Source organism: Metopolophium dirhodum, chromosome 1, assembly GCF_019925205.1.
Source record: "Metopolophium dirhodum isolate CAU chromosome 1, ASM1992520v1, whole genome shotgun sequence".
NCBI classification, from domain to species: Eukaryota; Metazoa; Arthropoda; class Insecta; order Hemiptera; family Aphididae; genus Metopolophium; species Metopolophium dirhodum.
In genome coordinates, this window is record NC_083560.1 from 106,525,555 (window position 1) to 106,647,450 (window position 121,896).

General features: G+C 29.4%; 3 protein-coding genes across 7 annotated transcripts; 1 reads left to right on the top strand and 2 right to left on the bottom strand.

Annotated features, from left to right (window-relative positions):
- The first annotated feature begins 59,409 nt into the window (after window positions 1-59,409).
- LOC132936634 (protein quiver) lies at window positions 59,410-93,484 on the top strand. 4 transcript variants are annotated; one of them, XM_061003390.1, is made up of 5 exons: window positions 59,412-59,650; window positions 70,211-70,339; window positions 81,041-81,088; window positions 88,631-88,777; window positions 93,049-93,484. In XM_061003390.1, exons 2-5 carry the CDS (start codon window positions 70,321-70,323, stop codon window positions 93,264-93,266), a joined length of 432 nt encoding a protein of 143 aa, XP_060859373.1. In that variant the 5' UTR covers window positions 59,412-59,650; window positions 70,211-70,320; the 3' UTR covers window positions 93,267-93,484. The 4 variants fall into 4 exon arrangements, with proteins under 4 accessions (XP_060859374.1, XP_060859373.1, XP_060859372.1 ...); XM_061003389.1 differs by having other exon boundaries at window positions 59,413-59,673; XM_061003388.1 differs by lacking the exons at window positions 59,412-59,650; window positions 70,211-70,339 and adding exons at window positions 71,620-71,945; window positions 81,502-81,687.
- On the bottom strand, window positions 65,174-66,521 carry LOC132936633 (zinc finger protein 271-like). The gene is made up of 2 exons (XM_061003387.1): window positions 65,923-66,521; window positions 65,174-65,839 (listed from the first exon to the last, which is right to left on the bottom strand). Exons 1-2 carry the CDS (start codon window positions 66,080-66,082, stop codon window positions 65,316-65,318), a joined length of 684 nt encoding a protein of 227 aa, XP_060859370.1. The 5' UTR covers window positions 66,083-66,521; the 3' UTR covers window positions 65,174-65,315.
- Window positions 93,485-93,630: 146 nt separating the features above from the next.
- Window positions 93,631-120,197, bottom strand: LOC132936632 (talin-1-like). 2 transcript variants are annotated; one of them, XM_061003385.1, is made up of 32 exons: window positions 119,604-120,197; window positions 119,386-119,521; window positions 117,330-117,427; window positions 112,891-113,020; window positions 112,620-112,790; window positions 112,303-112,445; window positions 112,099-112,226; window positions 111,870-112,038; window positions 111,527-111,784; window positions 111,388-111,464; window positions 111,164-111,255; window positions 106,948-107,036; window positions 106,726-106,869; window positions 106,554-106,662; window positions 106,298-106,485; window positions 105,971-106,231; window positions 105,698-105,909; window positions 105,449-105,609; window positions 105,225-105,370; window positions 104,924-105,146; window positions 103,069-103,193; window positions 101,436-101,561; window positions 101,242-101,358; window positions 100,659-100,844; window positions 100,368-100,584; window positions 100,179-100,306; window positions 99,926-100,054; window positions 99,341-99,586; window positions 98,469-98,605; window positions 98,216-98,371; window positions 97,662-97,837; window positions 93,631-96,011 (listed from the first exon to the last, which is right to left on the bottom strand). In XM_061003385.1, exons 2-32 carry the CDS (start codon window positions 119,519-119,521, stop codon window positions 95,878-95,880), a joined length of 4,812 nt encoding a protein of 1,603 aa, XP_060859368.1. In that variant the 5' UTR covers window positions 119,604-120,197; the 3' UTR covers window positions 93,631-95,877. The 2 variants fall into 2 exon arrangements, with proteins under 2 accessions (XP_060859368.1, XP_060859369.1); XM_061003386.1 differs by lacking the exon at window positions 97,662-97,837.
- Window positions 120,198-121,896: the final 1,699 nt, after the last annotated feature.

A 121,896-nucleotide genomic window follows, 5' to 3' on the forward strand; every position in this document is an offset into this window, starting at 1 on the left:
TATTAGTCATTACACTGTTATTCTATTTAACTATAAGTGGAAAACGTATACATCTCCAGAAGACTATACATACATTAAAGGTAATTCCACTTTTTAATTTCGTCACACACGACTCAAAGGTTATACTGGTAAACACTATTGTAATAATTAATTACTGCATATACAATAAACATTATACCTACCTACCTATACTATAATATCATAACAATACACATTTTTTTGGAATCGCGCTTGGATTTCAAAATAAACAAGAAAATATTTTTTTTTTGCACGGATCAATGTAATTGTAATAATTAGCATTTAATTAACGGTATATTTTGTTATTTTTATTTTTGCTTGGAATACGTTATTCGTATATTAATTAATAACGATTCCCCAAGGTCTGAAAGTAATCAAATATAATATTACATTATATATTTTATTTACGAACCTTCACGTTTGAGTACCTATACTTGCGTGAATCCAAATTACTACAATGTATTAATTTATTGTATCATATTTGTTTGCAATATTCCAGACTCGGTTATTGGCTATGATGTTTGGTAGGTATTTGAACAAAACATTATACTGTTGACGGCTGAGCTGATACAACACATCAAATCACAATACGATTATATACGAACTTAATTATTTTTATTTATTGACTTCCTATATCAACTAGTTTGGTTATTGATGAGTTATTTTTAAAAAGGTACATATTTTAAATTAAAATTCATCTGAAATGAAAATGTGTAATGATGATTATTATCCTTTTGTGTTACGATGAACTACACAATTAAAGTAAATAATAAATACCTTCTTTCATTGTATATGTCTGTATTTAAGTATATTGTATATAACAGTTAATAATTAAAATTCGGAGAACAAAATGATACAATGCCAACGATATATAATTTATTATATTGGGGATTGTATTTTATATGAAAAAAATTATCGAAATAATAAGTACCTACTATAATTTGTAAATATTATTGTAATACATTGTATTAATACTTTGCAATTTCGCCCAACTGTAAATTAATAATTTATGTCCAACACAATTAATATCAACTATCAAATTATTGGGTTTATTGAAAATAGGTAAATATCTACGGTTTTAATTCATATTATTCAACGCATTGTTTTACGAACAATACATTTTTAATCGATTCAAATGGTTTAAAATCCATTGTAACGGTAGCTGGGTTTTTGCTGCCGCTTCCATTGTGAGAGTACTGGTTAACTAACCAACTGCTTCCCCCATAAATTCAATATAAATATTGCTGTAGCTATAATCATTTATTAAATTAAATTTAACAAAAATACAAGTAAAAAAATAGCTGATAAAATGTATGTTGTACCTTTACTCTACAGTCTATACGGTCTGTCGTAATCTAAGTTGGCCATTAGTCGTTTGGTATTGATTGACCGAATGAGAAATGGACTAATATTTTATTGAGATCTTCAAATAATACTTATCAAAACACGTTTTATTTCCAACTAACTATCAAAATTCAAAATATGCAATAAGACATCAATTAATCAAGTATGACAATGAAATCAATATTAATCTATTAAGCCCTAAAACCAAAAATTTCAAAATACACAAAATATTATAATACCTATATCACGCAAAAAACAGGTTTTAGTTATTTCATTAGAAATATTAAAATCATATTTCGTACTTGCTTAGATAAATAAGATTAAATAAAATAAAATTAGATAAAACGATAAGACATTTTAAAATGCATGAATAAGTCCTTGATCTATTTTATAACTCATCAGTCATCAATAATCACATTTCATACTGAAGTTCTGAACTTCAATAAAATGTTAGTTGTTACTGCCGCTGCTTAGGTACCTGTATTGTTTAAATTAACTTACACCAATTTTTATACGACTGTTATCCTTACCATCGATTTACATGCATATTTAATGTCAAATGTAATATTAGACATTATTCAGATATCTATACTATAACCAGCCTATACTGCTAAAAATCAGAAAAATTGTTTATCTTGGGGGACACGGATCCCCATTAGTCCTCAAGTGAATTAAGGAAAAGAGTCACGGCTATCATAATAACTGTTTTATTTCACATAGAATCAATTTGGTCCGTAAAACCATTAAAAACAAAATTGAATATAGTATATACAATATACATAATATAATAATATGATGAAACGTTAAAAGTTATTATTACACAAGATGACAAGAAGTATTAAAAAAAATATATATAATAATAGTATGTTCATTGTTGTTCACGCGTCATAATGTAGGTACCTATATTGTGCTGGCTAAACTCTCGATTGTGCAAACTTTTTCGCTTTTCCACATGGAGTCACAGTCGAATCACCATCGAGGGTATATTGACTGCACACTATATTGTTTACTTAATTACCTTTTGTATACCTTGCTGTATAATGTGTTTGGATTTTCAAATTTTCAAAACAAATTCTAAATGTCGCATAACACCAGGAAAATCCAAAAAACTGTTGTATATACTTATAAAAAAACGTTATTATTTCATTAAAAATCTGTCATATTTCACATACTTACTATATTATTATAATTAGGGGTTTTAAATTGTATGAAATATTCGATTTATGTAAAAAATAATAAATTAAAAAACTTATTGTATATAATTAATAATGTTTATTGTTGTTCATAAACTTACAGCAAGATAACGTTTATAAAAGTTGGTTTATTGTATCAAATATTAATAAATAATAGCCAATAGGAACCGAATTGATAAGTGATAAGTTAAAAGATAATATTAAATAGCATATACCTATAAATACCATTTATACCAACATGGTAAAATATATTCGTAAAACTTGGTTGATAAGTCATTCATTATCGAATATCGATATTTTATGTGTATTATCAATAATTATTTCTTATAATATAGAAACGTATACATTCAAAAAATTTATATTTTTTCATAATTCCATTCAAACATTTCAAGAAATGTGAAGTTATGGATTTTGAAATATTTCAAGCAATAAGTGGTGAACACTGTAAAATTCAAGGGTAGCAGCTACTACCCCTGATTTTTTTGGTGAGTGGGTGGGTAGGTGGACCCAAAATATTTACACCATAAAAATACTACTATGCATACAAATATTAAAAATAAACCATTGAATAATTATAGGCTATTGCAATAAATAAAGAGGTTACTGATTCAATATGCTACCACTATTTATTTTTTAGTGAGCGCCACTGGAAGCGGCAATATACGAGTTAGATACAGTACAACTACACTACCTATACATGTATACACTAGTAAAGGTAGCAATATATTATAGTAATAGTATAATAGATATTATACACAACTCCAAAAGTTAACATATTAAAGATAATAGATATAATTGCTGATCTCATCATTATGTCATGTTAAGGCGGGCCCAAACAGAAAACGACTATAATAGTAAAATACTAAAACGTGATGGTTGCAATAATTATGACAGCCTAGTATCATTAATTAGGTGCAAACAAAAAATATGGTATTTATTTATGCACTAAGAATAACTACATTTAATACTATAACAGTATAACTTAACTACTTTTTGAATATTTATAATAATATACCTACATTATACTGTAATGTCCATTGTACATTGTACAAATGTACATTAATAATATACCTAATAGCGATTTATTTAATTTTGATTATATAATTAATATATAATAGATTACATATAAATGCATTACGTATGCCATGTGGGAAATTGACAAACAAAAATAATTCATTAAATATGAACAGAATAAAAAAATGTATTTTATTTATATATTATTATCATGAATAAAAATAAACCATTTTTAGATATTGCAGGTGAGTATTTTCAATTATTTTTATTAAGTTACTAAAGTACTATTGGGTATAATAAATGTTATACGGCTGTTATTTAGTGTAATTGGTCTATCAACCATGAAAATGACGGAGCGTAATTTATTATTAGTCTATCGACCCTGAAAATGACCAAGTGCAATATTAATGCAGGTCTATCGACCCTCAAATAGTTTGAGCTCGATTGATATATGAAAAGGTAATTTTAAACGCAATTGGTAAACTTATAGAATTATAAGCAACTGCATTAACATTTTATGTGTAACTAAGCATTTGTATAATGGCTTGAGTCTCATATAAAATTAATTTGTCATACACTAATGAGTAATGACTGTATATTTGTTTTAGTGCATTATCACTATATTAAAACGACAATTTTTGTGCATACCTAAATTTTTTTCCAATGACAACACGATAAAAGCTATTTATATGCCACTGCTTGCAGGAGTTCTATTTTTAATATCAGATTAGTGTACTACTCTATAATATGTTATTATAACCTAAATATTGTTATAACTGTAACTGTATGCTATTAGTATATTCCTTAGACAGTCATAAAATTGTAATTTGAATATATAATATTATATAGTATTAATGTAGAAATATAGTTTAGCGAATAAGTAAATAAATTATTAGTTATTAAGATTCAGTCCAATGAAGCTGAAATAAGTTGAGGTGACCCTATGATATATTTTATGCATATAACACCGCTACAAGCGCAGTCACGAGGCAGTCCTGCTATCGTCGTGGAACTCGAAGGTTGTACGCGGATAAGTGACAACTGTAGCACGGGTTAAGTGTTTTATACTTGCACCAATAAAACTGTTTCTGACCGAAAATTGTGTTTAAGTTTTATTTCAGCTAGGCTTTAGTGGTGAATAACACTATTGGAAAAGGTAGCAAGACACTGTAGTACTTACTTTCTTTCTCTTTCAGTACTCGTTATCGTGGTCAGTCGAGAAAGAGTAAAACTTTGTTTATGTTAAAGAGATATCAGCCTCAAACATCCAGTACTCGTTATTGTGGTCAGTTGTTCGAGAGTAAAGTTACCTTAGAGTTGTAGACCTTGTTTAATTAACCTTTTGTGCAGTACTCGTTATTGTGGTCACCAAAATGAGAATTTAATAAGTTTGTACAGCCGGTGTCGATATTTACTCGTTTGAAGGTTTGGGAATCGGAAATCGAAATAGAGCTGTTATATACCAAGTCTTTGCGTGGCGTATACGTCACAAGACAGTTACCTACATAATTATTTAAAATAAAAAAGATTAAGGTACATAAACCCGAATCATATAATGTAAAGAATATAAATATAGATTAAAGTTAACAAATACACGTCAAGTACCTACAGATCTTTAAGTAAATAATGAAATAGATCTTTATTATTCATAGAATGTCTTCAAGACTTTAAAAGATTAGGTGGGGAAAATAACATATATTTGGTTAATAATAACATTATAATCATTATGTAAAATATGAGTTTAAATCTAGAGTTATGAAAGTTAGTTTTGACTTTTGAAGCGTAGTCATTCAATTAGTAATAATCTATAATTATTGTATTACAATTTTAAATTTGAAAGTTTTTAAATATTTAATTTTTTTCTCAGTGGTAAGATAGAGAAAAACGTTTATAATATCGTAATCTGAATGAGGAGCACTGTTTATTTTATATTGGAAACTCAAAAATCTTAAAAAGTTATTCATTATTTGAGAGAGATTTTAATTTTATATTATAGTCAGTGTGCCATATTATATTTGCATATTCCAATCGAGAGTGAGCCAAGGAAAAATACATTGATTTAAGAGAATGAGAATAGTAGACATTTTTGCGTTTAAAGTTGAGTTTTTAATCAAAAATGAACACCCAGATCATTAATTAAATTTATTCAAGGTATAGGTATATTTAAATGTTTTTTTTAAACATTACAATTTAAAAAAATTAAATTTTTAACTTTCTTTAAAAGAGAAAAAAATAGTTCTCAGCATATTTTTATATACCTATAATTAGGAACTATTACCATTTTATTATACCAATTTTGGACTGCGTTTAAATCATTTTGATAAATGAAAAAAAATGTCTTCTGCCTTTAATAACTTAAAATTAGTCTAAATATTTGATATAATTGTCATTGGGCATCAAAAATTAGAATTTAATTAGCAGATACATATTAAGTTTCAATGATTAATAAACTCTTAGAATATCATTAACAAAAACAAATGTCTTGGGTAAATGTAATTATCAACAATAATTTAAACAAAAACTAATACACTTCTAAATGTATAAAAATAGCTCAAAACAAGTCAAAATATTTTGAAAAATTGTACCTATATGGTATATAGAAAATGCTAATATAAATATTTAGTGAAGATTGAATGGAGGTATACCTATATATCTTTTGAAATGTTTTATTTAATAATATATAATATATTTTGTTAATCGTTTTTTTTTTTTTGTTTTGCGGTATTTTATTATTTTTAGTTTTCACTTTCCGTTATAGTAACGTTTACAAATTTCAATAATTTTTCGTCAAATATAACGTTATTATAACGTTTGAATGCCCTTCTATTAACACAACATTTTCTTTTATTTCGTTAACTATACCAAAAACCATGGTTAACTGATTATATTGGCAAGTTGGCAATTAAATCATTACACCCTATCACCATATAATAATAATATATTTAATTTATTTGTTTGTACATCCACGTGTTTTGGAAGCCGGTTCTCATCGTATTTCAAATGTATATACTTAAGGCATATACGAGTATGCGACATGTACCTACAATCTACATTGTACAAGGGTGACGGGCGCCACTCGGGCTTGAGTATCCGTCAAAATATTTGTTGGCTGCGGATCACCCGTTTGAATTAAGGCTGGCAATTTAATCATTGTTCTTAACTCAGTTGAGTTATAAATCTTGCACGAGGAAATATATGCCAGAATATAATAATATTGTGATTATTATTCGTAGGTATTCATTCGGTCAGTCGTGTACTTGTGTGTGAATTTATTATTTATTAATACAACGCGTAGAACGAGTAAGTAACCTATTGCAGTGCCTATTGTTTCTTTACGTGCCTTCAAGGATTCTAATTTGCGTTCAATATCAGCATGACAAATTATATTGTTCCACGGAAACATATTATACGGGGTGATCTATATCCAGATATTGTGTGTTTCACTATGATTTCCCGAGTCAAATTTATGATTTTGAAGAAAACATATGTTTTACACAGTTTTTTTTTACGTACCTATTCTTATAAATGTGCGGTATACCCATAGGTAGGTGGTATTGAACTTTTTAGGTTTTTAACAATTTTTTTCAACGACAACCTATAATTTATAATAGGTATGGGTACATGCATTTATTTCTAAATTCTGAAAATGTAATATTTTACAATTAAGTTCCTACTTCAAACGATAATTTTATTAAAAAACTTTTTCAAAATTACAAAAACTAGCTTAAAAAAATCGTGTAGTTACTTAAATGGATCACTATGTCTATATACTATAATTACATTACAACCATACATTGGCTCCGTATTTATAGGAGAACGTTTAAATATTAGAATTTATTATAAATATATATTATTATTATTTTTTGTACCTATACTCGACCTTTTTGTTGGTAGCTCATACGTAGACAACTGCACGCCCGATTTCAATGACGAAAATATTAGGACCCAAGCGGTAATTGCAATTATTATGTACTTGAATAATTTTGTACTCGAAAAAACCGAAATTGAATAGAATTAATATTGTTCACTGGAAACTGGACGTGCAAATTATATATATAAAAACATTATTACCTATGTATACAGTTTCGAACAATGAAGGGTATCCGATGACATTCGAGGAACATATTATAATAGTTGTAATGACAGATGACGTACTTTATAATAATATTATAATAATATCACAATAATTAATTCTGATAGATAGGTACTAATGCCAAAATGTACTATATGGGCTATCATACGACCTTACAATCGACGCACTTCACCGTGAAGTAATACAATATAATATTATATACCTACTCGATATTATTATTAATGGTATTATTAATGGTTAACAATCAGTATATATACATATTATATTATATTCGTGGAAGTTATTATAGCTCAAATTAATCGTGTCTAACCAGTAGGTAACTACAAAAATTATCAATGGTATACGGTAAACATGCTCACCCCACTTTTATACTTAATTAATGCATTAATATTCAAATTCGGATTTTTAATTATATTACGTTTAAAGATATTTCAATTCTCAGAACATTTTGTCATTAAATAAGTATCGAGGATTGATACAAACTCCCTTTTTTATTGGACGAGAACCACCCTTTTCGACTGTATAAGTTTATACTTAATTGATTTTTTTTAAAATGTTTCCACATATAAATCAAAATTCAAACGAGTAGTCTCTGCGTTATTGAACTCTATATGTAGATAATATGTATAAGTGCTAATAATAATAATAATAAAGATAATAATTATTAGGCATAATAATAATGATTTTATACAAGATATAAACATTTATTTAATATTTAGACTAATGTTTATTATACTTGGACAATTTTTACAAATCATAAAGTTGCAATAAATTAATATTAACGAATAACGACTATAGTTTTTAAATTTCCATAGCCTACGCCCTACGTCATATTATCTTCAATACTGTTATTATCAACCAGTATTATCCTTAGTAACTCAGAAACTATTCGTATTTTGATTTACATAATAATATTATATCTAAATGTTTATTATGCAATGGTAAAAAAAAATTTATTTAATTAATATGAAATGTCAAAACCCGGAATACCGACTAAATAGTTAGGTTAGGTTATAGGTTAGGCTAGGTTTAGGAATTTTTAAATTAAATTGGTTCTTATAGGTTCAAAATTAATATAATTTTATTTATCATAAGCGTGATTTCCAGACTTCACGGAACCCGCTGACTTTGTCTATTTATCAATAAAAAAAATATGCTAATATTTTGCAAATAATTGCAAATTGACTTTAAGAATTTTTTTTTTCCTATGCGTAAAATTCAATGACTTCATCGTCAGTAGCATACTATAAATTATAATCCAGGAGTCTTCAGAGCAGCTCAGAGATTTTCAATTCGGGAGAGGGAGGAGACATTGAAGAGTTTTTTTTTATAGACAATTTCCTTCTATAAACATTTTAGAATGAATATAAATACGAATGCTACACGTTAATATTATGATATTATTATGTCAATAGGGGATTTTAACCCCATAACCCCGCCCCCCCCATACACACACACACCACGATACCACCAATAATACCTACACTAATAGCTATATATAATTTATAATTTGATATGTTTATCCACGGGCCGCGGCTGTTAACTATCTTGATTACTTTTATATAATTCATATACTTCATCATTGAAACTGTTTTGGATCAAATCATATTGTATTCATCGGTGTGGCTTGCGAACATATTTTCCATGTTGGCCACCCAGGATATAGTCTATATACCTAATTAATTTACAAAATAATTTTTACAACAATAGAATTGCTGTGATTTAAACAATCATTTAAAAATAATTGGATTGTATCACGCGTGATGCATAGTAATAATAAGATGTTCTATACGAGTACTGTTATATTGGGTATGTTCTACGCGTTTTATGATTTTTTTTTTTTGTCTTAATAATTTATTTTAACCGTCGACTTGTCCGGTATATTATACCAATACCACGATTGTGATGATAACGTCAAACGTGCATTTAATTTTCAACTCGACATCATAATAATAAATCTTTATCATTATAATATTATCCAAGGATCAAACGCACCAGTACGTTTGCGCGCTTATTATTATATACAATTTATTTTACGGTTGGTAAATGTCGTAACCATATATATCTGCGAGGAAAGTACAGTGTGTGTGTGTAGGTACCTATAATAATATAATTTATTATGTTACGATATTTCTCTATCAACCATGCGTTGATGATGACATCGCAAAGATAGTTTGAGGACCTTTAGTACAGGCTATATTCTGGATCTGGCAAAATGTCAGTGGCATAGCTAAGATTTTTTTTTGTGGGGGGAAGGTGGTAGTTGATAATTTGGGGAGAAGATTGAGATCCCTGATATATTATATAAGTTTGGTATGCAGCTATAGATGCCATGTTCTTATATTTATTTATTTATTTAATTAGCTTATATTATGATTTATGGTGACAATATTTGTAAATTGAATGATTGTTTATTCGAGTTTTTATGTTTATTTATTAATTGATATGTGTATTATTATTAAATAATAAACGAAAAAAAATAAAAAACACACACCATTGTAAAATCAATAAATTTATCGCTCCGCTCAGAATCTAAAAATTGGGCGTAATTTTAGTTTTATAATTTATTAGATATAGGAACCTGTTTTTAATTGATAATCCACGATTAATTTTACTTATAAACTCTTACAGTGATCTTCATAAAAATTACAATTTAAATACATGGTGATTACCGTCTTACACTCTTATACGTAGTACGTTCACATGCAGTACACTGAACACTGAAAGCATTTTCGAATGCTTAAACAATTCCAGTAAAAGTTGCAACTCTCTCTGCCATTGATTTGAATTTTTTAATCCAGAATTATAGTACAACGGCATTTGACCGCGGCTAGGCTTCTTAGCGATTACTGAACCTTGCTATTAGTCACTATATTCGAATAAGGTTTAAGAACTTTATTATGACTTTCAGCACTTGACTGGAACCATTGACCTAGAAAAAAATATAAGTCAATTTTATTAAAACAAGTGTAAAGAAATTTTAAGCGAGGTATGTGCGGTTACATGGTCACTCGTCAACGAGGTCTCATGCGTTCTTGGTACATATGGTTGTTATATTAATACATTTAGGACTAATAGCAGTTTTTGCATAGTATTCAATAATTGTTCAAAACATATAGAGTTAAGTGATGGATGATTAATGTGTTTAATAATACCTGGAGCGTAAAATTTTTTTTTCATATTTTACAAATTACAAGTGCATATTATTTTACATATTGTTATTTGATTTAGAGTACGACACAGGTATTCTACCAGAAGGTGGTTATTATTTTATTCTTATATTTATGTTCATAACAGCTGATTGTCAATACGACTGTATTGCAGTGCCATGGCCCACGAGTTCGGATAGTTATCACTCAGCAGTTGTCCGACGAAGTGCTCGGTACGAACAACAAACCGTTATATCATTATTTACAATTGCTGGTTGAATAATGTAATGCAGTATTCCTAACAATATATTTTGAAATTATTGTATCTTTATAATGACCAAACAGAAAAAAAATCGTCAAATGTTTTGATAGACAAATATTAGTAATGACACAGGTAGGTACTACACTAGTTACAAGTTAATTGTATTATACGACCAGTACATCAGTCGTCGATCCTGCGTATGATAATAAAATATAATCCATTTATTTATCGACAATATTATTATTGTAAGCGCGTTTATAATATATCAATTATGATTGTCATTTCTTGCTACTAATCTTTCGTCGCAATAGAAAATAAAATAGGTGTTGTAAAATAATAGTTAGGTACCTATTTAAATATATTATATATTTTTTCTTTTACTGCACAATAGAAGCAATTATGCATATTTTAAGGTTTTCAGTGGCGTTAATAGTAGGTAGCCTTTTAATAATATTTTATTCGTATTTCTTGATAGGTACGTATAGTCGTAGAGTAATATAATTTATTTTTATGTTGTTGGTCAACTCAGAGGTCTAAAGACCCTATTAAAAGATAAAAAATGCATTACTATTGTAACATATTCATGTTTTTTTTTTTTTATTTAGAGAAAATAAGCGTTTTATATTAAATATTTTTTAATATTTTAATACAGTTACATACATTTTATTTTTGTCAATTTTCAACGGACCGAAGAATAAATTCAAAAAATATTTATATTTTAAAGAGTGTAAAATGCGGGGCACGACTGTTTAATTAATATTATATGACCATACCTGCCAGCCTTTATTTTTTTATTTATAAAGATTCGAACCACACATTTTTTGTACATTATTGAAATGATACAGAGATGTACCACATCCATATCATCATTATGAGAACCAATTGCCTAAATTTATTTTGGTAAGCAAATCATCTTTTATTTTTTACTAAAGTTCAGTTACAGACATAATATAGTATATGTCCGTGAGTTTAGTTAACCCATATTAGTAGTTAGGTACTTTATTTGTATTATGCAATTGCAACCACTTTGAAAATGTATTCATGAAATACATAAATTGTTATGTATGTCTATTGTTTGTAACAGACTCTTAAATACATATTTTATGTATCTATCGATAGTAGAATATTTGATTTAAAAAATAACTAATTCAAGATTTTACTCCTCACTATCCTTCTTATTCGGACTTAATTAATAGGTATAGTAACTAGTATAAGTACATAGAATATTACACTGATGCAATGAATAACATAAATTTATTGTGCCCAACGACCGAAGAAAATTGTAAATGCACCCAATACATTTCAGGTATCAATTTCCATGTAGTAAATTGCGCCTATTACATTTCAATAATAATGTTCATGTTGTAAAGAGTCTATTATTTTAAGGAATATTATTTATATGATAGAAATTTAGTATTATGCAGAAGGCGACCAAAATGTCCTCCAAAAATTGTTTTTCGGTTTGAATAAAATAAAAAATGGAAAAATTTGAAACCATTTTCAAATTAAATATTATTGTCTACTTATAGGATACATATTATTTCAAGTTTTTAATTTTTTTTTTATTTGGTTAATTATAATATAGTATATAGTAAACTAGCTGATCCCGTGACCTTCGTTGCCAGTTAAATGTACCAACTCTATAGGACTCAAACTTTGTTAAATTCGTTATTTAATATTCGGTGTAAGGTGTTCAAAATCGATCATAACTTTTCTGTTGCCTGGAATAAAAATTCTGATTCGCATCAGTATATTAACATGTAGGCAATTTACCTGCCGTAGATCGCGGACCCCGTGCTGTTTATATAAGTGTATGATTTAACTCTAAAGTACTTATCAAAGTTATACCAAGTTTGTCGTATTCCACCTATGGTGGATTAATATAATTAATTAATACAAAATCCTAACTTAACCGTACAAAATCCGATGAATAAGAAAAAACCAAATTTAACGATTTTTAAATTAGCTTATCTTCGGAGGTCTAATCTACACTATATATATTGACAAAAATTAATAATACAAATCAACAAACATGCCTGATTAACCAATAGCAAACAATGTATAATACACTACTATTATTTTAATCTGCAACAATAAACTAAATTTTTCTTTTTATTCTTTAGTTAATTTTTTTCTGGACAGATGGCGCCACTATTGCATTTTTGACATCCAGATTTCCTACTTTTCCGGTGGATTTTCCTAAAAACCAGCCGTTCTTGTTTGTTATCGAATACAATATTATAATAATAATATAATAAGTTTATAACATCATTTTTTTTTTCAATCTGTTGAAATTTTTCACTTAGGTATTATTGGTTCAATTTACTACAAGTGCTCTTTTTACTGACTTCACCGTTAGTGCAATTTACAATCGCCTGCTGCAGGGATGGACAATATTCTTGGAGAAATACTAAACCTACTAGGTATGATAGATAGTTAGTTAATTTACCTATGAATACAAGATTTTCACAAATTAGGTTTTTTTTTTAAACGTCGATAAAAAATTTATTGTTCCGTAAAAAAAATTAAAAATGTAATACAAGGTTCCACATAACATTATATTGCTGTTTAAAAATATTAGAGATACATGATAAAATGCACCATTTTTTTTTTTATAAGCATTTATAGTGAAGATTTTGACTGAGTTAATTTTGAACATTTTTTTGTAGGTAGTTCAAAATGTATTAAATGTTCGAATTCTATAGGTAAGCTTTGATTTAAACTCTTTTTTAAAGGGTCCTAGGATTGTTTGGAAGGCCATTTTGGTATAGGTATTAGTCAGCTATTCGTCGGCTGTTAAAAATTTTGGCAACTTCTATAAATATGTAGACCGATAGTTGCTCCTATATATTATTATGAATCCAACACAAACGTCACCACAATACCAATATCCTATACACGCTATACCACTTGTTGTCTTTCGACACTAAAAATTATAATAATTTCTCGCCAACTCGACGCGACGCGACCACCGCTGCTCAAACGCGTAATATTATATAACTATAACGGATAACGGATGATCATTATGCTAATAATCGCGATGCGCAGCTTGTGTGCAGCTAATATGCCACTTGCACACGCGCGCTGCACCGGAATCGTCGTAATTGCTTGATAATAATAATTAGGTATTATTAATCGTATATTATCATATTATATTATTATTATATAGCTAGGTACCGACGACGACGACGACAATGTCACGTTATTATAATTGGTTTATTCCCCCGAATTCGGTGGCCCGCCGCCCATATACCGACTGCGGTCGTCTCGAAAACGAAGGTCATCCGCGCGTCACCGTAGTCATTCTGTCTCCAGCCCGATGAACAAGACGCATGCCGTAGCCACCGGTAACAGCTAGATAGGTACAACTGGGTACTGAATGTACTACTACAGCAGTCGTACGACTACGATAATAATGTTGTAATTCGCAGCGGGAAAAATAATAATACCCGGCCGGCTGCCGAAAAATAAAACGGTTTATTCTCCGTTCCATCGCGTGTGTTTTGTTTGTTTGGCTGTATTTTTTTTTTCCCGTCGTTTCGTGACAGTGGTCTGAAGAAATCTCTGCCGCCCGCCCGCCCACCCGCGTGCCGAGCCCACTAAACAGTTTAATTGCGAGTGCCGTTACGGGCGTTTTGAATTATTTAAACGCACGTCAAACATAATACACACACACACAACACCAACAACAACTACAACAATAATAACAATAACAATAATACGTACGCCCGTGTCGAGTACACAATACGTATGGGTACAACACACGTTTCAGCGTACGTATAAAATGTGTAACGCGATTGTACAATATAAAATATATATTATATTATTATTGTATTATTATATTATAGCTGTAGACTTCACCTGGGTTAAGATTAATCCATCTTTCTATCGTTTTCCGTTTAGCTTCAGTTGAAATACCTACACACCTAATACAAACACGATTACAATTATTAGTTTCAAGATTTTCCACTTGTTGATAATAATATATTCTGCACATCATATATATTTTTGGGTACCTATCTATAAATCCCCAAAACTGGAGACAGCATGAATGAATGCCTGGAAACCTATTTAATATGATCAGAATAATTGGCAGACAAAGCATAAAAGTAAACATTGTACCTTATCAATTATTATGTGCATAAGTATAGATGGGTATTTTATTAAAAGATCTGTTTTTAAAAAAAATTTTTATCCCATATTAAATATAGTAGACATTTTCTGTTAGCTATAAATTAATGTTGTTGTAAGTAGTATGTGCCAACTAATTAAATAATTAAATAATAGACCAATGGCGTAATTTGGTCATGTTTGAGGGGGGGGATTGAAATATTTACCCCCACCAACCACCAAAAAAAAAATAAGAGATTTATAGAGATTTTGTAAATTTGTTTATTATTAATTAAAGTAATTTTATTCAATAGTGTAAATTGTTATCTTATTTTGTGTACCATCGAATAGATAGGTTATTGTAGAGTACGAAAATATAGAGTATCTAATATATAATCTTTAACCAATGGTAACCATTTAAATATAAGCAAACAATTAATATTCGATATTCGTGAGCTAAAACTAAATTCATGCGTGAGCAACAACCAATAATGTAGGGGTTGAAAAAATAAGCTACATAACCTTCCACCCAATAGGAATGGTCGTGGAATATTTGTACATATTATAATATTATAGAAGAAAGATTTTACACGCGGCAGTGTGATTCTAAAACGGACCTCTCCCGCCCCAACTGTATCGGCACGAAAAAATAACATTTTCGGACACCGTTTTGTATGGGTAATAATTTATTTAGAATTTTTTTTTATGCACCCGTGCGCGTTATAGCTGTACATTATATTTTTATATGTACTTGCGGTGTAAGTCGGTGCTCGATAGGTGTTATTATCGTTGTTGTCGTTGTGGTTATTGTCATTAAATTTCATAAACCGGTGGCTAACAATTTATAATCTCGGACCGTTTTCGCCCGACCGGAATGTCGAAGTGCGCGAATTATAATATGTACGTATAATATTAAACAACCCATAGGGATTATTATTATAAGTGCGTGTAGGGCTCGATTGTTGCTTCCGCCATCCACCTGAAACGAAATCGTCGTTTATTATCATCGCTTCTAATTTGGCCGGATAATCTCCGCTGTAGGTACCTATATACTCGGTTTTAATTAAATCCTAAATTAATAATTATATAATACACTCCGGTGGTAACAACCACGTTCGACATCCGTTTCACTTAAACGTAGAATAATAAACTGCAGAACCGGAAATTGAGTTGCCGTGTCAACCGCGGCCATTATAAGCATTAATAATATAAAATATAAATATTATATTATTTTACTAGCTACCGGTGTAACTCGCTGAGATTGAGTACCGCTTTCGGTATTACTTACATATCTTATTTTTCGGGTTAAATCTCATTCGACATAGGCAATTTTTTTTCTTCTAATAATTTGTTTTATAATTTTATTTTTAGTTTTAAATTTTTCTAGTTGTCTGCCTATTCTGTTATTTATAACTTTACAAGTTTGATATTGTTTATGCCATATAAATAGGAGTGTTCAGTTGAATATGATTTTCCTATATGGGCTTGAAGAGCAGTAGGTTTCAAGTGTCTATTGTTAAGTTTGGTCATGAACGATTATGTAGTAACTATAGTCTATAGCATATAGCCATATAGGTACTCTTATATTTTTAATTAGATAATCTAGAGGCAACCCAGATGCACCTGGACCGTAATACTTCCTATGGATATCAGTACTAATTTACTATACTAATTATAAATATATTCTGCCTTGCATTTAAAAAATAAATAAATCAGGGCAAAATGTTTGCAAAGTATTCAAGAAAAGATTTCGCTCCACAAATCACTGCCCCCCAAAAATCACTAAAATCCATCATCCAAGGGCTTAATGGACGATGAAGTCGTTTCGTCTATTTTTATCTATCAAGCTTGGACAAATATTTCTATAAAAAAAGTGTAATGGTTGATAAATATTAAAAATTGTCGGGTGAAAATCAAAAGAACAAATGTCAGACTAGATAGGTACTGCAGCAGACACTGCTATCATTATGCATTTGTGCTCGCTTGAACCTGACACAAAGCATACTGGCGCAGTGTTATATTAATAATTTACCATTTAAATTAAACCACGATGAAAATGATAATGCCCGCGTGTTTAAGAAAATGATTGTGATGAGTGGAGCTCGGTTTACCGGCGTATTATATATATTATTGTATAGACGTCCAATCAAAAATATAATTAATAAATAATGATTACGAACATCCATGAAGTACTACAAACGAACAATGAATGTATGGATGCGACATATCATTAAAATATCAAGTTTTAATTATTTCCAAACCTACAGTCAATAAAAATAATTAAATAAATTATAAATTCAGTACAATAATAATATTATATCGTAATATTTTACTACGATGTTTGAAAATGTTTGAATTATGATTGGACATTATAATACTATTCATGACTTACCCTGGTAGAAAGCCATTTTCAGTCATTGGAACTAAAATGTTGAATGTTATAATATGACTTACAGTTTATACCATTATATTATTCACATATCTGGTCAGCAACGGCCTGCTGACAACCTGCAGCAACTAAAATTCATATAATCAGCACTTTTACATTTTTAATTCGTCAACATATTTATTATAATACCTACGTTCAGTTTAAATATGGTGATCCCAAAGTGTATAATATATAAAGTAGGTAGGTACCTATTTATTTTATTTATATTTATATAAAATTCCAATTCCAATACAAATGTAGGTACAACTGCTGTTTTCTAAAATATACTTTCCTGGATTTAATTTTCCTTAGCATTATTTTCCAAATAATATATTATGCTCCAATCATAAAAGTATTTCTCACAAATATTTTTCTTTTGAACATTTTCTCAAAAATTACGCATTACCTAAAATATTTTGTTATTACGAGAAACTAATGTAAACCTGAAAGCCTGACATTAGGCCTACTTAAAATATCATATTTTAATTGTTAACAATATTTAAACTAGTTGGTTTTTAGTTTTTATCTGGGTTATTATGGAAGTCCATAACATCTTCAAAAAAAACAAAAGAAGTTAGTATTCGACATTAGAAATATTTGAGAAATCGAAATTTGATTTGAACGAAATTTGAATTATTCAATTTTCGCAATAACCTCAAAAAGAGCCGGATAAACTCAAATCTTTTTACAGCATTGTCATGAAATTATTCTATTAGGTTGGTGTAATGCGGTCGGGCTTTAGGTCTGATTCATGAACTAAACTTCCGACTGTAACTCTAAGCCAAACTTTATGACGAACTAAATACGCAGTCATCATATTTGTTTTCTGGCTACTGACTTTTAACTGTTGTAGCCTTTTCACGAACGGTAAAACCGAAATAATGTGATCATTTCTTATCGAGCCGCACTGGCTATACGATACGTTCATTACCTATAATAAAGGTTTGAATTAACGTGTCGGTCAATATCGCTATATCATAAAATAGTATACACTCATACTGACTGATTGATTGACGGCGCAATTATTGACCACACACTACACCATACATCATAATAATAATATTCGTATCGTAGATCGTTAATTATCTGAATACCTATACAAGTAGTGAATTGTATCCAAAAATTGCCGCAGATCATGTTACGCGCGTCCCACACGTCGGACACGCGATGACGGGTTATACCTACCTGTTGAATCTATCAACTGTAACTGTTGGCAAATACCTACCTGTCGAGTAAATTAACCGATTATTTTACTCGAAAAAAAACAAGATTTTTTTCGTAGCGTTGCTCAAAAACGCTGCCGCCAATCGCATCAAATATATTGTTATTATAATAATAAGAATAATAATATTATTAATATTATATACCACGCGCAGAGTACCTACAACAATTATACTGTTATATAGATCTATAGCTGTGGAGATCCTCGTGGAGTGCGGACTATGAGGAGATGTGTTGGAAGGAGGCACACGGTGTCGGCGGCGGCGACGAAGACGACGACAACCGCAACGGATTCTGCGCGCACGCGACCTGCACGTCATAGTTTTCTATAATATTAATATGTTAACGCGAAATTATTATATTACCGTGTTCATATTAATATCATCACAGTCTTCTGTGTGTAATTTGATTAAAAAATTTATGATTGTTGTTGCGGGTGTCTGTCCGATTCCCCTCCCCCGCCCCGCGACGTTTATAACCGCGAACATGCCAAACTCGTTGTATGTAGGTACCAATTATTTCAAAATTATTATTATTATGTTTTGGGCGTTTAAAACGGGACGAATCATTAATCATTCATCGGTGTGTGTGTGTGTTATCTATTTAACATAATATAATAATATTGAGTATGAAACGAGCGCACGTAGAATTCTTTTAGGTCTCTATACGGAAGAATAATTATATTCATGATATAGAATCTTAATTGTATCCATCGTCCCCATAATAGATATACAAAAACGATTCTGCGCTAGGATTGTCATCCTATATGTTTAAAGATATTTTATTATTTACATATTATATAATATTATTATAATATAATATACCTATTGATATTATAGTTAAGTACATATTTATTTTTCTTTCAGTTGTACGGTGGGTTCAACTAGTTTTTACCAAAAACAAATTGCATTACTTACCTATTGAATAATAATTTGTAAAATATTATTTCATATAATATTACTAGCTGTTATTTACTTATAATAGTCTACTGACGTATCGTAGAACGCGGCGTGAATAGTTTCATGATATAAATTGCATAAACTTAAGCTAAATATTTTGAAAATATTATTGAATATGGTTAATAATAATTTACGATAGAACGTAGAGTTTCATAAGTCCCTATTCTCACGAATCATATTTTTTAATCACATCAAAATAACTATAAAATTGGTATTTTTTTGTTTCAATGAAACTATTGTTTATAGCTATATAAGTATAGTTAAAATATGTATACAATGCTGACGTATTTTGAAATTTTTAGGTTGCAGTAATAACAACTTAGGTACTAATGATAAACATTGGCCCTTGCAATACTTATAGAATTTTTAATCCTATAAGTTATTGAAATTTCATCTTATACACTTTTAAATACATAATAATTTGAAAATGTTCACAATTGTTGATGAATTATGTCAGCATTTGAACCTCTAAAGTTCTAACACAAATAGGTACAATAAAATATTGTGCCTATGTATCGCAGATCATTTTAAACGCCCATATTAATTATAGAAATAATGAAAAATCTTGTATAAAATGTTCAAGCCTTAAATCTTAGATATGTGTTAAAATTTAAAATATTATATAGGCTACCCTGCAGGCCTACCCTTGGTATCACCATTATCTGAGATGAGTACACTCGAAATCTACTATACAGCAGAGTGACAGCAGTAGGCTTTAATTGTTTAACTTTAATAAAAAACCTATCTGGAACTTAACTTAGTAAAACTTATTTGGAACATAACTTTAATAAAACCTATGTGGAACTTAACTTAAATAAAAAAAAACTGATTTGGAACTTAACTTTAATAATACTTGTATGGAACTTACCTTTAATTTCGCTGGAACTTGACTTTAATATTACTTATATGGAATTTAACTTTAACTTCTCTGGAATTTGACTTTAATATTAATTATATGGAACTTAACTTTAAGTTCGCTGGAACTTAACTTAGATTTAACAGGAACTTCACTTAAATCTAACTTAAATGAAACTTAACTTATAACTTCACTAGAACTTAAGTTATTTTGTTGTAATTTAAAAATAGTAGGTATTCGTGGTTTTATTTTTTTTATATGAATAATTATTTTATAGAAAGTACTCATATATAAGTCGATCAGAAACTACACTGAATGACAATAGTAAAAAGCTATTAAAATATCTATTATTTGTATTTATTTGTTGACAATAATTAAGACTTAAATATTAGCAGTTATTTTGTTCCTTTCACAAAATGTTTTTTAATTATTCTTAATTTAATTTACATTTATATACCTTTAGCATTTATCCCAAAGTGATCACTGAATGTGATTAATCATTAATCATTAATCATTTAATCATTCAATGATAAATTTAATAGTTATATTTCCGATTACATTAATTTTGGAGTATAAATTAGAATAAACTACAGTTTCCAGCTTCTACTACAACATTATTTTATGTTTTTATTTCTTAAAATGCAATCTGCACCTTGAGCCGGTGGTTTTACACGTAATACAATAAAATTGATACTAGTGATGGGTACCCGATCGTTGAATTAAATTATCTACAAGTTTTCAATAAAAAAATATCTATGAAGTATAAACATCCGCATTTTTATTAACTATTCATTTTTAATTGTATGAGCTATACATGTTACAAAATATTATTTTTTTCGAAAAAATTATTTAAAAAAACAAGAATAATTTCTATTTTATGTCACACGGGTTGATCTAGCAACTTACTGCTACGGCAACTGTGCATAATCCGTGCATAATCCATTTTAAAAACGTCCAGAAAAGAATTTGTTTTAAGACTGTGTGTCTTGATAACAACTAATTTAATTTAAAGTGTATTGTTACATTATAATGAAAAATAATAATTATAGTAAAATATATAATTGCAAAACATTTAATACCTATATCTAACTATCTAGGGTATAAACCACACTAAAAAAGGTGTAAGTATGCTAATAAAATACATGCGGTGTATAATGTATTTATGTATATAAAATTATAAAATATAAAGATTGATAACATTATACTGTTTTAAAAACTTCGCCCAAACCTAAGGTGATACCTAGCGTATAGTATATGCAAAAAGGTACGAATTAAACTTGGCGTGGTGAAACGAAGACGGCCTTTGGACTATTCGGTCACGCGTATTTTATACATTGCGCTTTTAGGATTAAAGTTATAAACGCTTTTACGTCACCAAGTTAAACGATTGTCCGTGGCAATAGATATTTAATTTAAGTGTTAAAGTAAATATAAAATAGTAATAATATGAAAACAAACTTACGCGTAAACATCGAATCTTCCGATGAAACCTAGCTAGAGTGCCGCCGTCGCCGATTAAACAGCTATCTTCATCCATTTTCATCTCGCTCCGAACTGAAACTTGAAAGTATCGAAATATTTTATGAAAATAACCTGATCATAACGAAATGTGCGAGATTGTATTATAACTTATATTATAATAATATATACGGCTTAACGAACTGTCCGTCTATATTGATGGCTTAATATTTTTTTGTTCACTGAAATTATTAGAATTATTAATCGTCGCCGACGAATGTCGACAATTAACGATTGCCATAGATATTATTAAAAAATATATTATTTACTATGATAAATCCGTAGAACTTACATATTATACTCAGTACCTATACGGTCTGTTGATAAATCGTATGCACTTTTACAGAAATCTATGTGATCAGCAATGTACCTATTCTGGTTTTCTTTTTCAGCTATAGTTCGCATGCCAAATTTAACTATGTAAAACTGGTTCGCAAGTTTATTGACAGTCTATTATTCGAATGCATTATTCCGCTAGTTTCTCTAGACACAATGTTTGAGAAGTTATATTTTTTTGGTACCTAATTAAATTACAATATGAATTTTTATAAGTTACCTCAATGTAGGTACTTGTGATTTGTCCAAAACTCGACTACCTGGTTTTAAATAAAGTAGTTCTATACTTCTATGAAGTAGATTGATGCTATATCAAAAACGTGATTTTGTATTATAACTTGAGAATTGAACATTTTATTCAGTAAAATATAACAAAGTAATTTTGTCAAATAATAATATGCTTATATACTCGTATACAATGGTAATATAATGTAATTACTACCATCGATGAGTTATTAGTAATAACTTATTACATTTAGGTAAACCGAAAAACAAAGATTTTGAAAAACACCAAGCACTGCGTATCCAATAAAGACGCTGTGTGCCAGTACGACGTCGTTACAGCACCCGGATGAGGGATCTGGTTTTACGTAAAAGAGAGAGGAGTACAAACATTTTTAGGGAGGGTTCAAATGGGTACAAATTGGGTACGAAAAATTGAGATCGGTTCGGAATTGATCGGTTGACTCCTGGTGGTTCCGGGTGCCAAGATGACGTTTTTACAGCACCCGGACGTGGGATTCGGTTTTGTGTAAAAGGGAAAGAGGTAAGAAAAAATGTAGGTAGGGTTCAAATGTGTACAAATCGGGTACAAAAAGATGAGATAGGTCCGAAATCGATCGGTTCACTTCTGGTGGTTCTGGGTGCCAGGACGACGTCGTTACAGCACCCTGACGGGGGATTTGGCTTTGCGTAAAAGGGAGAGAGGTACAAATTTTTTTATGGAGGGTACAAATAGATGCAAATCGGGTACAAAACAATTCGATATGTTAGGGGGGGTTTTGACGATTTATGGGTGCCAAGACGACGCACCTCAAAGTGTCATTATTTTGTATTGCATCATGAAGTGCAATTTGTCTTTTTTGTGTATTAAAGAAGTTGTAAATAGATTGGACTGTACCAAGACAGTTTCTAATTTGGGAGATACTACATGCGGCACTAACTGCCAAGTTTAAACTATGGGCAGCACAGTGTGAGTAGAGAGCTAAATGATACTTTTCTCTGATATACGCTTGAACTCCGTGAAATTCACCACTCATAGTACTAGCCCCGTCATACCCTTGTCCAAATAAATACGCACAGTCAATTCCAGAATGTTCAAGGAAATCCAAAATAACATTTGATAAACCTTTCCCAGTTATATCTGCTACAGGTACAAAGCTTAAAAAATCTTCACATATTTTTAATTTACCGTCATCATAATTTATACCTTACCTTAATGAAATCTAATTGTTGTTCCGAAATTTGTAAATCAACTGGTAAAATGTTTTGGTTATCAATTTCTGCGCTCATATTTGATTTTAATAATGAAGTTTTATGACACTCTAGTAAGTTATGGTAACTAAATGATTCTAAAGCTTTTTTCCAGTTTGTAAACGGTTTTTTAACTAACAGTCCCAACGTTTGATGTCACGTGAAAAATAAACATACCACTATACTATAATAGTAGTCCAATTAAATTTTTAAAAATTATTTGAATTATTACTTATTAGTATCGAATTAATAGTAATTATAATTAATTTTAATTTACTTACTATCTCATCATTTTCTACCCGTGGTTTTTTGAAAAACGTTCGAATGTCCATTTTTATATTATTTCTAACGGCGTGTTTGTATAACGAACGTCTCACTCTGAGCTTACAATCGTTGTGTATGAACTATGATTATAAACAACTTTTAAAATACCCGAAATCCATTATCGTGTAATCTCGTGTTCTACTAATTGCGGTCGAATAAAATATTATTGTGCGACGTGTATGCTCTATACTAATATTCATACATTTTATTATCATTATATTTTATCGATAATGGCAACGATGACGAAAGTCGATAAACAGCAAACGTGAAGATAACAAAAAAATTATATTATTATCATAGATAATATAAGAATGGATAGGACATAAGAACTTATCACATGAAACTTTAGTGATACTATTTTTAAGGTTATATGGGGCAAATATTGATATGATAATTGATAAATAATAATAAATATTTTAAATATTTAACAAAGTTTAGAGTAATTTTCCAGGCACTAGTGGCACAACAATTAAAATACAAACTGACAAATATCTAAATATAACTATCATGTTATTATTATTATTTAATAAAATAGTTTTGCACATAACCTTAAAAAGCCCCATATCGTCTTTCTCTCTTTACGTTCTCTCTTCCCCAAAAAAGCACACGGCCCCATATGGAACTGGTATAGGCATGCCCTATCCATTCTTATATTATCTATGATTATTATAGTATTGTACTATCATGTTATGCATTATTATTTGTTATAAATAAGATTAGAAAATATTACATATAGATAATAGATCAAAAATGAAAAACACGATTTTTTGGTCATGGGGGGGAGAGGGTTGAACCCCCAAAACCCCCCCTTCCGTACGGGCCTGCATCACGCATAAACCATTTGGCGATTCAACACGATTCCTCTCGACCAAAATGTCAATAAATTTAACTACCGAAAAGTCAATTGTCACAATATAATATTTAAGCCAGGCCAAAACGCTTAGAGTTTAATATTATTGTATCAATCTAGTGTTTGGGCGATAAACTGTGGTTCGGTGCGCACAATAATATTATACATAGATATATTTTATTATAGTATGAATTGTATGCAATAATATATAATACAAGCGCATAATTGCGCTGGGACCGTATATAAGATGTCAATTGCGAAATTACGAAAATGTCAGTTATCTAACAAAATACTTATAAGATGGACCTAACAAGCCAACATTGTTATAGCATTAGCTCATGTATGAAATCGTTGCGCTACATTTTATCTTTGGTCATATAAATCGCAGTCTCATAGGATCTATATGAACATTTTCAAATTTTTAAATCATGTTATACGATAGTAAAATATTTAAAAAATATATTTTTCCGGAAAACATTAATACAATTAATTCAGTAAATATTCAATGAAGTCAAAGTATAGGTCAAGTAAGAAAAATACTAATAAATTGTGGTTTTAAGAAATGTACAACCGAATTTTACTTAACCCGAAACGTCATAGAGAAGATGCCCGGGGAGTCTTCACAATTAATAAACAAAAACCCTAATATATTGTTTAGTTTTTGATTTTTTTCGTTTGTGGTATTTTGTATGTAAATAATTGTGTAACCTAAAGTATTTAGTTTTTGAAGATTTACTTAAAATAAGTTCTACAAATATAAAACCTAATATCAAAAGCAAACTTAACTTACCAATTTTTAAATAATTATTATATTAACAAATTAAGAGAAAATCGTCCTTCAATCAATCAAATTTCCTGAAATTTTAAAACCGGGATTGATGATTATAAATTAATAATTATAAATTATAATATTATTATGAAGACAGTGCACTGCACTTTTTAAGGGGCTTGATATAGGCAATTTGAATGATATATTAATAAAAATTAAAATCCAATATTATATTATCAATTCACAGTAACTTATAAAATCGGTCTAACGTAAGCATCATTGGTGGTTGTAGAGAGATTACGAAAGGTAAAATATTGGTATATTATCTATGATTTGAGCCCTAGTGGTATTTGTCCACAAGAAACGGTTTTAAACGAACAATTAATATTAACATGTAACGTCTTCTTCAACCTTCAATAATAAATTATGATTGTTGTAATTTATTAGTAGCAGATGTGAAAAAATTAAAATAAAAACGTTATGTGAATAAGTTTACTTTGTATTTAACATTTTAACTTTTATTCAATCAATTAATTTCTAAAAACATGATTATTGATTACTTACCTATAGAATATATGATGCCAGATCACATGTCATAGTGTCATCAAAATATGTATTTACAAAATATCTAGTTATATTTTTCAAAATGTTCATAATTAAAATTTAATTAATTTTATTGACGATGGACGAAAACCAATTTGTTTTTATTAAAATAGATAGCTAGGTACCTATTTCGGGAGTGCGCCTTTTTTAAGGAGCATTTGATAGGCAACTGTCATAACAATGCCAGTCATGACGTTATGTACTGCCATTACGTGAGTAATAAAAGATAATTTAATTAAAATGCCTCACCTAACATGAAAAATTCTTAGAACAAAAAGGTTCTTAATTAATTTTTTTTTAAAAATGGTTTTTTCCATAATATAATAATATTATTATTTATTTAATATTAAGGGTGACACCGAGAAATATCAGTTACAACCTCCTCATTCTAAACAATAATTTAGAATGAAATAGTTTTAAGCAATCTTAGATGTAATATCTTAGAATGAAAAGGAACTGTATAATTATACGATTATACAATATAAATTATTATCGTATATTAAATAAAATATTATTCCAGCATGTACTAATACCGGCTTTTTTTGTTTTTGTTGAGGTGATAAAGTAATACTTACATGGTATAGTATTATAATCATACATTTTCCTATTATGCTGTTTTCGTATACAACGTGTCTGTGTAATATTCTGTATAATAGGTACATACCATTCAAATTTCTTAATCTAGCTCTGTGTTAATAGTAGTTATGTCATATTATAATAATACTAAACTTAAAAAATAAAAATATTACATGATAAAAAAGTTTATAATTTATAACATAATTTACACTTAGAAGTACATAGAAAAATGATTTAAATCAGAATGAAAAAGTTCTACACGTAAAACCATTTAATTATTCTAAAACCAATATTTTAGTTGGTTATTTATTATTAAATCGATCAATAATTGAGGTAAAAATAAATTGCAGATGAAGTTATGTTCTTTCAAACTTTCTTGATCTTGCGTAACATTTTCACGATTTAGTATTTATGCTGAAAAAAGTTATTCATTGTCTAACTTAAAACCATTCACCCGAACAATTACAAGAATTACGTTAGAACCTTTTCATTCTGAGACGACGTTAAATATTGTATTCCATAAAATAAAAAAAATTGTTCTGACAAGAAACCTGGATCAAAAAAAAAAATTAGATCATAAAGCTTAACAAAATTACAGGTGTGTTTCCCTGGCACCAAAATGTTCAAAATTTTACATTTTTTCTGTGTCATTTACTGTACACATTTTTACCAAAAAATATGAATTTTTGAACATTGTGGTGGTGCCAGAAATACACTTCAAAATTACGCCTAATTAAAACAGTGAAATTTAAAATCTGTAATTATTTTAGAATTTTTTTAAGTATTATTGAGAAAATAAATTTTTGATATTTTTATTTCTTAAATGTTGAATATTAACTTCAGTGTTTTTGGTGTCATTTTTAAGATAATAAAACAGAGCTGTTTTCAACCACATACCTAGTAAGTCTCGAGTAATATTAAATTCGCTCACATAGATAAAATCTTGTCATGCTAACTTTATCTAGACGACTTTTTTTGTTATCTGATCTCAACACTGTAACGATATAACAATATAAACGAAGACGTCGATTCTTGTGCAACACTGATCAACTCTTATTTATTGCAGAATAGGAATCGCTCGGATTGTCTCAGTTTTGTGAACTCGGATTATTATAACTGGTAACTACACGCTCGGTTATAACCTTTAATGACGCGCGCAGTGTCGTACTATAATTATATACCTATGCATGTACAGTTATATTGCATTCGTCAAGTGAACATTTGTCTGATAAATAACAATTTTATGATTTAAATCACCTTTAAATAATTACCATTTCAATAAAACTCGATATTTCGAACTTATATCTCTATATTACTGCTGTAAAATCAATACGTCTTGTGACAATGTTGTACTGCACCATAATCTGCGATAATAACGTGTTTGTGTATTAAAAATTGTTGACGAGACGTCCGCTGGTAATACATAATATTTTATCTATTAGTCTATAAACAATGTTGATAAATGCTGAAAGTTTATATTTCATTTTTAATTTATTTCAATTTATTATTTATAAATGTACTTACGTGTTTACACCATGACAAAAACTATATAAACTGGTGAAAATTTTTTATTTTTTGTCATTTCATCTTATAAAAAATAAATTCAATAATAATAATATTATTATTCCAATGTATAGCGCTGAAATCCCCAAAATACATATTTTGTTCAGTTAGTTAATTTAAATTGCGCCTTCATAACAAATTACTTTAATAATAATAGTAATTTTAAATTGATTTTACACGTTTTATTTCAAAAACTTTCCGATTATACTTCAGTAGATATTTTCGGAGAAATTATTTGATTAAAATGTAAGTTAAAAGTTTAATTCAAGTTTCTTGAATACTTTTAAAAGATATAAAACTAATTTATATAGCAATAATGAACTCAATAATATCTGTGAATAACGTTTCCATTGCATGCAATTATAGTTTTTTTTACAAAATCTTTTATTAGATTTAAAAATAAAACGCTTTTAAAATCGACTATCGGAAGAAAAAACAAAAGAATTACACGTAAATAAAAAAAATTCTACATTTATCAAAAGTAAAAAAACAATGGAGTTTTAATAGAAATTATAGAAAATCAAATAAGTTGATGACACATTTATAGTACAATAATATACCTACCTGTTATAAATAACACTACTACTAAACATTGAATTTGAGATTATAATTTAATTAAAATATTTTTTATTTACATAATGGTTAAGTACACAATGTGCAATATCAAACTACAGAGTACGGAATTTCGTTTTAAAATTATTTTTTTGTGATTTTTACTAGACATATAAAATTATTTTAATTAAAAACAGATTAATTCAAATATTCTTCACAACAATAAAATAATAACGTTTATTTTTAAAAATACAATAAACAGCATATTATATAAACAATTATACAGATAATGTATTACACATTTATATAATTTATAACATTAAAATGCAAAATGTTGTCCAAAAATATGGAATATTGGGATAATAATTTGACCGTAGCAAGTATATCTAAGTGAAAAGAATTCAAGACCTCATTTATTATAGCTAGGTGGCATTGTGGAAACAGTCATTGCTCATTTTAAATTTTGATGGAAACGGTATACCATACCTATATACATGTATTATAAGTAGAATGCATATTTTATAGTTTATACATTTTTCTTGGTTTAAAGTTTTGAGCTTTTTTATATTTAGTTTGCATAATTTTATCTAAAAACATTTTTTTGAGTGTATTAAATATATGTACCTCGCTAACTATTTAAGTTTAAAGATTAGTCATCGACGGGTGAATTTTAGAAATTGAACATATTTGGTTGGTAAAATGATTTAAACTTGTTTACGATTAATCTTATAGACACAAAAATCGTTATTGCGACCGCTGCAGAAACATTTCTGTCCACCGTATTATTAATCCAAATAATTTTTATACAAAAAAAGATTTTTAAATATGTATACGTTTTTTAGTGTTTACACTAGACACGTACAGTTTTTAGGTGTACTTACTGTAAAATAGTGTACATAACTACTACATTTACACAGTGTATGCACAATGTGCATTTAATTTTAACGTAGAAATAAAATGAAATTCATCTCGGTTATAGGTACATATTAATATATAAATTAATATGGAGATAGCAATAGCCAGTGATTGAGTACCTACACGTGCGCGGACTAATTTTGCGTAACGTTTTCCGCGTAAATTAAAATCAATGACTCAGGTACGTTTACACGGGATATTATCAACCATGGGTATTAATTTCATAAAAATACGTTTACACTTTCAGGACGATATGATAATAATAATAATAATAATATCTAATAATAAATATTATGTATTTCGTAATTAATTTATCAGACATTGATCGCATTTTATGCAAATTTCAGGTAAAATAAATATTACCTTAACTGGCGCACAATACCTATGTCACCTATTGAACGTTTTTGACTTATGCCTAGTTATATTATTATAATTAATATTTCATTAGTAAAATACACGTACCTACCTATCTAAATAGGTGATATTCAATGTAGTAAAATCCTTGAAATCCAAATTAATCAATATATGTATTATAATATGCATTCACTCAACAGAAAAATATTATGCATCATTTTTAATTTCAAAAAAGACAGCATAGTTCATAGAGATGGCATAAAATCCTACATCAGAGTGTTTGTTTTTAACATTACCTATGTATTATAGTGATTAGGTACTAAATTACTTTGTGTTGTAATATTGTTGGTGGTAATATTTGTGTTTTTGAAAACACATTTTTTATAAAGAATTACACACCAATCAATTATTTACATAAATGTCATCAAAACACGACATTAATGAAAAGAAAAATATTATAATTTTCATAATATGCCGTAACGGAATATTTTTCTGAGGATTTTTATATTTATGAAATTCGAACATAGAAACAGTATACTGCATGTTAAAAAGGGTTTGTCATCATTTGAAAAAAAAGGATTTTGTATCGCTATTGTAGCTCCTTAAATTGTATAAAAATCCAAATGTTTAAGTATAGGTATGGTGCTAACCTTTAAGTTAGTTCTTAGGTATATTTTAAAACTCCATAATTTAGAATTTTATTAAATTAATGAAAGGTTAACATGGGGGTGAGCATGCTTGGTAATGCTTGTAATGCTGTAATGCTTTTCAAGTATGAATAACAAATATATCTATCATATTACTGGCCTTAATCAGCATTTTAGGATTGATACCAAAGTTATCATAAGCTTTTGATGTATTTTATTTTCACCCACCGCAGTGCGTTTAAATATTAAAATAAAAAATCTATACGTTTTTCTGGATATTGCGGCATATTGATATAAAATAATAAATAGAATTATAGAATATAATATATTATGTTCGTTCGTGTGCTCAGTACACTTAGATAAGTACGATATAATATTTGTCCAAAGTGTGCAAATTCTTAGTAAAACATAATATTATAATATTATTATACGTACAATGGCAATTTTCAAGCGTGGACTAATAAAATATAGCATAATATAAAAACGTGTGGGAAACGGTTTTCATTTCACAAACAATTTAACATACTAATAATGCACTACACATTATTTTATAAACCTATTATATTATACATATTGTACTGTATGGTATTTTCACCGGAGCAACACACGCCCGAAGGTTCAACGTCGACGAAAGCGATCAGATTTTTTGCTAAAAAAAATTTTACCTCGATATATTATAATGTACCTAGATACAGCCGAATACAACACACAATGCATGTTATTATAGATAATACTATCCGGTATAGGTACCTATTTGCGTACCATACTATTATACTACCATCAGAGTATTAATTCTAAAAAATGTCTTTTGAGATAATTGAGTTTAAAGATTTTGCACAATGTCAAATACGAAATGATCTTAAGTCATAATTACACGAAATTGGGGTTTACGTCCAAGAACAATTTGAGTGAATTTGAATCCAACAATGTTATTGATTGTATACAAATAAAAATTTACAAGTGCCATGTATAGCGTAGCCAGGATATATTTATTTTAAGGTGAGCGGTGTTTTAATTTGATTTTTAAATACAACTTGTTAGGGACCTGCTTAATACACGTTAATAAATTATAAAATGCGTTTAACTTTTGAATATTTCTTTAAACAAAATATTATATTACTGCATATCGTATACGCTGATTAATTCAGACGCACACAAATAAACGAAAAAAAAATATTATAATTTATAAGCACTTTTACAATTGGCGCCTGATGGTAATCGTGTCACATGATCACCACACCTGACCCCCTTCGGTAGGTTAGGTTAGGTACAAAAAATTCATTCAAATCGGTCCAGCCGTTCTCGAGTTTTAGCGAGACTAACGAACAGCAATTCATTTATATATATATAGATTAGTTTGTCATAATTACATTATTATAACTATCCCTAAGGTATAATATAATAATAGAAACGATATTCGGTGTATTTATAAATAAAAACATAATTTAGATGAAAGTATAATGTATAATAATTATGAGTACTTCATAATTATGAACTATGAGTTTGGTTAATGCAGTTATGTAGATACATTATTATTAATTTTACACATTTTTTTAACTATTACATTTTTTTTTATTATAAATATTGTTAGTTAGTATAGATCGGTTGTTGGTGATACATTTTTGACTTTTTTTTTAAGGCTTGAAATACAAGGTTTATTTAGCCTAAAATTGTTTACATAATTTGGTTACTTTCAATTCTGAACACTTTTTTATAAATATTTACTTAATTGTGATAGTGAGGTGTTGATCTATTGTTCTATATGTTCGCTGTGAACCCGGTATTATAACTCGCTATCTTGATTAAGTCTGTTATTGATTTTTATTGTCCGGAGCCGAATGCTACTTTGTGTGGGATAGTGTTTATGTTTGATTTTGCTCGGGCGTTCTGATAATTGGGGCAATCTAAGAATATGTGTTTGACGGTGAGTTCACTGATTCAAGTTCAGACCCCTTACACATTATATGAGAATGTGTGAGTCTAGTGTGTCCAATGTTATGTATTCTGATAACCATTGGTTTACTCATGCCGTCTTAGGTTGGTTAGTGGGTCTGGCCATTTTTGAGTTTAACGCTTTATTTGCTTAAGTTTGTTATTTTGGTTAATTTGTTTTTCCTATCGATTCTGATCCAACACTAGACTTCCGTACGTGGCAATGTAATCGTTGATCATCCAGTTAGTAACAGTGACTGCAGTAGCTTTCTTTATTGGGTACAAGCGAATATATCGGGAAAAATTATCTAAGACCATGTACATGTGCCGTACGTGATTCCAACCCTGAGGATGTAGACCGTAAAAATCAACTAGAACGCGACTAAGTGGAACCTCTATAAGAACTGATTTAATCTCACCTTCTTGGCGTTGAGTAGATACCTTGGTTCTTTGACATAGGTCACACGTGCGTATGAACGGACACAAGTCTGGAGGGGTTTGAAAAAACAGAAATCACGAATCGCTAGAATACATATTTTCTTTGTTTCTGCGTGTCCGATATGGTGATGTACCGAAACGATAATTCGATGATTTGAGACACTGACTAACCACTAGTCGCTACTTGCGTGCCGACGATAGAAAAGAACACCTTCGACAAGGCAGTGGTATTGACTTTGTGGCCAGACCTCTGGAATTTCTTCAATAACGGATTTTCTTCAATGGTGGGTAGTCTTTGTGAGGACAAGATAGCTTGAAAACATGGTAGTCGATCAGGTTGTTTACGAACACTTATAGGAGTGGTTAGTAGAATACTGGGACCACTTAGTGACCTGGATACCTCTTCATTCCGTCCTACTTGGTTTCGTGATAACGCGCTCAAGATAATATCAGAACCTGGAGTTCAGTGTTCAGCTGGCGAACAAAATCGTTCGGCGTTCTCCATCGGACGTAAGTTGGGACAGTTCGGCTCCCAACCCAAGTTTACTGTCATTGGTCTGCAAATTAAAATACCTGATCAAATAATGGGTGTGAGAGATACTTTTCGGTGAACGATTGCTTCACGTTGTCAAACATTTTGAGCTCCTCTTATCCAAACTCCCGCGGTACACCTTTGTGAGATTTCAGCCTTTTTAGGGGCCTAATTACCACCCACTAACCAAGGGAAACACTCAGCTAGTGACCCACGTGAGCCACACCGCGTAATGTCCCTAAGGACAAGTCGGTGGAACTTGTGGGCTTTGTACAATTTTAATTATATTAAAAGAATAAATAAATAATAATATTAAGGCAACACTTTAGTTAATTAAATAATAATAATAATTTGGTTTAAGGTAATCATGATTTTTGTATTTTACATTGTTTCCAAAGAAAATAATATGGCATTTTACACTTTAAATAATATTTCATCAGCCGCGAAGTAAGACAGCGAATACTGCTATGGTAGAGGGTCGGGGGAAGGTCATTTATTCCATCACCGTTCCCGAATTATAGCCCATTTATGGCAGAGGTTTCAAAGAAATGCCCCCCTAGTTTAATTTAAGTACCTAATAAAAAACGCTTGCCAAGTCAGGGATCGGCATGTAGACTTTCATGATTTTAAATTTTTAGAAATTTTGAAAAATGTCGGTGTGAACAGCCCCACAAAAAATCATTTTCATTTTCATTTAGTGAGATAGATCTCCGAAACCGAATAGCGGATTTCGTTGTTTAGGGTCTTGTTAGATTCACATTGGTTAGGAAGATAGAAGAAGTGCAGTGGAGATTTTCAGAACTTTATCTTTAATAGTTAATTCACTACCTACAGAACATTAAAAAAAATTAAAACTTTATTGGGAGTTTTTTGATGTTTTTCAGCTTTACAGCTTTGTAGTGAATTAGCGATTGGAGATAAAGTTCTGAAAATCTTTACTGCACTTCTCCTAGCAAATGTGAATCTAACAAGATCCCAAACAACAAAATCCGTAACAAAATTCGGAAATCTACCTCGCTAAATGAAAATCTAGCAAAAAATAACTCTTTTTTTTTAGCTGTGAAAAATTAAATAATTTTTTAAAAAAAAAATTTTAATTTTACTTTTAGTATCTACTTGATAATCTCTTTTTAATGAGTTATCAACCAACTTTCTAGCTACCATAGTTTAGGATAAAAGTAAAAAAAATAGAAATTATGGGACTGTTCACGCTGACGTTTTTATGGATTCAAGTGGTTATACCGCTTGGGTGTGATATCAAATCTCTCTTATTAATATCTTACATTAAAGCTATCTAAATTACCCACCTTCTCATCATTACTGAGTTACCTTTTTACTATTTTCCTATTTAACATAAATTCTTGAAGTTTTCAAAATTCAGACTTTTTTCATTTAAATTACCATACTTACTTGATTAAAAATCAATAAAGTAAAATGATCTACTTAAAAAAATTAACTATGGGTTTATTTAGCCAACTCAACTGTTAATCACTGTTTACAGTTATAACATACACTATGTATCTTATTTTTTTTATTACTACAAATAAATAATTAATTTGTATTGATAAATTTTGAGTTGTATATTGTATTTGATTTATCAAGTGTTATGGTTTCACTGTTGACAGTTGAGTACCAAACTAAACACAATTTTCAGAATTTGTAAATCTTTACGATGGGTGCTATAATTTTTTTTGATGGGTAGCCAGCTGCCAGTCCCTTGACTTTGGACCAACGCCATTGTTTTGTAACTCATTTGTACCTATTTGTAACACACTTTTCAGAATCTGTAACTCATTACTTTGGGCACTACACATTTTTTTGGTGGCGTAAGTACACGTAGCCTCCCACCGCCTATGAAATTGCTCCCCCTCTAGATGGTCAATATAGTAAATTCAAAAAAATCCCACACTGTGTGGGTTTTTAAAAATTGTAATTTTTACTAAATATATTTTTAATTTTTGGTTAGATATTATTTTTTTTTTTATTGTAATTAGAAATTTACATTAATTGTACTTAATAATTATTTTCATTAATTAATTTAATCTTACCCGTTTTTAAAACTTCATAATTTCACCACAAGAAGCTTTTTTGGAATGGTGAGGGGGGAGGGGGGTTGCCAAATTCACGCTTTTCTAAAAAATAGTTTGATTAAAATAATGTATGTCCAAATTTAATAATAATTATTTATTTTAATGATTAACTCATTTACAATTAATTCAAAAAATATAAAAAAAAATTAATGAATAACATAAATAAAACAATTAGTTAAAGAAACTTATTAATATTATTTATAAAAATAGTAAATGACTAAAAGTAATAAATAAAAATGATGTATATTAATAATTAATAAAACCATAGTATTTAAAAATAATTAATTAAACTAACCCATTATATACATATATATAAATAATGTGCATTTAAATGGGCAATATTCCGGCAACATGAAAATTATTACAAATAATTTTAAATCCACATTTGCATTTGTTAGTGATTCAGTTAATCTATCTTCCTGCCACATATCTATATCTGAAGTTTTTGATGGACTTTCTTTACTTAAGCCCGATATAAAAAGTGATACAGATTTAAATCCATCTATTCTTCTCTTAAATTGTAAATACGCTCTTACCAGGCCAATACATTTCCTTTTTTCTTTTACTTTGTCTATGGGTAAATTTCCGTGATGATGGAAAATAAGCTACATCCATCCAATTTTTAAATCAGGAAACATTGATGATATTCAAAATGATGATCGACCAATTTCTAGACTAAACGTGTTATCTAAATTATTCGAAAAACTGCTTGAACCCAAAATTAGATTTTCACTAAATATTGTACTGTCTAACATGCAACACGGTTTTTGTAAAGCTAAATCAACAATAACGGGCTTGTTCATCTTTTACACCGATTTAGTATCCACAGACACGAAAAAGGGCAAATAACTGCTATATAGGTACACAGATCTTAGGAAAGCATTCGATAGTGTAAATCATTATATATTAATATCGAAACCACCACAACTGGTGGTAACTGATCCAATGTTATCATGGTTTAAGTCTTAACTCATAGAAAGAAAACAACAAGTTAAAATAAATAATTCAATATCTAACATATTATTTGATGTCACTTCAGGAGAGCCCCAGGGCTGCCCATTTACCCCCATCTTATTTAATATATATATTAATGATCTTCACTACATTTTTACCAATTGTAAATTTCTGTTATTTGCAGATGATTTAAACTTATACTTATCTATTAATTCTATCGATGATTGTAATAAATTACAAAATTACTTAATGAAATTTGAAAATTGGTAATTGATGTAAATGGAATTCCGAATTCATTACATATTAATGTTTCAAAATGTTCTCAAATAACTTTCACAAAACGTAAAAATCCTGTAACTTTTAATTATTCTATTGGAAACGATAAGCTAAACATACATAAAAGACCTTGGTATAATTTTATCTAGAGACTAAAAGTTTAATGAACATATTACACTCATGTGCAATAAAACAACACGTATGTTTGGCTTTTTAAAACGGAACTGTGGTGAATTTAAAGATCAAACTTGTTTGAAAACATTATATTTCCCAGTGGACAATATGAGTTTCTGCGTACGCCGTTTGGACTGTGCATATTCCGCGACATGATCAAAGCCGGTTACCTGTTAGCATATATGGATGACCTTTTTGTTGTGGCGGCTAACGTGGATGAAGGCGTTGCACTCCTGGAAGCTGTAATGGGGATCGCCGCTGAATATGGTCTTGACATTAAGTGTCAATTTCTTAAGCGCGCTATTGCTTACCTCGGTTACCGTATTCAGAATAACGCTGTCAGTTTCTCCGAAGTTAACTAGCCGTGCGTCATTTCCCTATACCTAAGACTGTCAAAGCGGTACAAAGATTTTTAGGGCTTACCGGTTATTTCAGACGGTTCATACTTGGTTACGCACATGTGGCACGACCGCTGAGTGATCTGTTGAAACAAGAGGTGGTATTCCAAGTTGGTGTTGAACAGGAAGCAGCCTTTGTAGAGCTGAAGCGCCGTCTTACAGAAACCCATGTGTTGCGAATCTACAGTCCTGAAGCTGAGGCAACAGAGTTACACACCGATGCGAGTCAGTGGGGATTTGGGGCGGTGCTACTGCAGAAGGATAGCAATGATGAAAAGTTGCATCCAGTGTGCTACATGAGTAGAAAAACCACTGAGGCACAGCGTAACTACCATAGTTATGAACTAGAGGTACTTGCGATCGTGGAAGCGTTGAAAAAGTTTAGAGTGTACTTATTGGGGCTACATTTTAAAATCGTAACAGATTGCGCTGCGTTTACGAAAACCTGGCAACCAGAGTGGCCAGGTGGACATTGTTGGTCTCAGAGTACTATTATATCATAGAACATAGGTCTGGCTCAAGGATACCCCATGTGGATTCTTTGAGTCGTTACCCAGTATGCATGTCCATTCAGAGAATTGAGTTCCTGTTACGGTTGACGGAAGGCGATCCTGACGTTGGGACTATCATGAATGCACCAGTGGCTGGGAAACATGTAATTTAGGGTGGCATACTACACGAAGTATGTGATGGTAATGACTTGCTAGTAATTCCCAAGAACATGCAGACTGAGGTGATTGGGAATGCCCATAACATCGGTCGTTTTGGAGTCACAAAAACTGAATTGCTAGTACGGCGTGGTTATTCGATTGTTGGGTTAAACGAGAAAATTGAATCGGTAATTAAAAATTGTGTCCCGTGTATCTTAATGAATAGAAAGCAAGATAGGCGGGAAGGTTTCCTCCACCCTATTGACAAGGGAGATGCACCGCTGATGACCAGGCACATTGACGTTTTGGGACCCACGACATCAAAAGGATATAAGCATATATTTGCTGTAGTAGATAGGTTCTCAAAATTTTGCTGGCTGTTCCCTACAAAGAGTACTGCAGCGTCGGAAGTTATTGACCATTTGGCGCTATTGGAGGTGACATTTGGTAATCCTGAACGAATTGTGTCTGATCGTGGAAGAGCGTTCACATCGCATAGTTTCGAACAATATTGCAAAGACGGAAATAATAGACACATATTAATTACCATAGCCATGCCTCGTGGAAACGGACAGGTTGAACGACTCAATGCTGTCATTATTAATGTGTTGGCCAAGATGTGTATTGACCAACCAGAAAAATTGTATCGACAAGTGGGAAAAGTACAGATGGCAATAAACGGCTTAGTGCAGAGGTCTATAGGCATGACTCCATTCAAGCTGACTTTTAGTGTGAAATGCGTCATGCTGATTTTGTGCCACTAAAAGAAGCTATAGAGAAAGAGTATATAAACTGGTATGAAAGTCAACGAGAAAAGGACCGTCAGCGGGCCAAAGATCAAATCGCTAAGGCTCAAGAGGAGCAACGCAAGACCTTCAACAAGCGTAGGAAGGAATCTGAGCCATACCGTATAGATGATTTGGTAGCTATCCGTAGAACACAGTTCCTGCCGATGTCGAAGCTTGCAAGAAAATATCTGGGACCATATCGTATTGTCAGCCAAAAGGGCCCAAACCGTTTTGAAGTATGGAAAGTAGGCGACGGTGAGGGACCAAACAAAACATCCACTGGGACTGACTTCATGAAGCCATGGTGTCCAACAATCAACCACGAGGAAAAAGATGTAGCCGAGGCGGATGCTGTTCAGTCTGGGGAAGATGTGGAGTTGAGTTGTCTACCAGAGAGCGGGTCGGTTCCTGACACAGCTAAAGTGGTTAGGTTAGGTTAGGTTAGGTTATAGCTAAGGATTGAAAATTTAAAACAAGGTTCCACGTAAATGGGTATACATATAAATTACTTAATTCACAATAATATCATCAAATATACTAAGTAATATCTGACTGACTGACCGTTTTCGCTCAGAATCGTTTTTCTTATACAATGATATTATATCATTGAATTCAAATTTAACACCATCCATTAAAGAGACCCACTTGTAACCTACTTATCAGCAGAGCGACACCCACTTGCCCACTTTTTTTTATTGAAATTTGATTCATAAAAAAATCTTGATAGAATAAAAAAGCCTGGTTGAATAAAAACCTATATTTGATAAAAATCTAAATTTGATAGGAAAATCTAGTCAAAATTTCTCTACCCAATAAAACAAATGAATCAAGATTTTTTTTATTGAATATAGATTTTTATTACGAATTTTTATTTCTATTTAAATTTGATTTTTCCAATTAAGATCAACTTTAATTCACAAGATTTCTTATCAAATTTAGACTTATTGAAAATAGACTATTTTTTTTATCAAATATATATTTTATATGTAACTAGACTTATAGTTAAATATATATATATAGATTATATTAAAGAAAGAATAGGTAATATTATCAACAAAATAGGGGTAAGAGTTCCAAAATGTGAATGAGAGAAACACTGTTTTTATCAAAGCCCCTCATTCTGGTAGAGGTTTATTCATACAGCTTTCTACTTAATAGAACTTTAACTAAATAAAGCCTCAGAGATGGCAAATAAATGGTGAATAAATGGCACGTAAAAAATTTGTGAGGGCACACGAAAAATTAAAATATTAAAATTATATTTTAATTTTTAATTTAATACATTCATAAAACATTTTTTCTTATAAAATGCATATATGTATATAATTTTTTTTTAAGTTGAATATAAATTAAACTATAGGGGGTGTTTCCCCACAATTCCATCACTATATTTGGGCTATAAGTCGAGAACAGCAATGGACCAAACGATGAAATATTTGGAACAAATACGAACAAACGAAGAATAATTGAAAGCCCCTGGTTCAGTTCTGAAATTCGGAAGTGGGGGTAGCAGGGAAATGAACCTGACTGAAAAAAACCCAGTCCGCATTCGGGATCTAGGGACATCGCCCAGTGATTGCATTGCACTCATAACACGTTTCATGATTGAATACAACTAACAAGCTACAGTCTCAAGGATTGTTATATGTCAATAGTACTTCCTATACATTTTTATGCTTGTAAAATATAGTAAAAGTGTATTTATACAATTTTTCATCAAAAAAATTAAGGATTTTTTTTCGCAATTTTATATTTTTAAAACTAATTTTGGGACATTTAGAAAGGTGTACAAATATTTATACTAGGATTGCAAATGTGTACAAATGGAATAACAATCGTTGGAATATTTTTTTTTTTGGATTTTATATATGGTGCTGCTAATGTAACAGACTTTTAATTTCTCGATCATTGGAGCAGAAAAACGAAGAAAAAAAGAACAAATTAATAAAAGTTGTTTGTGTAACAATAAAAAAATTCACCACTTTCGAATAGCTTTTCAGAACTGTATAATTCACAGAATAGGAATTTGAATATTCAGACAACTGATTCATCCCAAATTGTATTTCATTTTTTTTTTATTAATAATAGCTTCAACTACTAAAACATATTATACTGGCTCAAAAACTGGGCGATGACAGTAAACTCTTAATGACCAAAACAAAATACTCTAGTTACCATATAATTTTACAAAAAAACATATACGTAATGGTGCTTAGTTCTATACACAAATCAATAATGTCAGACTTTGTTAGAGTTTAATAAGTTCAACAATGATGACAGCATAGTCTCTAACTAGTGATTTATAACATTTAAATAAACGATCTTACCAGTAGCGGTAAGACGCACATAGGCGAAAGACAGTACACATGTGCCGTGTGTACCTACTGAAATATTCAACACTAAAAGCAAACTGACGGTACACCAAAAGACGCATACAGGAGAGAAACGATACCTGTGTGACGAAGCATCGACAAACGCACACTGGAGAGAAACTGTATCCATGCGATGTTTGCGACAAATCATTCAGTCAAAGTAGCCATTTATATGTGGCTATTAGTATGTATGTACTCATATACATTTTGGACTCATCCGCGACATGTCCAAAAACCATGACTCATTCCTTGGACCAATTCTGTACTAATATATTTTAATTTATAACTTTTTAAAATCAAACAATTTATGTATGTAACAAAGCTTAAAAAAATTGGGTAAGTGGAAGTCGATCTGCTGTACAGGAGGTTACAAGTGGGTCACTGTAATGAATAATAGTGTTATATAAAATCATTACATATGAAAAATGATTCTGATGGTCTGTCAGGCTATATTATGAATAAGTATATTTGATGATATTATTGTGACAAAAGTAATTAATTTTACTATTAGTCATTAGTAAAACAGTATAGGTACTAGGTTAAATTTATTTTTTCAAAAACTTAATTTCAGTGTGTGTTTAAAATTTAATAACATAATTTTAATAATAATTCTATTTTTTTAAATTGCAACAAAATAACTAAAATCTTTATTCTTGGTTATAATATGTAATTTCGTCCTAATTTGAATTTAAAATTTCTGTAAAAATAACTGTTTATATTGTGTTTTAGATTTTTTAGTTACCTACATTATGAACTATGTTCGCGTCGGGTACGGTATAGACCATGCTCCCGGTCAGCGTATACTTCTGCGTGACACTCACACCTCACACACCGACTGACCAGTGTATTTACTTCAAGATTTAATAGTAGTTTTTATCATCATCATCAATAGTTTTTGCCTGTCTGCGTTGTGTTGTATGACTGCTTCTAATTTTAATGTATGTTTCGGTCTGAATATATTTCAAAACTTTCACGAATAAATGGAGATTTGGATGATGATGATAAAAACTACTATTAAATCTTGAATGAAATGATTCACATGCATTTGTAGTATCATTAGAAGACCACAATTTTGGAGGAAATAATGAAAACGAAAAAATATAATTTTCAGATAAATAGTCGCAATATTGTTGGACTTTATCGTCAGATGGCATATTTTCTAACAAATCAAATACAAAGCAATCTTCAATATCGTTAGCATCTTGCAATAATGGTAAAGCGAATGTGAGAACTAAAATTTTTCCAATTTCAGTTTTACCATTATTGTTATCATTCGTTAGGCCTAATTGCTGGATTTTTCTGTACCAATTTTGGCACAAATGAAAATTACAACCATGAATTTGCACTGTTGGCCAAATATTTTTAATTGCATTATGAATAGCAATTTCAAAGTCCACCACAATTGTAACTGGTTGAAACCGTAAATTATTTTGCAAGCAAATGTCGATAGTTTTTAAAAATAATGTACTGTATGTATGGCTATTTTTGTCAGGAAGCAAAGCAAAGACTAATGGTATATAATTTTGATTCTTAAAACCATGAATAGTGAATAACTGTAAAAAATATTTTGTACAATAATTGAAAGTACCGTCTAAAAATTTTTTTTCGTTAGAACAAAGAAATTTTAAATTTTCTATAAAAGAAAATATAAAAATATGGCTATCTTGATCATTTAATAAAATAAATTGTTCAGAACGGTTTGTTTGTATATCCATTACATTTAAAGTATCGTGAACTCCTTCAATACTTTTAGGCAAAGGTGGCAAAATAGATTTACGTGCATTATACACATTTCGTCTAATATAATTGAGATCAGTTGTATTTAAATTATTTTCGTTATTAAAATTTTTGATTTCAGTTAAAATAAACTTGGAAGGTTTTTCTACAATATTGTCTTCACTTACTTTCCTTTTCAGTGAATTATTGACTTCTTGGCGATTTAATGTAGTATCTTCATCATGATTGTGAATTAGAACTACATGCTTTTCAATAATTTCATCCTCTGTATTATTTGTGTAAATTTTACTTTGACACTTATTATTAATACAACGCCAAGTTTTTTGGCCACTTTTTGCAGTATAGTGTAAAAAAAATTTATATTTATCAACTATTAATAACTTTTTACCATTCTGACTATACATGAATTCCATTGCAATTTGTAATAATGTACGACTATAAGAGTGACTAACTTTACTGCACAAAACGGTGAAAGACGCAAAAGATTCACTAGACTAAACTCAAACAATACACAGTTATACAGTTACGAGCGGACTACGATATCGGCAATAAACGCCAATTTGTTCGGAAATTTCCGATACAGACGAGATCATCATGTTTTATCGTTATTCGACAATATTCGATGCCATATCGCTGATCTATTTAAAACACTTTGTACTGCAAGTGCCGATATAAACGTATAGTATAGTATATAATATGGATATAATCTAATCTTCGACAATCATCATACAGCGTATAAACAAGCTCTATTCAAGAGTTTGTTTATTAAATAATGTATATTTATTATTTTCAAGTTATGATAATTTTGAGCTTTTTGAGCTTTTTAACTTCAAAATTGTAAATTTAAGTAATATAACCCTATTTTTAAAGGGAAAAATTTCTATGTAAGAGATTACAATATCTTTGATTTTCAGGTAAAAATTTTAAAAGGTTATTAGTGTAGGAGTTTACATTTAATGATAATTCAGGTAAAAAGGTTATTCGTGTAGGAGTTTACATTTGGCCGCATTGCTGGCCAGCTGCTACCCTTTCCTAAATACCTTAGGTCCACATTAGTGGCTACAATAATACAATAATAATACAATTTTCAACACACTTCACAATTTAAAATAATATAATTGCTAGGTGTGTGAGTTAACTGTCGTGATTAGCGCATACGCACACAATGTAATACAATAACGGTGTACACGGCCGATATATTATGATAATATAAATAATAATACCATATAAATGGCGATTTGCGCCCAAGAACAACAAATTTATATAATAAGGGCGATTTGCTCCCAAGAACAACAAATTGTATATTATATAATAAGGGCGATTCGCGCCCACGACATTATAAATAATTAAAGTACGGCGATTTGCACACGACAATAATTTTATTGATCCGCGTTAACGGTAATTAATGGACTAAATAGCTTGGGCGGCCGTGGTGAAACTCCCGCGCATAGAGCGGCGTCGGCGACCGGTTTTACATAATATTATATAACTCACAGACACAATTTTAAATACAATAACGAAAATAAAACAATACAAAAACGACTGATTATTGAGTGTGTGTGTCGGTCGGCGGAATATAATATTGTATAATATTTATATTGCGAGTACGGCGGTGACGGCAGCGCGAACAAACTATTTATGAGAATCTTCGTTTCAAATTTCCAATCTTGGGCTATACAAATTGAATATTTTATAATTTTTCAATTACAGTAACAGATAATTTTCGATATTTTGATAAATTTTGTCGTGGCTATGGATCTTTAATATTTATTAACTGCTATTATAATACTGCTCGAAATAATTTGCTAATTATCATGATTTCGATGAATTTTATCAACATTTTAACTTCAATAAGCTCATACAAAATTATAGTGGATATACCATTCAACTTATTTTTTAATTTCCACTAACATCATTATGAGGAATGTTATATTACATTTTCAAGATTTATGACCAGAAATTTTGTATCGACAATAGTTAAAAAAAACTAATAAAGTTCAACAGTCTCTTATGCCTATAAATAGCTCATAAATGTTATGTTGCATAGAAATTACTAATAAAAAAATTAAACATTCAGTGATAATGTCATCCATATTCTGTTAATTTTTAGAGTTCAAATAAAAAACGAAATTAATTTTTTCCAAAAACTGGTTTTGCGTAAAAATCTCAGTTTTATTTATTTTTGTTTGTTTTTCATGATAATTTTAACTATTGGGAATTTTTTACTTTTCCTTAATAACCTTCAGATGTAAAGTAACTAATGATCATTTACCTATAATATGGCAAAAATGATAAAACGACGAATTAAAAATAAATTATATAAATTGCTTCTAAACATTTTGTTTTTTTGCTTTTTTTTTCATTTGCTTATAAAAAATGATTGGATAGGTAGTAAAAAATTGGGTAAAAAAAATAGAACGCTGTTGCACAGATATTTACCTATTGTGAAAATTTGGTAGTTCTACACCAATATTTGGTGCGAGTAAAGTTGTCCCGCACAAAACAGTTTTTGCTATGTTGTACATTTGTAAGACGGAGACAACACATGCGGGTGTGACATCCTCTTATTTATATTTTTAAATTTAATAGGTATTAACATTATTTTAAATAACGATAAACTCAAAACTTGTACAACGTTTTAGTTCTCAATAACGATAAACGCAAATTGTGATGATACCACAATCACTGTAATTATTATATTTTTACTGGGTCATCGAATATATCTGATATGAATTTATTGAATTATTTAAAAAAAAAACGTTTTTGGGTAATATAAAAACACGTTATTCTAGTTTCAGTATTAAACTTTACCCATCACATTTTTAGGTATGAAATGGATTTTAATTTGCAAAACAAAACTTAGTCTTTAAAAAAAAAAACCAGTAAAAGGGCAGTTTTCCAAACGCTTTCTAAAAAATATATTTGGAATGTAGTAGATGTGCGTTTGGGGCTTACATTGTATGGCGTGTAGTATTGTGATATATTGCAACTGTAGTCTGTTTCAAGTGCCTATTGGGATTGGGTTTCCCCATAAAAATATAAATTAATATTAAGAGGATTCAATATCGACCGATTTTAAGGAGTAAATTAGGTTAGGTTAGGTTCGTTTTTTATTGGCTATTTTCCAAGTGCGTGTGTGCGTACGTGTCGTGTCAATGTCAAATTCTCGACAAATTCAATTAATTTATTTTGTTTTCAGAATAATTCTTTCTGAATACTTAGATAGTGGATACAAATGACATGAGATAGATCTATTTTGGTAGAAAACACGACGAAGTAAAAATATTAAACTATGATAGCCGATAGGTACCTACTCGTTTTAAATCAACCGTTTCGATTAATACAATTAAAGTATTAAACGCATGCCGAGGATATTATTATACTAATATGATATTGATGTTACCCGGCCAAACTTGAATTGGGTCAAATACTTAATATAATGGCTCTTCGATATAAATGCATTAGAGTGGAAATACACTTACTTAGGCAATACGGTTTTATTATTCCATATCAAACCACTGATATACATGTATATATTATATATTCATTTTTTTTTGATCTTGAGACGCGGTTAAAAGAAGAACAAAAAAATGAAAAAAAAACATTTAACACGTTTCCGTGTATAAACGTGACTGGGTACTATTTTTTGTTATATGGGTACATTATATTCTGAAAATATTTTGCAGTTATTTCTTATTATTTTATTAATATCATTGATATATACATATGGACATGTGGTTAACACAATATTTTGTTAATATTATTATTGTGAAACTTCATGGCTCACCGACGGATAAATGACAATAATACTGATAAAATCAAATTATTACCTGCATCTAATATAATTAAGTAGATAGGTACCTGCCTACCCCTTCGTTTTCAATCAACAAAAATAACATGACCAATATTATAATTTGGTGTGCAGGAGTAGGGAATTCTGCATTGGATGACCTTCTTATATATAATTACCTACCCACCACTTCGTTTCATAACATATAATAATAAGATAAATAGTATAATTTGACGGGAAGGAGGGGAACCTGCATTTTCCTGCATTAAGATAACATTGTTAATCAAAATGCCTTGGTGTAATCCAGAATCGTAATTTTCATGACGCAAGGTTCTCCCATAGATGCTCTTTATATTTCATTTATTGAAATTGATAAACGCTTTTCTAATACAAAAAATAACATTTTGACAGGTATGATAATAATTAATAGTGATCATTTTTTTAGTTATCAGTTATTCTTAGTGATAGATAATATATTTATTGAACATTTTAAGTAGGCCTACATTAATATTAGCTTCCTATAGGTACCTTATATTATATATTATATTTAATTATCTTCTGAACTTCCTTTTTAGTCATTTTTAATTTTAATTTATATTTTGTATTAAGTAAAAACGATCAAATTTACTATTAAAATTTAAAATGTTGATATGTTTAATAACAGTTTTCAAATCAGAAAGAACATATTTAGCGAGTGGCTCTATAAATAAGTACCTAAGTAGTAGGTATATAGAGTTGTGTAACGGTAAAACTTTTTGCATTCCAAACAAAATTCTGAAATAACGTTTCTCAAAAGGACGTTTCATTCACTGGTGTTTTTTAGGGGCCGATTGTTGACAATCGTAGCAAAATTGAAATTTAAAATACATTTATATACCAGTTCAAATACCTAGTATTTTACAAGTAGCAGAGTGTCTTTGCCGTTATTGGCTGTTTCATATTATGGGAATAAATTGTATAGTATTCATTAAAACGCCCTAACGAAAATTGGTAATTACTAGAGTGGATTTAAAGGAACCTAATGTATTTATATTAAAAATTGAGAAAATAACATTTCGGAGTGTCCGTTTTAGAATATTATATTTAGTACCTACTCAACAATTGAATGTGGATACAAATAACGTTTTATTGTTTTAACTTTTAAACGGCTTTAACTTTGTTGTTATGGAAAATTTAGAAAAACGGATAAAAACTTATCTCTAAAATAATGTTTACTGTTTTGTTTTCTGCATAATACACTTATGAAACTGTTTAATATCATCGTTGTAAGTCTTAAAAATTTGGCTAATTTAATGTGCACATCCTCTAGCGTAGGATATTTCCCATTTATGAAATATTTTATAACCTTGAGTGCGATATACTTGGCTGTGGATCATTTACACGCACACAAACATTGTCTTTTATTGATATAGATAATAATATATCTACGCTGTTTTGTCGGGAAACAAAAAATAATTGTCAAGTGATAGGTATAGTTTACCTCGGATACGATATCGTTACATTTAGGTGTATAGTGTTTTTTATATTCTAAAATAATATATTTTAGGTTCACAGTTTTTTTTATTTATTTTTCCAAACAGGTATGGTGAAGTATAATATGAGTAGGTGTATTGTCTTTTTTTATTTTCTTGATTTATATTATACACTGCCAGTGGATCGCTGTATCGATGACGGTAATAATAATAGTTGACGGAGTTCAACGAACATCCAGCGTACACAGGTATATAATGTGTTGGTAGGTGCCTATATATTATACAGCGATATTATACGATCCGCGGCGGCGGTGTAGTGTTATATTATATTTCCGATATACATATTAAATAGATACGCGGCGTGTGTCTATATAGGTGTAATATGCGCAGTGAAATCAATAAATCCGACACTATACTTATCGATTGTGACAGCTGTAACGGGACATGCAGCTGCCGTGTAAAAATGATAGTGTTTACAGGCAAATTAATCGGCGCGGAGGAAGTAGTCATTCACGAATCAGGACGATGACATAAAACGTGACAGTCTGTAGTAATTCTGTGGAAGGGGGCGAGAAGAAGGAATGAAAAAAAAAAACAGGAAAATATATAGCACGCCCAAATAACTGTACGGAATATTGAACTGAATAATATAATATACATATATATTATATATAATGTGTTCTCGTGCTTTGGACGCGCCTGAAATGTTCTCATAATGCAATCAATTAATGTACAACATAGATGGTGGTGAAAACAGCGGCAATGAGGCACGATTAATATTCCACGGATCCGGCAATTAATGTAATAATAATTTTTTTTAACAGTTTATATACGTAACGTCGACGTAGGTCGTATATAATATACTATTACAATGCCTTTTGCGCCGAACAAGCGCAGCTAGCAATATATATTATAATGGTGTTGTATAAATCGGATTTTTTATAGAAAAGTATTCTGCTTCTGATATAATATTATAGAGATTTTCGATGGGAAAAAAACCTATAACGCGATAACAATATGATTATTTTTTTTCATTCAAAAAACCAAACTATTGACCCAGAAAATGAGTGTGGCCAGTTGAATGGATTGCACCGTAATTTATGCATTATATAATCGACAAACGTTATATGGACGTATATATAGGTAGGTACCTAGGGTTATTCGAGGAAAAATACAGTAATATACCTAGTTACACAATTTATTTAGAGCAATCGAGATAATGTGCGATAGTAGTTTTCTAGCTTTATTGAAATTCGCCTAGATCGAGTCCGTCGAACAACGCCGACGTAATCCTCAAGAGAACGTCACATCCGCATGTGTTGTCTCCGTCTAACACATGTACGACACAGACAAAACGCGTATCTGATTAGAACTCGCTCAATTTTGGTCTAGAGTAAAAATACCTATTATAAAATTGAATTATGACAATATTTCTGAAGGTAAGTCATTGCGTTTTTTTAAATATAAAATTTTGAAAAGTTAAACGTATTTTTAAAATTTTGAAGCTTTTGCTATTTCCAAAAGATATAATGGACTTAATAATGGGTATAATGGAAAAAGCACCACGACTTGCCTCAGAAATATTGTCACAATTCAATTTTATAGTAGGTATTTTTATTCTAGAACCAAAATTGAGCTTCATGTCCCCCCCCCTACTTTGGAATTTCAAAACAAAATTAACTCTATTCGTTTGTACTCAACTCCTCCCAAAGTTATTCAACTTTGAAAGTTGGGGGTTCAAATGTAATCCCAGCTACTCCCTTTTGTCTTGTGAATCTGATCAAAACTGTCCACATAATCATTTTTACCTCTATGGTCTTTAGTCGTGAAACATTTGGTTCACAAGACAAAGGGGAGTAGCTGGGATTACGTTTTAACCCCCAAATTTTAAAGTTGGATAACTTTGAAAGGGGTTGAACACAAACAACGGGGTTAAAAAAAAAACCAGCACAAACAAAGTACAAAAAAATGGAGTTGATTTTGTTTCAAAATTCCAAAGTGAGGGGGGGGGGGACACGGAGCTGCATAATTGAGCGAGTTCTACTCTACGTGCTCTTAGAACAATATTATCCAAAATATGCATTCGATTAAAAGGTATATTATGTATAGTCGTATAGATTGTAGGTATTATGAGTGCTACTTGTAATATTGTTTGGTCTACACCCGACACCGACTTATCCCCTCATTCAAGGTGTCAACGAAAAACCAATAGATGTTCGTCATTGCAATTTGCAATGATACCTACTTAATACATTACTATACGTCATGCATATGCAACGGGATAATGATGTTGACAACCGGAACATATTAATATAAGCTTTATATCAGAGATCAATGGATAAAATAATAGACAAAACAATGGGTAGAGTATATTATATATGAATATAGTTTACCTAATACCTATTGTATACTATTGTTTATGTACTATAATTTACCTATCTACCTACATAAACATAGTATTTATAAATACTAGACATTTACTAGCTGGCACCCACGCACTATCATCAATCATCTACAATTCCAAATTACATTAATATGTCTATCAACTATTTCATATGAGTTAATCAATAATCATACTTTTACATTTACAATCTATAATTATATATAATTTATTATTAGCGTATTATTATAACTTACAAGTAATATAACAAAAGTATATAAAGACCTCTACCAGCTACTATAAGGATCCACCAAATATGCACAATAAACCAGCCACAATTTTTTTTTTTTTTTTAATGGGAGAGACAAGTGTGCAAGACTTCCCCAGGCTCCCAAAGATTGGTATAGCTGCATACTATGCATACTTCGATTTTCTACTCCAGCATATTTTATGGTAGAAAAACGCATCAGTTGGTACTAGGAACTAGAGAGATTAAAAGTAAAATATTCTCAGTAGATTGAAAAACGTCAGGAAAAATGAGATTTTTACGTAAAATCAATTTTTAAAATTCAATTTAAGCTTTAAAAATAACATTAAAAAAAATAACTGTAGATACATGAAATTTACACCGAATGTTTATATTATCATTTTCTATACACCAAAAAAAAATTCAAAATAATTTAACACATTTTGAGCAATTTATAGGCATAGAAAAAATTTCAATTTTCATTAATTTTTTTTAAACTATTGTCAATGAAAATTATTTTGATAGGTCAAAAAACTTGAAAATTTAATACAAGGTTCCTCATAAACTGTTAGTAGAAATTAAAAAAAAAACATTGAGCGTAAATCTTTAATAATTTTTCATAAGCAACTGAAGCTTGAATTTTGACAAAATTCTTCAACACACGAAAATATGAAAAATTACTTTGTATTAGTTTGGAGGATTTGAAAATGTAATATAAGATTTCTCATACATTTTTTTGCGGTGTCAATAATTAGTATGAAACAACTTCTAAATGTCAACAAATTTGAAAAATAAAAAATTATATGTAATGGCTAATGCATAGAAGAAATTAAATTATTTGGTCAATTAAAGTTAATGGTACGTATAGCGTACATACCTACCTACCCATAATTTTAGTAATATAATTAATTTGGATAGTGGATAGTGTGGTTTCGGCCATAATTTGTGTATGTCGAGGAATCAGATAACATTTATTGTAGAAGTTTCAATTTAAATGTCTGCAAAAAGAACTATGTTTATATATTTTTAAGTTTTTTTGGTTACAGTATAAACTGTTTATGAGAATCATTATTTTAAATTGTCAATTTCCCACTGTAAAAATTGAACATTTTTTAACTACAAAATAATTTTGAACATTTTCGACATTTTTATAGGTTTTGTCGAAATTCCTCGACATACACAAATTATGGCCGAAACCACACTATCCACCGTATGATGCGACTAGCAATATATATATGAAAAATTATTAAAGATTTACGCTCAATGTTTTTTTTAATTTCTACTAACAGTTTATGAGGAACCTTGTATTAAATTTTCATGTTTTTCGACCTATAAAAATAATTTTTATTGACAAAAGTTTAAAAAAAATTAATGAAAATTGAAATTTTTTCTATGCCTATAAATTGCTCAAAATTTGTCAAATTATTTTGAATTTTTTTTTGGTGTATAGAAAATGATAATATAAACATTCTGTGTAAATTTTATGTATCTACAGTTATTTTTTTTAATGTTATTTTTAATGCTTAAGGGGGCTGCAACCAATGAAAAAAAAAGTGACTTTTAGACCAATAAGCTAGACAAAACTGGAAGAACTTGTTTTGACAGATTTTAATTTTAAAACGGATTATAATTGATCAACAAGTGTACTAGAGAATGATTGAGGCGATTTTGAATATTTTTTTCAGCTGTGATATCTGAGAATAAAAATATCGACATATATGATATTTTTGTATTTATATTATTCATTATGACACTAACAATAATTGGAATATTCAAAATTGCCTCGAACATTCCCTAGTATACTTGTTGATCAATTATAATCCGTTTTCAAAATTAATATCTGTCAAACCAAATCCTTCCGGTTTTGTCTAGCTTATTGGTCTAAAAGTCACTTTTTTTCATTGACTGGAGCCTCCTCCAGCCCCCTTAAGTTTTATTTTATGTTACAGAATTTAAATATATTGAAACACATTATAACAAACAAAATTAATGTTTGTATTCGTCAAACCTACATTAGTTTTGACTTTTGACAAAACCGGCTGCAGCCCCCTTAAATTGATTTTTTTATTGATAGATTTATTTTGATATCAGAAAAGATACTATTGGAGAAATTCTAAGCAATTTTACAGTCCTAAAAGTTAATGACGGACACAAAAATAAAAAAAATAAAATGATACACATCATTGTAAAATCAATACATTCATCGTTTCACTCAGAATCTAAAAAAAGTTGAGAGTAAATACACAATAATTTTTTGAGAGCGTCTGAAGTTAGAATTTTGACATAATCAGTTTTCGGTAGCCTGCTGTCACGTGCCCCAGTAGTAAATGCTTCATATATGAGTAATAACAGGGCCTGATTTTAGGGGGGCATAGGGCCCATGCCCCCTCCCAAGACGAGACATCTTACTCTTTATTTTTCAAATATTTTCATTGATTTTAGTGTGTATTTATTTGTAAATTAAATTATGTATACAACTGTGTTACTAATTTTTACTTTATTAAATAAGCACTTGCCGACTAATTGTATTAAAGTTAAAATATATACATAGCTAAGAATATTACCCTCCCCCACATATAACTAAAGCTGCCCCTGAGTGATAAGTGAATAAGTGATGACTGAATAACTGATAAGTAGGGACTGAACTCAGATGGAAGGCAATTCGTACGCGCCCGCCCACCTCGACTTGTTACGATTGTTAATCCACTAATCCTAGAGTAAGTCCCTGAGCCAGCATATATTTAGCTGTATCTTAGGATTTTGGATGATAGTGCGAGAGAAAATAAGTTAAATCATTGCATTTTGGCCTCTTTAGTGAAGTGATAAGAGGTAATTGGTGGCTTTTTGAAACTTGATTTAGTGTTTGAATTTTGAGGTACACTTCTGAAATAATAATGAACTACCTAGTGAATTATGACATTAACAGGCTCGAAATTTGTAACTCATCATATATTCATATGTATAAGTAAAAGCTTCCGCTGAGACTTGGTTAAAAGGGCGTCCAGGGACCAGAACTAATAAATTATTATACCACCTATAAGGTACCCAGACAGCATTTTGTAATGATAATATTATAATAGTATTTTAATAACGTTATACTAATATTATTTGTTATTACAATGTTATAATAATATTATTAATCAAAGAATTTCTGATCTCTATCAATTTTTAATGTATCCTCAACAGATTATAATTTATTGTTATCCAATCACGAATCACCTACATAACAATATTTATAATGTAAATACTTAAACACATAATATTACGTGCATCATGCATAGATATTTGTATCTCATATACCTGATATATAAACACATACCTACTTGTATGATATTGCGTGGTATTATTGTTGTCATTGGTTTTCATATAAATCTTATCTCTTTGTTGTTGTTTTTAATATAAAACGTGACATAATATGTGGGTACAGTATCAAAATAACATCATAAAATAAACTTTGGCAATGCAGAATCTGCAACCATCGTATTATTTTATTTTTACGATTAAGAGTTACCGTGGTATTTCCTATCGTATATATTCCGCACTTGTCTAGTGTATTTTTTTTAGCGTATAAGTTCTCACTAAATTTTAGACGATACGGATAAAAACGGTACGTGGATATTATATAGTCGGCTCTGTATGACCATATGGCGCATACTTATAATATCATTTTCAGTGATGAAAATATCCTATAATTATTAGCAATTTTTAATTTTCAGCTGGTACTAATAATAGATATCATGTGATAGCTATAAAAAAATATTTTGAGAGTCAAAAACCTACAACAAAATTACCCTATATCTATTTGATGTTTAAGTATTTTTAATTTGTTATTTTTTTTACCTAACAATTATAAATAATATGTTTTATTAAATAAAATCCACGACATCGTTGGCAATTGGGATTCAAGTTATATTACAGAAAATTGTTTAATTAATTCTAATACTTATATAGATATTTACATTATTAAATTATTGTTTACAGTAATTTATTCAAAGTACAATAGGTACCTATGCCACTAGTATTATATTATATTTCAATTTATTTTGAAGTTTTGCTTTTTTGATGAAATCGATGTTAGCTGCAAGTGAGGATATGCCAAAGGATTCTAAAAGATATTCTAGAAGTTTTGCACTGATTCTGTAATTTGCATATGGCATACCTTATATATGTATGATATGTCAGCATTCTGTCATTATTTGTTTGATTGTAACATAACCCATCTTACCACAGGACCACGACAGGATAGGCTGAATTAAGGAATCGTTTTTATTCAATAGGTGGTTTTGAGGGATTCTCGTATGCCCAACACGGAGTGTTATTGGTAAAACTTTCTTGGTAGGTCTGTATGGGAAGTTACCATATAGATAAGTACATCTTCAATAATGGATCGGAGACAAAATTCACTAATCTATTTTGATAGTGAACATAAACTTTTTGTAATCTTTCAGCAAAATCCGTGTATTTAATTTTTACACCTATGAAACGTGGATTTTTTTCAACGATTCTTCTCTTTTAAACGCCTCAATACATTTCAAAATATTAGGATGAATTACATTTAACGTAGATGAAAAACTAATATGTATTTATACCATCCTTCAACAGAATATTTTGTTCTTATTTAATACCTATATAGATATCAACCAAACAATTATTTTTAAAAATATCAATATAAGTATCTAATGTGTGAAAAAAATGTATATGAAATAACCACGGTCAATAATTGACAAATTGTTGCAAAATTAGTGCAATTATTTCAGGACATGCGGTGATTATTCTTGCAATGAATTATAATTGCGGTGAATTGTCCAGATACCAGTGTGTCTATGTCATAGATGTGGATAGCGTTTGGGATTTGGGGGGCTATAACCTTTTTTTTTTTTTTGAGGGCTTGGCCCCTAAATTCCCCCCCCCCTATTTGTTACTATGGTCTATGTATCAATGCATGATTACCTATGTATAGTAGGTATACACATACTCTTACAAACAATAATGTGTTCAAATGCAAAGGTAATTTTATTAGCATCAGATAATTCAAATTGATCTTTAAGATTAATTTAAAAATGATGTTTTCCCAAATATAATGTTCTTACATAAGTTCAAAAAATCAAAACTAGATAGTTACCTAAAGATATTTTAGATTCTGAGCGAAGCGATGAATGTATTGATTTTACAATGATGTGTGTTTTTTTTTTTTTATTTTTTTATTTTTTTTTTTTTTTGTGTCTGTCATCACCTTTTAGGACAGTAAAAGTGCTTGGATTTTCTTCAATAGTAACTTTTCTTATAGGAAAGTGAATCTAGTTGGTACTTTAGGGGGTCAAAAGTAAAAATTTCCCAGTAGTTTTCACAAGCGACGTGAAAAACAATAGAAAAATTAAGGAAAAACGGGAATTTTTACGCAAAATCTGTTTTTGAGAAAATCGATTTTGGTTTTTGGTGTAACTCTAAAACAAATGACCGTAGGGACATGAAATTTTGACTGAATGTTTATATTAGCATTTTCTATACACCATAAAATTTACAAAATATTTTGACTCTGTTTACGGCCATTGTCAGTTTTCAATTTTTTTAGTTTTTTTTCTATAAATATCAATAAAATTTTATCTGTTGAGTAAAAAAGCTTGAAAATTTAATAGAAGGCTCCTAGGTTATTGTTTCAAAGGCAGATGAAAAAAATTAAAAATCCTTAGTCACAGTTTTTATTTATAAGCATTTAAAGTTCAAATTTTGATAAAATACGGAAAAATCACGAACAATAGCAAATTATTTTGAGTTGAGAATTCATAAAAATTTTTCTTTTTAAATCTAAGATTTGAAAATGTAATATAAGATTAGGTACTCATAAGTTTGTCTACCTTTATCAAAAAAAAAATGTCTAGAAGAAACTTAAATTAAATTTTTATGAGCGTCTGAAATTTATATTTTTACAACACTTGATATTTACTCGATTTCTCATGTAACAATTTTCTTATTTTATTGTAATTAAAAAACGAATGACTGTAGATACTTGAAAATTTCACTGAATGTTTATATTAGCATTTTCTATACACCATAAAATGTTGAAAATATTTTGACTCTTTTTAAGCTGTTTACGGACATTGTCAGTTTTCAATTTTTTTAGTTTTTTTTTCTATAAATATCAAAAAATTTTTATTTGTTGGGTAAAAAAGCGTGAAAATTTAATATAAGGCTCCTGATATATCGTTCTAAAAGCAGTTGAAAAATATTAAAAATACATAGGCACAATTTTTTTTTATAATCATTTAAAGTTCAAATTTTGACAACATTTATAAAATTTATAATTTATTAAATATTTTGTGGTTAAAAATTTATAAATTTATAAATTTTTAACTTTTATGGCTTAGGATTGAAAATTTAAAACAAGGCTCCACGTAAATAGGTTATATATAAATTACTTTATTCACAATAATATCATCAAATATACTTGGTAATATCATAGGCTGACTGACCGTTTTCGCTCAGAATCGTTTTTCTTATACAATGATATTATATCATTGAGTTCAAATTTAACACCATCCATTACAGTGACCCACTTGTAACCTACTGTACAGCAGAGCGACATCCACTTATCCACCTTTTTTTATATGCATTCAAGTTTAAATTATTATGAAATTCGTCGATTACAAAAATAAATAAAATATTTATTTATTTATTTACTTTATTTTTATTTGTTTAATAATATTTTTAATTGTCACATCTGTGGCTATGGCTTGAAAATTTGATACAAGATTGCTCAAAATTTATTTTATACTAATACTTAAAAAAAACAATTTTAGCATTAAGTCTTATACAATTTATTTTATGAGCTAACTATTCAAGTTCAAATTTTTATGACATTACATATTTACACGTAAAATAATCATTTCTCTTTTAACATCTTTTAGATTCTGAGCGGAGCAACAAATGTATTGATTTTACAATGATATGTGTTTTTTTATTTATTTAATATTTATTTTTTTTTGTGTGTGTGTCATCACCTTTTAGGACAGTAAAAATGCTTAGAATTTCTTCAAAAGTATCTTTTCTGATATCAAAATAAATCTAGTTGGTACTTTTGAGGGGTCTAAAGTAAAAATTTCCCAGTAGTTTTTAAAAACACACACATTTTTTTTATAAGAATTAATAATTTGAGTTTAAATTTTGACAAAATTGATCAAATTTTAAATTTTAAAATTATTTTGTGTATAAAAATTTATAAATTGTTCACCTTTTATAGCTTAGGATTGAAAATTTAAAACAAGGTTCCACGAAAATAGTTAAAATTATTACTTTAAGGATTCACAGTAATATCATCAAATATACTTAGTAATAATCATAGGCTGACTGACCGTCTTCGCTCAGAATCGTTTTTCGTATACAATGATATTATATCATTGAATTCAAATTTAACACATACAACATACAACATAATAACTAAAATCGTTATTTTTCGTTTAAATATGCAATTTCGTCAAAATTTGGTCTTCAAATGCTTATGTAAAAAAAAAAATGCGCTAATTGTCTGTATTTTATAGAACGCTGTTAGAACGAGATGGATAAGACAAAAGATTACACTCATTTTTCAATCCTTTTGTCCGAGAAAAATCATTTTGCTCCCTCCTCCCCCTATCCATAATCCTGGTTACGCCACTAAATATTGTTATGTACCTATCATTTATAACTTCACATACCTATACGTATATTATAATAATATAGTCTTATCAGCTATATTAGATATAATATAATATTATTTTATTATAAAATACTAACTATTATTATTGTAATAAATATTTGTGTGGTGCGTGTCAAATTGAATGTTATGAATACGTCATAATATGTTTGTATTATGTGCGTTGGTATATCATTTTTTATTATACCTATTCCACGATTTGTCAGTGCGACGATGACGAGGATGTACTAAAAAACAAAAATTAAGGACACCCGACAACGTCCCTTCCGCCGTGAGCTAATAGAATAAAATTTCATACAGAATCATCATGACTGTAATGCGCACACAATAACAATATTACTTCAATCTAACACACACACTCCACGACGGATATAATATTGTTCGTTACCGTAATAATATGATGACCTCTCGTCGTCAGTTTTACCGTATAGTCATCGCGCACCCGTCGTACTAAGTTTGTCGCAAACGCGTTCGCGCACAAAGGTATAACCACGGTTATTGTATTCGGTTCGGTTCGGTTCGGTTCGTTATAATATTATCATCGATCTTTATATATAGTTTGTTTCGCCGGGATGTAGAGTTTTCGCACAGCGGCGGACAGACGTAATATTATAATATTATATCCGGTAAAAACAACTTTGGTGAATGATCACCGTATTAGATAAGATACAGGATGTCTCCCCGATTTTTTTCGTGTGTTAATACTGGTTAATATTGGCAAGTTTAAGAAAATATAACAATAAAAATACAATTTTTTGCGTTATAAATATATATATTTTTTTTTTATTTTAAGTACCTATTATCACTAATTTCTCATCGCCGCTATTGGTTGTTTCGGAGTAACAAAATGTCATACAAAATTAACTTAAACATATAATATTAGGTACGTCGTATTGATTTTATGTCAATAATTAATTTTATAAATTAGTGAATTATCTTTTTTAAACATTTTGTTAAATAATATTCTAAAAATCATAGGCATCTAGGTAATATGAAATGCTTATAATCCTAGTGTATACCAAACATTATCGGTGAGACGTCTCGTATATTAATATATTTTTTATGCTATCGTATTAGATACTGCAAGAGATCGCTGCATCGGCACTATTAAATTATGTTGCTCTCAGATCGAACTGTTTTCACACATTTTGATTGTACAAATAAGCCCAATAAAAGTTAAATGCCACCTGCACGCTTCAATGAATTCAAAACTGAACACAAACTATGCCTTGGACAGATATTGTTTGCGCACTCCTAAAACAATTATCCGTAAATAGTAAAATATTTAAAAGTTAAATGAAATGTTTTATGAAAGTTCAATTTCTATTGCTTTTTCTTTTAATTTTTTGAAACTGTTATTAGAACATTTAGATCTAACAATACAATACTATTATAATAGGCCGAGCCTCTATTGACATAAGATTGAAGAATGTATGAAAACCAAAAACTAATGAATATAATTTATAATATTATTATAATTATTATTTAGTTTGACTGCGATATTATGAAAAAAAACCATCAATTCTAATGAAACCGAAATTATTTTCTAATGCAGATTTTTGAAAAATCATGTTGCAGCAGTTAGGTTTTTTTAAACTAATTTATTTATATGTTACCTACATATATTCACGATATAGAACCCCAAAATTAACGATTTCACATCGAACGGTTTTCTTATTTTGTTACTGATATAGTATTACAACAAATTCTTAGAACTTAGAACAAGGCTTTACAAAAGTAATTTATACTATAACCAAGATAACTAAAAAAATATATAAGCACAGTTTTTTTTATAGATATTTTAAGTTCAAATTTGAACAAAATTAGATGGGTATTTAAACGAAAATCGATTATAGTTATTTTGTTGTAATTCAAAAATATTGTTCATAGATAACCTAACCAGTAAAGTATATTATTATAATTTAAACACACAATAAAATGTACAAACGTAACTTTTTACAGACAAAAATAAATTCTACCGTCCGTGTGACTAATGGCCGACGACTAATTATACATACGTACAAAATAAATAAATTGGCATAATTGTATGGGCCCGTGATCTTTGTAAAGAAATTAACAAAATAACGTGTCGCTGAGAATATAGTGCACATTTTTTAATTATTTCATTACATAACAAAGATAATCGGCGGATAATACTGACTAGTGATTTTTGCATAATAGTTTATAGCGGATATATCTAATAATATTATAAAACAAATTCAAAATATTACATAGGTACAATTTAAACCAGTACCTAGTGTGTTCTTTATTATGTCTTACCTATTATATTAGCATTAGACAAATAGTTATTAAAGCGTGGAAACCATATTATTTTATATTTATAAAAATAAAGGGGAAATAGAATAAATTATCTACTATATTATTTTAACCTTTCAATATTAATTAAATTATTTTAAAAACAGTTACCTAACCTAATCTAACCTATGAAGGGCTTCTAATTTTGTTTATCATTCTTGGAAAGTAAATAAGTATTTACTTTATCTCCACAATACAATTTTCAAATATATAATTTATAGCTATATTATATAATTTTATATTCAGGGTTTGCAAAGGTTATAATAATTTTATGATTATAACGTTATATTTGACAAAAAACGATTAAAATTTGTAAACGTAATTATGACGGAAAACGATAATCAAAAATAATTAAATTCCACAAAACAAAACATAACGATGAACAAAATAGTATATTAGAAACAAAACATAACGAAAAACGTAATTTATATAACATCATTAGACAAAAATTAACGCAAAACATTGTTTTTAGAATTTCATTGAACAAAAAATAACGCAAAATGAAATAATTTAAAATACATTTATTTAAAAGTTATATTAGTTTTGTAGAATTATTTATTTAATGCTCGGACATTAGAATTTATTGATTATATTATGTTCCGTATCCGGGCTATTACCTGACCGCATTAATTATTATTAATACATTTAATAGGTATTAACACTATTCTGAATAACAATAAACACAACACTTGGATAACGTTTTAATTCTGAATAACGATGAACGCAAAACTTGTGTAACGTTTTAATTGTAAATAACGATAAACGCAAAAAATGTGTAACGTTTTAACTGTAAATAACATAAAAATGTTTTAAGAAATTTTTTTTTCAAATGCAAGCCCTGATTATACTATAATAGCTGTACCTATGTTTTAAATCTGTGCCATACAATAAGGTAAGAGGACTTATTATAAGAAAAATAAAATGCGAGATGCATATTCAGTGGCGCAACAATCGGGGGTGTTGGGTGGTACTTACACCAGTACACCAGAGTACCTGACATTTTAGAGGGGTACTATTTGGTTCGTTTGTGTTGTCGGTATTTATTTTATTATAACATCAATTCCATACATAAAATATTAAAATATCAAAATTTAAATAAAGGTAATAAAGATTAATTAAGCCCGTATGAAGGAATTTCCTGTAAAAATTACGAAAATAGTTTACACTGCTTATTCCGTGAAACATTGGCTTAGCTATAGGTATAGTCGTATAGATTGATTTAGCAGTGCCGCAGTTGGTAATGCTTGAGGTTGACAATACTGTGGTTTCATTACGTAATATTTTCGTTAGTACGTATTGTTATATGTTACGAAGACGCTAATAGACGAGAAATGAGTAACTATAACATCTAAAATTAGAACAAAAATTGTCATATTTGTAATATTATCAGGTATCACGGATGCCGGTGACTGATCTCCCTTTCAAAAGATTACCACGAAGTTCGTTCTAAATTTGCAATTAAACATTTTGAAGAAGTTGGAGGTGATATAAGATTAAAATTTGATACGGAATAGAACTTTAAAGTTCGAGTTTTCTTACCAATAATTAATACAGTTATTTTTCAACTTTTCAATAGATTTCAAGGATTAAAAAAATTAACTGAAAACTTTAATTTTTTACCAACTACATTAATTACCTTACTACGATGGTTAATGGTTTATCTGAAGATGACTTAATAAAAGCTTCATATGATTTTACTCTATTACAAATTACAAAAATTACATAAGCTCCGATTTAACCCAGCAGTTACTGTCAATAAGAGGATTAATTAATATTTCTGAAGTCAAAAGTATTGAACAATTAACATTATACATTTAAAAAAGTTGACTTTAGTACATCGAATATTGATATTTTAAGTGCAACCTAAATTATCTCACATTACCTGTAACAGTTGCATCAGCGGAAAGATCGTTTTCCAAACTGAAACTTATTAAAAATTACCTAAGGTATTCAATAAGTCAAGACCGGCTATCAAACATTGCTATTTTGAATATCGAAAAAAATAAAACTGAAAAACTAAATGTAAGTAAAACAATAGACAATTTTGCCAACTTAAAGGTTAGAAAAATGAGGCTTTGTTAACATGTATTAATTTTTTTTTTTATGAATTAAAAAACCTACCCACCTTTGATATAATTTGTATATTTTTTTAATGTATACTATAAAATTAAAATATAAATATATAACGGAAATAATTTATTGTGGGGCACCATAATTATATATTTGTCACTAGGGCACCATAAGTTGTAGTTGCACCACTGTGCATTTTTAATAGTTTCTACATTTATTTATTTATTTACTTATTCTTGTAAAGCATACATATAGTCACTATAAATTATAATAATCATTGTATTCTAGCAGGGGCGTATAGAGCTATTTTATGTGACCGGGGAACTAGCGAATTCAAGGGCCCTGGAAATTGTATACTCGATTTGCTCGCAGTGCATTCATAAAATAAATATGTGATATATTATATAAGATGTATATTCTTACACCCATATTATTTTACTTAAATATAAAAGTTTTTTCTATCAACTTAACTTAACTTAATAAAAATCATCATTAACTTGCCTAGGCTTGCATTGATTTTGAAAAGATAGTTTTTCTGAGAAAAATCTCCGCCTACAAAACCGTTTTCTCAGTTTTTTTTATTTGTATTTTTATATATATTCCTATATTTGTTGAAAATTGTACGTAAAAGCGTGGATTTTAATTTAATATTTAAATTAATTACATGTTTATTATTTTTATTTTAATATAGAAGGTTTCAACATTTAATATAATAACACAAAGTTTGTCTAACATTTTGCTTATAATAATTTAAAAAAAACAGATATAATTTAAATGCACATTACATTATTGTATCTGTATCAAAATCAAATATTTATTTAATTAGATATTTAAAAGAAAAAAAATAATGTTTTTAGATCTACTTATGTGTATTTAGTGACTTTGAATTTGCCAAAGCATCGATAATTTCTTTTTCGATTAGATACATTATCTAAATATATCACTTTAATATGTATCGTCTTACATATCACCAAAATTAAAATTGCTTCACTAAAACTGCATCACTTTAAAACTTCAAAATATAACCCTTGTTTGTGAGTAGTTGTCAATATTTTTCTTTTTAAAATGAAAAATCAAAAGAAGAGTTGATTTTAAAAGTTAAGGAGACAAAAAAGATAAGTAAAAGTTAAATTAATAAATGCATCAAACGATAAGCTAACAAATTGAAATTAACTTTACTTTTAACTTGTAATTCGTTTCTGAAAAAATTCATTTTATGCATCCAGCATAACACAATATGTATAATATTTACCACTCGTTATATTATCAAGAAAGTTTAAACTCACAAAGTTTTAAAACAAATGTTATATTTCTGATATGTTAATGTGCTGTATATGATATTTGATTTATTACGAATAATATTTCTATTTTCCTTTAAGCTTAAAAATGTTTAGTTGTATTAAAATACTTAAATAACAATAAATTAAAAGTAATATAAAATACTTTGGTCCATTTAATTATATATATTTTTGTAGAATAAAATCTACTAAATAAATATTTAGAAAAACATACCTACATAGTACATATATCATGCGTCAAATTAACATTTTTAAAAACGGCTTCGAATAACCTTTTACCGCAAATTATAAAATAGATATAACATCCACTAGTGTAAATGGATTCCAAACATTATTAACTCGACAACAGTTCTATGTAATACACATTATATTCATGGACATTCAAAATCCAATTGCTATTCATTAATTATTATTGAGGAACAACTAGATAAAAAATTTAAGATACGAACACACAATATCCTTATTTAACTCCCGTAAATCCAAACTATAGCACATATTTCCGCTTCAAATTGAATGTATGAATTTGTCACAAACATCGTATATTATGTAAGGTCTCGCTTAAGTGTGCGTCCAGTGGCCGTCCACTAGTGCTTGTTCAAACTGTCATTCACACTGAGCGACCTGTCACCTATGTCACATGGATACGGCTTCTCTCCAGTGTGCGTCCACTGATGTGCCGAAAGATTACCACTTTGACTAAACGATTTGTCGCAAACATCGCATGAATACAGTTTCTCCCCAGTGTGCGTCCACTGATGTTTTGTCAAACTGTCATTCATACTGTACGACCTGTCACATATGTCGCATGGATACGGTTTCTCTCCAGTGTGTGTCCGCCGGTGCTTCGTCAAACTGTTAATTACACTGAACGACCTGTAACATATGTCACATGGATACGGCTTCTCTCCAGTGTGCGTCCGCTGATGTGCCGAAAGATGACCACTTTGACTGAACGATTTATCGCAAACATCGCATGGATACAGTTTCTTTCCAGTGTGCGTCCACCGATGCTTTGTCAAAATGTCATTCATACTAAACGACTTGTCACATATGTCACACGGATGAGGTTTATCTCCAGTGTGTGTCCGACGGTGCTTCGTCAAAATTGCTGCTTACACTGAACGACCTGTCACAAATGTCGCACGCATACGGTTTCTCTCCAGTGTGTCCGCTGATGTGCCGAAAGATGACCACTTTGACTAAACGATTGGTCGCAAACATCGCATGAATACAGTTTCTCTCCAGTGTGTGTCCGACGGTGCTTCGTCAAATTGCTGCTTACACTGAACGACTTGTCACATATGTCACACGGATGAGGTTTATCTCCTGTATTCGTCTTTTGGTGTACCATCAGTTTGCTTTTAGTGTTGAATATTAAGTGTGATATATTTTAGTGCGCACGCACTAGTGTCTTTCGGCTATGTGCGTCCTACGGCTACAGCTAAGATCGTCCAATAAAATGTTTTAAATCACTAATTGGAGACTATGCTGTCATCACTGTTTAACTTATGAAACTCTAGCTAGGTCTGACATTATTGATTTATTTTTAGAACGAAGCATTATATGGTTACTAGACTATTTTGTCATTGGTTATTAAGAATGTATTGTCATTGCCCTGTTTTTGAGCTAGTATATGTTTTAGTATAATTAAATCTATTATTCATAAAAAAAAATGATATAATAATTCGGGCTAAATCAGTTGTCCGAATATTCAAATTCCTGTTCTGTGAACTAAATATTTCCGAAAATCTTATCGAATATGGTGGGTAGTTTTTATCTTTTTATATTATATAAGTTTTTTATTCTTTATATTATTCACGCGTAGTCAGGTTAGTCATTAGGGACACCGTACACTATACCTAGAATTACAACCATGCCTTTTTCCTACCTTTTAGGTTATTAAACATAAGTTTTAACACCTTATATCCCCGTTGTATCCGTTAGTTACCAGTTCATAGTTATATTATTGATATTAAGTTATTTATTAATCTATTAATTAGTCCATAGTTACTGTACCTAAATACAAATATAATTTTTTTTTATTAAGATTGTTGGCTCACGTTCAGCTTTCTATTATAATAAAAATAAGTTGCCTTCATGGCCTAGACGATATGTCACAATATGGCTCTATCAATCTTGTTCATTATTTAGAATAGTATTATTAATAAATTAAAAATGTTGTGTTGGCACTGTCATTTTTCTACATTTTTGATCATCATTTTATTACAATGGTAACTTGAATAATATTTTATTTATTAGGTAGGCCCGCCGGCCCTAACGCACTAACAAAACTCACCTGCGGTACGTTCAGTGGCAGATTTTATCCCATGCGAACCGTGCCGGGGACGTAGGTAAAAACAATAATAATAATCGCAACCGCACACGAGCGACCACCTAGCCGTACCACAACGAAGAACTTACTGCGTACAGAACAAACACAAAACAAAACCACGCTATTCACAACGTCGCTAATGGACAATGAACATTTTAGAAGCGGACAAAACAATTAGATAGGCAATGGTAATGCACGAACGACACTCACCAGAATCAAATTACAACATAAGACAGTAAAACGTGGTTTAGCAGCAGCAGACGAACGAAGATGAAAGCACACAGAATGGCAAGATCGCAAGGGGCGACGAGCCGCAAAGAACAGACAAACGACTAGAAAAACAAATTTATACATGGCCGATTTTAACGGTAACTCACTCAAACAGAATGTCAGTGTCACCTGTACAACAACACGAAAGAACAAAAAAAACTAGAAACTTTCAGGACACTTACTTTTGAAACTATTTTATACAAAACATTAAAGAATACAATTTGAACACAGTAACAATAGATAACGTAACGGTCTCACACATGCACTGGGCGGTCAGCACACGACAGCTGACACCATCGTCGACCGCACTGCAGTGACTCGTGATAAGACCATTACGGAAACTGAACACAACAATATTATTACACGACAAATATACTTAGCCAAGTTGCCATATTGGCTTCAACAAAGATTTTACAATGGTTCTATTTAAAGTAAATTTATAGGAACCAGTATTGAAAAATATCAATATTTGAGTACCTATTTAATATCAAATCATACCAGCTATAATAAAAAAAAAAGAGGTACCAAAATTTGAATGTTTCCGAATTATTTTTAAGTTGTGTAATATGCATATATGCATTTATAGTTTATTGCGTTGTATTTAATACGTTTAGAAACCGGGAATTTAGCACGCTCGCAGAGTGAGCTCTTCTATTAGGTTTTAATATTGTATACCTAGCAACAATTAAGTTAAAAACATTATGTAAGTAATAAGTAATAAATGCATTTACCCCAAAAAATAGGTTTGGGCTCCAGTGCCCTCCAAACTCCAAGTTGGACATGTGCTTTACAGTTTCATCGTCGTATAATCATCATTATTTCGGCATACGTATATCAATAAAATACTACCTATAACAAATCTACGAGGTCGGCCGACATAATAAATTATAATTACCACAATCAGGTGCATTACGCTATCATCCAGAGGATAGGAAATGTACTCATAACATAGATAATATAAGAATGGATAGGATATAAGAACTTATCACATGAAACTTTAGTGATACTATTTTTAAGGTTATATGGGGCAAATATTGATATGATAATTGATAAATAATAATAAATATTTTAAATATTTTAAATATTTAACAAAGTTTAGAGTAATTTTCCAGGCACAAGTGGCACAACAATCAAAATACAAACTGACATATATCTAAATATAACTGACTATCATGTTATCATTATTATTTAATAAAATAGTTTTGCACATAACCTTAAAAAGTCCCATATCGTCTTTCTCTCTTTACGTTCTCTCTTCCCCAAAAAAGCACACTGCCCCATATGGAACTGGTATAGGCATGTCCTATCCATTCTTTCATTATCTATGACTCAAAACCGTTACCAATATTTGTTATATAATTTGGACAAATTTGTTATCACATATTTAAATATTATTATATTCGTCAATACCTGTGGGAAATAATAACAATAAAGGGCTCGGAACTTATTGATCTTAAAATGTACAAATAAGCATAAATATGCACTTATTTTTTTTACACGAATAGTTTATAAAACTCTAAAAAGTAAAGGTCTACGGAGTTTTATATTCTTAAACTAGTTAACTGTACTAGTTTTTTTTTTTTTGCTTTACTTTCAAAAGTACATAAATTAAAAGTAAATGCATATATGTATACATTTTTATTTTTAAATTAATTGTAAAACAGAATTTCTAAAATAACTTAAACAGTGAATACCTTTGAAAATTCTTCATGAAATACTTCTAATTATTACAACTATTTCAAATGTTTCCATTCTATTACACATCAGCCAAGCAAATAAAAGGTAGACACATTAAAATTATATAAACTACTAAAACTAATAAACTGCATTGTGTTTTGTATAACTTTGTTCTCACTTTCAAAATGCAATACTTCATTGAATCATATTAAAGCATTTTTTAACGTTTACAAAATTAAATGATCGCTTAACTTCTTATTTCTTATTAAAACCTAATTAAAACATGCGAATGCAATAATAACAACTTCTGAACCTTAAATTAATTAATTTAATAACACAGTATAGTATTCATTACTTTATCAAATTGCATTTACTATAATTACTTATTTATTTATTTATAATAAGTAATTACTAATTAAGTAATCTAAAAACTAGATTAAACGTTATTAAATTTTTTTCTTAGATTTTAATTATTGACAAACTTTATATTTAAATCCATATGAAAAAGTAAATAAGTAAAATGTTGCGGAAATAAATGTATTATTATGCCTAGATATTTTGCTATACAGTAGTGATTTGTTTTTAGAATAGGAGCGGCAAATTATTAAATTCTCTATTGAATATCATGCATGGTATTTTATGGTGTTATACGTATCATGTGATACACTATGGCTTCGCATACCTGTATGTTTTAAACTTTTATAAAAAACATTTTCACGTTTCTACAATCTACATAGTGCAAAAAAGCCTAAGTGGGGATTGAACACCCATCTACCATAATTTACACCATTGCTTTGTGGTCTATATTATAATATTATATCCACTGTTTTCATCGATTAACATTTTGTTTTGTAATATTTCAAATTGATTTCTTAATTCTTAAATATTACAACATCGAATACCTATCATGGTGGTTCTCATTTTTAATAAAAGTTAATTTTGTCGTTATAGGACTCACCTAAAGGTAGGTTTAAATATCACTATTTAAGGAAAAAATAGGGGATGGACATGATTGGTGAATCACCCTGTATATACTACACTCACACACACACACACACACGCACACACACGCACGCACGCACGAGTACATTGGAGGATGAGAGTGGGATGGTTTTGGCACGGGGAGCATATAGGTTCACGCAGCAGCGGATCTCTGTGGCGCTTTTGTGTGTACTTAGGATGCGATTATCCTTTTTGCAGCCGGGCCCGTCGAAGAAGGGGCGTCATCCTGCCACCACCGCCAACACCGCCACTAACGCCACCGCCTCCCAACGTCGTCTACCCGCCGCAGAAGTACTCCCGAGCAGAAAATGCGGTGGACAATTGCAGGTAAAAAACGTCTTGAATACATTAAAGCAATCACCTAATCCGAAGCCCAATTTAGTACATATTATATTCGCATGTACAATATATTATTATTGTGTTATACCTATAACGATATTACGATAACGAGGATATAGTTCAGCGACTTTAATATCATTCAGTTGTGTGTGCTAATCGTATATCATAATATTATTAAATTACATAACCTCGTCATCACTCTCGAAATGTTCCCTCTTTATTTCACTTTATCGTATGTGTGTGCCGTAAATCGGATTAAGTTCATATAATATTATGTAGGTATTACGTATTTATGACGTTCGTAGGTATAAGTATAGCACATTATAATATAGCACGCTGTAAGTATACAGTAATATATATTTTAATACTTTAATATTATACAGACATTCGTGTGTACACGTATGATATATAGTTAGGTATAGGTCTTTTATCGAATTTTTGGAACCTAACTACAGAGCGAACATTTTGTGATGAAGGTGTAAATTTGATAAATTCGCAGTTATTGGAACCCACGCTATTTTAATTACTATTAATATTTAAATGATGACGAGTATTCAACTTCCCCCCCCCCCACCAATTTTCATTTTAAACTAATCTTAAATTTATTTCAGTTTTAAAAGCAAAATATAATACAATCGTTTTTTTATAACAAATTATTAATAATATGCACTTTGTGCTGTATATTGGACAGCACTGAGTGTATACATACACGTATAATATTTAAAATATTATAACTGGTTATAACTGTTGAATATCACTGGTATAATAGTAGGCTCGTGGTGTGCGTAAGACGTATGGTGTAATGGTGTATCGTCGCGGTCGGAGAGGAGGGAAAGGGGTTGGCAACCGTTTGTCCGTTTATAGATCACGCATCAAAATCGGCACACGTGATTCTGAGGCAGTGTTCGCATCGTGACTTTGAAAATAATATTAATCCACAGTTTTCAGCCAATTTCAAGACGATACAAAAAACAAAAAATTTCGTTCAAAACACGCAAACCCCTCCAGCCACTCCCCCTCGCACACCGTCTCCCGACACAATCACCCCCGCCAACCGCGAGCGACCGTGACGCGCAACAGCAAAGCACAGGGAGAGACGATTAATATGTATTATAAAAAAGACTTATCGCGAGCGAGTGAGGTGCGCGGCGGCTTGGCGCCCGCTCAAAAAACAGTGTCCGGACGTGCGTTTATTTTTGGCTCGGCGGGCGAACGGATACACGACGGGCTTGTGCGCGATACGGTTACATACACACCGCCGTGGTGGAGGGACGACGACGTTCACGCAGTGTTTATTTTAAATGTTTATGTTGTATCCGACGATCGGCGACGACGACGTGGTAAACATTTCGCAGTGACTTGTCCGAGCCAGCAGCGATGAGTGTCCGTCCGGCCGTCTGTCCGTCTGTCCGTCTGTCTCTGTAAATGACAATAAAATATAACATAATATATTATAACACAAAGCGTGTTACCGTGACGCCACCGGGCGGATTTCAAAAGTTTGAGACTTACAAACAATCGTATATATAGATATAGTATTACGATAACGATGCGAAAGTCCTCCAAAATGTATACTGATAACGCCGGCCAGTAGGTACGTGCGAAACAATTCCAATTACGAATTATTATTATAATATAGTTTACAATAATACCTATTATTATTATACCTACACACTTCACCTATATATATACAGGGTGCATCTTGTGATAGTAAATATATCATAAAACTGTTTGTTTTTTTATTAGACTTGCAGAGACAAGGACTACAAATGTTTTATTTTTTAATTTAATTACATTTTTTGGTAAAAAAGTTTCAAAAAATAATTTTTTTTATTTTATTATTTCATTTTATGGAGTTTATTTTTGTGAAAATTTTGACTTTTCAACATATTATTTTCATTAATCTTATGATTTTTAATAATTTTTTTAGTTTACCTATATGTAAAACTGCAAAAAACCGGTTTTTGTCCGGAGTCCCCCTCTACGGCTAATGGGTATATCCTCACAGGACACTCTGTATATATATAATATATATAGCATAATAAATAATATAATATTGCTATAAGAAAATATAAAACTCATCGTACAACGTCCGTTTATAATATTATAATACCTAATAATTATAGTTAATATTATATTATTAATTACAATGTTTACATATGCGCAAATATGGGAGTGGTAGTGGGTGCCAAATTACTCCGGAAGTCAAATTTCTCCGAGTAATTTATTTCACAGATCGCTTGTAAAATATAATTACAAATATTTATATACTAAACGACACATTTTTTAATTTAAATCGATAGCTTCATCCCGAATAAATTATATTTAAACTGTTGACAATTAATATTTTCATTCATTTTACATTTTAATAACAATATTAATCAACTGTCTTTTATTGATTCAATAAAATATGAAAATAGATAAGTATATGGGTTTATATTTTTATCACTCCCTTAATTTACTTCTAATGAGCTTATTATATGTACATATTCATTTATAATATTATAATATGTAACGGGCAATATACACACTGCTTGGGCCATTTGGTATTGTCCGGGCAATTTTTGTGCAATATTTCCTACTTATTGATTGTTTCTATAAATAATTATATAATATTTATGGAAAAACAACAACAAATGACTACTTCAGTATTAATTATAATTGTATTATTAACTACATATTTATTATATTCTTAATATTTTTAAACATTGATAATTAATTTAATTTTTTTAATATTTTTTAAATTTTATTTTAAACAATATTTTAAAACAATTATAATATAATGGTAATAAATATACCATGATCAATATATAAAAAAAGTTATTATATTAAGGTTATTTAGAATTTCGTATTATTACCTATTTAGCTATTTATTTGTACATGATTTACTAGAATGGCACTTGGAATTGAAAAGTCTGTCTGCTTTCCTACAGTTGCATTTGCTTATTTTAAAAAGCTACGTACATCCGTCGTTATTGAATATAATAATATTATATTAATATCCTAAGTCCTATCCATTGTTTTAAAATATTCAGATTGTTTTTTTTTCCGTCAATATTAAATAAATTATTAGTAAAAATAAATAGAAAAACAAATAGGTACTGCACACAAAATAGTTTGTTTGTATTCGTGGTTAAAACTGCCCGAGCTGGACCAAATTGACATGGCAATCTGTACATTGTCCGGCATTCAACATTTCCCATTACATATATTTTGTGCATAGTATAATAGCATATTATTAACATAAATTAAGATGAATAATATAATAGACGATAGAAGTAAAAAAATATTTTCTGCTGCAGCGCGTAAAAAATAAAACATGAAATAATGTCAGTGGCATGACCAGAATTTATTTTGGTTTGGGGAGGACTGATTATTTTTTATTTAGGAGTCACTTAACTAGGACCCACGCTCTAGGCATTTTTAATTTTGGTCTCTGCACATTTTTTTACTTATACTAAACTGCATAATTAATTAAGCTTTTAGTACCTAACTCTTTAACCATTGATTTTATAATTGACATATATGCAGGGGTGTGCTCGTTGGGGGATGAGGGTGTCTACTCCTCTCCGCATTTGGCTTACTTTTGTCACATAAAATATATGATAGTTGATAAATAAATCAAAGTAAGGTTATCACTATATAACGTGGTATGAGAATAGTCAAACGTTTTATATCCCCCTATATCTTTCAATAAAGCTTAACACAGCACTGCATATGCGTATATTATATGTATTGTAAAAATTATTTAATCAATACCCAAAATTTTACAAGAAAGAGTGGAAGAAATTATGAATTTCCTTTTGTATTAATTAAACGTCAACATTTATAAATTGTTTAAACACTATTTGTACCTACCTGGTACCCATACCGTACCCATACCTATCAAAAAATAAATAAAACAATAGCAAAACACTTAACTAATAATATTTCATTGATACTTAACATTATCTTTAAACAAAAGTTTTTAATAAATGGTCTACAGTAGTCAGAGTAATAATGCTAATGTTTTTTTTTGTATGATACCCTTATGTTGTTTGGCCCTTCCGTAGTTAGAAATTCGTCCAAAATTGTTTCATCTGAAATTTCAATATCTATATGAATATCTATTGGATAACAAAGCCAAACCAACAAGTTTGTGATTTATCGATTTATGGATAATATTAAACATTTTATATACCAACACAGTTTTCGAATAAATTCGATTTCTTCTAATCAGACGTGACGAATAACAATTATGTTGTAGTACCATCAACATTTTCAGAACACAATAATAGTATTATTAACCCCACGGCCAATCATATATTATGTATCCTGTTTTTCTAAAACGATTTTCGCAAGTCTAAAATTAATATAAACTTTTTTTTTTTATTGAACAAAACATAATATTCACAATCTGTATTTACAAGTTATACAATAAGTAAATGTGATGGAAATTGATTTACAGGAGGGGGAAGTTGCCCATTGGCGACACCCCGTGGGAAGCGATTTAAGGGGAGAGTAGGTCCCTGCACCAGTTCCTTTTCAGGCGCCTGGGTGGATTACCTGGAATTTGATTGGATGATAGTTGGGTGATTATAGGATTAGAGTGATACTGAATGTTTTGTGTGTTTTTTTGTAGGTGATTTTGGCAAGGTTGCTTAAGGTTGGAATGCAGATGTCTTTATGGAGTGATTCATTGGTAATATACCAAGGGGCACCAGATATTAGACGTAGACAAATGGACTGAAATGCCTGAATTGTTCTTGTATTTGAGGGTTTGGCTGACCCCCAAAGTTGTATGCCATAGTACCACATGGGTCTTAGAAGAGCCATGTATATTGTTCTTTTGGTTTTTAATGAGAGCTTTGAGCGGAGTATGGGCCTGAGAAGGTGGAGTCTTGAATTGAGAGCTTTACGCTTGTTTTTTAAGTGTGGACCCCATGTAAGGCGTTTTTTAAGAATTAAACCCAAATAATTAGTTTGTGTGGAAGATGGAATTTATGCATTGCCGATAAAGGTTGCGGGACATTCTAGGGATCGAAGTGTGAAAGTAATTTGAGAGGATTTTGATGGGTTTACTTGGATTTTCCAGTTGTGAAACCAGGTGTTTATTACAGTTAGGTGGTTTTGGATTTTTTGGGCAGCTTGGATGGGATCATTGTCAGTAGCAAGGATAGCAGTTTCATCCGCGAACGTACCAAGTAGTGTGTTTTCGTTTAGAGGTAGGTCACTGGTGAAGACATTGAATAGGAAGGGAGCTATGTCATTGCCTTGGGGAACACCAGCAGTTGCTATTTGAGAGTTGGATAAGGCGCCGTTAATTTTTGTGACAAATGTTCGTTGGTTTAGATAAGATTTAATTAGTAGGTAGTACGGAGCAGGCAAGAATTGGAAATCAGGTATAATTTTATTATCTGCGGCAATTTTTGTAATTCTTTTTAGAAGTATTTTTTCAAATAGTTTTCCTACAATAGACAGAAGGCTTATAGGACGGTAAGAGGAAGGGTTTTCGAGAGGTTTGCCTGGTTTGTGGATGAGTATTATTTGAGCATGTTTCCAGATAGATGGCATGTAAGAAAGGCGGAGTATAGAATTGAGAAATATAAACTATAAACGTTTAAAGGTTTCTGGTATTTTGTATAATATGCATATTAAATATGTCTATATAATATAATATATATACATACAAACAATTAAAAAAATATCCAATCATATCCAAAATAATACTTACAAATAAAAATGATAAAATTCGTGAAACTTAAAAAATGACCATCTCGATTTTACAGAAACATGACGTAATTTGTTTGCGGGATGGACTGGAAAATGTTATCGAAAAAACGTCAAATTTGTACATTAAATAATTAAATACAATAGGTATATAAAAAACGTGAATCTTTGTGATGTTTCGACTACCCACTACACTCCGAAAACACGTCGATTTTTAATTTTTTGTGATGTACGCACAATAAATACATAGCTGCAGCTTATGGTAGATAAAGTCAAGGGGTAAATACTTTCCAAAATATAAAATAATAAATAGATAGCCTGCAGGTTGATAGATATAATACTATTATAATGCTGCAGTATATAGTATATAAGTTATGCAATCAACGTCCATGCTACGGTTACTAGACGTTGCTAATGTTGCGATAATAAAACATAATACGTAATTAATTTAAAAAAAAACTATAAAAATGCATGTACACGAATATTTTGAACAATGATTTTTTTAAATCGGTCTCGAGGTCAAGATACATTACCGATAAATGTGGAAATGAAAAATGTATGAAATTCGTAGACAATATCCTTCGACGACGTGCGATACGCGCTCAATAAAGATTAATACACACACACGACACACCCACAAATAAAGTCTAAAAAAATGTTCGCATTTTCAAGGTAGGTATTATAGACACATTCTGATAGTTATACTACGTGAGTTAGTTTAAAATGTAGGAATAAAAAAATGTTTAAATTACCCATCGTCGTGATCCGTGAGGTCGGCCACAGAGAAATCTCTGTGATTTTTGTAGCTCGTATACGGTAAATATTTTTGCGCGAAAGAATAGTGTGTGATTAGTTTATCGTGGGAAAGAAATTAAAAATAAATACTAGTGTGATTTGAGGTATAAATATAGCTTAAGACAGGGGTCACCAATTAATATTTTTGGAGAGCTACATTGGGAATTTAGAATATTTTCGGGGTACATCACAATTTAAAGCAAATATTTTTAATGTATTATATTATTATAATTCAAAAGTACCATATAGTGGCCTAGTGTCATTAATAATAATGAATTAAATTAAAAAAATTAAAAAAACTTTTAATTTATAATAATTATAATATAAATATACAATTGGGTTAAAATTAGTGGAAAAAATGGCAAGGCTTCACTGACTGCTTGAAATTGGTGTAAATGGGGTAAAATTTGGTAAAATTAGGTAACATTTGCCTAGGTAGTGAAATTGTACTGGTTTAAAATGTACTAAGCGAAAATTTACTCGAGATAAATAATTGCTAGGTACCTAGTGAAATTTTACCTAGGTGGGGTAAAATATAACTAAGGTAAAATGTCATTGTTACACCGGCATTAAGGTAAGGTTGTAAGATACTATATTATAAGTACAGGTAAACTGCTCTTCACGCTCAATCTGTGGCAACTAGATACTTATACATAACACTTGTTAAAAATTAACGTACCCTTCGAGATTTTTTTTTAAAAAAATATTCAAAACAGGATTATATTAATTCTCTATCAGAAATTCAGAAACATAAACATTTATTTTATTATAAATTATATAATACAGTCATACCTACCATGAATTACGAGTTCAGAGTAAATTGACTATGGTTGATGATTTTCTTAAAATAATGCTTCGAACAGAACACGTATTACCTATATATATAATGTTACTATCGATGTCTTATTATTCCATAGTTAGATTATAATAACATTTTATGCAACCTAATTAATATTAAATGTCTAACATTATTAAGCTATATCATCGACAATGTCACTAACAGACAATAAAGGCAATATTGTAAAAATGTTGGCTGAAAAATGCCAGAATCATCATTATTACCTAGACAATTTGATAAATTCATCATTGCTTGAAAATAAGGAGCATTAAAATTATTTCCTAGTCAATATCGCGTAAAGTCTAATTCGATCTGAAATATCGTTCATGACTAGGTAAGTCTTTAAGAGGATGTGTCACACACACGTGTGATGTCTTACTAACGTACAAGGAAGGTACACCATAGCAAATTTATGTTAAACAGTTCCAATTTTGTGTAGTGAGCTTAAATAATAGACCTAATAGTGAAACCCGGGGTAGAATGGGGTCGCGGGACACAACGGGGTAACAGCTTTTTTCCATACGCAACGTTGCGCATCGTTAAGTCTCGTCGGAAATAATAATGTTTTTCCTCCACGTAACCGTAGATGATGTTATCACAATTATAACTCACATATTTTTTCGCTAATTCGTTGTTTCACGTCAATTTTTTACAACTTAATTCGATTTTAATATAAAAACATTTTATTTTAATATCCTATCAAACTTAAAAGTTCGAACATTAGATATTTGAACTTTCATCTAGGTTTTTTACGATACTATAAATTTCTAACAAGTTATTGTACCTATCTATGTAAAATATTACAATTTAAAAATTCTCAAAACTTGCCTAAACATTTTAATATTGTAAGAAGTCCGTGTGAAAGCACAGATAATGTTCATACTTGAAGTTTGGTTAAATATTTCAATTCTCTATATTATTAAAGGTTAAGTAGGTATTGCACAACATTGGAACTGCTGAACACAAGGTCGCTAAGTCGTTCGTTCTAGGTACGTTCGTAAAATGGAGAAAATACATGGGGGACGTCCGCCGTCCTGTTACCGTTAATTCATGTAATTCTTTAATTAACGTCTTCGACAATAATATAGTAATAATATTTATATAGGATAATGTCCGTGCAGTGAAATAGATTGTATACCTAATTTTCGGATATGCCCGATAGACCATAGACCGATGGCTAATGCCTAATGGAGCATTTAGGAGTCACTATCGATACCTGCAGAAAAAAAACCGATTGATCTGAGGTTCTTCAAAATGATGTAAACCTAACTGTATAAGTCATTACGATTTATAATTATAATATTCGCATGAATGAAAATTCAATTAAGATTGAGGAAAAATGAGAAAATGGTAAATTACCTACCTATAGTTTTTATTTAAGGATTTAAAAATTTCACACGCAACCACTGTAGGTATAGGTAGACTATAAGCAAGGCTGGGCAACTGGGCAAGCCAACTATTTTTTTTTTAACTTGTTAAGTTAAGTTAATATAGAAAACAGTGGCGTAACCTTCAGGGAGGTCCGAAGTGTAGATCCCCTCTCCTATTTGAGTCATAGTCATATATTAGTGATCATAATAATATTATATTATACGTCAAGAGATCAAATTGTATTCGCTATTTACGATTAAAATACTTTTTGACGATAATTATTATACACCGGTACAATAGGTACAAAACCTCGGGAAATTCCTGGTCACCTTACTGCTAAGTGATAATCGATAAAAATAACATAATAATAATTATATATAATATGGCATAATTAACATTGTACACCTGTTTATATATTATTATATTATATTGTATTGTTGTACTCGGCCATTTGCGCAAATGAAAGAGCGTAAGGTATTTTTTGGATATGACCCGCGACCCCGTGCCTTTGCGACGGAATCAATGCCTTCTGTGACGAATGTTTTTTAAAAAAAGAATAATACTTTGACTATTTTATATATTATTACCTGTGTACAGAGGTATCCATCAAATACCATCACAGTCATTGTACACATAGACCGCGAGCGAAATCACGTTATTAATTTTAAATCAACGTGTACACACATTTATGTATAAAAAACACACACAAACTTGAAGACATGTATACAGAGTGTTTTGTCAAGCATGCTCACCACCTTTTTTTTTATTCAATGCAGTGATTCAAAATCTGATTTCTGAAATTTTCAAATTCTTGATATGTTGTACCTACTAATTATAAAGCGCCCTATAGTGTTCCAAACTCCTGTTTTTCAACTTATAACTTTTCTACTGTTAATTATTTATTGGATAATTTTTTTGAACATTTCGACGTTTCGAAAGCTAAAGGAGTTATGTGAGCTATTGTGATTTTAACATTTTATTAATTTATATTAATCTATCATTATTTATAATTTGTAAAAATGGTCGAAGTATAATAAATATTAGATCCAATATTACATATTAATATGTTATTGTATTTTTGTAAGCCCGTAACTTTAATTTAGCCTATTATCCCTGGTATAAACATTTTAATAACTGAGAAACTACTCCTTCGAATTTTGAATTACGTACCAAGGTACATCTAAATACTATTCACTAAATAATTTACAATAAAAAAATAGTGGGGGTTCTCATTTGAAAAAAAACAGAGGTTTGTGTCACCACAGGACACTCATCCTTAAGTAGTCCGAAAAAATCTAAGTATAGATACCTAGATATATTTAAAAAATCCAAAAATCAGAATTTGAATAAATTCATTGTTAAAAGAAAACATGCTGGTGAAGGGTGAGCATATGCTCGGTGAATCACCCTGTACACGATATTACAATATTATTTTATTATATTATACCTTTACCTATGTATGACGTTGTGCACGCGTGTTGTGTTTTACAATATTATACGCACACACACACACACACACACACACACATGCGAGGAAATACGGTAGCAAAGAACAGGCGAAACACGCGACGACGTTATAATAATAATATGGTAATCGATTCCGTACCTAATTCAAACTTATATAACTGTGAACGGTGAAAAACCGATGCAGAGCCCGTGCGCGCGGCGCATTTGGCCGTTTCGCGTTTCGTGTCGCGTCGTGTCGGGGTTTTTTTTTCGTTTTTTACCAACAAAATAATATTATATATTATTATTATCATCTAAGTATATATATATATATATATAAACAATACTAGTAATAATAATAATAATAATAACAATCATGATACCTATGTTTATAATATACGTCGACGTACCTCTACTATACATTTTATACCTATACCCACTTTTGTTATTATTATAATATTATGTATTGTTTGCGCAGAAATCCGCGTACCTAAATGTACTTAAAGTTGTGTGTTTCTTTTGTATTTCAGTTGTCGTGTTGGTTAATATATCGCTGTCCCGCGAGGAATGTTTTCCCCGTGAGTAACAAAACAAAACATATTATTATATTTTAATATATTATATAAAAATGATTTAATACACTATATTATTATACGTCTATTAAAAACGTGTCGATACGACGGACAACGGTATCACGTTGTTACATATTGCTAAATTCTATATCGATATTCGTCGGTTACAGGCGGTGTTTTTTAGTTAAAATTTTTTAATGTTTTTTTTTCACAAACCGTTTTTCACATATTGTTTTATTATTTTATCTTCTTAAACGCTGTACCATCATATAATATATTATTATATACCGTTTTACTTGATTTCTGTTTACAACATAATATTATTATAATACAATATAATACATGCAATTGTTTTCATAAAAACTCCCGGTCATATTATATTATTATTTTGTCTTTCTTTTATATAATTTTATCTTCAGACGCTTTGTTTTACCTACCTATAAACAATGTAATGCATATACGTAAAATATAATATTACATTACGTACACCAATCGTAATACTACAATATCGACCCGAATGAAGGACCTTAGAATAATTACTGTTTTACTCGTTATTATCACACCCGGAGTCGTCGGTACTAGTACGGAATGCTCAGCATATCAAGGTAGGTGTGTGACGTAGTGCAACCGAATTATATAATAATAATATTATACTATAGTAATAATAACAATAATAATAATAATAATAATAACAATAATTAATAATAGTGTGAAAAAATAAAACCGTATGCCGTGCTGAGTGCCGCTGACCATTAGGTGGTATACATTATGTTTACGGTATATACGACGCATAGAAGTAATAATATGTACGATAAATAATAATAATTAGGTACCGTGATATTACCTATACGCACTTGCACACGTAGGTACCTATAAAATATTTTACCAAGTACGAAATAGGCACCTATATAGGTAAATATAGCAATATAGCACATGGTTATACTATCTTCTCGCTGGTGCACTACCTATGTAAACATTATACGGTACATAATTTAGTAATATTGCATCATGCAAATTTGCAATAATAATAATATGAATCGTTATAATATTATGCATTTAGGGCTCGAACTTTATAGTGCTTTAAGTACTAACTATTATGCGTTTAGGCCTGGATTAAGATACAATTTTCAAAGAGACAAAAAATTTTTTTTAAATATATTTTTAGAAAAGAGCAAATATTATTTAAAATTTTAACAATCTATTATATGTTTATAATTGTATTATTTAGATACTTAAAGCCCTCTCCTTTTTACAAGCAATTTTTTAATCAAAAGTTAAAAATTCAATTTTAATATTTATATTTTCGGTAATAATTAATTTAACTTACCATACTACTAATAGTAAAATAAATTAGTTTATTAGCATCATAATATATAAAATATACTCAGTTATATAATAGGGTGACGGACCGTCTTCGAAAGTTCGATTGGAATCATTTTTAGTATCCTATGATTTATCATTGAATTAAAATTTAACACATTACAGTGACTTAGGTACTCAATAACGAGACACACTCGACAAACGTATACCTATAGCAAAGCCGTTACCTTCTTCTCTTTTTTTTCACTGAAAATCTTTCAAATATCTTTATATCTATATCATATATCATATATGCGCTTCTTTCATTCTTTCGTGTTATGATATAAAAGTTAATCAATGTCAATTTAAGTTTAATCAATGTCCACAATTGTACAACTTAAAAATATGAAACTGTATAATTTATTTTTTTCAAGATCATGTTTATATGACAAAATAAAATTGTTTGGACTTTTACAAACTTTATCTACTTCTTAAAATAACACGTAAAACGTAAATAGTAAATTGGTTATACCTTAAATTCGTTTATATAATTCGGAACAGAAAATATCAATAACTATGTACCAACATTATTAATCTCTATTCTCTACTTAACATTCGGTTTTATTTTCATCTATAGACTATAATAGGGATTCAACAACTATGGTTACCTATCACTAAAAACTAATAAGCAATAACTTATTATGCTATTTTTGATGAGATACGGGTTATAAGTAAAACCAAACCATATTATTCTGAAACATACCCGAATTTTTAACCAAAATACCTGAACGTGACAGCCACTAATGACCCACTGTTAAACAGTCATCGGCTCCTTTAATCCAGGCGTTATTGTATATTCCTTAAAATTCGTCGCGGGACGCCTGGCAGATGTGAAACATCGAAATGTTGTATGTATAGAAAATATGCATGAAAATTGAAAGAATGGTTCCATATAGGAGCACACACCACAAAATAAATTTTTTTAATTATTAGTAAATGCTAAATCATTGTAGTCAGAACTACTAAAAACAGTTTTATCAAAATCCAATCTAAAAAAAGGGTGGGCAAGTGAGTTTTACTCTGGTGTACAGTAGATTACAAGTGGATCACTTTAATGGATGGTGTTAAATTTGAATTCAATGGTATAATATCATTCTATAAGAAAAATGATTCTGAGCGAAGACGGTCAGTCACCCTATGATATTACTAAATATATTTGATGATATTATTAATTTATATACAACCTATTTACGTGGAACTTTGTTTTAAATTTTCAATCCTTAGCTATAAAAGTTGAACATTTTATAAATTTTTAACTACAAAATAATTATTAAATTTAATATATTTTGATATATTTTGTTAAAATTCGAACTTTAAACGCTTATAAAAAAAAAATTGTGCCTATGTATCTTTAATTTTTTTCAACTGCTATTGTAAAAATATATCAGATTCCTTGTATTAGCCACGCATTTTTACCCAACAAATACAATTTTATTGACAACTAAAGGAAAAAAAAATAAAAAAATTGGAAACTGACAATGTTTGTTAACAGCTCAAAAAGAGTCAAAATATTTCAAAATCTTATGGTGTATAGAAAATGAAAATATAAACATTCATTGACATTTTCATGTATCTACAGTTATTCGTTTTTGAGTTACAACAAAATAACAAAATCGCTACATGAGAAATCGAGTGTAAATCCAATCTTGTGAACATATGAATTTCAAATGCTCATAAAAATTTAATTTGATTTGCTTGTAGACATTTTTTTTTTGATAAACGTAGACAAACTTATGAGGAATCTTGTATTACATTTTCAAATCTTAGATTAAAATAAAAATTTTTTATGAATTTATAACTCAAAATGATTTGCACATTTTCATGAATTTTAAGGTATATTTTAGGAGCCTTCTATTAAATGTTCAAGCTTTTTTACCCACAACAAATAAAATTGTATTGATATTTATAAGATAAAAAAACTAAAAAAATGGAAACATCTCAAAATATGTTGAAAATGTTATGGTGTATAGAAAATGCAAATATAAACATTCAGTTAAAATGTCATGTATCTACGGTAATTTGTTTAAGAGTTACACCAAAAACTGCGTAATTCCCGTTTTTCTTTAATTTTTTGTTTTTGACCTCCCCAAAGTACCAACTAAATTCACCTTCATATTAGAAAAGATATTGTCAAAGAAAATCCAAGCGCTTTTACTGTCCTAAAAGATGATGACAGACACAAAAAAAATTTTTTTTAAAAACACATTATTTTAAAATCAATACATTCATCGCTCCGCTCAGAATCTAAAAAGTATTTTTTAAGGAGATATTGGGATATCTATAGGATAACCACTTGTCATCACTTGGCCGGGATCTGCATAATCCCCTATCTAACGCGTACAAAAGTTGCCCGCTTTACACAATGATTTACCAATCTAAAAATTTTATTTTTCATGTTTGATTTATGTAGAAACATGTGATATTTTGTGCTAAAGACAATAGAATTATCAGAATTTCAATAATATAACGTTTGGATTTTTTAATATTAAATTTACTAAAAGAGATATTTTCATTAAGTACATACATTGTAGTTATAACAGCGCAGCGAGTCGATTTATTTTGATAAACATTTTAAATATTTTTTTTAATTGATGTCTATGTCTAACATAGCGTAACATAGCAAATTTTGAGCTCCGCAGATCACGTTTAACTCTGTTAGTTTAAAAATTAGAGTTAATTTACCTATTATAAAATGTAAAGGGGACTTGGTACCCGCATGTGTATTATCTCCGTCTTACAACAAAGTCAAAAACTGTTTTACGCGTAACAACTTTACTCCATCTGTATTTATAGTAAATTTACCAACATTCCACAACGCGTAGTCACAAGAACTCTGTCTGCGACGAAGCGTTTTTATTTTTTGAATAACATAAATACAATTAGAGTGATCAGTTTGAGAACATGAGTGTTTTTTTTCAAATTTACTATTAAAAATGATTGGTTAGTGTTAGGTACCTATCAAAAAAATTTCTAACGCTACGTCAGAGATAAAGTTTTTCCCTATGCGTTGTGGAATTTTGATAATTCTACTACAAATACAGATAGAATAAAATTGTTACGCGCAAAACAGTTTTCGACTATATTGTACCCACATTTGTAAGACGGAGGCAATACATGCGGAGCACGTCCTCTTAAGAGAATGTCAGCGCACTATTTGTTTTCTCTCTCTGGCCCACGCGCAACATAGACAAAACGCATTTACGCAGAATCATTTTTTCTATGTTTTCAAGTAATCTTAGAGTAAAATCGCCTATTACAAAAAAGATAGAAAATAATATTTTTGAGGGAATGACATATCGATTTGTCTAAATATTGTCTCAAAACAGTTTAAACATAATTTAAATTTACAACATATTTTTGTTTATTTTGAAAGTCGAATACAAAGTCAAATAACAATAAAATATAGAATTGATATGTCATTCCCTCAAAAATATTTTTATCTATCTTTTTATAATAAGTGACTTTACTCTAAGATTACTTAAAAACATAGAAAAAATGATTCTGCGTTAATGCGTTTTGTTCATGTTGCGCGTAGGCTAGAGAGAGAAAACAAATAGTACGCTAACATCCTCTTAAACCTATACCATTATTCTTAGAATTGAATAATCTTTCAAATTAAAAAATAAAATGTTTTGTGCTTTGTGCTCATCTAAAATAAAATATAAATATGGCACAATCAAGAACAAAAAGTTCAGATTTTTTTAAGAAAAATGATTCTTTATTTTAAAGGCACGTTAGATGTTTTGCGCGTGTGACTATAAATACATGTTAAGTTAAATTAACGATCAAATATGCACTTGTTAGTTATTTGTATGTTTTGCATTGAAAATTAAAGTTAATTAATTTTGAATTTATCCTTTATAGGTACCTAATTTTTTAATTATAATATACAATATTAGTAATAATATTACTCTTCACACCATACAGACAATAACACAATATATAGATAATAAAATATAAATACGTAGATAGTAATCTAAAATAAATACGAACTTTAATACATTGTTGGTCATCAATTCATGACCACAAGTTTAAAAGCTTCAATCATTGTCTTTAATTTTAGTTAATGAAGTTTTCAATCATATTACTTCCAACTAAAATTTGTATTAATCCTCAAATTTTACGGACAAATATATATTTGATACTCGTTTGTTTATTCTTTAAATTAATTTATGTAACGTAACTATATAACAACAAATCTAAACACAAAAAAATTAAGTTGAATAAAGTTTGAGCTCTAATATTATCATAATATATTATTAATTTTACTGCAGTTAAGTACATAGTACATAATATACCAACTATATATTAATAAAAGCTAAACATTGGTTGAGTTTGTTTGATTATTTTTATTTTTCTGCTCGGATACATCATAATACTATCTCATTTCACTCGGGAGCAGCTTGAGGGAAGAGGGTCGAACAAAATTTACATTTTGGTCACAGCTTTCTCTCTACTTGTAGATTTTTACAGATTTCCGTTTACCTATACAGGGTGATTTTCCAAGAAAGCTCACCCCTTTTTTCAATAATTCAAAATCTGATTTTTAGAATTTTTAAATATCTTTAAAGACCATATTTTTTAACTCTTTAGATAAATAACTATCTTTTTGATAACACTGTCTTGTGGTGACAAACTTCTATTGTTCAAATGAACCTCCAATTTATACTGTAATTTATTTAGTTGATAGTACTTGCTACATTTTTTATGCATCTAATTCAAAATTCAAACAAGTACCTAGTTTCTCAGTTATTAAATATTTATACATACTTACTAAGGATAATAGTCTTCAAAAATGGTTTTAAAAAAATATAAAGAAAGGGTAAATATTTATTGATCTTTGACCATTTTTACAAATTATTAATTTAATCACTATTATTGGCCAATCCCCATAGCCCTTATATCTTTTCAAACCCATTGTTCATTTCATTGACAATTTACAGTAGAAAAGAGGGTTATCATTTGAAAAATACTCCTTAAGTAGTACAAAAATCTCAAGAACTTTAAAATATAATCTTTGGGTACCTATATTTGAAGATTCCAAATTATATTTATTTTGAACAATTGCATTATTGAAGATATAAAAGGGGTGATTAACACTGTGTAATATACTTACCTATCTCACACTCATATAATGTACCTACGTACAACTCACTTATCACTAGAATAATATTAATTATTATTATTAAAAATATGTACCCTTCTTAAAATATGAAACAATAATAATATTAATAAGTTTAACTATATTGACCAGACGTTAAACCTCTACAGACCAGCGAATATTTTCTTGAAAAATGTTTAGGTTTCTTTTTTGTTTAACTTTTATTGAGTAGGTTAGCAACTGAGAATTACTTAAAATTAATAATAGTATTTTACTACAAATATTAATTTAAATTTACGTATACCTACATTTTGTTAAATGTTTCACAATATTAATAAATTTAATAAATAATCAGGAAAAATATAGTTTAATGCTTCTTTCTTTAGGCTACAATCTTTTATTGTTATAGAGTTTACGATTTACATAGATCTTACATCAGACTTAAAGATATCTTAGGATAATTTAATTTTAATTCTCAATCTTTATATTGTTTTCACTTTAAATTAATTAATACAAGTATAATTTTTGACGAGTAAGTAAAATATATAAATTTCACAACAATTCCTACTACCTATACTAAAACCAAATTTATGCCGTTAAGCTGAAAACATGACCCCAATAATTGAATTCATATTAGGTACATTATTATGAAAAAATATATAACTTTACTTAGCTAAAAACTATAATACATCAATTAATGAACCATTCCACAACATTAACCTGGACCAACTGGCGTTAGGAATAGACACAACTTTAGACAACATTTTAAACGATCGTGATAGGTACCTAAATAAATCAGTAAACCACAATTTGTAGTGCTTGGCGGCTAAAAAAATAATCTTGTGGTGTGTAAAAATATGGTTTATGGTTTTTCACATAATATTTCTAGAACTATATTCGCTGGTAACTGATGAATGTCACAACAATAATAATAATAATATCATAACAATACTGAGTGCGGTGATATATATATATTACAGTTAAAACTCTAAAACAAAAATTAAAATTCATCAACTCGCCGGCCCTTTTAAATCGTTTAAATTGATATTGGTTTTGTTTTGTCATGCAATCTCCTGCGACGCCTTCAGCTCGGTCCATTTACTGTTACGAGTGCGACAGCGCCAAAGATCCGCGCTGCAAAGATCCGTTCAACTACACAGCCATGCCTCAAGATCAACCGCCACTGGTCAGCTGCAACGGATGTTGCGTTAAAATGGTCCGGTACGTGCGAACGTGTAAGTATAAACATATTTTTTTCAACCGACCAATTAAGAATTTCTAAAATGCTGCTTTCGAGTACCTACCTACATGGATTTTTTGTTATTATATTATAATAATATAGTCTTTGGAATGGTAAATGTTGGTATGTTTTTCAGTAGTGACTTTATCAATTATACCTACCTATAATATTTCCCCGATATTCCGCAAACATATTATAATTTAAATTTATTTATGGATCTCGGTGTGTTACTCTTAAAAAGTATTATTATTGTGGTCGACCAGAGCACAATGTCAAAATATTTGTGTCCGTCCAATGCACCGGCTTTGCTATTTTTAAAGGACGATCTATATATCTGCAGTAGCAGTTTTGACACAACTTTTCCAATCCTACTCGAGTACTATAATATGTGAACTAGTTAGTTGTTACTAGAGACGGGAGCTCGGTAAATTTACCTGGTAAATTTTCCCGATAATTTTTTTACCCAGTAAATATTTTTTACTGTTTCAAAATTTAAGTGACCACTCATTTCAATTGTTTTCATATGCACAACAACGCTATTGTGACTTCCATATCTCTACAATGCATGATATAAATATAACTAGTTATATACCTACTTATATTTATATCATGCATTCATGCACATAAGATCTTCCAGCAAATAATTATTACTAAAAGACAATTTTTAACACAATCATCTCTGATTTACTTTAAACAATATGTTTAGTCCAATATAACTTATATAAGTTAGGCGTGCTAATAGCACCCCCTGGCACCCCCGTTTGTACGCCAATGCATACATATACTCATTGGCACAAATATGGGGAGGGGGGGGACTTAGTCCCCCATATGTCGGTCAAGTCCCCCCAGTTCAAAATCTAGTAATTAGTACTAATTTTTATATCTGTGGTACTAAGAGCAATATGGCCTATTGGGAGGGGGGCTGAGTCCCCCCCAAAAAATTTAGTCAATTTGCGCCTATGCATATACTTATATTACATATAAATATAATACATGTAGTAAAGAGTGAACGAGTGGTACATTGGTTAAATGGTTAGCTTAGTTATAAAAATGTTATTGAGTTCGTATTAAATTTACTAAATAAAAATATTATTCAGTATTAAAAAATGTACGTACATTTATGTAAATGTACGTACAATTTACCGAAAAAAAAGTTACGGTAAAATTTCCATCTCTAGTAGTTACCACTTCAGCCCATCAATAGAATCATTTGAATCACTTCACCACAGTCCACATTAAACAAATGGTTTTTTGGTGGATATCACCGTTCACTTTATCACGGATTATTATTTTATCAAATGTGGTTTCGCGCATACAGTCAAACATTCAATTGTATTTATAAGTATGATATTGTTATATAGTATTATACACATTGTCACCGTACGACCACATTAGTCACGCACATACAGGAAATGGACCGAATGATGGCTAATTAAATTGACGCCCTTTTTTCATAGACACGGTCTAAACGTCGGACAACAATTATTTATAGGTTCTTCCGGTAGTTGAGGTACCTATAGTTTGATTTAAAAAATTCAAACACGTTCGAACATATTATAGAGAAGCTTACTCTGCGTCTAACCTAACCCTATATTTTTTTTTTAAATTATGCGACATTTCTGCAACGAATGAATACCTGTTTAAAGAAAATAAATGTTGGACTAATTTATCATTATTTTATTTTTTTTATTACCTTGAAATTTCTTTGTTTTGCAATTCACTAATTGCATTTTCGATTTTTTCACGCCGTTTGTTGGTCTTTAGATTTTTTAGTAAGATGTTACAATAAATATCAGTTTGAAATTGTTTACAATATTATAGCCCTATAAATATATTTGGGTTTTCTTTATAAAAATCTTTAAAATGTGAATGAAACGAGACACACGCGCATGGGTAGTATCGACTGTTATTTTCACTTTATAATACGGTACAGTGTATATTTTAATATTCGGAGGAAAATGGACATAACTTTAGTCCAAAAAAAAATTCGAGAAATATGGAATCCAACTTTTTTTTGGGGAAAATGGACAGTGATGAATATAGTTTTTTTGATGTTACTCAAAAACTATTAACCATAGACACTAAACTTTCACAATATGTTTATAATATGAATCATTATGAATTATTTATAGGTATGAGAAATTTTAGTTTTTTTCAATTAGTCGATAGATAATTTTTCGTCAGGTCAAAAACGTTGAAAACTTAATATAAATATCCTCATATGTTATTTTAATAGCAAAAATATTAAAGATACATAGACACGATTTTTTATTAGTATTTGATGTTCATATTTTGACGAAATTAGATACCTAAAGCTATATTTAAACGAAGAATTGGTAACGATTTTAGTTATTTAGTTATTTTTTTTTAATTGTTGAAAAAGTTGGTAAAATAAATTTTGTAAATTAGTAATAGGTGTAAGAATATTAATAATATCGACACGTGTTTGGGATTGCCATTACAGTAATTACAGACAAAACATGTATGAATTCAATAAACAAAATATAATTTGGATTTGTCATCTTTATAGCAGGATAAACTAAAGTGACTGCGTAAAGATACGTCTGCCGCTTAAGATGAGATTGTCCTGTTTTTTAGTTGATAGGTAGTCCCGTTGTATCGATATTAATTTAAGTACCTACTATATTAGGTATGAACGAAAAAGATACCATGTAAACAAATGGGGAATCGTTCCAATTTCCGATGATAATGGTTTTAAAATATTAAGAAACTCATTTTGTCTTATTCTAGCTATTCTGGCAGGTATTCACTGATCATTACTCAATCTGTTGTTTTATAGTAACCCATTTCTCACATCAATGTTAAGATACCAATGCTGAGTTATGATTCAATTATAATTTCACAAATAAAACGAAATTTTATTTTATTTATCATGTGTTTGTGTACACGATAAGTATTCGAAATAACTCTTCGATTGTCAACTTCAGTATCTTTTCTGATGGGAAAGTGAATGGAGTTGGTGCATTCGGGAGGTCAACATTTAAAATTCTATTTATGTGTACCTATAAAAATATAAACATTCAGTGAAATATTGATGTATAGTTGAGTTATTCGTTTTTGTAATACAATAAAATAAGAAAATTGCTACATGAGAAGTCGAGTGAACATTATCCAATATTGTAAAAATATGATCCTCAAATGATCATAAAAATTGAATTTTTAAAAAAATTAAAGTTTCTTATGGATATTTTTTTTTGATAATGGTAGGCAAACTTATGAGGGTCTTGCATTACCAACATTTTCAAATCTTAAATTTAAAAAGAAAATTTTTTATGAATTTCTAACTCATAATAAAATGCACATTTACATCATTCTTACGTATTTTGAACTTTAAATGCTTACAAAAAAATTGTAACCATGGATTTTTAACATTTTCCAGTTGTAACAGTATATTAGAAGCCTTCTATTAAATTGTCAACCTTTTTTACCAAACAAATAGAATTTTATTGAGATTTATAGAAAAAAAACTAAAAAATTGGAAACTGAAAATGTCTGTAAATAGTTCAAAACCAAACAAAATATTTTGAAAATTGTATCGTGTATAGAAAATACTAATATAAACAACCAGTGAAATTTTCATGTATCTACGGTTATTTTTTTAGAGTTACACCAAAAACATAAACGATTTTGTCAAAAACTGATTTTAGATAAAAATTCCCAATTTTCCTTAATTTCTTTTTGTTTTTCTCGACGCTTTTGAATATTACTAGGACTTTAAATTTTGAGCTCCCCGATGCATCAACTAGATTCACTTACTTTCCCATCAATCAATATACTGAAGTTGAAAATTAAAGTTAATAATATAAAACAAAGATAACACACATCATCGTAAATCAATACAACCATCATCACCCCACTCAGAATCTAAAACTTAAATGGAACCTGTTAATACATATTGAAGTTTTTTGTCCGAGCAAAAACATTTTAATTGACAATCGAAAAAAAAACTGTTAAAAATCGACCATTCTAGACACCCGCAAAACGCGCTGATATAACGATAAGTACCTATCCTCTGTCCGCGAGAGATTACGTAGTAGCCCAACGAAAACTTATTCTCTAGCTGGACAGAGTAATAGAGGTATAGGTAGGTACTTGATTTTACTTCAGCAGCGTTAATTCCAAATTTATAAACCATTTAACTGTCAATATTATACAACACTATAGGTATCCACCCAGTCTTATATTTTGCACTGTTAATTATCATTAATTAATATTAATATCGATTGTATTGTTTCATGCACACAGCATACGAGAGCATCAAGAGAACGTGCACATCACAACTGCAAATCAACTTGTTCATGGTTGATCACGTGTGCATGATGGAAGGAACGGGCACGGGACACATGTGTTTCTGTGAGGAGGACAACTGCAACGCGGCCACCGGACCAGCGCGGTCATCGGCATTAGTGTCCGGTGCCGTAGCCCTCGCCATGTACGCGCTTAAACTGCTGTTGTACCGGTAGACCTGGTCCAATAGCATTTTATCACACATTTATTTACAATTTTTATTTTTCCTAAGTGTATATTTTTATTTTTATTTTTTATCATTTCACTTAATTCTATACGTATGAAGTAATAACTAATAATAATAACAATAACAATAATGTCATTAATGTCGAAGTATGTTAACAATACAAGAGCCCTAGTTGACAGAATAAAAACTCACCAGCCATTGTTATAAGTGTTCAGTTTTTTTTTTATCATAAATACTATTTACCACCGTTCAAAAAACCAATCATAAAGTACAATAAGGCATAAGCCACGTGGCAAGTATATCAACAACTTCATCAGTAAATCGATTTTTTGACACAAAAACGTTAATACAGTATGTCAGTATAGTTTTTTAATAATATTATAATAATAATACAATGAAATCAATACATTTATCGTTATAGTGCACGTAAATTATGTGTGTTTCATCTAGCATTAACAATATTATAATAATTATGATCCTTATTATGCTTAAATTCTCTAATCAAAGAGAATATGTTATAATAATGAATTCGTTCTTCAGTAAACATTAAGATTTGTTTTTAAGTTAAATGAAAATACATACATTTATTTTTATGATATATTATTATACACATATATATGTATAATAAATAACTAATAACAATGTTAATATTCACAATGAAAAAATTATAATTTTAATAATTAATAGTAAATAAATAAATATATAAATATAATTACACTCCTTTATGTAAAATTTTAATTAGTAAGGTGAGTACTATAAAAGTTAATGTTAACCAATACCTACAGCAGTTAGCTAGTTATTAAAAAAATAAACACTTTGGGTATAAAAAAATGTTTACATATTACGCCGTTACAATAAATAATGCAAAAAAAAAAAAACTATTAATTTACTTTACGGCACAATTAAATGGCAAAATATGTGACATGATGATAAAATAATATTTAATGTGACAATTTGATTAACATTATTAGTTAACATAAAGTTTAATACAAGATTAAATTGTCATTATAACGATTAATTGAAGTTTTTTCATACATAAGTTACAGATTTATAAAGCAGTCAACATTTTAATTTTTAATAGTAAATATATATTTAATTCACTATTACGTTAAAACAAAATACAAAAATAAATATAATTCATATTTGGTATGAAACAAATAATTAAATAGTTCAAACTAAATATATATATAAAAAAAAATAATGAACAATAATTTATAGTTTTAACAGTATTGAGTAGAAACATTTAACAAGGCGTCTATACTAACATAATCTCATAATCAATGTTTTCGAACAATTTTAGTATAACTACTATTTTTGTGGTGTTGTGACATAAAAAGGTTTTCTAGGGCACATATTTTTATAAATCAAGCAATTTAATTGTTTTCAATATAAAAATGAATAAATACCATGAGTAATCTTTCAATTGCATATTATTATAATATTACAGAATATTTGGATTAGCAGCCATATTCACTTAAATACTACACATTTGTTCATAATAGTAGTTTTTTCTCAAATTCACTATTTTCATGAAAAAAAAATCATATTATTTCAATCTATTAGTTAAATTGTGAAATTTAAAGAATGTTTAGTTGATATATTTATTTAGAACATTTAAATTAATAACAAAAAAAACTGCAGTAACTTTATTTATTCCATGAAGTATTGATTGATTTTGTAAAAAATTTTGTTAGTAGAGACAGCCCTTAATTAACAAATATATATATATATATATATTATCTTTTATAAATTTATCATAATACATAATTAATAATTATGTCTACAGAGCGTTAAAATTCGATGTTTTTGTAGTTGTAAATACTTATTGGATAATATTTACAATTCGATAATGCTGTTGGGCTATTAAAAATAGAGTATTAATTTATAGACTATTTATATAAAAAGTTAGCACAAACACCTCTTTCCAAGTTCGCGATTATCTAAAGGTACAATAAGCATGGTTAGTCATTATTTACGTAGACTGGTCTTGAAAGACAAACTAGTTTGAATTTCAGCAATACAACGATATGTTTATGTTAAGATAAGATTGTAAAACTTAAAACAATTACTAATCGAATGAGTTAATTGACTAGAATTTTTGAATGTGAGATTGTTCTAATCGTGATATACATAAATAATATATATAAGTAGTGATTTTTATTATTATTATTTTTGATGATTCACTACTACAACTAAATACTTAGTGCGTGAATAAAAATTTTAAATATAAACATATATAATAATATATTCGTGTTAGGAACTAACATGTTAAAAACAAGATACTGTTATGAATAATGTCACTGAATAAAATTAAAAACAAAACAAGTATAGTTGTTGAGTGCATATTCTGACGTCTCGTTGCAAAACAAAATTGTTCAGACAATAATAAATTGAATCAAAATATACAATCAAGGTTGTTAGTGCTCCTTTATATAAATAATAATAAAACATGCATTATAGGCTCTGGACAGTAAGTCTTTTGTGTGTTTGTGTAAATTAATAAGTGCAGATGAGTGAGATGGAGGAGAGCAGCATAATTTTAAAAGGAAAAGTTCATTTTTGAATGTGACTGCAGGATAGCGACAAGAATTCTGATGCTCTCATTCGTTGACTGTGTACGATTTGGTTGTCGTTGTTGTGTTATTGCTGATGGTGGATGAGCAATTATACTTTACTGTGTTGTTCTTGGTGGACATCGAGGAGGATTTGTTAAACACATTTTTGGGGCTCGAGCCTAAAAAATAAACATTAATACCTATTAGTTTCATTAATAATCAAACAAATGTATTATTAAAAATTAACACTAAAATTATCTGGCATGCACTTTGATAGTTTTGAAGAGGTGGCTTGAAAGCAGTCTCCTAGGTTTTGAAATTGACTTCATGATATGTAAATAAATTATATCAGGTTAAGAGGAAAGTCAAAATATTTATATTTTTAAACAAATTAACTTATTAAAATAATATTTTCAAAATTACTGACAGCATTGACTCGTCAACTTTTCTGCTGTATGTCAATCGTCATTTTTTATTCAAATCCGTTATTTAGATTTATTACACTTTTTAAGTTACAAATAAAATAACAGTGTAATTCAGAAGTAGCTAATAATGCAGCCATATCTTTAAGTATGTACCAGTGATTCAGTTGTCTATAAAATACTAGTGTAAAAACCTAGAAAATAACTGAAAACAATATTGAAAATTGCTTCAATTAAAATCATGAAGATTAGAACTAGAATCATCATGATTAAACTATAAAAAAATTGTTAACTAATTAATCATAATCCATTTTCAAAATTTAAATCTATTTATGTCCTATAGTTTTGTCAAACAATAAGACAAATGATTCTAAATACACCAGTTGTATACAGCTACTGCAATTAATGGGATTGTCATTAAGAATGTTGTTATTATTTTCAATTCTATTTAATTGCAAATTTTACTTCTTTATTTTTAGTTTTAATCTAAGAAGATTATTAGAGAAATAACTATAAGTAATTTCATAAATTCATTATATTTAGGAAAGCCAATTAATTTTATTTAGGCGTGGAGTACACTAGTGCAGTAGAATAATTAATGCATAACACTGGTTAGCATTACTGACATCTCTTCAGCTACTACTGAAACTAGAGATAGATATAGAGGATAATATCATAAGCGGAGAATACATGCTGTATAGAAGCAATTAAAGGTTTATCCGTATTAGCAGCATAATATAAAAGACATTATTGTTCGGTCCTAAAGAGAATCTCAAAACTATCATAAGATAAGCCAGTAGATCGTTACATCGCGGAAGTCATAAAACTCGGTCGCACCTACATGCCCACTTTTACTTTAGATACATATAGCAAAATATAAAATACCTATTAGAAAATACAATTAATTATATAATTAATATTATAAGTTTGATAATTCCAATTTTTTGGATACTTTCTATATTCAAACTCGTATATCCACAACACTAACTAACTTCCGTAATTTCTATAGAAACAATAGAAAATATTAGACAAAGAGCTCAAGGTGTAACTTCATTTAATATACTTTATGTCACAGTAAATTCTTTCTAGACAGTTATAATAGATTTAAATATAAATTAATTCCACAATATTTTATTTATTACACGGTATATTTTTTGTTGATTATTATCATAAATAAATATACATTTAATTCCTGTTTCGTTGTATATAGTAAGAAATCAGTGGTTTGAGATCATTAGAAGTTAGTACTTAGCAGCAGCAGCAGCAGCAGCACAATAGAATAAAGCAAGCGACAGCATTTAAGCTTTCAAAGCATTAAAAAACAGTCTCGGTAGAGAGCAGTGTCCACCACTTTATTGCTCTTGTTCACCACACCACATTACGTGTATTTATCGTTAGGTGGTATACCTGCTGAATTGTACGTGTACAATTTATTTGTGCCCGAGTGAAACGTTTCATTAAAAGTGTTCAGACTAGTTTGATCATTCGAGTTGTTGAGGAGCTTGTATACGTTGTAGGCATTTGCCTGAATGTTGTCTCCATTTTCATCCATACTACTGTTGACGTAGTTGTCAGTGGAGGTTCTATAATATAAGCACCGATGTTTTACCAAAAAAGTATTATTCGCGCACAAATAGTTTGTAACGAAGACCCACGTATTTTCAACATATTTATTCTCTTTGGAATACAGGAAATGTGGTAAAAAATATACACATTGTAAGTAATACCGTGTTATTGGCACCCCATCTATTATTATGAACAAAAATGATGCCATAACACTATGATGGAATCAAGTATTAGTCATGTTTTTCACACATAACGCAGTATAAATATTTTCAAACAACATACTACAGCATTTAAGGACGACAATAATAATAATAATCAATATAAGACAGCTAATATTGACGAAAAAAATTAAGAAATACAATGAAAGCTTTTCCAACTTTTTTATCCATATTTACCTGCTGCCATTTAACTGATTTTCGAAAGACGAATCGTTTTCCAACAACTCCGTTGGACTTGAGTCATCACCTTTAGCCTTGTATTTGGCTTGCCTGATAACAACCAACCGTTGACGGGCCTCTTCTAACTCACGTTCGATCCTCAATACTTCTGATCTGTTCAAATACAGACAAACACACATATTATTAAAAATAAATTTTGTGCAATGGTGCGAGTTAAAATGGATGATAAAATTCACAATCAAGTGATTACCTAGCATTAATTTCTTGTGCGATTCCTCCCACCATCCGTTTGCTAAGAACCAGACTTCGTTCTTCGTCGTTCTGAATGGCCTGTTGGGCCGCTTTAACTAGGTTGTCTGTCGCACGTTTCACAGCATTTCCGGCCGCCTAAGTAAAAATGACAAATAAGTTAGAACAGACAAATGAGACAAATAGGAAACCACGAGTGACTGAGAGTCAAAATAATCACAATACTTTACATTTGAATACCTCCCAATATTAAATAATTAGGGTACAATAAGATTACGACAAAACACGATAAATATCTATTAATTAATAAATGACATGAACTATATAAACCATGTTCTCACTAGTACATCACTCGCAATAGTGGACTGACTTGGACACTCTCATATCAGCTTGACGGAGTTTGCTTCTAGGCGACGGTAATAATAATTTTATTTATATGATAGTATTTATGTAGACATACATATTACGTATATTATTATACGTAATATTGTTATTTGTTATTGAATTATTAGTATAGTCACTATAATTACTATTTCTAAAATAAAATAGCCGTTGTACACATTTTATTTTTATTATTATTTAGTATTCTAGTGTATACATACACTACATTACATTTGTACAGAGGGTGCCAAGTAAAAGATTTACGTATAATATTCTATTATTTTTACTAGGAACAATGTCTAAAAAAATGAACAACCAAGATTTTATAGTCTTTTGTTATGCACTTTTTTGAAAAACAAATGCATTGTTATTCTCAAAAAAAGTTTAACTTTAAATTATGCAAATTGTGTATTTTTTAGTAAACACATTCTCTGTTGAACGTTAAAAAATAGAGGTAAAACAGATTAAGAAATTAATGTCAGTTTTATTTACCAATAATCTCTTTGTGGATGCACTGTCGGGGTCAGCTTTAACTTTACAAGACACTAGCAACTGGGCAGTCGACGAAGCCACTTGTTTTGCTGATGATATTAGCTTTTCTTCGCTCGATATTCCTTGCACTAAGGCATTTGCTGATTCCACTAAACTGTGAGTAGCAGCGGCCACTAAACGAGAAGCTGATATCAGGCCTTCTGACCATTGACCATCATCAGAACTGGTTAAAGGTCTGCGACTGACCTGTTTGGATGAAGTGTGCTCGTTTAATTGTTTGTTATATATATACCGTATGTCCGCGAAAACTGGGTACACTCTACACTCTATTACTCAGTTACCTACATTACTCAGTACCATATACATATTTTAGAATTCTGTCAGCGGGAGACAATCCAATAGTCTAGTTTCATGTTCAGCAAACAGAATTCAAAAATATGTATGGGATACTGAGTAATATGGTTATTTAATTATACAGTATAATACCCTGTTTTAGCGGACACACGGAATGTATATGTAAATATATACATTAATGTTATTATTATCTTTACCCTTCCTAGATATTATATTATGTAAGTATCTTACTTTTCCAGAATCGATTAGTTCACGTTGTGCAGCCGATGCTGCTTTCACTAGTGCCGATGTAGCAGCGGCAATGGATTTAGCTGCTTCCAAAATAACTTCATCAAAATTCCATGACGCATCTGCAGCTTCCTGAACATAAACCATAAATATATTGTTATAAAATAATTTATTCCTTAAGTTCAGAATTTTAATATACATAATATAATATAGAGTTGATGCTTTTTTAAATATAATAAATTCTCATTCATTTTACCACATTCACTGATTTTCTGGGACGTAAGCTGGCAAGTTTTTTGGCAGCAGCGTCAATAGATTCTGCAGCACCCAACAATTCGTTCTCCGCAATTATAGTAGGATCTTCAGGACTGACCCAATCATTACCTAAACATTTTTAAATATTTTACAGTATTATATTAAATATTAAAATGGTTCAATTTATTACCTTTGATAGTTTCAGTTACAGATATCAATTCTGTGACATATTGTGCGATCATACGGGAAATTGTTTGTAACATATGCTTGGAATCAGAACTTAAATTTGGTTTAGATATTATAAACAATACGGTCTGCAACAACTTTCTGTATTCTTGGGAGATATTGTACCCAGCTTGTAATGTTCTTTCTCTCAAATCAGCATTTTCAATAGTATTACTGCATCCCTGAATGCCACATAATATATATAAAAAAAATATACCAATAATGCTTCCAAAAATCTTAACAGCAATTTCATTACCCTGCAGACAGTCAACAAATCCGATATAGCTTTACGTCCCATGTTTGCTGCAACAATAACATCTTCTTGTTTACCACTGTTACCGGCTGAGACAGCTTTTGCTGTAGCCATTGTAATCGGTTTCGTACAACGTATCAGCTCTTCTACAGTAGCTGTTGATTTGAATGTTTCAGTTGAGCTTAAAGCCTAAAATTTGATTATATTCAATAGTTATGGTAAATAGACAAAGTTAGTTAATGCAGAGTAAATCTTGTTTGAAGATTTCAATTTAATTAAAAATTAGTGTGTTTATAGTTTATATAGTTGGTATATTTTTTTTTCTGCAGTCATAAGTATCAAAATTACACTTTGCATAACATTTAACTGTAAGCTCTCATCACAATTTATTTTAAATTAAAATATCTAGTAATATCAATATTATTTACAAAACTTGTTTAAACATCATTATTTGAGGGATAGTGGACAGAACTTTTTAAACTATAAATCATGTCATTTTCTGGTTAGTTACAAAGATTATTAACATTATTTCTTGGTTTTAAAACGTAATTCTATTCTTCTTTTACTTTAAAATTATTAAATGTACCCGAATTTCTTGGCCAATAACTTCAATAGTTGATTCAAGGGCTCTTGTGCCACGTGTGTGTTCGTCTTCTACCGCCTTTACAGTTTTTAAAAGTGAAGTTACATTTGTAACCATTACCTGAAAATATATAAATGGGGCATTTTTTTATGTTAAATATTCTCAATTGGTATTAATATTTAATTTTATCAATTTACTTTAGCACTTTCTTTTAGTTCATTCATTGATGGATCATTGATATTCTTCCCGGAAGCAGCTTTTGTTGCTTGAATTAGATCCCCTAATGCAGTGGCCACATCTTTCACAGCGTTGATTAACATAACCTATTAAAGTAAACATTATGATAAATAAGATTTAATTTTTTAATTATACTATAATATAAGTATATATATCGATAAAATTATAAATAACAAAATATCAACCACTTTTAAGTTAACTCGTCATCTAACCAATATGGGTTCCGGTCACAACGGTCAATTAGTGCGAATTTATTAGTTTTTTACTCTGATTTAATATCTACAGTTGAGAGTAGTAGCCAAGTTGACGCTGTTTATACGGATCATAAAAAAGCTTTTGATACTGTTAGTATTAAAATATTATTATATAAACTTAAATTAATGGGTGTACATGGTACTTTAATAAGTTGGTTTGAGATTTACTAGACGAGACAGGTAAAAATTAATAATATTCTATATGATACTATTAATGTTACCTCTGGTATGCCTCAAGGAGATAATTTATCTTCACTACTATTTTTATTATTTTTGTCAATAATTTAGATAAAAATGTTAAATATTCCAAATATCTGCTGTTTGCCGATGATTTAAAATTGTACAATTCAACTAATACACCTAATAAATGTTTAGAGTTACAGGAAGACTTAGATCGTTTTACTAAATGGTGTAAAATGAACAAGTTAAACATAAATGTTAATAAATGTCAACAAATATGTTTCTCACATAATGTATCCTTGAATGTAGTTTCGTCTGTAAAAGACTTAGGTGTTTGGCTATCTAGTGACTTATTGTTTAAATTACACTTACACAAAATTTATAAAAAGTGCTAAAAGTCTTATGTTTTAATTAGATGCGATACTTGGGAATTCGATAATCCCACTTGTATGTAAGTGCTGTATTGTTCATTAATACGTTCCATTCTGAAATACTGTTGAGTAGTATGGAACCCATTTACTGGTATTTGAGTAAATAAACTTGAAAGTATTCAAAATTGCTTTCTAAAATTTTTAGCACCTAAATTAAGATTACCAATGAATGATCTTTCTAATGTTGTTAAACAATGTGGTCTTGATCCGTTTTTTGAACGCCAATTATTTAATGATGTTAATTATATACATAAAAACTTATTAATAATCAAAAATGTTTAAATTTGCTGCTCTACTCTGTCATAATAATCAAATTGAATGTCCCAATCTCTGAACTAAAATTAAATTTAAGGTACCTACATTCAACTCTTGAAAACACTTAGTATGAATTGCCAGAACTACAGTTATTATAGCTCGTTAAACCCTATGTGTATGTTCTGTAATAACTTAACTTTTATTATTTTTATAATTTACCGTGTTTATATTCTTTATAAGCTAATTAATGTAAATATAATCTGTAACTTTTGCTCATCTTGGGCGTAATTAATAAAATAAGTAAATGAGCCATCTTTAAAATTTTAAAATGTAATAAAAATATATACATTTTAACTTAATACCTGATTCACCGATCATAAGTTGAAGTAAATATAAATATTGATTCAATAACATTATTCAAAATTAATGTTTCATGTGAGAAAAACAATTATAATAATATTATAAACACACACCTGAGCTTCTGGGTTGTTAGCTCCCAAAGAAGCTGCACCAAACTTGACAACATCAGCCAATTGTATTATAGTAGAAACAGCATTTTGGGCGGCCACTGCTAGCTGTTCCTGAGAGGAAGCCGCACCTAAACACATTTCCAAATTATAACTAAATAAAATTATACATAAATACATAATATTTTGAAGTTGTTTATTTATTAATTAAATTCAATGATAATAATTTCACCAACTATTCAAAATATTACAAAACTCTATAGATTTTGAATTATTAACGCTTCAAAAGCAATCAAAACAATCCATTATTTAAATACATAACAAGGATCATGATTAAAAATATATTTTAATGCAAGCTAATACATACTTAAATTATAAGTCAAAAATTCAATACTTCAGTAAAATTATAATTAAAATAAGAAATATTATGTGAACTATCTTTCTTTTTTCTTGATAATGATTCAGTTCAACAAATTTGTTATCTTATAAAAACTCTCAATATACCTGCTAAGCAATAGTTCTAAAAAAATTATATACTAAATAATATTAGTTTTGAGAAAAATACATGTTTATATTTTTTATGTTGAGAGGACGATATGTTTTTTCCGTCTTCCAAATGTAAAACATAACAAAAACTGTATTGCCCGGGAAAGAACTGAGAAGGCTACAGTAATAACTAAGAAACAAATGTTTCACCACAAAAACTACAAATAAAGTTATTGAAGTCTGAAAAAAACAGAATATAATGGATTTTGAAACAATAAGAACTTTTTTTGTTTAAGTGATTTTAAAAAAATAAAAACAATATTTCACTGATGTTCTGAACTATATTGTATATCATTTTTGGAGTCTTAACTATCACTACACCCCGAGTGGTTCCATCTATTCTAACAGTTTTACATGTTGTACATTTGTAATACGGAGACAACACAAGAGGATGTAGCGTCCTCAAAATACCTCTATTATTTGTTATTCTATTTGAATAAGTATAAAACATATTATCAGACTTCAGAGTTTTTTAGATGAAGAATACAATGAAATAATAATAAACAAGTATTCACTTATTACAAGAATAGAAGTTTATTTTATTTTTTCACTCAATGATTTAAGCAGTATATAATTCTATTTATCAAGGAAAAACGCCGCAAGTAAATTTCACAATTTTCACTACAATTGGAAATATACTAACAAATAATAATCAAAAGAACCAAAACTATTATTTTATCTTAACCTATTCCGCATAACGAAATAATAAACATTCAAAAACAAAATGAGTGTAACAATTTAGAAACTATTAATATTCAATGTCGTTAGTTCAGAAAAAATATAGAAATACAAACATTTACGGCGTTTATGCTTAGTAAAATGTATGATACTACTCTTACTTAGTACTACAAATTTTTTTTTTGTTACTTCAGGCTTTTTTAAAGAATATTAATTGTGTTTATAACCTATAATATTAATATGTAATTTAAGGGGTATTTTTCAACAAAAAATGTGTAAAATTAGTTATCTGACTATTATTATTGTTTTTTTTTTTTTTTAGTTACGGCACTTTTGATTTGCATGGCAGAATATTGGTAACAGTAATCAGTTAGGTATCTTTAAGTACAAAGCCAGATTCACAACTACATTGCGTATGGTGTCATGCGTGGGTGTGGTACCTATATGGTTACAACTAGTAACCAGGTAACCAAAATGGTTTAAGAGTTGAGATGTAGTCAATTCTTTGGATACTCGGTTGCAACTTGGTTATTACATGATACCAAAAAAGTAACGTCCAATCACAATATGGTTTGATCGACTCGACACGGCACACGACATGGCTGTGAATGTGTCTTTAAACAAAATTAATACTAACCAGTAACCAAAGTTTTAGTGTCTTCTACTAATGCTTTAGCAGTCTTTAAAATATTTTCTCGGTGGTCAGAAAACGTTTCATTTTCATTTTCAGCATGGAGTGTTCCAGCAGTGGCAAAGAGTATTGTTGTATCTAAATCACCAATAATACCAGACACTGTACTAGCTGCATTTACACATGCTTGAGTACCGCGAGTTCCACTAGATGACAATTTGTGCAATATCTATTTGTACAGATTATTTGGTTAAATATCAATGAAAACAAAACAGAAGTTAACTAATATTTGCAATAAGTAACATACCTGCTGCTTTTCAATTTCTGTCATGGTGTTTTGCAATTGGTAATCGTGTGTCGACTTATGATATCCATAATTTTGATTATTTATGTTTGTATCATGGTTATACTCATAGCGTTTTGTCAATGTTGAAATATCTAACAAGTTGTCACCTGTAATAACCACTTGTAATGTATCAAATATACTATAAAAGTTCTAATAAAGAATAATATACTTTGTATCTAACTTACTAGAATTCATTGATGAATTGGTCTGATCTATGAAACCAGTATCGTTGGATGACTTTGAATACTCTTGAACTTGAAAAGTTTTCTCCGTGTTGAACCTCTTTTCTTTTGAAACAGGAGATGTGCATACATCTACCAAATTACTCAGACTTTCTCCAACAGCTCTATATAATTATTAGAAGTCAAATTTTTAACCTTGTTATTATTTATGAGTAATTTGTATAACCAATTCCTAAGACAATAGATATTCACCTAGATGCGCTTGTAAGTCTATTGAGTAATTGGTTTAATGTAGTGGTAACTTGATATGCTGCATCCGAAAGTTCTTGTAATAAATGTTCATTATTTTCATGCTGTGTTAAATTACACACAGAAACTAGGTCTTCTACTGCATTAACCACTTCTCTAGCTGCAGCCATTAACTGTTCTTTACAACTTGGATTTTCCACAGTACCAGCAACAACCTAAGCAATTAATCAAATTATTTTGAAATATAAATATGTAAAATGTTATAGAGGAACATACTTTTGTACAGGCTACTAGCTGTGAAGTTGTAAGTGCACATGTAGTTGCAGCACTAATAACATTTGACTGATGTTGTGGTTCAACAGTTGCTGCGACATTTTTAGCTTTAACAACAAGAGCGGCTGTTGTATTAGCTACCGCCTTAGCCAAACTCAATAAAATGTCACGAGATTCATCAGCTCCATCATCACCAATCTGTGTTAATACTTGTTGAGAAGCTTCGCCAACTTTACTAGCAGCGTTAAGTAAATTCTGACGTCCCTAAAATATTCATTAAAATATTAAATTCACAGTGCTAATATGTACTTGGCCTAAACCTTCACATACAGTGTTTGAATCAGGTTGAACCGCTTTCAAAAGGTCAGTAAAAGCAGAACACAATTTACGAGCTGCATCTAATAAATGATCACCAGTAGGAGTTAGAGCAGCTAAAACGCGTACACCCTGACTCATTTCAGGTAAATTTGTAGTAATAGATGTAATAGCTTGTTCAACACTAGAATAGTCAATATCTCCTGAAATTTTTTTTTTTAAAAAACTGTTATTTTAGTAAAACCACCAAAAAAAAATAAGTGATAATTACCGGAAGTCAAAGTGACTACTTGAGCTGTAGCGGCATTCATGGCTGCAATCTGGGAGCTGATGTTTTGTTTATTTGAATCTATTGTAGTCTCTTTCAGTTTAGTTGAAGCCTGTGAAAATCAACAATTAATTTTTCATAATATAAAACAACATAACAGAAGATTATTACTTACTGCATCGTTACCAAATTCGGGAATAACAGCTTTTGATATCAATTCTTTTTCAATAGTAGTTATAATTTCTTGACTATTTGATATAGTCATACACAATGCTTTTTGTGGTGCACTCAACACCTTAATTTGTTTATTTTGTGGTCCCTATAAAACACACACACATTGTTTTATAATTTGTTAAATGTCAGCCTAACATTAAGTAACAACACAAATCAAACATACCACTGATGGTGTATGGTGTACATTTATTCGTCCACTGACTGTTGTGTACTGAGCATTTCCCATGTGTCCTAGTCCATATGGACGAGCACCTATACACAAAATTAGTTATTCAAAATAATAATTAAAAATTAATCACATAACAAAACTATTTTACACATTTATAATCAGTATACAACACATAATTAATAATAGTAAGCTAATAATGATACAATTTACTACTCTTCTTGGTAAGTAAAATATTTATATAATCAACAATAGTAAAATAGTTAACCTGCCATAAAAAAAAATGTGTTCAATAAATTATTATAATATATAAAATAAATTAACTCTTCATATATACAAAATTTACACTTATAAACTGAACTATTAGACTTAACAAATGAAAATCAAACATTTTATTGTATACATAAATATATTACTGAACTATTTAAGAGGACCCTACACCTATACAATTGTTGTCTCCGTCTTACACACGCACAACATAACAAATTGTCAGTCACTAGTTTCAATAGTGTGCTGTTAGTTTTTATACTGGAGTGAATTGACCTATTATAAAACTTTTAGGTAAGAACATTATCTGTGCTTACCGATTTATCAAAATATTAATTTTCAAGCAAAAATATCATACATTAAAAATGCTCATATCTCGCTTGAAAATTAAAATATAGAATAAAAACCAACGCTGGCACAGATAATGTTATTATCTAAAAATTGATATTAGGCCAAATAACTCTAATACCCAAAACTAACAGCACACCATTGAAACTAGTGATTGAAAATTGGCTATGTCGTACGTGTGTAAGACGAAGACAACAAATGCATAGGTAGGATCCTCTTAAAATGCATAGCAAAATTTTGAGTAACAAATTATGTGAAGGGACCTCGCAAATATTGTATTTTAAGAGGATGTCAGTGTACAATTTTTTTTTCTCTCTCTAACCTACGCACAGCACAACATAGTAAAAGTACATTTAGTACAACCAACCTTATGTTGTTACTTTTAATATTAGAGTGAATTCACCAATTATCTAACTTTTGAATTCACTTTAATACCAAAAGTAACATAGGGAACCAACTAAACTTAAATTTTCTATGTTACGCTATGACATCCTCTTAAGTCAAAAACTACTCAATTTAATTCCGATAGTACATTACCCTGATTTTATTTTAAAAAAAAATTCAAACTGCATACCATGTAAAGAGGTATGCCCAAGCTATATTTTTTTGTTCTTTCTTTAATTTGTAATAAATCTGGTATAAAAATGTCAAGCTAAAATATTTAAATATGTAAAAAAAATTTAACTGTACTTTGTTCATTCCCTTGATATTTTATGAAAAATACAAATTATTTTTTTTAATGTAAATAGGAGTAAGAGTTTTAACCAACTATTGAAATTGTAACTGTCTGTTTTTGTTTGTGGTCAGAAAAGATTATTGTACGTTTACTATACCTATATTAAAGAGGAATAGCCATTTACAACTAACATAACTTTAAGATCAACGGCCAAATGCAAATGAAGTTTCTTCTTAAATGGTCTATAGAATCTAGTTAACGCGAGGCCTCTTAATCAAAATTATCCAATATAACGCTTAATTATTTTGATTAAAAGCATTTTCATATTGAAATTTGTATTCCCAAAGCTGATTATAAAATATACAATAATAAACAAACTATTGAGGTTAAACTTACAATCACAAGATCACAACATAAATACAAATTTAAAATAGATTAATTAACTATTAAGTACTAATCATGCACTAATTTGATTTAAATTATAACAAAATCATGCATTTGGTTACACCTCAGGCATTGCTACTATAATATTTATGTTGAAAAATGAACTTAGAATTTGATAAAAACTTCATTCAACTCGAGTGACGAGTAGACAGTATGTTTCCTTAACACTCAATCTTTATCAATTATATTTTTATGTAATTATAGTTGTTTTAACATTTTTTACAATTGCTCATACATGTGAAAAATCTCAACATAAAAATATTCATTAGCTTAATAGATTGTACATTCTTGAAACATACTGTTTTGTTTAACTAGTTTTATGTATTTGTGAATATTATTAGTCATAATATTACAAGTATAAAACATAGTTTTCGCACAAAACTACAAATATATATATATATATTATGCAATGGATGATTAACAATCAACAACTTATGAAAATAATAATTCTGAAGAAACCTACAAGAGTATAATGATCACATAACAATGTACAACTGAAGAGGGCAAATGAATAACAATGAGGAAATGGTAAAATACATTCATTGATTGATGATCAATCAATATTACCTTTAAAGCTCCAGATTGTCTGCATCACGGTGTATTTTTTTTAACACGATGACATGAATTCTATATTCTTTATATTCCTGAATAAAACAGTTTTTTTTCTAAATTGTATTTAATGTTTAATGAGAAAAAAAATGATGTACAATAGTATATATTGTATTCCATGTTATAAAACCAAAGTTTTGAACAATGTAAGTACCTATTATTTTGTAAGTACATAAAGAACAGCATGTTTATTAAAAATTTTCTTATTTTTCTTCTGTTGTACGATTTTTTTGGTGGTTTTTAGAGTTGCACCATTTAATAATCGTGCAAATAAACTAAACACGCAATTACTTATGTGTCTATTTATGTGACAGTATTTCAATATTAATTAATCAGAAACATATTAAAGTATAAATTCTAATAAACTAAAAAATCTGCAAAAAAAAATGTAATTACCTATGATGAGATTTAAATACTTCAAACAATTAATAATATAGAATTTTTACTTGTATAGTAATATAAATATAATAAAAAGAGTACAATCATTAAAATACTTTTTATTGATGTGATAAATTTTAGCAATGAATAGAAGAAACATTTTGGGTTAAGATGGTAATTAACTTATAAATTATAAAAATTGCATAAATCAGTTACAGATCATTCTAAAAAGCTAACCATTGTAAACTCTATGGTAGAATGGTAGATAACTTTTGTGTATATTATATATCTACTGTGATTATAATTAAATGCATTACTCAAATTAAAAAACAAATATAAGGATATACATATTACATATAATAAGAAGTGCATTGACTATTTAAATTGGGCACAATGGTTTTCGGGATTTTAAAATTGCAGTGGAAAAATTATAATGAAAACGGGAGTGACATTATTTTTAAAATGTCACTATTGAAATAGTTATTTAATTGTTTTATCATTAGCAAGAAATTAAAAGTGGGAAATATTTAATTATTTCTAAAAATTGAAAAACTCATTAATCTGTAATTACATAAGAAATAATATTATATTAAATATATAAAATTAATTAAATTGAATTATTATCATAGCTAAATAAACTATATACAATTTAAAATTAAAATCTTAACGTTACTTGTAGGCATGTAGCTTTACAGAATCATATCTATTATAAACATGTGAAAAAATACAGTCCAAACCATTATAAAAGAATTTAATTATTGCTAAATCATACAGTTATTTATACACTTAATATTTTAGGTACACTCTGAATCAACAGACCAAAATATGTTGTTTATTAAACATCAGCATTCTTATAACATCCTAGTTTATCATCAACAATTGACAAAAAAATATCATATACAACACAAAAAATATTTTCACTTAGATTATACAACTATATCAATAATCAAATAATTATTTTTTATGATTTATGATATTATTTACAAAAAATACATTTTTATCTATATACCATCCCAATATTTGTTATCCTAAATTTCAATTATCACCAATAAACAATTTTTAAATTAAATCATATCGACTGTACAATTAGCACTAATTATAACAGTATAACTCATCAATTAAATTAAATTTAGCTAAATAGAAATTAAATTCTATCTACTATTAAGAATAATTATAACCATTAAAATAGAAGCGAGCATGTTTAGTCTAAAATATCAGACATTTATTAATGAAAAAATTTCATATATTAGGTGTTAGTTAAAAACTATAGACATGAGTTAATATATTATGTTTCACAAATCTTTGTTATATTATATTTATATTGTTTGCAAATTTATGAAACTAGTATAATATTCATGAAAAGCATAATAAAAGCTTATATAAACTATTTATAAGCTTCTACAAAATGTTTGGATTGTGATTATTAACATTATTCCTGGTGCAAATGTAGTAATATTTTATCTCTAAAATAGAATATAAAAATGAATTTACCTTCAGCTCCAGCTCTCATTACTGCAGGCTTTGCCACTGATTCAGTGTTAACTTTTCCAAACTGACTACTTTCGTGTTGTAAAATTGTAGCTCTAGAAAAAAAAATGGTTTTTACATTATTCAATTTAAAAAAGAAACAGAATTTAATTATTTATTTAAGTTTAAATTTAAAAATTCTTCTTTTATTAGAAAATAATTATTCTAATAATTAGACATAGGCTTACTTAAGCGGTGAAATACTATCCTCTACCATTGTTGAACCTTCATCTCCTTCAATACCAAAATGATCTTTAGACTTTTTCTGTAAATAAAAAAATTTAAATAAATAATTTTTTCACTATACAATCATCATTATATATTCACTTTTTTCAGAATAATGTCGATATAACCAGAAATTAATTGAAGTATTTGTTCAGCTTCAGTAGTTTGTACTGAATAATATTGATCTGAATAATCCCCAAAGTCTAATGTAAATGTATTTGGAGAAGCTCCCCATCTTCTTACTGTTGTTAGAGGCCAAGTTTTTAATATTTCTTTGGTTCTTTCATCCAAACGTAAAACTGAATCCTTTGTCACTCCCAAAAGACGAGGAACTAATTTATTTTTTCCTTTCATTTTTTCCTAAGAAAAAATTTAATATTCAAGTAAATATAACTAATATTATATTTAATCAAGTACTAACATTAAAATAAAGATTATAACATACTTTAACTAAGAAAAATGTTACTCCATAAGTGGGTAATGATCTTGCAGTTTTTGTATAAAGAACTTTTGCATCCAATTCAGATAAACCTACATGATTTTTGTGCTCAGAAAATATTTTTTTTTCAATACCTTTTATTTTTGTGTACGATTGAGGTAAAAATTCCTTTAGACTAAAAAAAATATACATGTTTATTTTTATTTTATCAATTGATATAAATTATAAACTATACTCTAAAAATGGGGGACGGTGTTTGGTTTCACAGTAATTTCCAAATTGAATATGTGTTTGAATACCAGCAAGCTGCAAAGCAAGGTCTTCTGTAACTGGGTGTGTACCATCTAAAATTGCATCTCTTGCCTATGAATTAGAAAACAAAACAAGATCAATTTATAGATCTAAAGTAGCTGAAATAATATAAAGTGAAGTCAATTACCTGAACATATAATAAATTTAATTGTACTGGGTCATGGGAATCTATGTTTCCGTCAGAAAAGAAAAATTTTCTTCTTAATAATACAGGCTCGCCCTCATCAATGCCTTGTTCTCTAAGAGTTTTAGATGGATCAACCCAGTTGACTGAAATAATAATAATAATAATATAATACCTAATAACATTTTAGATAGTATTCAAATACCTAGTATTAACAAAATGTTTTAAATTATTTATACAAATAGCAATAATGAGTGTAAATTAGACAACTATACTTTATAATTAAACATTATAATGTATTAAACATTAATTAATATTACCTTCATCATCCGTTTTCAATTTTTTTCTTAATTGTTCCATTTTAGCATCTTTTTCGCGTTCACGATCTTCTTTTCGTCTTTTTAATGTCAATGTTCCAAAATTAGCTTTATTTTCAACTTCTTCCTCTGGAGTTTCTCTCACAAGACTATATTCATCATGGTTGGTAATTCCTTAACATACATAAATTCCATCGTAGTATTATATTTTAAATTTATATAAAATATACGTTAATTAGCATTTATCACACATAAAACACTATTAAGCTCATACCAATTTTTGTGCAAATGACCACCATTAAATTTGCTACTGGTTGACTGTCATCGACAAGAAGGGTTTTCAATGTTCCATCAAGCATGTGCACTTTTAATGTTCTCATCTTTTTTCGATATTCCAACAAATCCTAAACCATTAAAAATAAAACCATAAATAACACAGAATTAGGTATATGAAGAAATTTTTTCTATCTATTCTACACACAACATTCATTATAATTATTTATAAGTACAACTATATTCATTATAAATGTAGTTATTACGTGATAATGTATTAACAAACTGATAAATACTATATAAATGTATTACAAAAATGAAAAAATTGCTCCTTTATTTCAGGGTTGACTAAAAAAAAGTCCAGCCCATTTACAAAAACCCATCAACCAACCCAAAAATCCCATTTAATTATTTATAATTATAATCAACATTTTTTTTTAATATTAAAAATTGTTTTCCTTTTTACAAACAAAAACATTAAATGGCAATTGCCATACTATTGGAAATAGTAGTTATTGATAATTATATTGTACTATACTCAATTAAAGGCTTAATTATAAATTATAACTCACCTATGTTCCAACTTCTAAGCATTTAAATTCTTACCTAATCAACTATCCAACTTACTTTATGTTTAATAATATTCACATTCAAAGAGGTTCATTTAAATTCCAATAAAATGTATATCTAATTAATTTAAATCGGGAACTTTTTTAAATCTTTATCATGCTCAACAAGTCTTAAAAATTATTTAATTAAATATACAAATCTGAAATAAAATTGTATCTACATATTTTTCTCAATATTTTTAGTTAAATTAATCAAATTACTGTAAATTACCTATATGAGAGTAATAAAAAAGCAAGATACGTCAGATGCAATTATGTATTAAGTCTATCTCTATTATATAGACAATATTTTATTTATTTTTATAAATAATATATTGTATATTATATGTTAAAAAATATCTTATGTGATAGGTTACCTACATGAATGATAATTAAAAAGGATATAGGTAAATAAATATTTTTTTTTCAAATTAATTAAGATATATGTTATCTATAAACCACCTAACTTTATTCTGTAATAAACATCAAGATGCCCAATACAGGTACAATTAAATTGAGATGTAATAATCACCCGAATTCCAGGGATAAATCTTTGCCACATATACACACATGTTCTAACCATCCATTCCCTCCCCCACAGTTAAAAAACCTACTAAAAATGACCTAAAACCCGATGGCCTATGTTTCTGTGGGTTAAATAATAAAAATAAAAATTAATTTAAAAAAAAAACCTGGTGTTATAAGTTTATGTGCACCTATTAGGTAAAGGGGAAATAGACAATAGAAGCAGGGATTTACTGTCACTGTATGAATGTGAGAATCAAGAATAATATAAAGATTCTGAAAACAAATTGGTTTGAATTGGTTTTGAGGTTGAAATCCAATTCCTTATTTTTGTTGCTCTAGTGCAGTGGCGGATTCAGAGATAAATTTTTTTTTTTTAGGGGGGGGGGGGGCAAAAGTACTAAAGTACATAAATTGGCTAGACACAGTGTAAAACAAAGGGAAACTACGGTGATTGGGTGGGGGGCAATGTCCCCTTTGTCCCCCCCTGGATCCGCCGCTGCTCTAGTGTATGAAATATTGAATATAACAAATTAAAAGTTCACTTTGGTATTACTTATAGAGATAAAATCAAAAATATGAGAAGTTGATCCCAAGTTAGTTTTTTAATATAATATTCAATCTGACTTTAGGATTCTTATCATATAATTTAAGTGATCGTTGGAGCGTTGGAAATAATATAAATCCAACTTTATATTATATTGTGCGTGTGATATACAGAGCAAATAACTAATTTCAATAATTTTATAATTTTTGTGTTATTAAATTTAAAATCAAAATATAAAGATATAAATATTTATTAATTATACAAATGTAATTATATATAGGTGCATAATTATATTCTGGTTAGTAAAAATTCACTTATTTCATTCTCAAAATAATATTAAATTCAAGATAATTTTTCTTAGTAAACAAATAGTATTCAATAAAATAATTACTAAGATATATAATTACCTAATTGACTTGGTTGATTGCAAATTGCTTGATTCCATATTTTTATTATAATCAAATAAGATAGAAATATCGTAATTTATATAGATTTGTTTTTGATTCATCAATATAAAAAATGCATTAAATAATAAATAGATAATCTAATAGGTAGTATAGATATGAACGTTAGATTCAATAAATTATTTTAACATAGTATTCAATCACTTTATTCTTTTGAGAATAAAGAAAATAAGCGTTAAATTAATATGAAATTATATTCATTATTAGTACCTAGTAATAGTACCAAGTAATCTTTGTAAATTTTTTCATTTATAGTTTGTAACATTCTTTTAATATTATCTAGTGAGCTGTGATGCCGTAATTAAACCAATTAAGGCCTGAGTGCAAACAAATTTGAAGCCTTTTTTAACCACCATTCCAATTATTAATGATAATTTGTTACTTATTTTTCAATGACTGTTGAAATGTATACAATAATATATAATAATATACATAATATTATGATGATCGGAAATAAGAGCTAGAGAAAAAAGTCCCCAAAACCATTCATTATTATTTTAATAAAATCCTGAATAATAGGTACATTGATATAATTATAATAAAATAAAAGTCAATATCAGTGGCGTACATACAACACACACGGGTGAGGGGAGGGGGATGTTCAAACCTAACCTTGGTATTTTTTTCACTATACTAGACATTCTAGACATTCTTACTAGACTTCCACTAGACATTATTACAAATTAGTGAAATTATTTGGAAATTAGTTCAAACACAAACATATAATATGCATAGATAATACCTACATAAATATACTTTTTTTATTATTTAAAGGTATAGCTTTTAGAGTTTTCTAAATTTCTAGTTATTATTTCCCCTCCAACATATCGATTACAAATTAAGGTGTATAGTAATAAATTATAATTGATAGACAAAAGTACTCATGGGAATTTTGTTCAAAATTATATTGGGTAGACAATAATGTACCTATTAACATTTTCTTAAAAAAATAATAGTTACAGTCTTATTTCCGTGGCCTGTTTAACTTTGGTTTTTTTTTGTTGGACTAGGTAATTTTCAGTGAATTATTTTTATTTGGCCATATTTTCAAGGACCTACTTTCCGTTTTGTTTCCTATAATATTATCAACGTAGAGTATATTCCCTTGTAGATTCTTGATGTAGGAATGAAGTATTTAAATATTCAAAAGAGTATTGGTTGTTAGTAGATCCTATGAAGATAAGTACTCATATAATTATGAATACCTAAGCTTAAGCTTTGAGACAATATCACTGTCACAAGAATATGTACTGAATTGGTTGTCATAAATATACAATTTATAAAACTATCAGGAAATAAAATTTATAGATCGTTATTTAAGGTGTATTCAACTAAATCTTGAATATCTTGGTCATTAGTTTAAGATAATCACATTTTAAATTTGACAATAACAAATTGTAAAGAAAAAATTGATAATTAAAATCTGAACTTGCGTTGTTCTTAAAGGACGCCACACACACACATGTGTTGTCTCCGTCTTACAAGTACGTAACATAGCAAATTGAAGCTCAGCAGAACACAAGGCAGAACATGTGTAGATCCGTTAGTTTAAAAAATTAGAGTGAATTATCAAATTTAGAATGGTATCTGAATGGTAAAATAATAACTTTAGTTAATTCGATACATCACACACTTCCCATAGTTTCTCAAATACACTTTTAACAGTTTAAATTATATAACTATAATGACGACTTAAATGTCAAGAATCTTAGTTTTCTTTGCTACTTGTAGATTTATCATCAAATTGACTAAGCATCTTTTCAACAAATGCGTGGGTTTTAAAAGGCAATAATTTACTGTTTGTGTTAAAAAAAAAACCATAAACCATCACCATTAAAAGGTCGCTAAAAATTCAAAACATCTTTTGAAGAAAAGAAAAATATTTTTACCACCCTTTTCAAGAGCTCAGGGCACTTTTAATATAGTCAAAATAGAATGTGATGGACTGTGTGCAATGCATACCTACTCTGCACAACCAATTTTTATCTAGGTTTTTATGTTATTCCAGTGACAATTTCAACTTATTGAATGTACTCATAAAACCATTTAAGACCATAAATGTTATAATTTAATTATATAAAATTAAGTTATATTTATAAAAGAAAAAATATATTTATATTTTATATTAAAATAGAATACACAGAACAAAACTGTATACCAAAATAGAGAATATATTATATATATTTTTAAATGAATCACCCAATAATGTATTCACATTTTTAAGAATTACATAATAACTGATAAAAACAGTATATCTTCTTAACAATATTTTATTGAAAAATAAGAATTGACTCACCCCATTTCTCAGAATATAATATTCTAAATTACGTCCAGGTTCCAGCCAAACTCCTTTTTTTATGTCTTCGTCAGCTAGAAACAATCCATAATCTTTTGCTGAAACAGTTAAAAAATAAATAAACAATTACTTCTCACAATAGTGCATTTAAATATTTTAAATTTGCACATCAAGTTATATTTTTAAAAAAAACATATAAGAAACATTTGTTTTATAATGCTGAGCAAACCAATATTTTATTTGATACGTTAGGTTTATGCATATTATACGCCAAGTACATTTCTTCATATAATTCATTAGCCATGCGTAATTGGGAAAATACATTATGGAATAATTTTATAATCCAATCTCAATAAAAAAAAATGTGTAAATATAATATCATTGTGACATTCATACTAGGTACTACAAGTATGGGTGGAGTCCAAATCAATGAATTTGACTGTAAACAAATTGTTATTTATTAATGATATTAGTTTATGTATATACTTTTGAGCTATATTTTATTATTAAGGCTAGAATTTTTATGAACTGAAGATTTTTGAGCTCGTTTATGAGACTTGAATAAAAATTAAATTATTTAAATTATTTACCTAATTATTATTTTTTAAAAAATGCACCTAGGTATAGGTATTTAATTTGTTGTTCAAAGGTTAAATTGTATTTCTACTGTTATAAGCATGTGTGCAGTATACTTTTAGAATAGTAAGCTACACACAAAACTTGGTGTCTCTGTTTTGCATACATTTTAGATTCTGAGCGGAGCGAGGAAACTAGTGGTTTTAAAATGGTTTTTATTTTTTTTTTTTTTATTTCCAGTATACAAAATTTCTACCAGAAGCAGTGCTTCAATTTCAACATATAGTACCTTATCGTTTAACAAATTGGATCAAGATGGTACTTTAGAGAGGTCATTTTTTGATTTTCTCAATAGTTATTTAATGCCACGGGAATAACTACTGACAAATTACGGAAAACCGCTTAAAATGGGATTTTAATTTTTAACGCTTTGTTTATCACGTAGCAACAAATAAAAAATTATAATACCTATTATAATATTAATTTGACTTAAAGGCTATAATAAATAATAAAAATTTAAAAAATCCAGACTGATAAATCGTCTTTGCTCAGAATTGTTTTTTTTATACAATGATATTATATCATTAAATTCAAGTTTAATACAATCCATTATACATTGACTCACTAGTAAACTACTGTACAGCAGAGCAACATTGACTTACCCGCTTTTTTTATATTTATTTTTGTTTGGTAAAAATTATTCAACATATCTAAATGGTTGTTAGGTATTCCTATTGCACACAAATAATAAGATATAGAATACCTACACAATTTACAATAAAATACCCTCAAAAATACCTAACATTTAATGATTTTTATTTAAGCATTGAAAATCTTGGTAATTGGTTATATAACCAAAAACTACTACCTAGTTTTATTAAAACTAATATAAAATGAATAAAATTAGTACCTACATATTATAAAATACATAACAATAAAATATAGTATAAACAAAGTGGACTAAACTCATACGTTTGAATCGAAGAAAAAATAAGATTTAGGTAGGTAGTAAATTATTCAACATAATATTTAATTTCTACTCTAAGCTATCCTCCAGAGCCAGGGGTCTCTAACTTTTTTTAGTGGCCAGATGAATCTGAGTTACGTTTTGACATTACGGACCATAGTTGTTTGGGGGAGAAATATTGATGTAATGAGATTGAATAAAGTAAAGAACCATTTAATTATTATATTTCACTATAATTTTACAAAGGGGAAATAATAATAACAATTTCTTTGCAATAACTTCGAAAAATAGGTAAATAGCTAGGATCTAAGTTCTAAAGTTCAAGACTCCAAGATCAAAACATCACTGAGATCGGCGGTCGGTTCAGAGGATGGACACAGTTGGGGTAAGACCAACACAGCCAGATAACGAGCTAACGGGGCACTTTAAGATAGGTACGTAACCCGTCGATACTTATGATAACACATTTAGTACCTACCTACCTATTATAACGTAAACTTTGACGGTACTCACGTTGGTCTAGATTGGCTTCAGATATCTTTTCTCTGATCAGTCGGCATGCGTTGTACACCGATATGGTCGGATCAAATTGCATCGTTTTGGTGACATCTCGTTCGACGATGGATATCCTCAGAGATAGCGTCGCCATCTGAAAGCGCAAAACGTGCACGGGCGCAATTAGCTAAGACCTAACCGGGCACCCGTGTCCCGTAAACCTGGTAGATACGCACCGTGTAGTCCTCCTCCGGCGTAGCGGGCTGCTACCCAATCGGGCAGGGTGTGCTGAGAGCGTTCGGGCGGCGGCGGCGGCGACGCGTTGGCAGGCACCGTGTCCGGGTGTGTGCGATCGCGCTCACAAATGGACGATGAAAATAATATAATACTAAAAGTGTTTTTTCGCGGGCGAAAAAGCAAACGGCTGCGGCGATGACGAATCGATCAGGAATCCGTCGTCGTCGTAGTCATCGTCCGACAAACGGTCTCGGTGGCAGTGGTGGCAGCAACGACGATCGAACAGCGGCGGCGCATGATAACGAGTAACGACGGCGAACGAGAGCGATGACGACAGAGCAGATGGACGCGAGTGACGACTACGACGGCTACGGCGGCGGCGGCGGCCCCGTTACCCCTCCTGCCAACCCGCCCGACGGACCGGATCTCGAACGCACCGAAACGACCGTACGGTGATTATACGACGGCAAGAGGAACGCGACAACGGCAACGGCGGCGGTGGAACTGAATATCAGCTCGCGCCCGTATTATCACCGAAGTCGGTACTCGGCACACCGCGAGCCGTTCCGCGCCGATCGCAACCAGCCACGTCCCGCACCGCTCGCAACGATACCCGACCTGTCACGGCCCGCCGTGCAGACCAGCGGCGTCTATTATTATTGTTGTTGCGCCGCCGCCGCCGCTCTCGAGTGTTGTACCGACGACGCGGAAACGGAACATCTGTCGACGACGTCTTAGCGCGCCCAAAAATAGAACGCGTGGCCCCGGCCGGCGGAGGCCGTCTTTTCAATAACACACGTCGCCGCCGTATTATTATTATTATTATTATTATTTATCGGATTGGCACGATTATTTGCACACGCAAACTATTACACACTTGTACGCTGCTGATGTCACTGCTGTCGCGTACCTACGTCGGCCATCATCTCTGTGTTTAATGAATAACCTTATGAGTTATGATCGTAAAAAGTAGGTAGGTATATTCACGGTCCTAGATTATTATGGTTTATCATGTGAGCATTTGTATAATGTTTTGTATTCATTGAATTCCAATAAAAAATATCATGTCCAGATCGTGGAAAGTTATTGAAAACATTTAGGTAGGCCGTAGCCCGTAAGTAATGATACTATACAAATTGCAAACAATCTTGAATTACGAATATAACGGTTACCCTCAATACGTTTTTATCACAATCAAAATAGGTATTTGGTTATAACTTATTATTTGTTGTTTAATATCGGAAAAGCTAAGCTTATTATTATCACGATTTAAGATATATGCTACAGTTAGTAGGTAGTAGGTACTTATCTTGACTTATAGTTAAAAGCTTAATAGTTAAAAAGCCTGAGTATCAAAAAGCGTGTATTATTTTTTTTTTAACTTTTTTGGCATTTAAAAGTAACTAGGCAGCTACATTTTTTTTTTATTAGAATCAAGTCATAAACTCATAACCAATTGTCTCCTAACGAACTATTAATTATCCATTAGATACTGTAAACAATAAAGTGTCAATTGAGAACAAATGTTGACCTTCGATGGTTGTTAAACTTAAACATAGCAAATTTATTTTTTAAATTATTATGTATACGATTATATAGGTATGGTTATAGACTACCTATAGTGATGATACAAGTTAGGACTTACACCAAAATTAAAATTCGATGAAACTTCAAAATTACCAATTTGTGAGAATGTACCTACCTACTATAAAACTCCGTTTTCACTGTACATATCACATAAAAGCATATCTAAGTACTATTTTTATACATCATATATTTCTGAGTGGGGCAAGGGGCCCACAAATGTGTTGTGTGACTTAAACGCAGTAATAATAATAATAATTATGAAAAATTAAATTGAGAAAATAATCTCTATTGTGATTTGTGACAAAAATAATGTGCCGATTATCCGAAGTACCTACCTATCTTTAATTTATAAAAACTATTCTATATACATCTAAGATATGACATTTCTATACAAGATCCCCCTTAAGTTTTCCCACATTTACCAACAATAAAAAAAGTTAACCGTAGAGTCAATGTAGTTTTTTACGAGCGTTTGAGTTTGGACGTTCACCCGTAAATTAACAAATTCTCATTCAATGGTTTTCTTATTTTGTCGTTATACAAAAACTATTAACTATTTAACTAACTCAACTATTAACCGTACGTACTTGACATTTTCAATTTTAATTTATTTGATATTTGTTCGACCATTGTTCATTTGTAATATTTCACGTACCTATTTCTTGTTTGAAAATTAAATTATCGAACAAATTTCCAACGCTTAAG

Excerpts from the sequence above, each read along its gene's own strand:
- LOC132936633 (XM_061003387.1), bottom strand. The coding sequence starts at position 66,082 with ATGGTACACCAAAAGACGAATACAGGAGATAAACCTCATCCGTGTGAC. Across the intron at positions 65,840-65,922 it reads CCAATCGTTTAGTCAAAGTG|CAATTTTGACGAAGCACCGT; the intron begins GTCATCTTTCGG and ends CAGTGTAAGCAG.
- LOC132936634 (XM_061003388.1), top strand. The coding sequence starts at position 81,600 with ATGAAGGACCTTAGAATAATTACTGTTTTACTCGTTATTATCACACCC. Across the intron at positions 81,688-88,630 it reads GGAATGCTCAGCATATCAAG|CTCGGTCCATTTACTGTTAC; the intron begins GTAGGTGTGTGA and ends CGACGCCTTCAG. Across the intron at positions 88,778-93,048 it reads GGTCCGGTACGTGCGAACGT|CATACGAGAGCATCAAGAGA; the intron begins GTAAGTATAAAC and ends TCATGCACACAG.
- LOC132936632 (XM_061003385.1), bottom strand. The coding sequence starts at position 119,521 with ATGGCGACGCTATCTCTGAGGATATCCATCGTCGAACGAGATGTCACC. Across the intron at positions 113,021-117,329 it reads ATTATATTCTGAGAAATGGG|GATTTGTTGGAATATCGAAA; the intron begins GTGAGTCAATTC and ends TTAATGGTTTAG. Across the intron at positions 99,587-99,925 it reads AACTAATCGATTCTGGAAAA|GTCAGTCGCAGACCTTTAAC; the intron begins GTAAGATACTTA and ends TCATCCAAACAG.